Genomic DNA, 127,109 nt, shown 5'->3' on the forward strand with positions numbered 1-127,109 from the left:
ATCAGGGCTTACCTGCGGCTCTCACAAGTGTAGCGTTGATGGGTTTTCCAGTAGACTTATGCTTGATTGAACAAGCAATATCTACATCTTCTGTATCTCCTGGGATTTCAATCAAACTTCTCAAAGTGCCATCAGTGTCCAAGAAGGTCAGAGCATCTGGTGCTCTTCCAGAGGAGAGCCATTCGACTTCACTCCATCCATCAGACCAACCATAAACAACACAGAGGAGCATGACTGGGCTGGACTGTTTCAACGGTACCAGTAACGAGACCTTTGGATCCTCAGAGCCTGAATGAATACACAGACTGTTATTTGTATTGCATGATATGGCCACTCACGTAAATTGTAGGGGGCTAATGGTGAAACAAGTCTGGTGCTTCTTAAAGCAATGCTTCACCTACCATATATACTTTCACCTACCATATATATGGTGTATGGTAGCCAGAACAATTATAGCTACCGTTTTTTTCACATTTAATTGGATTTAAAATAATAAATTATAAAAATAATAATATAATTAATGACAAGCGAATATTTTATATATTACATATACAAATTTTTTTTTAAAATAACAATAAACAAATATTTTTTCTGTAAAATAAAAAGGGTACAAAACTAATAATAAAGTCTTCCAATTAAAAGAATAATCCACCTGCCTAAAAGATGAGATTTATTTAAAATTACTTTCGAACAGGTGTTTTATAATAGAATTTTTTTTTAATGTAAATGTACCTGTTATGACTAATGTGCCGCCATCACACAATTTAAAATTAAATGTTCCCGAGCAGTAATAGAATCCAGCGTCAGTTTGAGTTACATTTTTAATTATTAAAGAAATCGGATGTGTACAGTTTACAGAATATCGGCCTTCTTCCATTTTTAATTTCCAATTATTTTCAGTGCATTTCACACGATGCACAGCATGCATTCTTCCATCTTGATCTTCTTTAACCCATTTATAGTGCAGACTTTTAGAGACATTGCAGATTAATCTGGCTGTTTCTCCAACTTTTACAAGATAAGTTGTGGTGTCTTTGTCGTTCTCTTTTATCCCATGTGTGACAAAATCTGCCAGCGAAAAAAGAAATTACTTTTATATATTTTTTTTATTATTACTGGTAGTAGTATTATTATTATTATTTTTTTTAATAATGCATTAGATTGTTTTGGAAATTAAGAAAGATATATTTTTTCCTTAAATGTTACCTTAGGCACTCAGTCTACTGGACTGTTTACAAAACCAGGATATGCACCCTTCGGGGGTTTCTTGCCAAAAACATGAAGCAGGAAATTAAAAAAAATATATACATATATATTTCACCGTGCATCATTTAGGGGTAAAAATGTTTATTTACAAAGAAATAGAACAATTATTTATTTTTGGTTGAGGACATAAAAAAAATCACATTCACAGTATATCGTTCATCAGTGATATATGTCAAGAATATGATACTGTACTTCAGAAGCGGAGCTACAGGTTCAACTGAGCAAGAATTATCATTTTAATTGTTACAAATATATATAAAAATATATTAAAAAAAGATCTATAATTGCAACCGTTCATTTCATTTCACAAAACACATATGAAAAGATTATTCCATAAAGCGGTATCCATCTATCCACTTTAAAAAATGTTTTGAAAAAGTTTGAAACAATTCCAAAATGATTTTGGCATAGATGCAAATTTATTATTTTTATTAATTTATACAAAATGATTCCGCCAAAAATTTGATGAAAATTCTAAAAAAAAAAAAAAGAAATACTCACATTTTGTAAAGTAAATCAGAATGATGAACACCTGTGTTCTTTTCATTGTCACTGAAATGTAACTTTGTCTATGGCTTCCTGTGTCTGCAGTAGCCCCTTAAAGACGGAAATTGACCAATTAACACTTTCATAGCAGGAGGAGTGCACCATACTGTTGATAAGCATGGGTTAGAAGAAGGAATCAGACAGATACAAACGCCATATTTCAATTATTTTTAATACTTTATAACAGGAGTATTTGTAAACCTGGCTCGGAGAATATGATTTCTGCTGGTTGCAAATAAATCTAAAACAGTTAAGAGACTTTTTATTATCCCTATTTTTTATTTATTTTTTTGCAAATAATTATAATTTTTCTTTTTGCAATTTTTTTTCCTAAATAAGAAATACACGTTTATATACAAATATCCACGTTAAAAACTCACGAAATCTAAAAAAAAACTATCATTATTTATTTTAATTGAAAAAGAGTTGAAATGCGTGACACTAAATTAATCAGTGAAATACAGAAAAGAATCTTATACGCTTTCACACGTCTGACCACAAAACACCGTTTCTGCAATATTTAAGCTAGAAAGGGGAAAAAAAAGCGTACTGTGACATTTATTTTTTTGTACAGTTTAGAAGCTATTTTTATTAAAATAATGAGAACTGCCAAAAAAGAAAGGTTAGGAGAAAAATGTTTACAGGTTACAAATGTGAATATGTGTTTAATTTTTAAAGTTTTTGACAATATATATTTCTATATGTACAAGATTAAGCCCCCTGTAAATAATATTTAATTCTGTAAATAATATTTTTTTAAATAAAGCTCTCGCAGGAGGAAACCCACAAAGTCTTGTGCCTATACTGTATCTGGTGAGAGTGTAGTCTCCCGATGTGAGTCAATTACTTAGTAAGAGAAGTTCATTTTGTTTACCATGTATGGTCACCTCTACTAACAGATCTCAGATTCCAAATGACACTCATTTTACCCAGAAACCAGATTTAGGACCACTAGGCCCCGATTTATTGTCAGGTCTTTCAACGTCATTTCGAGCTTCTATTTTATTTTTGCATTCTGGTGAATTTCTTTTAAGAATGCAGGAGTATTTTGGACAAAGACGACAAAGCTTTCTAAAGTTTTCATGGCAGGAAGATCCATTTTTGATCCACGGCCATTTGACCTTCTTGTTCGAACTTCCTCTGACCAACTAATCTGACTACCGGTCATCCATCACACCCTTCATTCATCATCTTCTCCAATCCTCTGCTGGCTTCACGGCAAGTCACAGAACACATAACACAGAACAAATCCATTACTCCATTACTTTTTCATATCTCTTTTTATTAAAGAACATGCACATAGTTTTTCATACAGTCCTAAGTAACCATGACGATGGAAAGGGAAGTTCACACGCAAAAGGTTTAAACTGAAGTAATTGTGCTTTCAAAGTTATACAGTCTTGATTTCAGAGATATGTTTTCCATTCCATAATGTACACAGCAAATATGCATTACAAAGGTTGGGGTCATGTATCCAAAGCAAAGCTTGAAATGTGGTTTTATTACCATAGCAACCAATAGAAAGTTCTAGTTCTATTGGTTTCTATGGTAATAGCAACTAGTCTAGTTCTAATCTAAACCAAAATTTGCACCAAAATGACATTTAATAGATAACCCTCAATGTACCCGCCCGTTGGTGTTAATAGGGAGTGGATTTTTTCACAAATAACTCAGCCCTACCATATAAGTGACCTCGGCACACATTGAGCTGGTGGCCACCCAGATCATCGTTCACCAAGACCACTAGAATTGGTAGCGGTGCCCTGTATCCCTACTGGTTGTGAAGACTTGTTGAGGTCAATAACACCTTGGGGGGAAATTTAATGAGCATTATGTGAATTTAATTGAACCAATATAATCCCAGGAGCTCGGTGGGTGTTTCTTCCAACCGTGAAAGGTTCAGTAGTCTGAAGGAAAGAAAATCCATGCAAGGAGCAAGAATGGGCAGTAGGAGCAAACTCTGGCAGATAGAGTCCTGGTTTCAACTACATTAATAACTTGATATTATAATAAAAATACTATTTCATGTGATATCAGAGAAAAATAACTTGAGAAAACAAATCATTGTGTTTTTGGGTTCCCCAGGATTCAGCATTTATGATCTTTTGTTTTCCGGAGGAAGGGCATGAAGATCTAGATGAGCGTAAACAATTTCTTCCTTTAAAAAACAAAATTAAAAGAAATCATAAACACAGTTTTGACAATTACAATCTAACGGCTGATAGAGACATCAAGTCAGGTCAACAGAAGGCCGCCATGCGTTACTGTGTTATGTACATGTTTACTTTTGTTATTTTCTTGGACCTCTATGTGGCTCCATACTAGTGGTCCATACAGTTTGCCAAGCTCCATTATTTTTAATGCATATATTTAATTTATATATGATTTAAGGTTGTACCTGGGTTGCAGACTCTGTATTCCTGCTCCTGGATTGCTTGGGATCTTTTCCTGTAATATGAAATATATATAAATCACGTGTGTGTATATATATATATATATATATATATATTATATATATACACATACACACAACAATAACAAACGTTTAGATTATGTGTCAAATTAGACAAGCAGAAAAAAAGTAAAAAAGGGACACCAATCAATCATTGCTCATCAGTTATTGTTATTTCTTTGAGGCGTGTAATTGATTTTCCCCATGTCATAATTCCTTAATTCCCATCATACAACAGAGTACCCCTGTGTCACCTAATATTTCATATCTACATCTGTATTGAATATTGTATATGTTACCTGATCGTTTGTAGATCCAGGTTAGATGTACGGAGACCGCCGTGAGCAGCAGGACTCCGACCGTCAGCATAGTTATAAGAAAGTGTGAACACGTACTTGCATATCCTCTATGGGCAGCTATACGAGGCCAAATACAATAAAAGGTATTGTTACATTGCATGATAAATGTAACCAAACCAGAAAACCTAAATCCCATTTTTTGGGGTGTTTTTTTCAGTATATTTTACATATTTCAAAATAAAAATTGTAATTATATAAAAAACGCACATTTCAATCCCGTCTTTAGAATTTTAGCTACATATGAAATGTATTTAATCGATCTATTAAATTATAAAACAACATTCCTGAATCAAAAAATATAAAAGTAATTTCTTTAATACTCGTACACGGACTAGAATGCTCCCATTTAATGTTGAACCCCCCCCCAAAAGTTTATACATAGGAATCAACAGAACCCCATCTACAGATTTATTTTTTACCTTTTTCTGTTATTACTCTAATGAAATTAGAGGCACTGAATCGAACATCACAAGACAGACACTCCGTGTGGTCCCAGGTGTCTCTAGGAATTGTGATATGGTTGAAGAAAGTCCACAATCCGTCAGGCTCTTCCATGTGAGCTATCCTGCCCTTGTGATGTATCCCAGGGATGTTCCAGATCATATGGATCTCATGACGTACGGCACTAACCACACACGTCAGCTGGACATCGGAGTCAGAATGGGGATGCCATGAAGGACCCAGCACATGGACGGAACTCTGTGAGGTGAAGCCATCTGGAAACGAGAGGTTGTGTGATGGAGAGCAAAGCAAGAGACTTTTCTCAGGATAACAATTCCTAAAATTCTAATTTGGTCAAAATGTCACCTTCGCCGAGTGTGATGGACATTTTCTACATGTCCTCTCCATCAGAAGTTGTATATGTAGCCTTCACCCGTCTATCATGTTACTTCTGAAACTCCTTTCAACGAGTTGTGATATTTTTTTTTTAGGTTTAGATTTTACCGAATTGAATGTATATTTACTGAAAATAATTTATATTTTTTCTCCTACATTTAGATTTCTTTGTAAAAAAAAAAAAAAAAACATTCCATAGACAACTTTAATATGAAAAAATAAATGTAACGTTCAACCAATTAACAAGCATCTCAACTTTTTTGAATAATATTCTAAAACACATCTTTTGGAAGGAATGTTTCTTCAATATTTATGATAAATTGACTGTAATACAGTATATATATAACAATAACAATATATCTAATGTCCTACCTCCAACAATTACATGTGTCCCACCAACAATGTTGACTTTAAGCCTATGTGCGCAGTAATATATTCCAGAGTCGTTCTCCTGCATGCGGGTTATTTTAAGAGTAATACTGTGATTATTGTTAATAATGCATGTATATTTGGAATCGTTTTCCTTATAAGTGCATAATTTGATTACTTTATTTTCTCTCTTCTCTCTCCAAATCCAGAAAATTGGATTCCCATTGTCTATATCCTCATCAGACACGCATGAGATCTTTGCAGTCCCATTAACAGGAATAAACAAGACATCTTCAGGCTGTTCCAAAAGGGCATGCACTGCAAAGACAAATGATCGAACGCATTTACAAATGGCGGACCACACTGGAAACTGCTCACTATATAGTTTCTCACTTTTGTTATTTAAGTATAGTCTTAATAAACTGTACTGCTTGCTGCATGTTTTTCCTTATAATGACTATAACTGGCCACCAACGACGGTCTCTTGGACTCTTAAAGAAGTCAAGGTCAACACCAACGGGTTGATATAGAACTGATATCCTCCATTTCACCATCTTGAGTGTAACGACTTTCTTAGAGATTGCTAGATTAGTTTGGAATGACAGTTTAATCAATGGCAGATTAATGTATGTGGGTTGGAGTCTACCGAGGTACCGAGAATTTGTAGGGAACACTCACTCACTTAACTTGAGTTTATTTCTCAACTCAGCTCCATCCAGTTAGTATCAGTAAATATAAACATAACATCCGTAATTATTGCAGAAATTGCAGCAAATCTGTTTAAAACATTGTTGATCTGTTTTCTGTTATTTTTTAAAAATTTTCATTACAAATTATCCCCCCAAAAATAAAAACATTAAAAAGTACACAATATTTGTAGATTTTTTTTTATCAAGACTTGCAATTGAAATATATAACCTTTTAATTTGACAGTTTCAAAATTAGAATTCTGACTTTTTTTTTCCATCACAAAAATATTACATTTTATACTAAAAAAAAATTCTGTAAACGTACTTAGCTGTCTATCCAAAGGCAATTGATAGGAATTTTAAAAAAAGTGTTTATTCTTTATCGATTAAGCATGCTAATTTTTGAATGAAAAATAGAATTTTAACATCATATATTAATAAATTATATATTATTCAAATCTAATATTATTTTTGGTAAAAAGAACAAGCGATGAAATATTTTTTTTACCTTGAGGCAGGAAGAGTAACATTAAAAATGTCATGTTTTTGGTGCTCTTCAGACGCCCTTCAGATAACGACTGATACACAGAACGATGATGTAATAATCAAAACCTTATTTTTAACTTATTTACCCTCCTTCCTGTGTCTACCGCTAAATAGAACAGATGCTTTTACTGTATAACAAATGCACCCTTTACAGCCTTTCTATAGTTTCAGTATTTAACTAGTTTCCCATATCTGCCGCAGAAAACATTATAAAAATTCTTTAATTTTAGGATATTTCACTGGATTTAAAAAAAATAAAAATTCTAGTCTACCTTATATTATTATTATTTGAATATTAATTGAATTCATTTGCGTACCTATAATCCTTATGTATTAAATAATTACATAGTATGACAGTGGAAAACTTTATTATGTATTTTAATTTTATAAAATAATACTGGTAGCCTCTGTGACTATGTCATGGCCACGTTTACTTTCATATTGTTAAATATATAAATAATTATTAATGATTTTATTACCTAGTTGGAAAAAAAATTCAATTTAAAGAAAAAATCTGATGTATGTGGTGCTGGCGAGACGGCATTTGGAATGATAATTTTTATTATATTATTCATGTAGAATATTCATACCCGCTGTGGCATTTCTTAGTGAAGAGTTAAGATCAAGAGCTGTTATTATTTACATGAGCTTCAACCTTTGGCCACCAAATGGTCCGGTGTACATAATATCCGGTGGAAAGCAGAAACCAAAGACCAACTGAAAATACACAAGACGTCGCATTTTCCATCCACACAAAGTCACGAAATGATCTGTTTCTGGCCTCAGAAGCGTGTGTGGTAGATGTGCGATTTCCGGTTAATTTTCCATGTTAGAGCGTGTATATTTACACATATTGGCCTGGAGATGAGTTGACCAGAAGATACAAACATCTAATATTGTCAGACAAGCAGGTGATTTGCATGAGAGAAACAGATAGAACTGGTCCTGTGGAGACATAAAGGAGTTCTAGATCAGTAATATAAAAATAATCCAGGAGCATTATAGCAACAGAATATATTTCTCATAGAATATTTGCTTCTGAGATTAAAATTGGTCATACCGTGCATATTAATCACCCCTAGGTACGGTAGGTGCAATTTCTAAGCGTTATGTAAAGATAGATTAAAGAAAAGGCTAAGTTGCTAGACTAATTAGTAAGAAACATGTGTAAGGGGTCATGATGGAGCATTCCTTGGAGGACCGGATGAGCTGGAGTGCGGCATGGAACTGGCGTGGGACTGAGTCAAGCCCCAGACTCGACCGGTTAAGGTTCTGAGGTTCTGATCTTGTATTACAAAAAGGAATTGAGAACATGAGATGGGCAGCTGTAAAAACAACAATGTTAGATTACTTGGTATATAAAACTCTACTGTGAAACTTGGCCTGCGTCCATTGGAAAGACCCCAAGGACTTTGAAGGCCCTGGCTAAAGTACTGGTGGTGATGGCTGATAAGCACCACATCATAAACCTGATTCTCTATTGTATGTTCAGCCAAATTTCTGCCATGACCTGACAAAATCCTGCTCAGTTCCCAGTTGACTTGATCAGGGATCAAGGGAAAATAAGGTGTTGGCTTTCCACAAAACATTGACCATGGTCTTGAAATCTCTTCTTATTATGTAGAGCAGGCCGGTCTTCAGGGAAAGCTTCAGCCTGGAAGGGACTTCCACTTCTAGACAACCAGGCATTGTAATGGCATGATCTTAGACCTGGGTGCTGTTGATTTACATTTTAAAATGTAAATGTTGGAAAGCCTCCTGGATGAAAAGCAAAGCATGAAATATATGATTAATCTGACCCTAAAAGAGGAAGAAAGTATAGATCGTTGCTTCCTCTATTAGCTCAGCAAACGTTACATTCCTTATCTGTAGGCACCATGCACGCCCTGACGTTAACAATCGTTCTCTGTAAGTACAACATTTTTCCTTTTTTCCCCCAGAATACATGACCTTTTAAGTCTGAAAAGTTTAATCCTTTAAAGCAACTCTGATCACAGAAATGCTATGTATAAAAACACATTGTATTGTTAATATAATATTCAGACTTCAAGAAGAACTGTTATTAGATTTGACAGCAGATCGGCCCGATTTGGCCCGTCTAGTCTGCCTGTGCCTAAATCAGTCCTTGGTCTCGTCTTAGATTCAGGATAGATGTGAAGAAACGAGGTTTGACTGTATGCTTTATGGAATGATCATATTCATCGTTTAGGAAATAGAGATTATTTGCATTCTATAAGATCATGGGTTAATGAGAAGCAACGTATGCTTAGTATTCAAAAATATTTTGTTATAAATCTTTTACATTGGAAGAAATCTGATGGATTAAGTGATCAAGTAATGTCCCACAGAGGTCACCAGTGTAAAGCCGTGTATACCGTCGGCAGAAATGGTTGCATATTTAATTATATATAATATATAATAATATAAATAATATATATTATATATAATATATAATCTATATTATATATAATATATAATAATATATTTTATATAATATGTATAATATATATTAATATATGTTATATATTAATATATAATATATGTAAAAAATATTGGTATATACTTATTATACTTATTTTCTTATTTGTAAAATTATTCATTCTGTTGAATAGTACATTTTACAACAATATATACAAAAATGCACATTAAATAAATATCTAGCATTGAATATCAAAATATAAAAAAAAAAACTTCATACACAAAAGCCACAAATAAATTAAGGAACTTATCTCATCATATCTTTGTAATATTTGGGGTATAAGGGAAGAAATTACCTATTGTTTTATGTTCTCTTAGCCTGTATGGATAAAATGTTGTGTTGTTTTCTGTAGACTTTTATGTGTTCAGTTTATTTCCTTGTAGGCATACATTTCTTATCAGGCAGACGAGATAGATATGGGGGAAAAAACTCAAAATCTAGGAAGGTTTAATAAATGGAATTGATGAGTTCTTTGTTAAGCAATCATAACGATCAGACCACGGGATCTGTCAAAGTTGCATTACAGAAAAAGGAAATGTTGTAAATAAATCATTTCCAAACAGTTTTTTTTTTTTTTTTATCTGTCAGCATCAACATCATTTTTAAAGTGTTGTAATAGAGATTACAAAAAATGCTTAGGGAAGGGCTAAATTTAGACAATCGATAATCTATCCAATCTATCTATTTTGGACAATCTATCCAAAAAACGGGACACCTGTGTTGGGGGTTATGGAAAAAGGTGACAAGAGGGATTTATCTACCTTGGCCAATCTATCCTAAATCAGGACACCTGTGTTGGGGGTTATGGAAAAGGGCGAGAAGAAGGGTTTATCTACCTTGGACAATCTATCCAAAAATGGGACACCTGTTTTGGGGGTTATAGAAAAAAGGGAGAAGAAGGGTCTATGTATCTTGGACAATCTATCCTAAATCAGGACACCTGTGTTGGGGGTTATGGAAAAGGGCGAGAATAAGGGTCTATCTACCTTGGACAATCTATCCAAAAATAGGACACCTGTTTTGGGGGTTATAGAAAAAAGGGAGAAGAAGGGTTTATGTATCTTGGACAATCTATCCTAAATCAGGACACCTGTGTTGGGGGTTATGGAAAAGGGCGAGAAGAAGGGTCTATCTAACTTATTGTGATGGAACCCTCCATCACTGGGACCACTGGAGAGGCCTAACTGCTAGCCTCTTCCCTATTGACTATGGACCTGGGGTTTGTAAAGGCTTCTGTGGCTACCCCCAGCAGTATCATCTCATCACTGGCTGAGGGGATTATCTCCAGCAGACAGCCAGGATCTGCAACCAGGGAGGGACCCCTCCACCTCATGGTGCATTATTATGTTGTGTAAATCAGTCTCCCCTCCCCCCATTGTATTGTCAATCCCGTTACTGCCCCTGTTGTCTCTGGGAGGCAGATTAAGGGGGCGGGTTGTGTCCCAATATCTTGTTTTATGTTAATGTGTGTTTTGCTGGATATATCCAGTCCTGTGTGTGAGAAATAAATGAGCCTTTGTTTGATTTTACCCTACAATGAGTCTCGGCTAGTGACTGGGGAACCAGGGAAAGTGTGTCATCCCAGGCTAAGGGAGCACAAGACAGCGGAAGAAGGGTCTATCTACCTTGGAAATCTATCCAAAAATGGGACACCTGTTTTGAGGGTTATAGAAAAAATCGAGCAGAAGGGTCTATCTACCTTGGACAATTTAACCAAAATCGGGACAACCGAGCTGAGATGGGGTATGGCAGGCCCCAGAGGTGGGTGGAGTCAAGGTACGGTCACCCAACTGCCTTGTAGGAAGACCCACCTTGCGGTGCTCAGCTTTGGATCGTCGCGAGACGGTCACGTAGGAGCTGCAAATGATTTGACAGTCAAGGAAAATCAGAAGATCTTCCCCCAAAAGCTGGACGGCGGGGTAGCTATGCAAGTCTGTGTGACAGTGCTTCAAGAGCAGGAATGTCTCATGAAAACCGGGACTGTTGGAGGTAGACAGCCTGTAAATGAGAACCAGAAGGGGGAAGCAGCATCCCTTAACAGCGGTCAGGGTAGGAGAGTGAATAATGTGTAATCAGTGATGTCATGCTTTAAATTAATTTTTGAATGGTACGTTATGAATGGTATTTATTAGTATCTTCTTTGTTTTTTTCCAGCAATCCTCATAATTTCAGGTGAGTTTATATTTTCTCGTTACTCGAAACAATTAATGGGGTCTTTCCATTCTTTTTTGTCTCTGTAAGTCAAATTGTAATGTGATGCACTACTTGTTATATTCCTGATTGTACAGCTCTGCGGAATATGATGGCGATATATATATATATATATATATATATATAAATATATGACAATAAATTAAAAAAAAAAATGGGATATCATGGGATTCTGAGTATGGAAACACCAAGAACTTACTTTATACATTAAGTTCTAAATGCCTGGGAGGTATATGATCATCATTCTTATTAAGCGTGTAAAGCGGTAACCTGTCGTACTCTATTCACTAACTGTTTTTCAGGAGCTGCCGACAAAGCGGTGGTTAGCGTTACGCCAAACTGGACTAAGATACTCCAAGGAGATGCGGTCACTTTAACGTGTATCTTGCCTTCGGCGGCACAAGAATATTTTTGGTTTAAAGATGATCAGCAGATACATCAGAACTCAAAGACATTGAGTACCCAATCTGCGAGTAGTGAAAAGAGCGGTGAATATAGGTGCCAGGGAAGACATACTGAGAGAAGTGACCCTGTTAGACTGGATATTGTTAATAGTGAGTAGACCTCTGATATACACTCAGCACTGATCAGAACAGGTCGCTTAGCTCCTAGAGAATTGTTTAAAAATGTCTATCCTAGTCCAAGAGAAATCAGTGGAGACCAAGATATGTGAGCTATCCCTTTCAAAGCATAGTTTAATTTCTTTTGTAGATCCGTGGCAAAACGTGGCACAAGTAGCATATCCAATACATTTCCTGTCCTGCGACAGTACCGTCATACTTGTCTACCCTCTTGTAATTATCCTATGTAATTGTTGTGATACCATATTTGCCTTAAAAAAAACTAATTCTAAATACTGTATTGTCCTGATTATAGGCCGTACTTTCCCCCATAATTTGAATATTTAAATTCGGGGTGCAGCCTATAATTGGGGTTTAGATATTTTTAATGTCTCCCTACTTTCTCCGCCGACTCCATCTGTGCCCCTGTCTCATTTCCAGAGGCTGTGCTTCTTCTCTTGCATCTTCTTGTTCTTCTGTCTTCTTTCTTCATCCGCTTCTCCCCGTATTCTATGGTCTGTCAGTTTGTCGCTGTGTTTTTCTGTCTTTGCCTGGTACTCCGTGAGACCGGCGTTTCTGCCGCACTTCTGCAAAAGAGAGGAGTTTAAGGGCACACAGTCTTGCTCCCGATTGGTGAAATCATTTGCGGAAGTGCGCCGGGAGGTCTGGCTCATGGAGAAGCAGGCGAAGACAGAAGGTCAAGAAGATGCAAGAGAAGGTAGGTAGCATTCAGCGTTACTGCCGACGAAGCTTCTTCTGATTCTCATTAATTATAAATGTGTTATTATTAATTTCTATTATTACATTTAAAAAAACATTTGAGACTTGACTGATGTATAACATTTTGTTGTTTTTAGGTGCAGTCATCCTACAAATCCCCCCATCCATTTATGAAGGGGACACAGTGTCTCTCAGATGTCACAGTGCCCCCGGATATTCTGCGCGATCGCCAACCTTGTACAAAGACGACGATACTGTCGTACAATACACAAACTCGCTTTACCTTGTAAAAGATATTAGGATGAGTGCTGCCGGAAGATACTCGTGTACTAAAGAAATATACGCATATGGTAGATATCAAACATACCGGTCATCTGAAGAAACTCTTTCCATCAAAGGTCAGTGCTGAGGAACATCATTGATTAGAACATGAGTATTATAGACACTGGCATCAAAAATGAATGTTCTCAGGGTATCTGGTACAATACACCAAAATGTACCCTTTCATTAGAAGAGCATACCCTTCATTATCCCTCTAGTGTGTCTTCTATGATATCACCAAGAATGTTTTGGGCATAGTTTGGGCAACGGAGTCATCCACACTAAATCCACTACCAGTGAAACCATGCGTTTGGTGACTTGACAGGGTCCCGGTCCACTTATGTTGCTTATTCTCTCTTCCAGAATTGTTCTCGATTCCCCAAATAAATGCGAGGCCACAAGGGACATCAGAAGGCACCAATGTCACACTAACATGTAACACAACTCTCAGCCCACCCAGACGGGGTACACAATTACAGTTTGCTTTCTACAAAGATGGTGAGAGGGTCCAGGACTTTGATATCTCCAACACGTATCAGCTTTGGTCAGCTCGCCCGGAGGACTCCGGAAGTTACACCTGCAAAGTCAAAACGGCAACGAATATCTGCAAAACTAGCAACTCGATACATGTCACAATCCAAGGTAAGCCCAAGACTAAAGGACTGATTCCTTTACCGTCGTGTTCTATAAACTGTGCAACAAAACAAGACGTTTTGGGGGTAAAAACAAAAAAAAAGTCATCATAAAGTGCAATCTCTGATACGCTTCGTTCTAACTTTCTCTTTAATGAATGAATCTCCATAGTCCATTCTCCACATTCTGAATATTTGTCATATGGGACGATTACTGAATCCGATTAACACGGTTGCCTTGTTTTCCAGAACTCTTCACCTTCCCCAAGGTTAGGGCAAACGCAGAGCTAGCGATCGAAGGTGCGGAGATGACCCTGACATGCGACGCTACTGGCCCCCGGGCCACGGAACTGCAATATGCTTTCTACAGAGATGAACACATTGTCAAAGGGTTTGGTCCATCCAATGAATACCAGGTCCATGTGGCTAAGTCAAATGACTCGGGACTTTATGCCTGCGTGGTCAAAACCTCACGTTCCAACATAATAAAGAGAAGCATCGCTGTTACAATTCAAGTACAAGGTGAGAGATTGCACCAGAGCACATGACGCGCAACACGTAGGGTGCATTGGGTAAGCGGTACGGGGCTTTCCTGCAATAAGGGCTTCTGCTTTATGCTTCAGTCGGAAACCTTCCCAAGTGCAAACTTTAAAGGTGAGCTGCCGCCACGGCTTTCATTCATTGAATCAAACTACCCCTAGCGTGTGACGAGTGTTAATCGAGGAAGCGTAACTGTTTTGGAGGCAGCCATCTAATCAATAGCCTGTCCTGAGGTTCTTCCATTTCTTCTCGCCCCTCGCTTGGCTGATCAGTAACTCAATAATAGGGGAGCGATAACTCAATGGGGAGGGGGTCTGTCCTTAATGTGCTTAGCAATGGATCTTTACCTCCTTACAGCCATACATTTTAGAAGAGGACTGTGTGGGTACAAAGAGTCTTCCAACACATACAATTCAATGGCGGCTATAGCGACCCTAGTGTGAAGAGGTCCCGTTCCCACGGTGTTATCCTAGACGTTACAATCGTATGTGTCATTACAATGTAATCATGTGTCATTACAGTAATCTCTTCTTTCCTTCTAGAGTTGTTCTCTGATCCAGAAATAGAAGTGAGCCCACCGACGATATCAGAAGGCGTCAACATGACGTTAACGTGTAACGCAACCCGGCGGTCCGTACGGGATACCGAAATACAATTTGCTTTCTACAAAAACGGGGAGATTGTGCAGGATTTTGGCTTATCTAACAAATATCACGTTTCGTCGGCTAAGCCAGAAGAAGGTGGAAATTACGTCTGTGAAGCTAGAGCCTTAAGCTTCAGCGTAAAGAGAATAAGTAATGTCTTGAGTATCCAGGTACAAGGTGAGTTCAAAGTCATACATAGATGTATAGGTTCAAGGTAGTTGGCGGGTAATTATTAATAATACCTCCTGTTTCCAAGCCAAATACACAGGTCCCGATTACCTGTTGCCGGGTCTCATAGCGACCCTTTCGGCTTTTCTTCTCGTTGCCGTCATCTTGATGATCGTGTTCCGGCGCAGAGTAACTCGTTCATTCAAAAAACAACAAGAAGTCCGAGAAAAAAAAGGTAGGTCTAAAGTTGGAATTTAGACTAAAGATGGTATCGGTGGATTTAAGCATAAAGAATGAATTAATAAATAATGAATATTCTCAGGGTTTTGTTCGCTAAATTCTGTATAACGCCCAATAAGCGAGGGCAGAACTTGTGAGTTTGGTGAATAAACCCCATTTTTGTTTATTTTTGTGTGATCTGCTGCAGTATCGCAGGTTTCATTTCTCTTTGTTTTGCAGATTTGGGGTTTCCTGAGGCTCGGGTTCGGTAAGCCACAGAACTAATGTTCTCCCGCGAACTCCCTTTACTGTAATGCGCTCAGAACTGGCCAGACAAATCAGACAATAAAAAGTCGTTTTAATTTAGAATTTACAAGCCAAATTCGTAGACCAACTCCCCTTTGCCCACCCTACATATAGTTATACTTATATGAAGACGGAAACGTACGATTAATTGGGTCACGATCAACTTCAATAATAGTTCAAATAATTAATACTGTTCTGCTCAAAAAAAATATATATATCGGGGATTGGCTGAGAATTTTAATTCATGTTTAAATGTATAAATAAATTGCATTCCTAACAAACGCTTTTCTGTAAACTTTTCATTTGTTGTGGCGAATTACTGACTTTCATCAGAAAGGATTTTTAGGCATTTGCTGATTATTGTACAATTAACCGAAAGTTGCAACTTCTCAGGCCTGAGAACGAGAAGGCACCGAAGCCTGGATCCACACACACCGGGGACAGGACAGGTACGGCCGTTCCTAAGGGGATGACCCCATTTACCATTTATTTAACATCAGGGACATCCCTATAATCACTGCTGCTACCTGCTTTAATGGCATACATATTCTTCCCCTCTCTCAGAACCAGCCCAAGAAGAAGAACTCTGCTATGCCGACATCAAAATCAATTCCACAAACAAAGGTTAGTCTAATTAGCGCGTCTTATCCGTGCCTTCGTTGGCATCTGTAAACACTGGAGCTAAATTCGCTGAGTATGCTGTCTAATTAATATAGAGTTCTCTTTTTAAGGATGATGTACATTTTTGCCTAAAAATGTAAACATCTGGATACCTTAAAAGGTGTTAGGATAGTTTGCTTCCATTTTTAGTGGGGGAAGCAATATCCCGTTGCACTCTAAACTTCCTGTTATCCCTGCATCAGTTTCCTGTTTCTAGATATCAGTTTACAATATGAAGGAAGCATAACTTTCAAATATCTTTAAGCTCTTTGATGAGTGAGGCCAGCCTGAATCATGACCCGTATAAAGAGTTAAGACAGCAACAAATCACAAAGCAACTCGTTACTAAAAGAGACATCCATAGGAACTTATTTTTACGTTTTATTATTGTTTCAGCCGCACCAGCGCCTCCTGCTCAAAATGTAAGTACTGAGAATTTTCTGTGGAAGAATAATAAATTCCACTTTTTAATAAAATACTCGAGACAAGTGTTAATAAACCTCCTTTTGGTTCTTCAAAGGACGTCATTTACTCTGCTGTGAAAACAAAGAGAATGAATACAGAATCTGACCCCGACCAACACCAGTCTCCAGAGGGCATTTATAACAACGTTCATTTCAAATGACATCAGGAGCTGCTTCTTGGTCTTCATGGCTTGCAACAAAACATCTACACATTCAATTCGGATCTGAAGAGTCTCTGCTGCTGGATGGGCTGATTCCGGAAGGTGCTTCCACAATATAGACTGGACATCAAGAGTTTAGTCTTCACATTAGAGCCTAACTCAATCATAGTTCGGGTAAATAAACACAGAATTTACGATGGCGATCAACTGAAGGATCCAAGATGAAGTACACTGAAAATCAGGAGCTAGCAAGTAAAAGTTTAGGCGCCATGGCTACCATAAATCCGCAGAATAACAGAAATCAAGGAGTATAATAAACCGTATCCTTACAGCCATAATAGGCATAAAGCACGTGAACACCATTTGGGCCAGTGACTCAATAGAAGATTTGCGTGTTCGTCATGCCACAAGGAAGACAGATTAGAACTTCCTCAAACATTGTTATGGAACTTAAATCTCATGACAAAGATGTTTGTGTAGCTAGAGAGGAAGATGCTCAGATAACATTAGAATAATACACGTTAATTGATCTTTGTAAATATGTCATGTAAATATAATTTGTAGAACAATTAGTATTCTCTGTCATTTCTTCCTATCAAAATCTGTCAAGTATTTTTGGAGATTCTTCGTACGAACCTATGGACGGTGAATCCACAACGATTCAGAAATGAATTAAGCAAGATACACATATAGTACTTTCTTTAATTACACATCGCCCTCTTCTGAGCCAAACCAGGCACTTCTCATTCTGAGGCCGTATCACAATCCCCTCGCAATTTATTTTCTAATTAACGACCCTGCATCGGGTTGCCAGGTTCCTGTTCTAAGGCTTTGTATCAACTGAGATGTATTATCTGAAAAAATATCTGAATACGACGGGCCAAGTTTCAATAGGAAATGGGCCAAGGAGGAGAGGGTGTTGCAAATATATGACTTAGCTTTCTGGTTTATGACAAAAAATAAGAACTGATAACAAATCAAAACACGGAATTCTGTATTAAAAAGAATGGTTTAACTTTATTTTTCTTTGTTAAAAAAACATCACACAGCTGTAACCTATCCACGTTGAGGGAGTTTTGTAAAAAGCAGTGTTCTGGATTCGCTACAGAATTGTCTTAATTTCCTCTATAAGACTTCCGGCATGAGCTTTCGTCTTAGCAGCAACCAGCACAAGATTCCTCGGGGAAAACTGAGGTTTAAATAATGGGATGAGATCACAGTGAAATCCTGAAAAAAAAAAGTGAAAACGCACATTTTAAATGTATTCACTCTATTATTCCAAAGTAAAACAAACAGGTGTCTTTAAGCCATATCTGCAAAATGCAATCATCAAAGAAGACCATCTAATTAACAAAGTCTAACGAGAAAGGACATAACAAGTACTAAGGGAAACCATAGAAAAATCAGTGCATTTGTGAGCAGGGGTACCACTTAAACATCATATGGCTACCTTTAATATCAGCCTCTATACCTCAAGCGTATATATCAGATGGCATTCAAATAATGGAAGAACAGGTTTTCTATTGTGCTTTACGCCTTTATTCTGCACCACTTAATGCTCAAAGGCAGCCACTGATTAGTAAATGAATGCTGCTATACAGAAATGTATTGATTTTAGCCAGGAAGGTTAGGTCATACGTGAGATGGCAATGGTTACCGGTCTTTTATATGGAGTTTGTTGTGGATATTGTTTGGATTACTGGTAATTGTCAGGTTGGCAGGCACGTTTCTCCAATGCCCAAGTAGGACCATAAAGGCATGGGAATAGGAAGTGTTTTTCTTTCCGCGTCTCTTCGCCTGGTGCGGATTTGGCTTTGCACCTGTGGCTGTGTGTGGGCCTGAATTGCTAAAGCGAGAGCCTGGGACACGTACCTGCCTCGTGCACAAAGATCATTCTGTCCAACAGTATAAGCGTTTCCACTAACGGTGCCAGCAGCAGGGCAAGACTAAAGAAGGCCACCACATTCTGCTGCTGGGACAGCATCCTTTCCACGGACGACTCACATAGGGGTGCACAGGGGTCCAGCCCTATTTTTTTCAGCCCCCTTTTGGCATATCTAGAAAAAGTAAACATATTTAGCAAGTTGTGTCTATTTTAGAGTAAACCCTACATTCATTCAAAACCATTATAAAAACACATAATATAACTGCCCCTGCAGTGAAATGCTTGCATTGGCTCCGATCCAATAAATTAAATACACTTAAGACCCCCTTCGGAAAAAAGAGTTTGGGCAAGTGACTGAAAGACAGGTTTAGATATCCAGATTAAAGCATGTTTATCAGCCTAATGGCGACAATGATATTACAAGTTTTTTTATCGTACTTACTCTTTGAAGGAAAGCTCATGGGCCTTTTTGATCGTTTGGACGCCTGCTCGTTTCATGTTTGGGTCTACACTGCGAATGAGAGTCTCTAGCACAGCTCTATAGCAGTGAGTGCGTAGAATCGTGCTTTCACCTCTAAGTCTCTCCGTATAGTCTTCTATTGCATGGCAGGCCACCTCTCGGGCTTTGTAAGACAACTTGTGACCCTGAAGCTGAGACACCCAAGAGCTCAAGGGGTACCCGTACTGTGTGTTTGTATCCGCAATGTCACTGGTGTTAGAGGCAAACAGGACTCCGGGAGGATTTGGTAATTCACACGTGGTTAGTTTCATGTAACAACAAGCGACTGAAGTGACACCCACGACATTGGGACACCGCACAAAGTGTCGTAGAGTGGCCACGCTGAGGTCACCACATGCATGGAGTCCTGTCAGCACAAACTTGTTAGTATGAGTGAATTGCCACTGGTTCGCCGTGTTAAGAGCATCACAAGGACACAAGTCTTCTCTCAAAGTGACATCATTATGGGGACAGGTTTTTTGTGAGGTGCCGAGCTCTTGCTGGTTGCTCTCCGAGTCAACAGTGGCGATGACTTGATTCTGAGAAGTTTGCCCATCATCTGGAGACACCAAATGAGATGTCTGGACTCCGCCATGTTCCTCTGTTTCTACTGAGGAAGCTTCTCTGAACTTGGTCACAAGATCTCCCCATGATGCCTTGGGATCCACAAACGCGAACACGTGTTTGGGTGGTTTGGATGAGACGGTGCCGGTAAGTTTGTGAGCATTGTTCTAAAACAAAACAAAGCAAACAGCTTAATAACTATTCTATCTGTTAACTCGAAAACTCTGTATCCCAAAGGCGAGCTATGGGTTCAAGATAACATATTCTGTTTTTGGATACACATAATCTGAGATAAGTATTACTTATATATTACCATTACCTCTTTAAATTCTCTCCTCTCTGGTAGACCTGTGAAAACATCAGGTCAGGTTCAATAATTCTAGTTACCTTTGTTAATCTCGATTGCTCTTTCTGCAGCATATATATCAGATGCTGATCGAACTTCATTGCCATGTCCACCAGATTCTTGTCGGCTTCTATTGCTGTGACAGACAGGCCTTGGCCAAATGCTAGAAAGCGTGACAGGTGACCCTACGGGGAGAAAGGTTCAAAAATGACTAAATTCATACAGCTCTCTAGTTTCTTATGCATTAAATTATTTTTAGGGGCAATTGAAATTACATTTGAAGCATAATCAATATTTTCCTTTATGAAGCAAAACTGCCTAATAAAATATATATATATAAATATCTCAAGAACTTTGGTCATACCTGGCCAGAGCCGATATCCACCACTTCATCACAGCCCGTAAGGTTGCTTAACTTTTTTACCAGCTGGAAGAAATGGAAAATTTGATGCCACACAGAAAAAGAGATGGCACATGAGAAAGTTTTATTTAGGAAAGAAAGCTCTGAAGATATGCTGACTTTTCTTGGTACAGCAAAGGCCCTGCAGTGGTTCAGTTTCTTAATGGCTGAATGGAGAAAATGCCTGGATTTAATGAAAACTGCCTGGTAAACTTGGGAGATGAGTTCTTGAAGGTATCTCTCTAAATGGCATCTGTTTAAGGTATTACCATATTTTTTATTACGATACCTATGCTTTTACCACTACGTTGTACCTACAGTCCAGTAAGCCTGACCTTTCCAAGTTGCCGAATTTCATGCTGTTTTTTTGGCTTCACGTGCTTCCTGAACAGAGGGTCCAACATTGAGCTCTGGCAATGATTTTCAAGGAATTCCTTTGGCGTTTTACTGTTCACGTCCCCAACTTCGTGTGACAGGGTGCGCGGGAAACTCAAGGCATGGGCTGTTGCCTTGAGTGCCAGTAGACTTAGAGGCCAAACCGACCTATAGCTGTGAAAAAAAAGAGGGGATCAATGTGAATGGGGGACCATTGCTCATTCGCTGCTCACATTATTTCATAACCCATTCAAATGGTATGGCCCATGGTTAAGATGGTTCCAGTCACTCTGAGTTCAATTGTATATATTTAGTCAGATGCATATTTTTTATATGGCAAAATTCAGTTATTTTAGGCTTCTCACCAGACATTCTTAATATTGGACAGCAGCTGATCTGCTAACTGCGGAGAAGGCAGGTCGGACAATGCTAGCCTCCACGACTGTGGCAACGTCGCCCAAAGATTATCACTGAAAAACTCCTGGGGACGAAAAAGACAATATCGATAAATAAAAATGTAGCATAATGACAACGCTCCCTCTTATAGGTTAGCCACTAAATCTTCTTCTTAGTTTCTGCTTACGGAATCACCGCTTGTCTAGCCTTGCCATATTTGATGGGTGGATATTATGAAGGACAGAAGAAGCCATACAAATATATAACAGAGGTGAAATATGCCTTATCCTACTATAGATATTAAGACTACCCTTTCTTCATGACGTAGGAAATATAAGCGACATAGTCTGCATGGAAACTAAATAAAAAAGCAAGAACTTCTGTAACATTCTAAAAACATATATCACACGGTGTTTAAAGAGCAGTTTTGTTTCCATTTATACTTAAGAGTATACATTGAATGCATGTCACTCATGCGAACAGACATTATTTTAGCAAGGTAAAAAAAAATACATATTATTTGGAATAAGTCCTTGTTTTGAAAGGTTTTCGCCAATTACCTAGTAAACAGAAATGACGTCAAACCCACCACATAGATGTGTGTGGTTGAGCCGATGCCAATTTTCACTTTCTAGCGCAGCACAAGTAGCGATACTCACTATAACATAAGAATCTGCGATGAAGCCGTAGAGAGAAAGCACCCGAGTGATGTCCGCGGCAAGCTGCTTCTTCTGGTTTAAAGACAGATGCTGAAATCCGGACATGCTCTCAATCCTGGAATAAATGGGGAGAAAAAAAAATGTTTATAGCAGAGCTCAAATGACGTGCATTTTGCCACCAACGGGGTATCTTCTCTATATATTTGCTAGTCACTTGCCCAGTACAATGTATAGCTTAAAACCTTATGACACTGATATGTCTCCTTGAGATGCGTGGATACCAGGCCCACTTAGTGCTTCATAGTACAAAGGAGTGAGAATTACTATTTATTAGTTAAATTATTCCACCCCCTTGTCCTGTCACATGCTGTATTCATTTGCCCAGTCATATGGCCCATTCATTGTACCCCATTATCCTGGCACAAACATCATTCATTCTACCCCATTGCCCTGGCAAATGCCCCATTCATTCTACCCCATTGCCCTGTCACATACCTTATTCTTTTTACCCCACGTATGCTGTCACGTGCTCACATATGCATTTTGCCCCAATTTGCCCTGACACGTTCTCACGTCATACCCCATTTCCAATCACGTGCTTCATACTCGGTTTCCGGTAAGCATGGACGATGTTGCTGTGGAGTGTGACGTCCCGCTCGGAAGTGACTAAATATGGGCGGAGAGTCCCGGATGAAGAGCTCCGGTAACCCCTCCCCTCCCAGTATCTGTGCTGCGCCACACGCTCGCAGGCAGGAGGTCCGTGGGGAGGCTGTGGGGCAAACACGACCAGGAAAACCCCCTTTACTAATAATACCATGCGCGGGCTCTGTGAGGGGGAAGAATACCCTCTAACAACACCCTGCACGGGCTCTGTGAGGGGGCAGAATACCCTCTAATAACACCCTGCACGGGCTCTGTGAGGGGGCAGAATACCATTTAATAACACCGTGCGCGGGCTCTGTAAGGGGGGCAGAATACCTTCTAATAACACCCTGCACGGGCTCTATGAGGGGGCAGAATACCCTCGAATAACACCATTCGCGGGCTCTGTGAGGGGGCAGAATACCCTCTAATAACACCATTCGCGGGTTCTGTGAGGGGGCAGAATACCCTCTAGTAACACCATTCGCGGGTTCTGTGAGGGGGCAGACATGACTCAGAACACCCCATTGTCTAATGCAGTCATACAGGGACTCCATGAGGGGCACAAGATGCCCTCTTTACTCCTCATGTAACGCAAAACGTCCCCTAATTGCCCCTCAGGCTATTGGGGGTAAAAGGGAAATGTTTCCTAATGCTAGATGTGCGTTTGATGAAAATCCATTTGTTTTGGGTCCTCTAATGTTTGCGTATCTTGTAATTCAAAATATTAACATTTGTTACTCTGCTTCCCGAGCCAAGATAACGTTTACAGTAAAAATGATAATATTTGGAAAACAGATAAAAGGATGTCTGGGTGGAGTAAAGCCTGACATTTAACTCCTGCATACACCAATAATGACAGAAAATGCAGGTCCAAAAAGGCTAAAACAATATAAAAAAAAGGGACTGATACCTACCCATTGGCTCAGTGTTTACCCGCAAGTCCCGTCCCTCTTCCAAATGTGTTACGTACCCAAAGTAAGGGCAATTATTCCATACATCAAGACAATGGACTTGATTAGATCTAACGAGAGCTGCATGTTCTGTCCAATCAAAATGGAGAAAATCAAGCAAAAAAAAAGGCAATTTGGGGATTTTTTTCCTCCTAAAGATAAATTTAGAAATAAAATCGGGTTATTTCGACATCCGTAATTAGTACCAAAAGTGGGGAATTAATTTTGATTACAATGGATTTAAAATTAGATTGCGCAGGACCCTCCTCGCCTGTTGTTTCTGTAAGTCTGGTTGTTATGTCCTATTATTTACCCGTTGTACAGGGCTACCGGAATATGACTGCGCTATATACCGGTATAAAAAAAACATTAATAATGTAAAATTTTACGAAGGGGAGATTTCACGACTGCAAAAAAAGGCAGTAGTCGTGCGGGAACACAGGGTGGCGCTGTAAGATTCCTAACAAAAATAGCTTTCATCGCAACTGAATCGGTTCAAACCGGAACTCCTTAAAAGCAAAAAAGCATTGACATTGGGGTTTTGTATTGTTTTAAATAATAAAAAAAAAAAAATATATATATATATATATATATATATTATTATTTTCACAAAATTAAAAAAAATTAACATTTTTACAAATTTTTTTTATTTTTTTGAAAAATTTAAAAAAAAAAAAGTTGTGCATGAGAAATAAAAGGTGATATAAGTCACCCAAGTTTGGTGGCTCGCTTAGTATTGCGTAATTGTGCAATAAGGTGAAGGAGGACACCCGGATCATGTCTAATAATATATATTCCTTTGTTTCACTCTTTGATAGATATCTTGCGTAAGAAATCCGGTGAAGAAACATCATCGCTCCAGAAGAAGCCAACGTCGCTCTATGTGTAAATAAGAAGACTGCATTGGTTGCCCAATGGCTCCTACATTGCCCAAATAGGCAAGAGAGACCAAGGATTGTACGCAGCAAATACATTTAACACAAAATAGGGGTGAATATATGGAGCTAATGGGACTTAATGGTTAAGCAAATAAATATTTAAATGTTATTTTCTAAATCCAAAGGCAGATTTTAGTGTGCATGGGGGGTCTTTTTCCTATATAATGTTAAGTATATGATTATAATGCAATAAGTAATCAGGATCTGTGAGTGCGGGCATTGTTTTAAAGTAGGTAGTTTATCGTGAGAAAACCATCTTAATGATTCAAATGGGCTGTGAGCGAGATAACTAGTCGATCCTTGGTAGCCAGAAAATTGGAAGTTTTGATGAAAAGGTTGCTAATATATATTTACTGTGAAATTGTACACACAATATCAGAGGTCTTAATTGCCTGTGAGTTTACACAGTTCTTATGTTTGGACATGTATTGTGATCTCAACTGAGGTGGCAAAATTGGACCTGCCTCAGATGAGATCACTAGAAAAACACGATGGCCAGAGTTTATTTCCATGTTCTTTATAGCAATAGCTTTAACTGTTTTTTGAATTCCTTCAGCTTACAATATATATGTCTGAGGGAAGAGATCTCATTTTTGCAGGATCATTATTTCACAAAGATGTCCAAACCAGGTGCAATATCGCCATGCGGAGTGTCACCTGGAATAACCTGCATAACGTAGATCTAAATGTTACCTGTATCTGTACAGCAGAGAACCCGGTCAGCAAAGTATCCAGATCGGTGACTCCGATTATGTTCTGTCTTGAAGGTAATTCCATTCAAATGGGTATCTTTATGTCATAAAAACATTAACCCATTCGCACCCCTTAAAACGAACCGGTACATCCCGACTTTGTTGCAGCGGCATCTCCCCGTCAGTACACGGAAGATCAGGCTGTCTATTGATAGCCCGCACTCTCCCTCGTCGGCAGAAGCCAGTAGGTATCAGTACTGACCCCCACCGGAAGTTCACTGGAGGACAGGAGAGACCCAGCAGGGTCTTTCTAGACCTTGCAGGGATCTCTGATTCCTCGCCCTACTGGCTGATCAGTGTGACCAGCGCAGACAGATCGGGAGAAGGAGAAACAACATTTCTTACCCTTCCAAAACATGAAAACAAGAAAATGACACATTTAATATAATAATTTATACAAAAAGTATTCCCCTACGGAATCTCAAGCCATTCTACAATGGGAACAGTGCAAAAAAAAAGCCCTACCACTACAATTAAAAAAAAATATATATATATTTCACTACCTCCAAGCCCCCAGTAGTATTAATAAATATATAATTGGGTCGTTTTTTAGCCATGGCTCATACTGTGTAGAAGAAATTGTAGGCAAAATGTGTTTTCCTATTTTAGTTTTCTTTTTATATACTTGTTACCATTAATAATTACGTTTTGTGTATTTCTAGGATTTTAAAAGAAGGCATTACTTGCCCTGAACAAAAGATCCTCAAATAGGGAAAAGTGGAATTGTGGTTTAACAAACAAACTCCTGTCTTTGCAGTAAAAGCAACCCTGATCCTGAATTAGTTAAACACAAGGGAAGTAACAATATACAACAATGTCTTGCATTTCTAATGATTTGGCTTCTAGAATCCAGAAGCTGGGTAATTAAATCTCTGCATTCATGAATAAATCAAATGAGTAATCTGGCTTCTTCTAATATACGAGGTGCAGTTACTCTGCGCAGGATGAATGGGTGACCCCTAGTTTTGGACTTCGCATCCACTGCAATGAACTCATAATTCACCCCACAAGAGATTAAGTTAATTTACCCCACAAGATGCTTTCCAGAATGCTAGTAGCAAACGGACTTTGTTCTAGCTTAATACCGTTTTGAGATTCGTGCATCCTGGTGTAGTTTGAAAAGCGGTCTTATCACCATAGCAACAGCGTAAAAAAACCCATGAGTTCACAACCATACAATGGGCATCTCCATGTGGTGTGACATATGAATGCTCGCTGCCGAGAGAGAGGCAGATGTGTTCCTTTTAGAATGACATCAAAGGATTCGTAATGAATATAAACTAGAGCAATGGTTTTGTTTTCTTTATTCCCAATCTCTGTGGATCTAGAGCCCCCCCCCATACAGCTGTAACTTTACACATAGCTAGTTTTCATTGTGTCTTATCTAAAGAGTTAAACTCATTTACTTCCCCTTCTGCCAGAGGGTGCTTAAAGTATTCCTTCTGGAATGACCGCATTTCTTTGTGTGATCACTGAAACCCTCGCATTCCAGACCCCCAACGAGAACACGCCAAATATTCGATATCATAAATAAGCTTCTGTAATGTATTTCTTTTTGTTATCTAATCGGTTCATTCTGATTTTTCTGCCTAGATAAAATATCTAGATTTTCAACTGGTCTCTGACATTCTAGGAACCGGTTCTCTGCCTCCACCCCCCCCTGCTACGTCTCCCCTCCCCCTTCCTCTCTGGATAGCAGCTACCGGAGGAAACGAGCAAAAGAGAGAAGGAGAGAGAGACAAATAAGGGGGAGGGGGTTTCTGCTGTTAAGCGCATCATCTGGCAGCGCCATCCTGGTCATCCCTTGGACGCCAGCTCCCTAAAGCAGATTGTATAGACCCAGACAGGAGATCCCTGCGCATTGCCTCTGGAGACGTGCCACTGTCCTACTGAAAGTGTTAGGTCCCCGGAGATCACCGGAGCCGCCTCCAGCTTCTCTCCCCACCTCCAGCTTTGTATGTATGGTTACTCCTTCCCCAGAACAGACCTCGTTCTTGTAATCGCTGCTTAGTATCCGCTCACCTCCTCCCTCTCTAGCTGCATCCCAGTCTGGATTAATTTTCTCTGCAGCACCCCCCCTTGCACAGAAGGAACAGGAAAGGGGGGACATCTCATTTCCCTCCAGAAAGCCCTGGGATTTTTTTCTCCAGCTTCCATCGTCATCCTCATCGCCGCCACCACCCCCTCTCCAACCTCTTTACTGCCAAATAGCTAAACATCACATCCCTTTTTTTGTGCTATTTGGTGAACTTGAGACTCCACCCCGGCTTTTACCTTATTTTTTTTTGCTTGGGTTTTCCTCCCATATTGGTTGACTGCTGCAGTTTTACTTTAACCCTCGCCTCCGCCACTTGTTTTTTTTTTTTTTCCTCCTCTTTCTGTTTTTGCTTCTACATTGAGCACCATGAGGCTGATGAGGAACAAGCGCTTTGTACCCCCTGGTCTGGGAGAGGGAGCTGGCCGAGAGCAGGAGCTAACCCGACCGGTCAAGAACCCCTTTGTGCATGACCTGCGCTTCACCCCGCTGCAGAAAGCCAAAGTAGGTCCTATGTGTCTGTCTGTGTGTCTGCAAAACAAACATGGAGCGCTCTCCTGTGACTGCTGCTCATCACTGCATGTGCACAGCGGTCTCTAATGACACTCGATAAGTAGCACTCATTTGCTTCGAGTCATACTCAGGGGATGCTGACTTCACCCATAGCCATCCCTCATCGCTGCTTACGTTGATTTAGTAAAGTAGCCTCGTCTCTAAGACGTGATGAACCTTACTGGCCTCATATCCGGTTGTAGGTAGTTCTCGTTTCCTCCATTTGTGTATAGAATTGTTTACTGGGACTGAATAGCTGTACCTGCTGCAGAACCTCTTAGAGGCCAACACCACGACATGTCTGTATAGTCAAAGAAGCATAAGCGTGATAGCGATCACACCCATTTAAGTAGATTCTGGAGTAGCTGAATGCACTTCATTTACCGACTTGGGTGATGTACAAGTGTTTGGGTTTTTTACCGCCGTAATTTCCAGAATAAACGATCTCGGTGCTGCCCGGAACAGTGTATTCTTTTGTATCTCATCCCTCGCTGCTGTCATTTCCAGATGGTAACAATGTATTAACAGTGCCATAAGACAAGGAAGTGTTACATAATCTTATAGCAACGCTACATCTTTGCCAGAATGAATTATTTTATCATTTCTGGGTTCCATGTATGTATTATATTCTTATAAATATATAATATAGCGTAGCTGCCATGGATTATTTAGATTAGAAGTACAGAGCCCTACCCCTACACCGACAATCACTGAGTCGCTCTCATACCCTTCTTCAATTACACATCAAGCAACTGCAGAACCTCTTATGAGGCCAATATTTGAAGTCGCCCAACACGTTGTGTCTCTTTCGCCCTGTATGTTTTAATGCGTACTCTATTGATATGCATTAACCCTAACCTGCCAAGAGGAAATGCTTTGTTATCCTCTAGAAGAGGCCGAGCTATTAGTACAATCAATGAATGAATGATTCAGAATTCACACATCGCCATTCACGGTACGTGTTGAAATTTCCCTGAGGGTATTTGTGTACATGTTGTTTAAGCATGAATGAAGACTCCCTCTTACATAAAGCCTAATATTTGTTTGCACTTTTCTTGGTTTGTTTGTTTCCCATTTAATGCCTGAGGTTCTGAGGATCTCATTCTTGTATGTATTCACTGCTGAGAATGACAGAGGTGCCCGCTGCCCGAGGGCTCTTACCAGTCTGTGAATGAGTTGGAGGATTGTACTGGATTATTTGCTCACAGTGGAAAGTATATTTCTGTGTCGGGTGGGTTTGTACTCCATTAAAACCATCAACTGACTTTTAATGTGATTACAAGATCAATTTCTACGTATGGAATTTCCTCTTCAGCGCCCGTATAGATTTGTTGTACCACGGATCTGTTCTCTCTCTGTTGTAAATTAAGCATCCTTACAAACAGAATTTTCATTAAAAATAGCATCTCCGGAACATCAGGAAATGGCACGGATGGTAATGCGTACGGTAAAGTAGTTAGTATCCACCCGTTAGTTTGTTAGGGATGACAAGTTTGTTCTAGAATACTATATATATTTGACCCGGACAAATCTCTGGAGCCAGGTAGTCATGGTAACATTTTAATACTGGCATCTAATTTGCCTAGCTCTCTATAGAAACATCCCACCCAAGCTTCTATTCCGCGGTGTTCTGATACATATTTACTGTTTATATGGTTAAAAAAGGGCAATCGGCTTGTTGTGGTGTTTAGCAGGGTTAGACGTCCTGCACCCCTCCGTTCTTCAACTGATGTTGATGGCACTACTGCTTGACTTGGGGAAAGTACAATATTGTCAATAAATGCATTTGCAAGACCTTGTCCACTCTGGTTTATGTGCTGTAACTGAGATGCATTTGTTTAGGTGTATCATAGTTGGCTGTGTAAATGCTTTATTGTTTAATATGAGCCGTGCATTAGAAAGGATCTTTCCGGATCCTCAGGTATTGCTTCTTTTTAGGATTAATGGAGATTATTGGTAAAGATCAATTCTGGTGAACAGATTTCAATGTGATTTTATCGCCATAACAACTAGTAAACTGGTCCCATAAGCAGGGACATTCCTTTAGTTGCTATGGTGATTAAACTTTTTTTTTTTAAGCTTCTGCACCAGAATCTTCATCTATGAATGATTTCAATATGCTAGTGCTCATGTTTGTACAAAGTTGTGGTTTGTGTCCTTGTCTGTTTTATCAAGCAGGACTACACAAGCGTTGGATTAGAGCTTTAATGCAGGATTTGTGGCTGCCTGTCCTAACGAAGGCTTTTCTGTATCCACCTCACCACTTAGCTTGATTGCAGTAATGCATCTTGTGATGTTCAGAATCGTGACGCTTTGTTTTGCCGGTCTCATCTAGTCTGAGCTGTGCAGGTTTGCAGAAAGGCAGTAGTAGGGCCTTGTATATAGCAAGGAGTCCAGAGCGGTAGTAGTACATTTAAAGGAGAACTGTCAAATAAAATGGTTAAATGCTGGAACCAGGTAGACCTTGGGGTCCCCGTCTTTCCCCGTAGTGTGAGTCGCGGACAGCAAATACAAGAACAGAGCCGTAAACAACACATGTGATGCGTCTTAAGGTCAGGGTCTGATCTGAGTCTTTAGTTGTATGGAGTGCCTTAGTCACAGAAGCTTTTGGGACCTCAGAGGTCTCTTCTAAAGATGGGATCAGATGTGACAAAGCAATACATCCGTACAATGACTACTTATTGATGACATCACAGTTTTTATATCTTTTTTTTAACTTTTTTCTTTTTCATGATGAAAAAAGTATCGAAGCGAACCCCCTGTCAGATTTTTGAGTTTGGGCACATGCTAGGAGACTACGACATTGCAGGACACGTGTAAAGTGCTGCGGGATGTATTAACTCACAGGAGAGGGGTCAACTGTTCAGTTATACTTCCTACATCTTGCAGGGCAGCACTTTACATGTGCCTGTCAGCAGTATGTGAAATGATAATATCAAACATGGCCGACATTCCGGTATGTCTCTCTAGTCTGTGTGTGTCACATGCTTTGTCTTTCAGTTTGTTCTTCTGTGTCTCTCTCCCACTCCTTTCTGTGTCACTGGTGTTCATTCAGCGCACACACACACACACACACACACACACACATACTGTTTAATGAATCCACTCTCTGCGTCACACTCAGATTCCTTTCACCATGTGTGCATGTCTGTCTTCCTCTCGAATGAGGGTAATCGGTGAGCACACGCTGTATTCGGTACACCAAAAAAATCCAAGATGGTAGCTTCCTGCATTCAAACATCACTACTTTAAAGGACCCTAAATGTCAGTGCCACGTGGCAGATGCTGCTGGCGCAGGCATCGGGCCTTAAAGGTACGCTTTCCTTGGTGAAACATTCCTATAACGCCTGGTACCGGTGCTTGTTGCCACCTCAGTGTCACCATAGTACAGAACTTGGCCCAGATTCTCAACCCGTGACATCCAAAAGGTTAATGTGACCTGTTTAGGGCTTCACTTGTTCAGCGACTTTGTGATGCTTTAACATTTTCAGCACATAGTATTCAGAATTATTATTCCTCACGGTTGACGAAATGCCAGGTTGGGCAGAAAACGTAATATCTCTTTGCACGCTGAAAGGAAGCCGGCGTAATAGCCTCAAACAAGACTCGGCTTCAGATTAAAAGAAGCCGCCGACGAAAACAAATTACACGGGGCTGCTGTTTATATGACGCGATTTTATTTATCGCCTCTAATGCTCTTTGGAGACAGACAGGTCACCTTTCCATATTCTCAGGGACACGGTCTGTGTTCAGTGATTTATTTCTCCTCAATAATTTATTTCCCGCGTGATGAAAGCTAATATCTCTTCAGAACGTTTTTCCTTTTACGTTAAACTGATTTTCTCTAAAGAATATTAGATTTGAGTTTATAGCATCTTTCTGGCTATTTTCCGATTCAGACTGCAGCTCTAAGCGTATACAGTCATGCGTCACGCCAGGTGTAGGTGTCGGGATCCGCAATATAGAGCCGGTATCACCTGATGAGTACGACACTGCAGAAGAACGCAGCAGAATCTTAGCCAATGCAGGACGCGGTTGGGTATACCGGAGCAGGACTCCAGACGCCGGTACACAGAGATAAGGCAGGAAACGAAGGTCGAGGCCAAGCAGCGGTCAGGTACACAGTTCAGGATCCAATGTCCACAGTACAACAGAATAAGTCAATGGCAAGGCAGGCAACTGGACACCGGTGCAGGACTCAGGACAAGGCAATAACAAGGAATAGCATCTAGAGATAACATGGGCAAGGGGTAAAAGGAGAGTGAGGGTGTGTGTGTATAATATATAGGTAGCGCGGGCATAATGCATGCTAGCGGATTCCCTGTTTTGTACCAGAAGCATGGCAGGGCAAAGTGCATCCCTGCTGGGACAGCGAGACCCTATCCCCGGGGTCCCTGCCATTTGTACCTGGGGGCGGGAATGAGAGTGATGGATACAAAACGAAAAGTACAGAGCTGTTGTGTCAAATTTGTTACATACCCATATATTGGCATATATGTAATATTTGTATGTAATTGGGAAATTTGCCCTTTTTGGTAAATTCTACAATAGGATACAGAACCTGGAAAAGATAGGCCTTCCATATGAGATTTTTCAGTAATCCTGGTTGCTATGAGAACCTCGATACATACTGTAACTAAGATATAAAAATATATGCACTTTCTAAGGACGCTTGCAATAATTAGATATTTTTAGATACGTGGTGGATTTCTGCCCTGCCTGAGGATCCGTGCAGCGTTTCTAGTAAAGACGCAAAACCAGAGCGGGGAGGAAGTACTTTAAATCCATTTATCATAAATCATAAAATCTGCCAACCCCAATTCATTGCCTTTGGTCCAAAAAATTTGGACTTCACCCTTCGGGCAAAAAACAAAGTTTTTGAAATATCCAAATCTACTTTGGTCGTTTCACAAAGTCGCTATATTTTCACTTTATTTTTATTGTTTTTTTTTATTTTGATTTGGCATTTGCCTGGATAAAATTAAATAAATAATAATAATATGGGGCAGCATTAGGCAACCACTTTATAATATATATATATATATGTTTACATCGGATTTATACATTTATAAGGATGTTAATATCCTTATTTTTCATTGTTTTCTTTATAACCCCTGTGGATTATTATTATTTTTTTTTCTGCTTATTAATCTACATTATTTGGTTTTGGATTGAATGTTGTCACACTGTTCTCCTCTGTAACAATTTTCTCTTTTGTATGGCATTCTGATGAGGTCTGCGTGTCGGGTAGATGGAATGATGACAGCAGCAGAATCGTTCATCCCCTGTCGTTCTTGCTCTGTGACAGACCGTTGCTTTCTTTCGCCACCCCGCCATGTCTGCTTAAAAGTGAAAACAAGGGGGCAATCCTATCCGGTATAGCTGCTCCCTGTATAGACGACGCTGTTTGCCCCCAGAATACACCAGCACATGACTCGCGTTTTCTTACTGTATCATCCATAAATAAGTAGCCGCGTTCTACTGCTTGTGCCCAAATAGTTGTGTGATTTAATGTATGGTCCTGAACACCTCTTCCAGGGAATGAAAATGATGCATATATTGTACAAAGGAGGCACAATAAGTGCTGTCATACAGTAAGTGCTTTAGCATATAGAAATTACAATCTTAGCATGATAAGTATGCATACATTAGAAAAAGAGATCTTTGGCAGTAGCACGGCGATCTAGAACATCTCTGTTCTAGATTCTACATGCGTTTTTCCAGCAAAAAGCCAACCTGCCTTTACCGTTATACATACTTTAATAATCACTCTCTGCATGTTTGCTTTGCAAATGAACCTGCGTAGTTTTATTGCTATGATGCAATGTTTTGTAATGTGGGATAGAGAATAAGGAGAAAGTAAACCCATGCAGGAAACCTTGATTGCGCGGTACAGCCTGCCCGGCGTTTAGTATTGTGCTTTATCAAACGGGAATTTCCTCCCTCGTAGCGGAGATGAATTATTTTCCTGTTCTGACTACAAAACAAGTGCAGTCATTACAGACGTATCCACTTTATTTTAGAAACCTGATACGATAAACGGTTTCCTTTGACTGATACACACACAGGCCAGGATACGATGACATAAAGCTGTCCTCAAGGATTGAAACAGTATCTTGCTACAAACTGAATAATATAAAATATTAGAATAATAATAAAATGGAACACAAACACTATATTCATGTACTGTATATAATGATTGACAGGTACGGTTCTATAGTATTTTATATGTAACTATAAAAATGTACCGTTGTAAGAAGAATCTCATGGGCTAATTTTGGTTTACGCAGAATTATACCTAATAATTTAACAAAGTGCTGGAGGAAGGTTTATTTCAGGGGAAGACGTGTTAGAACAAGAGGGCATCATTTAAAACTAGACTTGGGCGCCAGAGGAAAGTTTGTGCTAATTTTCGGGAAAAAAAATTCTTCCTATGCAAGGAAATTATTCGTTTTCGGATACCCCAAGTAAATTGAATTAAAATGGCAAGTTTCTCTTCCTCTTACTGTAGTTAAAACGGTGCACATGGCGACTATCAAATGAACGAAGATCTTGGTATTATGTGCATTCATCTTCTTTTTCATTCGCTCGTTCTTTATATGGGTGAATGGATGATAATTCGCCACAAAAACACATTTGTACGAAATTGAATACTCAAATATATTTAAATCTAGAGGGTTAGAGGCTTAGATGGAACGTAAGGCAGATTTACTTTACTAAGTAGATAACTACTAAGCAGTTTACTTTACTGGTAGATAAATGGAATGGCCTCCCAGCAGAACTGGTAGAGGCTAATACAGTGAGGGGATTTAAACAAGCATGGGATAGACATACGGCTTCTGAATCTAAGACGAGACCAACGACTGATTAATGTTTGAGTCTTTACAGCAGGAGAAACGGGCGACTAGAAGGCCGAATGGGTTCTATGAATCCATTGCATGAAAGGTGTCCCCGTACGTGACACAGGACTTGTAGTGAAAATCTCATTAAGTACATTTGCATTATAATAGCACATGATCGATGATCGCTAAACACGTCGGCGAGATGCTCATTGACTGCGATCGCACAAAGCTGTATGCGAAGTGACTTGGTTGTGGGTGCGAACCACATATGGCTTACGATCCCGTTCGAAGCGCACCATCTGCCATCTTCCAGATTCTGATAAGTGGCGTGTATCCTTGCATATGATGCCTTCCAATTACCGATAGTATTGGGCATGATTTTTCCCATCCGACGTATTATTTCAATCTCCCCACAGCTTGTGCCTTTTGGTTTTAGCCTGATTTGGACTATATTACTTTCTAAAAGATAAGACGGGTGGCTGAATGAACACCTCTAGATTCCTGTTCTGATGTTTCGTCTCCTCTTGCCCAAGAATTCAAAATGCAGCAAAAATATCGGCTTCAACCAAAGGAGATCAGTACTTAAAGGGGACCATCGCTTAATGGGGAGGGATAAATGCAGATTTGGAGTGCAAAAACCTAAAAGGTCTGCTCTCTGTTTTTGTTTTTTTTTGTTTGTTTTAGACTAAGCTCTAGAACTATGTTTATTTAGTGTACAAAATGTAATATTTGTGTAATGCCGCTGCTTTGGCGTACTATATCTTCCATCTACATACATTGCTTATTCACAGATCTATCACGCAGATCACACAATTAAACTGCGTATAGAAATATCAAACCTAATGCAAGATTTGTGTTTTTTTTTTTAATAATATAAGTGATCACGGAGTGTAAAATTTTGGCAGCTCCACCCAAGAGCCAGAGAGTTCCCACCTATGACCATCTGCGCAACCAGATGGCATCACTACGCGCTACCATGTACCAACGCGCAGAAGGTAGAAGTGCTTGCATATATAATGTATACGATGCAGAATTCTGGCTAGGAAAAAACACTTTGTTAGGCCTTGGTTTTAAAGGTGTCTCCGTTTCTTTATGAGTAAAGAGTAGTTTTACTGGCACCCCCCCCCATGCCAGACCCTGGGCTTGCTGGAGTTTGGGAGAACCAGAGCGGCTTGCCCATCTTGTAGCCAGCTTTCGTTATGAGGAAGGTGGCAACGACCACCAAGGATGTCCTGCTAAGAACCCTTGGTTCCCATTATGATGTCATCGGACATGGTCCTGTTAACATGTCATTATTTGGGTTATACCCCTGGTTCCCGTTGCGATGATGTCACCGCACGTGGTCCTGTTAACATGTCATTATTTGGGTTATACCCCTGGTTCCCGTTGCGATGATGTCACCGCACGTGGTCCTGTTAACATGTCGTTATTTGGGTTATACCCCTGGTTCCCGTTGCGATGATGTCACCGCACGTGGTCCTGTTAACATGTCGTTATTTGGGTTATACCCCTGGTTCCCGTTGCGATGATGTCACCGCACGTGGTCCTGTTAACATGTCATTATTTGGGTTATACCCCTGGTTCCCGTTGCGATGATGTCACCGGACGTGGTCCTGTTAATGTGTTACGCTGTCACATTTGCATTGCTTCTGTAAACGGATGCAGCGCAATCAGTCGTTACAAGTCAGACTTGCTTCGTTCATTCCCTTCAGCAATTAATAAAAGCCTCGTTATAAATCTGGAATTTCAGCATTTTTTCTGCGTTCCTTGAGGTTTCTCCCATACAAAGGAATGTATTCACAAAACCCACAGTCTACTTAATACACTAAAGACGTAAAAAATAAATAAATCGGTGTCTATGAATTGAAGTGGTCATCGTCAGCGGGAAGAAATGACTTCTCCAAACGTTTGCCTGCAATAGAATTTCATTTTCGGTTCTGGTGCATATAAACTGGTGCTATTTTATTTATTTAATTATTTTATTGTATGTGTGTTGTGGTTTTTATGGTTCTTCTTCTCATGATGGGTGAGCCTGCTTTTCTTTACACAAGTCTTTTTGTTTTCGGGTAAATATTAGGTTTAAGAGTTCCGCCAAAATTACGTTCCACCCGGTAACAGTAGCTGCCTGCGATCTCCCTACCTACTATTATTATTCACATAAATGACGACAAACGGGGCAATTCCAATGTTTCTCTACAGAGGGTCATTTTTCAAGCAGACAAACACAATGGCGTGTGAACTTCAGTGTTCGGTTTTCTCTTAGGAGTCTCTGGAGTCCCATCTTCTAACTTCCATTCATACAGAGGGCTGCTTGGTTGGGGCAGCTTTGAAGGTTAGACCCTGATCCCTAAACCCCCTGAAAACTCATATAGGATGTTAATTTAAATGACACAAAATATTATTAATCATGCTTTTCTGCAGATAATCTATCGTAGCGTGAAAAAGACGTGACAGCTCTTAGCAGTTTTTTTCCCATATACGTTCCTCATAAAGCAGGTAGTAAGCGTCAAGTACGTCCCGGAAGCATCTAGAATGTATATGCTCACAGCGAGGGATCAATGAATGAATCGCGGCCGTCCCTACAAACTTTGTTAATTAATTGATTCCATTCTGCGAGTGTATCGTCGCTGAGCGGATAACCGGCATAACCTGGACCAAAAGTGCTTTTTGGGCCACTGGTGTTTCTGGGCAATCAGGGAAAACCTCTCTGGTGTTCTTTCATCCAGCGATAACCGAGCTCGCTAAAAATCCTACCTATTTCATGTGTTGCTGGTAAGGAGTTCCCCAGCATCAGACCTTGTTGGAGATATTCATTTACTTTTTTACTTATGCCAAGACCTCTATAGCAGTTATTTCCATTTGAAACACAAAATCATTCTATAGGGTATTCTATACGGTACCCACTCCTTCCCCCTATATTTAGCACTTGCACGGCTGGGTTGTGTACGGATGTAAAAGACTTGGCTCGGTGTTTCTACGTATCGTCCTAGCGATCCTTACTACTCTTGTTAACAAAATGCATCATCGCTGCGAGGCTTGTTCTCAGCCGAGGGCGATCGTATTGCTTTCAATCTGCTCTCCCTTACGTCCCCCGGTTATCTCATCGATGGATTTCACAGTCCATGGGCTCCATGTGGCTTCGCGTTCGGGATTCTGTTACAGGGTTTCTGATAACATGTACACTGCGAAAACGCTACGAAGTATGGCGTGACGCTGCGGAGACGCTGGAAGTATAGACCGTGGCGTTACCTACATTTATTAACTCCTTTCGTGGCTTTATGACGCACACACATATATATATATTATATATACACACACACACACACGCATTCTAGTACTATTAAAGGCAAGGCTGGGCTGTCAGTGTCTACTGTCCTTTCCTATAGAAGGTATTAGAGTTCACAGCCTTGCTGTATTCTGTCTTTTAGGTGCCAAACAGAGTATGTAGCTTTTGATCTATTTTGTCATTGTGTTATCCTTTTTTTTGGTGTGTAGTAATGCTGCGATACGCATTTTTCCCCCCAGAAATAATTGGCTATTTAACAAAAAAGTGAGATTATGATTTTCTGTTGCTTATTTTTTTTTTCCCCCAGACGGTGTCTGATAAAGGCCCGTTTCGAGTCCTCCAGGGTTAATATGGCCGTTTGTGGTCTTTCATGGTTGGGCTACAACACAGATAAGGTCCCAGTCTTAGGGGCTGATAAATGAAAGCGTGAGGACACGGTTTGGTTTCTAAAACTAGTAGAACGGAGCGTCTTTAACAAATCTCTCTCATTCACGCAAACTTTAAGCCTTATGTGCCCGTCTGTTAGGAGACGCGGCCCGTCCCCGTGGCATTTTCACATCGTTTAATGCTTGGCCAGGATGCACAAGGCTGTAGAAGCCCTTCTCCCGAAAGAAAGAAAAAATCAGGATGGCCAAATAAATGCATTATTCTTTTAGTTGTTTATTTAATGTCTCCATGTTTTTTGTACACTGCAGGAGTTGTTGCTACATGTAAGTGCAGTCTGATCCCATCTCAAGGGACAGCCACGCGTGTCCTTCGAGTATAATCTCTCACCGTATTAACGTTTCACTTCGTAGTTAAAAATTGACAAACCTATAAACAGCATTATAATGTCAAGTGTCTTTTTTTTTGTCACCAGACTTGACCTGTGGATCTGTGAAAACAGACTGAGTAGAGGTCACTTGGCGCTCCGTTTAGGGCCGTGGTAGAACGATTTGTAAACGGGCCATGAAAAGTCATTTCATGGCTCTGAGAGACAGCGAGCTCTTTGTATTTATAAGGAATAGTTTATGAAAAGGTAATAAGTGAAAGCCAGGCGATGCCGTGAGATGGACAATGGCTCACTGTTATACATGGCATTTGCTTTTTAATTAGAATGCTGTCTGTCATGGTACATACTACATTCCCATAAAATACCCCTCATTTTGTAAAAGTTCTATGTGTAATTTTTATTCATTTAGAATGTGCCAATATGTAAATATAAGGTGAGATACAGGAAATGTACGTTTATATTTTAATTCTAAATTAGGTTAATTAAGACGTTCATACATATTTAAGGGGATTTTGCTAGTATGTCAAGTAAATCTTCGTAGATATGTTGTTTTTATTCTTTTCTCTTTTAAGTCATGTTACATGCGTGTAGTCAGTTTTGCATGCGTCGGCGCAATTTACTGCATGCGAACAGGAGCAACAGACTTAACTTATCTCTGACTCATGTACTGAAAGCGGGCAGCATGCCTCAATGAGAATTTAACTCCTATAACTAACTTTTGGGGACTGGATTTAATGAAATTCATCCTTCTTGGTTATCTAGAATGGATTATAATGGTTAATGTCATTTAGTGACATCATTTAGTATAAGCAAAGGTGGGATTTACTAGTAAAACATCAAAATGATGCTCTTCTTTGATCTGTGTATTTATGTATAATTAGGGTAACGTGCTCTGGCCCCAGTAAGTGTCATCCATACGCTGTGTTCCTTTTGATCATTTGATGAAAGAATATTTGACGCTTCACCTTTTTGATAGTCCAAATTGTTAGTCCAGCAGGGATTGTATGATAAGTAATGAGGACCTTGATCGTCTTCGTGTTTGCTAGATCTTAACCTTACATTGATCTTCTAGTTTTTGCTGGAATTATTATTATTATTATTATTATTATTATTATTATTGATTTTTATCTCCACTGTATTCTCCAACAAAGGCCCTCAAACAATTTCACAATCCCATATTTCTAACCACCAGCTGGCTGTCGCTGTGTTTATATTTTTTTTGTGTGTGTGTATATTACGAGGGAAGTTGGAATTCTGCACTCTTTAAATATATATATAAGTGCAGAAACTTTTCGAACGTCCCTCGTATAGCGTATGTAATGTATAAAATCTGGCAAAAACAAAATGCTAAACTATATAGAGCAATAAAATGAATAAAATCATGGATGCTTAGAGTCTCTACAGGGTTAAAATAATGCTCTGGACTTGCCATGCACACGTGTGCTCGGGGTCGAACCTGTGAATATGGAAACCTTTTGGTTTGTCTTCATACATGTGTTTTAGGAATACTCCATTTACATCGGGGGGGGGGTTAAAGTACCTTGCCTTGTATAACCTGCAATATGATGTGCATCAGAATTGGGATGGGCAATCTATGTATTCACTGTACAGATGCATGCTGTGTGAGAGATTCTCTAACACAACAAATGGCAATTATTACTGTGTTCCTTCTAAGACCAGAAATTCTGGCAAAGCAACTATTTTAAGGCGTTATTTCCAGGCAGAAGTCAATATTTTCCATGTTAATATTTTTTTTTGTGGTTTGTCTTTTTGTTCTTTGTCTTCTTTCTTGGTGCGCTTCTCCCCTATCTGCTGCTGCGGCTATCCGCGTTCTGCACACCCTGCCTCGACCTTTTGCGAAAGTAGCAGAATAATGCAATGAGGTGCAGGTTGTCCCTGTGGCACACACCAAGGCTTCAGCCCCTCTGTATCGGGAATAGTTACCATGTAACCCTCGCCTCGCACCTCCTGTACCCCCCATGTGCTCCTTCCGCAGAACGCCACGCTTTCCTAGTGGTTTGATCTGTTAGTTTACGCAGTCCTGAGTAATGGCTTTGGGTCTAGAGCAAGGAGGAGTTCTTTAGTTGGTAAAATGCCAGCATGTGAGGACATTTGTGTCTCAACAATCTTCCTGCTCTTATTGCTGCAAGGGTGACCGTGAGGAACTGCCTGATATTATGTCGTTAGATTTGGTGATAATAGCTGGTGTAGATGCTAGTCTTTTTTTATTTTAAAATGTATTATAAGTATATATATTTTTTTTAATGTATAGGTGAGTCCGAGGGATTTCTTCCACGTCTCGGCTCAGCTTCACACTGGAGAAACTTGCTAGCATTAGTCCTTCACAATGAATATTAAAGTGACAAGCTCTCCTTTCAGTGAATAAACCTCTTGGCGTGTTGTGTTGAAATGGATGTTACTACAGGGCCTCTCGTAAGAGTTATCTCGCTGATCTCTGGCGGTCCTCGGCTCCGGTTAAGAAGGAATGGGCCTTCTTCACAGGTTCATGGTAAAGGTTAAAACGTGGCTTACACATACATCAACCTCATTACTCGACCAAAGGTTTTTTGTGTCCGGGGAGGATAGCGATACTTGAGTTGTGGTGTAGGATAATATCTCATATGGTTCAATGAGTCCATTATTATAACTATGAAGCGCTTTACGTGCGAAACGCGTCAAGCGGCTCCCGCAACTTTTCCTATTCGCGATGCTACTTGTGATCAATAAACGTCCATGAAGCGGCCTTATCGGGGATGACTTTTTTCTTCCTTCAGCCCAGCTTCTGCTTCCAACAAGCTTCTCGCTTATGTTTCTACCCGCAGAATGACATCATAGGGTGTGTTGCGGTCGGGCGATCAGAATACTTACTGTCGATAAGTCCACGACTTCCTTGCTATTTTGTTTAAGCCCTTCCTGTAACTAGTTCTATAATTAAGATTTTCTCCCTTTCAGCTAAACTTAATTGACATTTGACTCAAATGCAGGTACTGATAGAATATTCCGCATAAACTGCGAAAGCTTCTAAAAAGTTTTGCGTTGGGTTTTCATTTGACTTAAACCTGCGTAGGGAAGAGTAAAATGACGGCAGATCTGCTAATGCGTTATTCGCATGCCTCAGAGCTCAATAAATATTTCTTGAACTGCACCTTTAATCATCGAGGCATGAACCAGTCAGTCAGGAAAGGTAGCTTATGCACATGCAGCTAACACATTACCCTTACACGCCTGCATGTCCTGATTCCTCCCCAGTTGTGTGGCCGTTATAACGCGTTCAGTGCCCGGCCTTTGCGCAAAAGCAGGGATCTGAAAGGAATGAAGTTATAAAATATATATATATATATATATATATATATATATATATATACACAAATATATTTTATATATGTAATGTATCTGTGTTTTTCTGAATATCCCACTGGCAGTGAAATCTGTGTCGATTCCTTTAGCGTGCGGTAAGGGACTTTCATGGTGAGTCTGCTTGGAAAATGTTTCAAATCGTGTATTTTGAAAGACCTACCAGAAGATTTGTGACCTTTTTTTCAAACTTGCTAAAAACAAGTGTTACTTTGTGTCCCGTGTATTTATTTTTTAGAATCGGGGTTATGTTGACGAACGGCTAGTATTTGTGGTAGGCGCTCTGCAAACAGCGAAGGGAGAAGACGGCTCTTTAAACCTTTCCCGGATTACTTTCCATGAGGTTGCGTTCCTCTGATGTCTCAGAGGCTTACGTGACTCTACGTGTTGGTGTGGTGCCAATAAAATGTATCACCAGTGACTAAAGACGCCATCTTGCCAAAAGTTGGCGTGTCTAAGAGTAGGTCTTTCTACTCGCTGGAGTGCTGGCGCTGTCTGCGGTGAGTGTAGGGCATGTGTGTACTGGCCAGCCAGAGGTATGCAAAGATCTCCTGCAAACCGTGGAATTTGGGATGAGGTGGGGAAGTAGCGCAGACGCGTGAGGGTGGTGGTGTTAGGAAGGCCGCAATGCATTTGGGGGAAATGATCATTTAAAGGGGACACTCCGCTACCCTATGAATTAAAATGAACATGATGGCCGGGGGGTTCCTTTTTTAAGGTATTCAGTTTTATATTTCCCAGTTCTAACATCAAATATGCCTGCGTTGTGTCTGAATCCAGGGCGTTCCATGCAAGTGTTCTTCTATTTCCCATTTCAGAGGCAAAGTGCCCCCCCCTGCCACTCCAAAAATACCCATGGAAGCGGGGGAGTGGCAGGGTCACATGAAGGTATGGGGTAAGGGGAGGTAGAGAGCTAGAGGATGAGGGAATACGGGTAAGGGACGGAGTGAGCGAGGGAGGAAGAGTGAGAGAGATTAGAGCGGGGATGAACGCATGCAGGTATGTTAGCATGAGTGTGTATATGTAAGTAAGTGTGTGTGTGGTAGCACAAGTGTGTTTGTTAGTGTAAGTGTGTTCTTGTAGCATGAGTATGTATGTCTGAGAGTCTCTCACATGCTTGCCAGTGTGTTACCGAGGGGTCCACTTTCCTTTGCCTGCCCACCCCTGCCTGCATTACAATCCTACGGTCAAACCAAGTAGGAAGCTGTGATGTGCTTGATGTGCATTGTTTTAACACAATACACGTTTGTATTTATTCACTACTTGATGTCACAATACATTACGAAGGTCCAACCTCAGTGGAGTGCTTGTTTGGCTCTTTATAATATATAGCCTAAATCCATGAGATTTCTTTGGTCTCCTCACTCATTGAACCATTCAGCATGCAGGGCCAGCCAAGCCCTTCATGCTGGAGAATCTAGCTAGTGATGGCCCTTCATAATGAATAGCGAATAAACCCAATGGAGTGCTGGGAATTTACATCCTCACAATGAACATTATAAATATGAACAAATGTTATTTAATTAACCATTAACCCCTTCAGGACCGGGATTTTTAAGCTAGGGTGTCGCTAAAGGACCGGAGCCGTTTTTGTGTTTTTGCAATGTCTTTCTTCAACTGTAATTTTTCTCTTATCAAGTGGTGCATCCACACAAATCATATATTGTTTTTTTCAGCACAAGTAGGGCTTTCATTTGAAACCATATTAAGCTGGGTAGTACATTGTTTTATTTGAAATAAACTGGAAAAAGTGGGGAAAAAATGAAAAAAATGCATTTTTTTACAGTTTTGTATACATACAAATTGTACACACATTGAACCAATGGGAAAAAATTATCCCAAATATATTCATTAAGTTGTCCTGATTTGGAAACCACCCAACATGGCCAGGATTTTTATCTATTTTGACCAGTATAGGGGAAAATATTGCAAGGCATGCATTACGTTTTTGAAATGTAATTTTTTTCAAATTTGGCATGGTAGTCTAATAACTGCAATAGTTGTCACAGATACTGATTATCCCCCCAAAATTATATGTTTATGAACAGTAGATAAATCAAGGTGTACAACTAGGGTCATTTTGACACTTTTCAAACAGGGATTTTATCGCCAATTGCTGCCAAATTTTGAGGTATTTTTATATTTTTTTTTATTTTTTTTGCATATGTTGCAATGTTGCTTTAGATTTTATATTATATTTTGTATAGAATATGTGCAACTGCAGAAAAAAACACCAAATTGTGTTCACCAACATCCCCCGGTTCCAACAAGGCCTCACATGCATGGTTCATGCAATTTTTGAGGAAGCTATGAGGGCAAAACTGGAACATGCGCATTTTCGTTTTCACATTTGGAATTTTCAGAAATTGGTTTCCTGGGCCCATATCCCATTTGGGAGATTTTGGAAGCCCCCCAATGTAAATTACCCCATAAAAGTATACATTTATGAACAGTAGACAAGTCAAGGTGTTCAACTAGGGTAGTTTTGACAGTTTTCAGTTAGCCATTTCTTCACTGATGTCTGCCAAACTTCACAGGGAAATTATTTTATTGCGTTTTTAACGCATACATTTCAATGTTGCACTGAATTTCTTGCACACCATAAGTGCAACAGTGGAAGAAAGCACCACATTTTGTTCACCAACATCCCATGAGTCCAACAAGGCCTCACATGCATGGTTCATGCATTATTTGAGGAAGCTATGAGGGCAAAACTGGAACATGTGCATTTACATTTTTTTTAATATTTTTTATCAGATTACTTGTAAGTGACAGGTTTAGGCCGCTGACATCAATCAGGGAGACCGATCAATAATCAGCGACTTAAAATGTCACCGACAAGTGATCAGGTAATAATTATGATTTTTTCATTTATTAATAATTTGTTTTTTCATAATTACCCTAGATGACCCCTCTCTCTTTGTAGAGCAGGGTCATCCATGGGCTGCCATAATGATCCGATCACTCCTATTGGCCAGGAGCGATCTGATCAGCCCAGCATTTGACCTGGAAGCACCCTGGACTTTCAGGTCAGTGCTGTTATTTTTTTTATTATTATTATTATTTTATTAATTTTTTAAAATTAATTTATTTTTTAAATTTTTTTTATTATTATTTTTTACATTTTTTTTTTTTAACTCTTTCAATGCTGATGCTCCATTGAAGCACAGCATTGACTGGTATTTAGTCCCCACAAGCTTGTGGGGACTAATATTAACCCTTGCAATGCTGCGATGGGGGTCATACACAATCGCAGCATTGAAGGGGTTAATTGAGGAAGAGGAGGGTAGGGGTTAACTGAGGAAGGGTGAGGGTGGGGGGGCTGGTCTCCACACTCATGTGGAGACCAAAGAACCCTGTCTCCCTGTCCCTGAAGCTGCCTCTGGCAGCTGGGACACAATCTCCAACAGACTGGAGATTGTAGGGGAGGAGTCTCTCTGATCAGTCCTACAGGACTGATCAGAGGACTTCTGGGGGCTCGTTTTTGCTGTTGCTGGTCTGCCTGGGTTTCCAGGCAGACCACCAGCAGCAGAGCCCCCTACAAAACGGGAATTAACCCCTTCAATGCCGCGATCGCGGCATTCAATGCCGCGATTGCGGCATTGAAGGGGTTAACGCTGCACTGACGCTCTCATGGAGCGATCAGGCAGCAGGGGGGTGTTGGGTCAGGTCCCCACACTTGTGTGGGGACCCATTCAACACCCCCACCCCTTCCCTGAAGCTGCCTGTGGCAGCTGAGACCGCGATTGCAGATCTTTCTGCAATCGCTGTTTCTGCCTACAAAATCACTCCGTGGGAGTGATCGTAGGCATGGGGGCGGGCTTAGACAGGCTGTGCTGTCTGCCCAGGAGTCCTGGGCAGACAGTAGCAGCAGCGCCTCCACGATCACCGCGATCGTGGTGATGTGGGGGCGTTTTTTGGAGGAGACGTACCTGGTACGTCCCGGTCTACCGGTGACCAGTAACCAGGAAGTACCAGGTACGTCCCGGTGCTGAAGGGGTTAAAATAAAGATACATATATAATTAAATGGTATGTGATATATATACATACATACATATATTCATGATAAAAGTCCACAGTTATTGAAATAAAAACCCTTTTCTTCACATTAAAAATCCTGTGAGTGTATATATATATGGATGTATATTAGCAAGATCTAATCTAGAATGCCGCTGTTTAGTGGTTTTGCGGTAGAAAATTGACGTCTTAGCTGTTTTGTTTGTTCTGTGATTTTTCTTGAAGTGTTTTCTTTTAATTAACGTTTCCCTTTTAAATGTGCAATTTAGCAGTAAATGAAATATTCATAGTACGCAGCAATGTCTGTCGGGGTTCGACTGAGCGTTCTGGTGTTGGGTACATTTGGATGTTTCTCTGCACAAAAGTGTAAGTTACTGAAAGTTTGACAATAACAGTTTTATCGTGTGAACACCTCTGTCTGGCATCACGGGGGGAAAAAATAGCTCCAGTGTCACAAAGAAAATCCACGTGACTGCATGCGCCAGCTGTTCTTCAAAGGGGATATTCTACTTAAAATAACTTGGGCTCTGACTAGTGTCTGATGAATTGTGCGACGTCGCTTAATTAAATGCAAATGCTATAATCTGTTAAATAAAATAAAAAAAAAAAGAACTTCCCCTCCTGACTTGGAAATCTTGTGCAAGTCCAGAAGGCATTCTTCAGATGAATATGATGTTACATTATATATTTTATTTATTTACATATATTTATTTATTTTCAGGGTTTTCTTTTTATGTGTGACAGTCTCACGTTATTTTTGGGATGACCTCCTTTTAAGTAATGAGTGGTACAGTCAGCGCGACTATAAATAATCCCATAATAAGACTACCGTCATTACTATAATGAATGATAAGCTTTCATTTAATAAACAGATCTCCCTGAATAATAGATACGTGAATAGAAGCTTTATAAGAAATGAGGACGATGGCCCCCGGGCGGGAAGCTGGCGGACTATAAGATTAAAACAAGTTTTGAAATATATGTGTATCATGTCCCTATCTGCTAGACAAACCCCCTGACTTATTTATATCACAATAGAATAGCTCCGTCTTAATCAGCCAGTCTAACTAGCGAAGGTCTTTTAGAGGAAAGCATTTCTTTGTACAAGCAGGACTTCATTAGCGTTGCCGTAAAGCGTCAGGTCAGTGTGGTGCTTGAGCAGGGGAAAAGTCACCCCAAATACCACAATAACTAGGTGTGGCACAAAGTGAAATAAACCCATTTAGTAAGTAGATCGTAAGCTGGGTCCTCGTCTCATTCTGTACCGGTATGTCTCAGTGTGTTAATGCTGTCAGTTGTGAAGCTAATGTTAACCCTCACTGTCCCCAATTGTAATGCTTCTTTGGAATAACGCTCTATAAACGACATGGAAAGTTCTAAATACGTAATGTGCATGTGATTTTATTTTTAATCATTCAGCCTCACACATTGGATTTTCCATTTAAAACAAAACATGCTACAAGGATTAAATATTTTAAAGGAACCGCTCGCGCCGGCCTTCAATAATACCAGAAGTGAAGTCATGACTTTAGAGTCTCCCGTTAAGCCCTATTTATGCAATCGGAGCGCATTTCTACAAATCATGTCTTTATTCTCAAGAGCAGATCTTTCCCATTCGTCGTCAAATATGAGATGCACCGACGCTCCATAAAAACTCAGACGTGCGCAGGAGCGGTCTCGGGAAATATCCGGCTGGAGCCAAGGACCCTTGGAGATGCTGAGCCGATTCTCTCGTTGACGGCAAGAATTCTTAATACCGAGTCTGTTTTGACAGCTACGATGTTTTACGCCAAACAAGTACAAGGTGTTTGGCAGTTTTAATAATTTGTTTTTTAAGGGGGGTTTCCATTTAGTTTTTATTGGCGGATACAACCAGTAAGATTCAGGTGAAGATGGACGTTTTCCTTTGTTTCTGGGGGTACTTGATCTGATGAGCATTCCCCAGCATTTAAAGGTTTCCAAAGCAGTTAAATAGACATTAGTCTAGTAAGTAATACAGTGACATCCCAAACTAATTTATAATGTAAACCATCGGTGTCTATGCGAACAAATACCCCCCTACGGCTTTATCGTTGCTGGAAATATATATATATAGACTTGTGCTGGACACTAATATGTTTTTGTTGGTAACGATTGTTCCTGGAGAATGTAGCTCTTTGGTGTTGAAATCGCAGCTTGAGGGTTTAGACTCCGCTCGGCAAACTTTCTGAGAACTCCAACGTGGCGTTTCACAGAAATAGCCGTCCTTAAGCATTAATGGGAATTACTTCAAATACCTACGAGGCCACCCGAGACCGGCAGAATATGCAGAGAAAACTGTCATTTAGCGCATGAGTGTTTTTAGTAACGCCGTACAAGTAGATCTTGATAGCCGAACAATTTTAATGGCAGTGAAAGTCAATTTGAACGAGGCAAAATGTAAATAAAAGTACCCGGGTCTGGATTTTACTTATCTAAGTATGAACTTGATGCATTCCAATCATAATTTAATCCTGACTGTCTCCTGTTTAGAATGCAGAATGGTTTTCCCGCTCAGAGATAAGTGAAGCGTGCTGTCTTCTGATCCCTGTCCGTGTTAAACCAGTAACTTGTGCCCTCCTGGAACGTACTGGGTATAGATAAATGTAGTGTCTCTGACGAGGCTTTCTTAAATTGTCCGTGCTTCTGGGTTATTTGGTAACAAAAAAATGACTGATAATTACTCAGAAACCAGGACACTTTCTTCCATTGTGATCTAATAAAAATCGATTTTTCCGTTACGTGAAAGTTATCATTTTTACAGTTTTGTCTCGCTAAATAGTTTCTAACGCGCCGCGCGCCAATAACAGGTTGTGGTTTATAGCCTTTACGTGAGAGCTAAAGCGGTTTCTTTCGGGATTGACCTTGTGGGTTAGCTTTTACTAAATAGTAAACGTTTCGCTGGTAAAGGAATCTGCGGATTCGTTTTAAAAAGGGATGTGCTGAGAACGTTGACCCAGACTGCATTTCCACGGGATTGATTGAGTGATCGTTCTAGGAGAGCGTAAATCCTTTTACTGACGTCGTGAATACGGCGTTCGTTGCAAGCTACGGATTCAGAGAATCTCTCGTATCCATTGCCTATGTTACGAAGGTCAGTGAGTTTTCCGTTACCTCTGTTCTGCCGAACAGTTAAGAACCAGCCAGAGCTACAAGAAGACAATTCAAGTAACTTAAAAAATAAGTAAAAGTTTGGGCTACTTTAGCTTAAAGTTCCAAATTCCAAATAAAACAGGGCTGCGTTTAGCAATGTGCAGAGGAGAGCTGCCCCGTTCAGTTGGAAACTGGCTTTAGAGACGACCACCTTGTATCTACCCTTTCCATCCAAAACGGGGCTAAAATGTGTTAATTGTCCTCAGGTCTTATTCCACGTGTTACTCTTCAGCTATCTACCCGTCCACAATCCTCATTGCTGTTCTAATGGCGGGTTACGATAAGCTGCTGTGCGTAAATGAGTGTACTCTTATCTCCTTACTCTCTGTCTGAGGTCGGATAAGTGTTTGGTTTTATCGCTGTACCCCCAGCCCTTTTCTGACTTCACTCGGCTGGACAAATATCTGGTCCCTCACGGCGTTCGACAGAAGATTAGAAAGTAGCCAAAGCTTTCCAACTTGTCATGGAAGCTCCTTGGAAGGAAGGGTTCTACAGCAACTGTTTCTGCTAGTGGCCATCGATCTGTCTGCTTTGTTACTTAATTTATTCCTCTAGATACAATATTTATGTCTATTTCTGCATTTTTTAGAAGACTTTAGACTTTTTAGAGCAATTCTCATACCAACTTTGAAAAGTAGTAATTTTCACAATCGATGGAATGGTCCACTTCTCACAATGGGCTTATTCTGTATAAATAACCCATTTGTTTACGTAAATATTTCAAAATATATGTTATCTTTTTGTATTTTTTACTTTGTTTTGTGTAACTAATGCAGGAAAACCACAAACTTCAATCTTATCGATATTATGCCTCAGTTGATTAGCTATGGCCTAAGGCATGCAAATATTATCTCGTTGCTCCATGAGAGATTTATTAGTTTGGTTGTCCGTTTTCTCTTTGCAGATTTTCATCATGACGTTGACCCTTTTTCCGATCCGCCTTTTCTTTGCCGCTTTCATGATGCTCCTGGCCTGGCCTTTCGCTTTTGTCGCCGCGGTGGGTCGTACAGAAAAGGAGCTTGAGATGCCCATGTCCTGGTGGAGAAAGTGAGTCTTTGTGAATAAATCAGACCTGCTATTACACTCTCACTTTATAGAGAGAAGTATATGCCATCGTTTTAAAACATGTGAGGGTTAAGATGCTCTCAGAAGCTGATCTGGTATCTTTCAGTGCTCCCAATCTCACCGGTGTCATACAAAGATGCAGGTAAAGCCAAAGTCAGAAGGCTCGCCGCGTACATAATCCGTTCCTCTTCCCTACTAAAAGCGGGACATCACCAAATGTAAAAGGTAGCAAGATCGGCAGCTGCCTAAACACAACTGTAGATACGGATCCATATAACCAGGGTATCTGAGAAGTAAATTAAATCTGTACGGTGCGGCTGTTCTTGTCGCACAATTCGCTCGCTCTTCTGATCTCACTCAGGTTGTCCAACACACCAAAAACGTCATGGCATCCGATCTGCAGATTGCCCCTTACCGTGGGTTTAGATCCAGCAGCAGTGAACTATTTACCTGAATAACACGGTAGATAACAAGACTCAAATGATCCAGCATTATCAATTCATGATCCACGACCTTTGTCGCTTTAGCTGTTTCTCCCACGGTGCGTGGCCAGACTGTTACCGGTTGGCCTCGTCATTTGTGTTAGCGAAGAAGAAAATTGTCTTTGCCATTTTATATCCACAAATATATACAACTTGGGGTCTTCGTTTTTAAGTTTAATAATGAGTCCATCTTAAAGTGCTAAATTAAATCGTATCTAGCCGGGCGCCCTCAGTCGCCTCCCCCTCTGTGGTCAGGTCTATTTTTTTTATTAAAAAAATACATACAAAACAATAAACCGGGATAAAACACTGAAAAGTTACATAAAACAAAAGTAAAATAATCCGTCAGTTTGGTTAGTTAGTTCCTTGTCCAAAATATAAAAAAAATCTGTTTTTTCCCCCCACCAGATTCCAATTTTTATGGGAATCTTCTTCCTTTGCCCCCCGGGAGACGCCAGTTTCGTGTCCCATGGCCAGGGAGTGTGTGTCTCGGGCACTTTACGGCACTCCTAATGAGTTGTCGTAAATCCTGGCAGCAACCTCCTGTCTGATATTAAAATACGCCGTGTTCTGTTAAGGTACCTTTTTACAATAACAACATTAATCGTCTTCGTGAAAGATGTCTCGGTAACCCTTATAAACAAGCGCGTTGCGTGACAGAAGGCCGTGCGGTTTTCCGCTTCTTAAAGTTATTTATAAAAGTCAGAAAGCCAGTTCAACAAGATTCTTGTGAGCTTGTCGACGCTGAACGGTGAACCGCCGTCAGCTCGGCTATTTTCAAGTTTAATTTTCACTGCGGGAAAGTAAAGTAATGGAGCTTCTTGTACATGTTTACAGAGATTACAAACCCTGAAGACTATGCCATCTGAACACGAGCTCGCTGTGTGTTCATGGGTTAGTCTGCACCCAACTGGGTTTATTCATGAAGCCTGCAAGAAGGGGCCGAGGTGACCCTGATACCTTTGTTTGTGCCACCACAATTGCCAACTTCCAATCTTCTGGGACTGCGCTTGGTTAAATGCCAGAGCACCCCGAAGCTCTTGTTAATAACTTTTGGGTGCATCCTATCGGGTGCCATGAATTTCTCTGGCTTTACTTTGGATGGTTTAAGCGTGCTGTGGCACGGGAGGTGATTTTTTTTTCCTGTTTTTGTAGTTAATTCTGTAATAAGTCAGTGTTGATCAGAGAGAAAGTAACTTGGCATCTATTTCCTAAATACTGAGCTTTAGCCACACTCGGTATTTCACATCTGTGCTCCGCGTGAGTGTTCATGTTCCCGGTAGATGCCTCATTTAAAATTGGCAGGGTTCTTGTTCCGGAGGGTACCTGCCGAGTTCAGCTGCTGACGCCCAGGATATGGACCCTGTCCACCTTGATAAATGCCAAGTTAATCGCATTCGTGGGCTTTCACGTTATCATCCCTTCGGGGTAACTGACACAGGCTGCGGGTTATGGTTCTCAATATAACTAAACATATTCATAACAACTGTATATGTACACGCGCATGCACACGCGCACACGCTATCCTTTGGGGTCACTTAGAAATGCCATTATTTTTTTAAATAAATAGAAAGTCGCGTATTGCTCAATCTCCTCATACCAAAGGTTTTTATTAGTATGGCTTCATTGCAGGTTTTTGGACATAGCGCTGAAAGCAATTATGAGGACGATGTGGTTCGCCGGGGGATTTCACTGGGTAACCGTAAAGGGCCGACAGGCTTTGCCAGCAGAAGCTCCGATCCTGACCTTGGCGCCGCACTCCTCGTATTTTGATGCCATTCCAGTTACTATGACGATGGCCTCCATTGTCATGAAAGCAGAAAGCAAAGACATTCCTGTGTGGGGAAGTAAGTCAAAAAACATGAAACTAGCTCTCCAAAGGTTCCGATATCGGCGTATAAACGGAAAGAATATGTGCGTCTAAAAATAAAATAACATTATGGTAACGGCACCTTGCATAAAACTAAATACGCAGCGAACAAAAAGCTTTTGTTGCGCTTTCTCTTTGCTGCTGACTGTCGACTGCCTGCCTATAGCCGATACGTGGAAAAGAGGCTAGAACCGAAAACCAACGTATTTTTTTTGTAATGACATCATATACTATTGCATTATTATTTTGAAATCTGAGAATTGACTTTTGTGGCTGTTATAACCGCAGCTTAGATGTCAATGTCCAAATCTATATTATCTTTAGCTTGTATGCATTATGGGGAGAAATGCACGGTTTGGCAGGAGCATCTGCTAGGCTTCCTGATGCCGCGTAGGCAATAATTGGGGGATTGACGAGAATGACGTACCAGCAATATCTAGAGTTGCTTTCTAGGCAGCATTTTACTGCTCGGAGGGTAGCGACCATACAGTGAGCGTTTTGCAATAACATTTAATCATCACTTTTATCTCTCTCCGTAGCGTTAATCAATTACATTCGGCCGGTATTTGTATCCCGCTCAGACCAGGACTCTCGAAAGAAGACTGTAGAGGAGATCCGGAGACGCGCTCACTCCAATGGCACGTGGCCACAGGTGAGCTAAAGAAACTCACGCAAACCGATCTAACAACGGAATAATGTAATAATAATAAAATAATCCCACTGATTGTTATGTTTTATTCATTCGTTCGTTCCAGGTAATGATTTTCCCAGAAGGAACGTGTACCAACAGATCGTGTCTCATTACCTTCAAGCCTGGTATGAACTTATTGATAGCATTCGAATGTGCGCGGCTGGATGTGCCGTGTTGATGATGCCAGTTTTTTTTTCCCCCTAAACCGAATACACAACAGCACGATGCGGCGCATGCCAATAATTGCATCTGTTGTTATTGTGGAGTAATTGTGTGTTTTGGACTCCGAATGTTCCCTTAAGTGTTGCTGATATTTACTCTGCATTATAACATTATTTACTTACTGTTCGGACGGGATGAACAGTCCATTAGGGCCCTTGTTTGCACATATGGATGTCCTTTGAAAGAGTTTTGTATCTTTCCGTACCCTTTTGAGCGACGGGCTGTATTCACCTGTCTGGGCAGGCAGGACGTGCGTAATTCTATTGCGATATAAAAATGGCGCTGGTACAATAAGTAAAACTCCTGTTCTTTGGGTAAAAAATACCTGGGCGTTAGTGGCTCTGCGTGTAGGGTGATGGAAAAGAACTCTAGACGAGTCTAAAAGATGTCAGATGTCACAGTAACGATGAAATGATTGTTACGTCACGCCAGTAAGAAGCGTGTAACTTATCGGTTGTTCCGGCTTACAATGTTGCCGTTTGAAATGTCTTTCCAGGAGCATTCATTCCCGGTGTGCCCGTGCAGCCCGTGGTTCTGCGATACCCCAACAAAACGGTACGAAATGGTCCTTTGCAAACTTTTCCAGCCTGACCCCAAGAGCCGAAAGAAACAACTAGCATCAGACCGATAATTATCATGGAACCCATCACGAGATATCGTATTAGTTTTACGAGCAACCGCTTTCTATAGCCGCATTGCGATAGTGTCGCAGAGCAATCGATGAGATTATAAATCCTATGGCAAATGGATCCATTAGCTTTCATAAGGCTTTCTAAGTCGAAAATGTAGCTGTTTGGTGTCGCAAACTAACTGTTTTAGTATAGATAGCGGTGTTATTGTAAGTAAGTGGAAGAACAGTAGCCATCACAAAATGCTTACTAAATCTATGAATTTGGTCAAACGCATCAGTAATATTAGTGTTCATAATAAGCCAAAACATCCAAACAAAAGGAAAACACAGTATAGGTAACAGGCATATTATAGTTACCCTATGGTAGAGACGGGCATACGCACATCTCTCCTTGTTCTGAGTGATTATGCGCGGGTGCCTTTTTATTCCCGGACTGCGCTGTAACTCATTCACGAAACGCCGTCTAGAACATATCCCACCAAAGCTCTGTCATCATTGACTCGGCCCCCTCTGGGCTGCCGGTATAGTATGAAGCTCTGTGAACGGAGAGATTCTGGGCACGCTTTCCATACGGAGTTCATATTAAAATTTGCCTAGGGTTGTAATGACTGTAAAACAGATTATTCAAATCCTTATTATATACCCGTTTACCTAATTTATCCGTTCGCCTTAGTCTGTGTATTCTAGTCTCGTCATTCCCCTCGAATATATGTATTGTAAGATGAATGAAATTATTTATTGTTATTTGCTTTGTTCTGAACTTTATTAATACAAAGCTGCTTACCAGCCTGATCCCTCCCGGGGTATATTATTTTAAGGCATAAATCCTTAATCTAAGACAACACCAAGGACCGATTTAAGGTCTCACATCAGGAATAACGGGCGACTAGAGCGTCTGAACGGGTCTGATCCGCTTTTCAGTGCGTCGTTCCCGTCTCCCTTGTTTCACACGCAGTAAAGGCAGCTCCTTGGTCAGCCGGTAAGATTTGTAGAGCTGTGTTCTTTTCACGTTACGTACACATCCTGAATGCTTTGTTTCCAGGATAGAACACATCCTTTAAAAGCCTCTTGTATTTACTTGGGTATTTCGACGGAGTGGCCGGTGTGCGCCGTTAAATTGAATGACCCTTAAGGATTACTCCTCGCGTTTAAAGTGGCCGACACGGTGTTGAAATAAAGGTTTTGGAACATTACGTCTTTTTTTTATTTTTATTTTTTTATCCTTTTTTATTTATTAGTATTTGTGAACAAGTAAGATTCAGTGATATTGCATTTTGTTATATGTTTGATCTTGCGTTGCGTTTGTTAACAAATAATGGTAATTATGGCGGAGGTGTGACCTTGTGGTTTTTCTTACCGTTCCTAGGACACGATAACCTGGACGTGGCAAGGCCCCGGAGCGTAAGTTTATTGCGTTAATAGTTTATTGCTGTAGAGTATAGCGATCGCCGGCGTAAGCGTAGTAAAGGCGTATTCGTGTTTTTAATAGCAGATGTAAAGCATTTATAATTCAGAAGTTGGCTTATGCTGATGGGATTCGTTCTCTGCTATCAATGGAACAACAATATGCAGGAGTAATAATTTCCTAAAGGTTTTCAGCATTTTTTTTGTGTATTTTTTTTGGGGCGGGGAAAGAGACTATTTGGCTGAAAGCCTCAAAAAATATATTTTTTTATATTTGGGAAATCACTCCTCATGCACCTCTAATAGAATTTTTGGTGGCCTGCTTTGGAAGCTTCCGAGGAGAACCGATTTGGCCGAGAACCTGAAACGGTCTCGACCCCGGATCTTATGTTTTTGCCAAAATATGACATTTTTTTCAAGCTCTCAAAAAGGCTTAATCACATAGTTTTAAGAAGCACTTTAAGTTTGTACATGCAAAGTACTCTCGTCCGGTGCTCCAGACGGGTCTCATAAGTACTTACCAAGTACTTTAGTAAGCATTCATGTATGGTGACGTTAACTGGCAATAACTTCTGGCCAAAGACTCTGTGTAGTCGTTATAGCCCTGAACAATGCATAACCTTATAAACATAAGCCCCAGATCTGTGACCGGTGCTATCAGACTGATCCGTCCTAATGTAATTTTGTACTGTGTGTCGTAGAATGAAAATACTTTGGCTTTCGTTGTGCCAGTTTCACAACTACGTGGAAATTGAGGTAAGATTTGACCATGTAGATTATTTATTTGACTGTAGAGTACTGCACCGAATGGATACGCTGGAAATGTTTCTTCTTTTAAGTTATGGAAGACGGTGAACGGTGTACTGTCGCTTATGGGGAATTAACCTGGACTTTCACTACATTTTACAATGTATAGATACCATATGCTGACGCAAGTACCTAGAACAGATAGGATGCTAGGAAGGCATTTTGCCGTTTATAGCGGAAATATCAGATTTCGGGTAACGGTTGGGTGAGGAAGCACCATATACTCAGAGTTTTGGTTATATTTGGTAACAATGTTGCACTGCCAACTCTATCGTTTTTTTTGTAAAGCATATATCTCTAATTTATGTTGCAGTTCCTTCCAATTTATACTCCATCAGAAGAAGAAAAACAGAACCCGGCTTTGTATGCACATAACGTGAGGCGTGTGATGGCCAAGTATGTACGCCGTAGCCGGCGCCGTCAGCTCTTACTGTTTGTAATGACCGCTCGGGGCTGCTGCTGTTTGATCAAACGGCGTCGCTGCATAAAGCTTTCCTCTGCCCGTGTTGGCTAATATTTAAAAAATGATGTGCGCATAATCTTATTTTTCTACAACTGTGTTTAATATGGAAATTTTTTTTTTAACGAAAGTAAAACATTCCAAGTTGGATTTTGGTACAAACTTTGTAAAGACAAATAAGAAATGTTTATCACCCCCCCCCCGGCTGATGAAGTTTTAACGTGAATGTTGCCGTTGCAGGGCGCTGGGGGTGTCTGTCACAGATTATTCTTTTGAAGACTGCCAGCTGGCTCTGGCCGAGGGTCAGCTTCGCCTTCCCTCCGATACCTCGCTCCTGGAGTTTGCAAGACTTGTTCGTAGTCTCGGGTGAGTCGAGTTTTGCTAATGAGCGATTTTTCTCAAACCCTACTTCTCTCTGCCAGCTTCTAACAAATTGGTTTGAAAATATTTATTACGTTATCTGAGTATTTTGAAAATGATAAGACATTATCTTAACTTGACTGTCCGTTCCTACGTGGCAGAAGCTTCTTTGCCATGGTTCTGGCGCCTGGAGAGTTCCAGATGCTTATATGTTAATAATATAGATATACATACCAGTGATACGTTAGCCTTTTAGTTTCTGAACTTAGTGAGCCACCCCTTATTGATTATGTTTTCAATAAATTGTAATAAACCTAGGCCGCTCTTGCAGACACCGGGTTCGTGAGAGATATGACTGTTTTGGCCATTGGTTGTTTAATGGTTTGCCAACAGGGGCATAATTGGAGCTTTATTTATTTATATTTTTTACTTTTATATCTCTGTTTTGAGTTGCTTACATACAAACCGTGTCGCTTTCAAATGCGTTGTCTCGTTGGCAGCCTAAAACCAGAGAAGCTTGGGAAGGAGCTGGACAAATTCTCTGAAAGTGCCTGGAAAAGAAAAGGGGAGAAAATCAACCTGAAGGAGTTTGCGGAATACTTGAGCGTCCCAGTTACAGATAAACTAGAGGACCTCTTTGCCTTATTCGATGAGGTACGCAAAGTAAATGGCTCGGCTTTCCTGATATAAGTGAACTAAATACTAAACACAATCTAATAAAAGCTACCACAACTTTATTAACTCCCTGAACGTAACTGTACTCTACACACAAAGAAAATATTAAAAGTGTTTGTTACTGAAAACTCACGACTATTAATGGTGAAAGTTTACACCAGAACTGCTCGTCTATTCACAGTACCGGGAATCTGTGTCGATAATAAGTCGGCAAACAGGATTTCCTTTACACAAGAATCAACAGCGTCCCCTTGTGGTCAAAATGCGCAATGGTTCCTTATAAACTGATCTTCGCCAAGTACTTGCTTCGTTTCGCATTTATATTTACTGCATGCGGGTGTTAAGATAAAATCGTGAAACTTGCTTTCAAAACAAAATAATTCTGTACATTATGTGTGATTATTCATGTTCAAATTTCTATTAAAACATATTAAACCATATTCCTCTTATGCAGTGAGCACATCATCATCAGACATTTATTAATTATTATTCTTTTCATATAGAATGTGCGCGTTTAATGTATCGGATGCTGTTAGGGGGCTAAATGAACGTAATTAAAGTTGTAGGATGTAAACCATCGGTAGGGAAATGATTTTAAGATGAATCCTGGGGGTGGCATTAGTCATATTTTGTATATTGGCTTTAATTAATGCAGAGTGATGATGTGGACTAGCAGTGTCTGTTTAGAGAAAGTTTATCTCTTTTATTTCTGTTACAGAATGACGAAGGCGCCATTGACTTACGAGAGTACGTCATCGCCCTGTCTGTGGTTTGTAGACCTTCTAAGACGTTAGAAACCATTCAGCTGGCGTTTAAGGCAAGTAGCATTCAGTATCTGTTACCGAGAGTTATCGGATTACACGCAAGTTACTATACTAGTATTACATTGATTGCTCGTTCACACATCATTCACCTTGCTAGCTTTTCGGTTATGATTTCAGATCAGCTTATAGATCATCTTTCATCACTGTATGCTTTGCCTCAAACTAACATTCTTACTCTTCTTGTGTAAAGATGTACGAGTCGGAAGGCAGTAAAACCATAGTCGAAGAGGACTTGGCTATAATCCTGAAGACCGCACTGGGAGTCTCAGAACTTAATGTGACGGATCTTTTCAGAGCTATAGATGAGGAGGATAAGGGTAAAATCACATATGGTAAGTGCAGAAATATTCATTTATGTTAAAAGAACTGTTTCAGGACCTTTTAGTATGGTCTGTTAGCATTTACAGTCATTAATCCAGGACTACTGTATGAAAGGTACATTTTAATGATGATTAAATTGGGAAACAGCCACCCAAAGGTTATCTTGCAGTGTATTAGAATTATTATTATTAAATACATTATTTTATCATTACTTGGAGAGACTTGCAAGAATTAAATAACTTAACCAAGTAAAATTTGCTTCATTCGTAATTTTTACCAGGAACATTTAATTGTAGTTCCGCACACAAACAGACACCGATAGGCAGCTGCCATGGTAACGGAAAAGACTTCTTGAAAGTTTATTTTGTTTGATTAATCTGTTCTATCTTCGTCCTTATTGACACTTAGTGTAGGGGGAAGCTCCATGATTATTCGGTGATCTTGTATTCAGGGCAATGATTGTGTTTTTAATTCTAAAGTTTTTTTGTTTTTTTGTTTTTTTTGTTGTTGTTTTTTTGTATTTTTAGATGACTTTAACAGGTTTGCAGAAATGAATCCGAACTTTGCAGCAGACTATCTCTATCCCGACCAGGCAGTTCCAGAAACCTGTTTGGACAGCCCTTCCTCCCCCAACGGCTTCTGCACAGATTTTACGCCCGAAGACATGGAGTCGCATAACTACCCTGCGCAAAAGAAACTGAACTAATTCTAGAACTTTGACTCTTCCTCTCCTGGCGAGGGGTTGGATGTGCATAGTACCTCCCGATAAGGCTCTGAGTGTAGCTGCTCCTTCCTCTTGCCTATATTTATCTTCGTGAAGGTTTTCGAGTTGTTTGTTTTTTTCTTCCAGCTCTCATTTTTCTTCTATAATTTTAAAGTGTTTGAAGATAATGAGCGCTCTTCACCTGTGTGCTGTGCAATAAATAACTCGACAAAGCAAACTCTACAACATCGACTGTGTGCTGTTCCTATCCCTTTCTCTAGATATATAGGCTTGGAGACAATAGAGGCCGCGTGATAACACCTGACGTTGGGTTGCATAGTCGACATCAAATTACTTGTCTGCTGTTCTTCTGAGTGGGGTATATTGTAATTCTGTTGATAACGTCGCTATGTTAAGATCCTTTCCTTGCTATATGTGTTTTGCGGTTGTTTATCTGCACCTTTGTATGGCACCTTGTGACTTCATATTGTCAGACTGTTGATGCGCTAAACCCAGGTTTTTTCTTGGCAAGAGACGAGCGCACAATTAACACTATTTTTATTTTTACGTGCTGTACGAAGTGTGCATGTAACAACGGAGAAGTAATGTGATGTTTAGTGCACTTTCGGTGAATCGTATTGTTTTACGCAGCAATTCTTTTTTTTTTTTGTTTTTTTTTCTTTGACTTCATTGATTTATTAATAAACGATTTAAATATCTTTGACCGAAAACCTAACTAACGTAGTATTAAAGAGCAGCTCTGAAAAATATTCCCGGTTTCTCCAGTTTCAAATGTTCTTGGATTCGCACTTTGCTTGGTAACTGCTTTGCAGGTCTTCCATTATCTGTTGTTTTTTTAGTTTTAGTTTTTTTTTCTTTTTTTGTAACTTTTTATTTTGTTATCTGTGAAATAAGGGGTATTTATCACCACATGTGCTGGAACAACAGAACTGCCGATCACATACGGACAGGAGATTTATTTAGAAATAGAGAAATAAATAAGGACTTTTGGCTTCGAGGATGTATGTAAGTAGTACTAAACGATTGTTAAATTAGAAAAAAAAAACACAAATGTTTGACTTTGGTTCCTAAATGATGGACAATGGCAGAAATAAGATGGTATATTTTGGTAACACTGATTTTAGGAAAAGTGTTTTTTTTTCTATTTTCTGGCTCAAACTCTGGCAGGTGATGTACTGAATGCTACTTGTCGGATGTGTTTCTCATTAGGATGTCAAGGAAGAAATGTTCAAAAGAATTCTCAGGTCGTTCGCATGTTTGGATAAAGTGCAATGCGTCCTATTTTTTTGGTTCTCATTGTTTCAAGGACTCTTTTCTACAGAGCCTCGCTTACTTCTTAAATGGTAAACGGTTTTGTCCCTAAAAGTATCATTTTTATCGATCAAAAGAAATGTAATTTTTATAATGAAGACTTCAATACATCAAACGAAAGGAAGAAAAAAAAAAAAAAAAGGTGTGGGGGTTGTAGATGAAGTCCATACCAAATAACACAGTGCTGCTCGCTATTTGAATCATTCCAGGGGGTTCAAGATTTTCCAAACTCAAGTTATTTCTAATCGGGGGAGCACATATTTCTTCTGCTTTAGATATAAACGTAAAAAAAAAAAAAGTCTCTGCATGATGGGTCCATTGATGTCTCGTTGACCCCAGGCAAACAGAACCTCAGTTGCCGATGGGCTATGGAAACGTAGTCCCGTGGCTGGAAAACCTGTCGTATCTGGCTACGTCTATGGATGAGTGACTAAGGACCCTGAAAGAGGCAGAAGGGGAAAAAAAATAGATGAAAAATAAAAATATATGCATTAGAAAAAGAAATTAAAGAAGGGAAATTCATTGTTCTATATTCGTAATAACCTTCTGATTTTAACTTGGACGTATGTCGTACGTTTCAGACTGGCATTCAAAGCGTTGTGTTAATTATTCAAGCGTGTATGTATGTACATGTGTGTGTATATATGTATGTATGTATATAATATATATAGATATACACACTCACCTGCAACTTAGATAAGTGAATTGTCTGTTACATCGTTTTATAAGAGGCGTCATAACCTATGATATGTTACCATGTTTTAGTATTCGGGTACTTTGCGTTTTTGTTCGCATTAATTTACACACTGTAGCTAAAATGCATTGAAAAAAAAAATAAAATGAATGCAACATTCACAATATTTTTGGCCCTTTTTTATTCTGTTCTCTAACCCTTTGTATTCTGGTTGTCCGATAACAAAAAGTGGTAAAATGAAGAAGAAAAAACCCAGTAAATATGGGATGTTATTATTTAAAATGAGACTTTTTTTTTCTACTTGAAACTTATAGATATGGTAACCCTGTGATCATGAGATGACCTGACCAACAACCAAAGGCCTCAGCTAGTCATTGCTTTTTCTTGGTTATCTTCTTCAGTAACAGAGTGCAAGAAGGGATTCAACGTTAACAAATACAAAGTTAAGCATTTTGGGAACAATGTATACAACGTATTAAGGAAAGCGATAAATGAATATAGTTTAGTGATAGCAGTGTGTAAGGCCATTCACCAAGTCCCTGTCATTGACTTATTGGAGAACTGGTGGAAAAGAAGCTGCTTTTATGATCGTCTCCTGGTCAGATAATGGACTAGGTGTCCACTGTAAATCACTTTATTCTGACATATATATATATATATATATATTAATAAGAAAATTCTTTATAATGTGACATTATTATAATGATTAATATGTACCTATCTTTAATTTTTGACAAATTTTAAAACAAGAACTATCTCCTTCCTGAAGTTCCTCTTTTTGCTTTATTACCTGGGCTACTAAGAAGTGAGAGTGAAGAAAATTGTTCGTATGTCAGGAGTGCCCGTCCGATCCCAACTCCTATTAATGTTTGCGAAACGCGTTAGGTGTGGGTTGTCTCTCCACATCCTGCTGTTCGCAAAATAATCCACGATAAATGTCTGCTTTTAGAGGAATATATTTTGTGAGCAGGGGAGTGCTTTGTTTGTTTTTTTTGGTTTTCATTTTGTTTTATAAATTTACACAATTAACATGTTCCAAGCTCACGCTTAGTCTTCGAACAATTTAAGAACAATCGGTAATCCTTGGTTGTATTGAAAATTACTCTTAAGAAAAAAAATTAAAGCACACTTAATACTAAAAGTTAGGCTGGCCCAGACCTGGTCCAAATAAAAAAAAAAAAACACATATCAAAAAAAAAATTATATATTGCAAATATATAAAATGACAAAACAATTGACAAGTGCCTTTTAAGCAAATGTTTACTTATTTATTTCATAAAAAGGCCTCCAATATTTAGTTAAGGCTCATATATTTAACCACCAATGTGGTTTTTAATTCACGTAATAAGAGGAGAGAGGTGAGAACAGGTTTGGGTAAAAATAGCTAAAACCCCCACATAGTTTTACTTTCTTTTAGTCTACCTAACCTGTTGTCTGCATTATTCATTCCTTCCACCCAACCGTTACAAACGTTCCACTTTAAATATATTTAAAACTTTTTTTCACCTTTCTTTTTACTCTTCGTTTCTCTTTTTGAAAACCGTAGATTTTATTTTTTTACTGTAGTATTTTAGCTAACAGCATTTTGAAGAAATTAAGTCATATTAATAAATGACTAATATACTTTATAATTTAGTGATTTTTCACACTGTTACATTTCTCCTTTTGCTCTTGAAGGGACACTCCAGCCATCATACGCACGTTAATGCGGCGAATTTTCGGAGAATGCCCCTTGCGCATGAGATGTTCTATGTAACACGTTGTTTTAAGTCCTGTAACAAGCGGATTTTACACACCACGGTGGCTTCCAAACAAGTCTTTGTACAAGTGAACCCTGGGAGCAGCCGTGTTAACGTCCTGTTCTCGGGATGCGCATGGTTATTCCTGCCCGATAAAATGATCTCTGTAAATTGCTGCGTGTTGATTGGTTCAGGCTGCCTTTGTCCAGGTGTGGGTGGAGTCAGTAGGGGACAAGCAGTTGACAAAAAGCCAGGTGTGTTTATGGGATTATTTAAAGTCACTAATCTAAAATCCTCTATTCCGTGCGATCAGATTTTTAACCTGTTCCCTTCAGACATAACATGAATTTTTTGTTTTAGTTTCTGGGAAACCTAAATATTTCCAATGTTTTGAACAGCGCTGGATACCGGGAGATCTCAGATTTTGACTCGGCGGAGCAGAACATCGTCGGAGACGCCAAAGCAAAACATGCACCTTGGATCTGTACATACCTGCGGGTCAACACATCATGATACACAGGTGTGGACCTACAACCCATAAGCACGCGATTGACACGGAACGAACGCAACGTGCAGCTGAACGTCTTAGGTCTTCAACACAACGGACAGAAGTGGAAACGTTACACAGGGTCTTAAATTCTTCCCTTTCAGTATCGCTTGGCTTAATGATGTACGTAGAGTGTGGGGCTGGGTGAAGAAGCCATTGCTTCCAACAGGTGGTTCGATAAGGAATGGAATATTCTTATTCCATTATTATTATTATTATATTGGACTACAGACTAGAACTTGAAGACATTCAGATGACTAATATACAGCTGCCTGAAGTCATATGGAAAAACAGAAAACCAAACACTTGAAATTCTGGATATGAATAAACAATTACCGGGAATTCCACCCTAAATGAGTTAAGCAATAATAAAAAGCCACTCTAGCTCCCCTTTCACACTGCTCATACGATCACAAGCTTCATGGAGCATTGATCTACACGCCGTATGAGACTCATATGTTTCAAAGCATCCAGAACAACATGACGCCAAATGTCCCCCGGTCGGCCGAGGTGCCATATGCCGGTTGTAGAATCTCCAGCAAGACAGCTCAATTTGCGTGATATCCTTAACCCGATTTACTCCCAACGTTCCTTACACAAGTTTATATCCAAGGATTCGGTTATCTACCCATAGTATATGTCGGGACTTGACTCTTACTATGACAGGTTGCTTACAAAAGAGAATAAAGTATTATGGGACCGCACTTGTAAATCCAAGGCAATATGGATCAAAGACTTCTCCTACTGTATCCTGGGGGCAGTACTCTTAAGCTCCTGTTCTCATGGTCTACATGGCTATTCCTCCCCGTTAAGTTATCTCTCTCTTATCGTTAAGTTGCTGACTGTTGGTGATTGGTTCAGGCAGGGTGGACGGAGGAGAAGGGAGAGAACATCAGGACATTGAGTTGATTTTTAGGTGTGCCACATGCTGCTGCTGATCTCAGCGTCCACAAGGTGGAAGTTAAGGTAGATCTAGCGAAAACTGTCACTCCGACAAAGGAAAACCACAAGAAATACTTTTAGTTTTGAGTTGTTATGCTAAAAGCTTCCCGTTTCTCATCGGATTTCGTGGCGGGGCTCGACTGATACAGGGGCAGTATTTTATTCCGTCATCTTGGCAGAGAGATGATTTATTTAAACAGCCCGATCGTCATGGTCCTGTGCCTTCAGATAGGTACGTATTTGGTGGGTTTTTTTTTACATTTCACGAGTAAAAATGGGTAGAAAAACAGATAAGAGCAACGTTGACAAGGGGGTTCTGTGTTTCAAAGGAGTGAAATGTTAGAAAAAGAAGTCATAATCTAAAGTAGAGCGTGGCAGATAAGTGGAACAGCCTCCCAGTAGAAGTGGTAGAGGGTAATACAGTGAGGGTATTAAACACGTATGGGATAGACATATGGCTCCTGAATGTAAGACGAGACCAGCGACTGGTGGAGTCTTTGCCGGGGGTAAAAACAGGCAGATTAGATGGGGCTGATCTGCTGGCAGGTTCTGTGTTACTCAATTCTATACATTTTAAGGGAGATGCTGGAACTCAGAGCTTGACTCGGGACCATAATCTTAATCACAGAAATCTCTTTTAGAACACGCTGACATCCTAAAACAGTAATCCAAAACTTTGCAGCTTGGGGAGGAATTGCAGGATAATGTAAAAAATGTTTCAATGAGTGTCTAAGTTCAAACTCAACTTTCAAAAAAAAAAAAATATATATATCAATTGTATGCTTTTGAATCAGAAGTGACTTGAACAAAAACGATGATCGAGGCAAATTTGAATTGATTAAATATTTGTTTTTATGTTTTTATTTATGCTTTTAGCTTTTGAAGGTGCTAATTAATGAATTTCTGTTTATTTAAATACATTTTGTTAGGCATGTTGTGTGCGGAATTGTGTGACGATTCTAGAAGTGTTTCTGGTGCAGAAGGAGGAGATGTGACTCTACCTATAAATAAAGAGGAATTTAAAGAGGTCTCTTGGGTTTTCGGAGGAAGACACATCGCAACTACCTACCATGATGGATCTATCAACATCAAATCCCTCTTTCTGTTTAAAACCAGACTGTACGGGATACGGAACGGTTCCTTAAACCTTACAAACGTAGGCAAAGGAGACAAAGGGACCTACACGGCGACTCTGTACATGCAAGATGGGACAGAGTTTGTCCAATGTTTCAGTCTTTCCATCTACAGTAAGTTCCTATTCCGTGGTTGTGTTTTCTCTACGTACGTGTATTAGATGGAGGGATCTACGGACATTCGGTTTCCCCCTGTATATTTTGTTATATCTCTTATAGTAACAGTCTTCTTAGAGTCTCACTTTTATTTCATAGTAAAAGCTGGAGGAAAAAAGTTTTGCCAAAATTCAAAAAGTTCCAATAAGTAGCAACTTATAAATAAAATTCTCATCTGAGTTAGTCCTGATGAATTTAAGAAACACGAAGTAGACTGAGTGTAGATATGGCAGAAGAACCTCACCTTGTGTGGTGCATGTTTTCTGGAGTCTTCTTTAGTTAGAAGGAGAAGCTTTAGTGTGTTGATGTTGTGGCCACAATGTCTTGGGCTCTGAAGTAGGGACCATTCTAGATCACATCCAAACTGTCGAGAGAAACATCCCAACGTTCTTCACCAGTTACTGTTTGGTTGTAGGTAGAAGTGAGGGTTTATGGTAGAAACTTCTGCAGACCTAGAAGAATGTTGTCCTACCGAGAAATTTAACAGATATTTAACACCATGTGGAACATCGTGACAGCACACAATTAAAAATGACTATTTTGATTTTATACAGAAAAATTGTTAGATACAGATATCCAGATCCATCATGTTACTGGAAAAAACGGCACGTGTTACGTCAGCTTGACGTGTACTGTTAAAGTACCAGGCGTGAACATTACATGGACCGATTCAAATGGCAGGACGGTCAGCGTCACAAACCAAACTCTTTATGATAAATACACAGATACTAACGTCAGCTACAACTGCGTGGCCAAAAATCCAGTAAGTGAAGTCTCCAGGACCGTTATTCCTTGGATGTTCTGCCAGAAAGGTAAATATGAGTATGAGTGGGCAAAACAAAATCTGATTTTCCGTAAATCTCCGTGCAGAAGGTCCTGCTCCACAGACTTTCATTATTCAGTGTCTGACTGGGTGATTAAGATTGAGTCATTCTATTGTTTCCCACAGGCAATATGATAAGGAGTCAGGATGTTTGTCAAGTAGATCGGGCTTAGAGTGAGAACTCATGCAAATAGTAATTAGTTACCTAAAAACACATTATGGGGGGGGGAATGAAGGTTCCATCTATTTCCCAGCCCTTCAAAGTCTAATTTCAGCTGGCCCTACCTCTCCGGCGACGTTCCCAAATATAGTAATGTGATGTCACTGTTATGTACCACTGATTACATCACAACCTCATTCTGTACAGACAGCAAGGTATCAGATGTTGGACGCCATCGCAGTGTAGCGATATATATACAGTAGAGATCTATATGCCAGAACAGGGCTGCATTTTCATGGCTTCTGGGACTGTACAAGTCAACGTGAATTCAAGTTTTTATGTCACTGCTTTATCTTTTATTTCAGACAGCAGAAGTAATCTGGAGGTGTATATTATATCTATTATACTACTGGCTCTGATAATCGTTTGTGTGGCTTTTCTGGTTTTCCATTGGAAAAAAATTACTGGGAAAGACCTTCCAACTACAACGTGAGTTCTGAAGCGATTGATACCTTCCGCGATCCATCGACATTACTAGTAATGCTGTTTCTAACGCTGTATTTAATTAGAGCAGTAGGTGGGAACTTATATGAAACTACTTTGGAGAAATGGCTTTATTTCCCCAACTGAGTGACTATTTTTGTTTCAGTTGCAGGAAAAACATCATCAGAAAATCACAAGAATCACAGCCTCTGGAAGGACATCATTGTGAAGCTGAACTTTCCAAGGCATGATTAACAAATCATTTAGCGATTCTACTAATGCATTAACATTTATAACATCATAACTATTAACTGTCCCTGGTCCACATCCATATAGTGACCGTTTGTCCTATTTTGCTCAATAGCTTCTTTTAAGTGTATGGCAGATTCATGATTTACCATCATCAGAATCTGCCCTGGAGTCAAAGTTTAAACTAAAGTTGATTGCTATATGAGTTGCCAAAAAACCCCATCAACACCCTCTTCGTAAACCGTTTAAATGTTTTTAGGACCAAGAAGGGATTCTGGGAACCATGGATTACACAGGCTGTCATTTCAAGTCAACCATCATCGATGGCTGGTGACTGGCTGGGAATGGCAGCATGAGAATCATGGGCACTCAACTCCCACCACACGTCAGAAATGGTCAATGTAGACCTTTCCCGTCCTTAACCAGATTTAGACGATTCTACACCATAAACACATGCTGAGATCACCAGGGAGCTTGAGAAGAAAAGAGTAGGGTTGGGACTAGAAGTTCTGATGAAATGTGAGGTCTTCAGTAAAGATGTGACTCGGATAAAAAGCAGTTCTGACGATTTGGACATTTTCCATCTGGCAGAAAGGGGGCCATGGGGACGTCAACAGCACTGACTACAGGAGCTCAACCCATGTCATTGGCGTCCTTCATCACCGCAGGGGGACACGACACACAACACAAGAGGGCACATCTCAGAGCTCATCGTAGGCAGAATAATTTTATTTCATTCTGTTATCTTAAGCTCTATCATCCCGTTAAAGGAGAAAAAACTCAATTTTGTCAGCCTCTAATGATACAAAAAACTCAACTTTAATATGAATACTGTGAATGTCTTTCCGTAGGTGGTGAACAAGGAAACCAAGACTGAGGGGTTTTATTGCACCGTGGGGGAGCCAAAGGTAACAATATACGTAAATCATGTAGATGTGGGCCACAACTTCCTCCCATATTCTAAATCCTTCAGAAGATTCCACCCCCTCCCCACCACATTGCAGTAAAGACAGTTTACACGGCCGGTTGCGTATCGTGGTTTATATGACGGCAACTCTTCAGAAATTAAATAGAACTCATTTGATAAACTAAATCCACCCTTGAAATATATGTTTAAAAAGCAGTGAAGTTTCTAAATCAGAGGAGTCTTATTAGTATTGGAAGACCACCTAATCCAAATGTATTGGGTTGCTTGGTGATATATCTAAAGTCTACATGAAAATATTTCTTTTTACACAGAAAACCCTGGACAACAGAGAAGATTATTCCTCTCCCGAATTTGCTCCTTACGTTACAGTATATGTACTGTAGGAACTGGAAAACATGACCGTCCGCCGTCTGTCTAATCAGAAAAACTCTCCATTTCAGATGCAAAGTCTATTGTGCTATTGGTGAGACAGCCTTTCTTCTCTCTGTGTGACTTGTTTTACCAGGCTAAGACCATTAGAGCCCCGTGTAGTTCCCATGTAATGCTATTCTCATGATTATATGAAGACAGAGCAGCATCTTAAATAATCTTATGGTGGCTCCTGCATAAGTCTGCAGATTTGTAGTTTTTGCCCCATAATATAATGTTTTCAGGCAGCTGCATGTTAGCCACTTGTATGAGCACTCGCTCTGTCATCTGAGCTCAATCTACTAGACAAACACCCTTATCATACTAACTGCGGGAAAGAATAGAATGGCTCAGTCTTAATCACCCAGTGGGACCACTGCCTAATGAAAGTCTTTGGAGGAACGGACTTCATTTACCATCGCCATAGCATTGTGGTGTTTGAGCTGGGAAAGTCACCCACAATATCACATGATCAACAACAATGGCGGCCTCCACGTCTGCAGGTAAAGAGCGTTTACTGGGACATTTTTCAGGTTTTACGAAACAGGACGTGGCATGTAAGATCCTACAGTTTCACATCTGTTAACTATGAAGAAGTGTGTTATGGGCTTTTTAAAAAAAACGCAGATTATATATATACAGGTTTTTTTTATATGAATTTGATTTTGTAATAAAACTAAAACTGAGACCAGTTAACGGTGTTATATTTATTTTTCCGGGTCTTTTAGACCGGTATGAGTTAATTGTAGAGCACGGCGGAGTATGGTGACGCTATATAAATCAATAAATAATAATTGGAATAAATTGATAAACTACAGTGAGATAATATGGCCACTAGAGGGCACCAGACTACCATCCCTGATGATGTTGCCACGCAGAGCTTCTTCAGCCGGACCTGACATATTTAGATACTGTGTATATTCATATATCAGCTGTGCACCGACGGGACTTAAACATGCGTGAGATCTGCAAAGAAACAGGATGTAGCCAATCAACAGAAAGATTGGATTGGTTGCTATGGTGATAAGATCATTTTTAAACCTAACGCTCAAACATGTTTTATACATAAGCCAATGGTTAGTGGGCATCGGGTATCAGAGCCTATAGGGTTTCTATAGGTGATATTATTTATTGATTTATATAGCACCAGTTTAAAAATGTCCCCTTGTGAAATTGCAGATAAAAATTGTATTGAAATCAGAGCAATATTTTCCACATTTACCCATCATGTTACCTCTATAAAGGAAGAATATTAAGTCTCCAATGACTTGCTCTCTGCCAAAGCAAAAGGTCACTTCTCTATTCTAATACTACTGGATCTCTCTGCTGCTTTTGATACTGTTGATCACCACCTTCTTCTAGACTCACTTGCTTCTACAGGCATTCGAGATACAGCTCTCTCCTGGATCTCCTCATATTTGTCTAACCGTTCCGGACATCATCGCCCCTTCCACTTTCGGTTGGTGTCCCCCAAGGTTCAGTCCTTGGCCCTCTGCTGTTCTCTCTTTATACTTCATCTCTTTGCAAACTAATCAACTCATTTGGCCTCCGGTATCACCTATATGCAGATGATACCCAAATCTACCTGTCTTCTTCTGATCTCTCTCCATCTCTCCTGTCCCGTATTACCAATTCCTTGTCTGCTATTTCTTCATGGATGTCACAACGCTACCTGACACGTAATCTTTCTAAAACTGAAGTCATTATCTTCCCTCCATCTCCACTCCACTACCTGAATTCTCTTTCACCATTAACAACCCGACTATCTCTCCTACTAACCAGGCCCGATGCCTTGGGGTTATCCTTGACTCAAACCTCTCCTTCATCCCTCACATTCAGTCCCTCGCCAGATCCTGCACCTAAAAAACATCTCTCGTATCCGCCCGTTCCTCACCCAAGAATCCACAAAAACTCTGGTTCATTCACTTATCATTTCCCGTCTTGACTACTGCAACCACTGTCTCGACTCTCTCCTCTACAGTCTGTCCTAAGTGCCGCTGCTAGGCTTTTCTTCCTTGCATGTCGCTCCTCTTCTGCTTCCCCCCTCTGTGAAACCTCCACTGGCTCCCAATTACCTTTTAGAATTAAATTTTAAATACTGGTACTGACATATAAGGCCATCCATAATACTGCCCCCCCAACACTGCCCCCCCATAACACTGCTCCTCCATACATTTCTGCCCCATAAACAAATACTCTCCTACTCGATCCCTACGTTCTTCCCATAGGCTAAGTCTCTCCTCCTCACTTATCACCTCTTCCTTTTCCCGTCTACAAGATTTCACTCGAGCTGCCCCCATATCTCTAGAATCTACTTCCACCAAAACCTTCAGCATTCACCCTCCCTCCCGACATTCAAGAAACATCTCAAAACCCACTTCTTCAGAGAAGCGGCAACCATCTTAGCTGCTAGAACTTCCTTGTCATTGATACAACCACCACACTACCTCTCACCCTTTCTCTGTGCCTTATGTTTGTCACCCCATTTCCCTCGAGATTGTAAGCTTGCGAGCCGGACTATATATATATATATATGTGCATTTGCCCCTTGCCCATGAGATGTTCTATGTAACACGTTGCGTGTAACTGCTTTAAATCATATAACAAGTGGATTTCACACACAACGGCGGCTTCCGAACAAGTCTTTGTTCATGTGAACCCTGGGAGCAGCCGTGTTAACTTCCTGTTCTCGGGATGCGCACGGTTATTCCTGCCCGATAAAATGATTTCCGTAAATTGCTGAGTGTTGATTGGTTCAGTTTGCCTTTGTCCAGGTATGGGTGGAGTCAGTAGGGGACAATAAGTTGTTCAGGTAATGCTGGCTTTGCCACAGGCTGCTGCTGACCTCTTCAAAATGCAATTTTCCAGGGCAATTGCAATGGTCGTCAAAAAGCCGGAGGTAATTTATGGGATTATTTAAAGTCATTAAACTAAAATGCTCATAAACCAAGCAATATGGATTAAATACTTATCCTACTGTACCATGGGGGCAGTACTCTTAAACTCCTGTTCTCATGATCTACATGGCTATTCCTCCCCGTTAAGTTATCTCTCTCTTATTGTTAAATTGCTGACTGTTGGTGATAGCTTCAGGCAGCCTTTGTAAGGGTGGACGGAGGAGAAGGGAGAGAACATCAGGACATTGAGTTGATTTTTAGGTGTGCCACAGGCTGCTGCTGATCTCAGTGTCCACAAGGTGGAGGTTAGCGTAGATCTAGCTAAAACTGTCACTCCGACAAAGAAAAACCACAAGAAATAGTTTGTTTTTAGTTAATGTTGTTATGCGAAAAGCTGTATAGGTGACGCTTCCCGTTTCTCATCAGATCCCGTGGGGGGGGGCTCGACTGATACAGGGGCAGTATAAGACTTTAATTTCCTTTTCCCAGCTTGAACAGAGAGATGATTTATTTAAACAGCCCGATCGTCATGGTCCTGTGCCTTCAGATAGGTACGTTTCCACCTATTTGGGTTTTTTTTTACATTTGACAAGTAAAAATGCGTAGAAAAACAGATAAGAGCAACGTGGACAAGGGGGTGCTGTGTTTCAAAGGAGTGAAATGTTAGAAAAAGAAGTCATAATCTAAAGTAGAGCGTGGCAGATAAGTGGAACAGCTTCCCAGTAGAAGTGGTAGAGGGTAATACAGTGAGGGTATTAAACATGCATGGGATAGACATATGGCTCCTGAATCTAAGACGAGACCAACGACTGGTGGAGTCTTTGCCGGGGGAAAAAAACAGGCAGATTAGATGGGGCTGATCTGCTGGCAGGTTCTGTGTTACTCAATTCTATACATTTTAAGGGAGATGCTGGAACTCAGAGCTTGACTCGGGACCATAATCTTAATATCACAGAAGTCTCTTTTATTTTTTTAACTACTTTTTATTAGAAATAATTTTCCTTTAGTTTTTTTAACAACAAAAAACAATGACATACATAAGACAGAAAAAGGAAAAAAAAAAAAAAAAAATACGACGGCAGCAGGAAGGGCATAAGAGATTTTTGAGAGGTCAAGAGTAGAATCCTGAGTGGTCGTTGAAGGATAACTGAGAAACACTTGTTACAAATGTGTAAATTTGATTCCAGATTTTTTTTGTTTTCATTGATGGGTCTAAAATCCAACTAACCTTTTCTTCCATTGATATTTGATATTTTATTTGTGATATTAATAGAGAGAGGGAAAAATCTACATCTTGTTTCCAGTATTTAGCGATTATTTTTTTTACTGCTAGAAAACAATGAATCGTAAGGGTCTTTTGTGTTGGTGTCCGAGATGGCCAACTTTGGTGTAATAGAGCTTCTACTGGCTCTTTTTATTACGGTATTTGCTGTTTTAAAAAAAATCAAAGGTTATATCCCAAAGATTTTTTATTTTTTTACATTTCCACCACATATGTAGGTAGCTGCCTTCTTCTAGACTACATCTCCAACAAACATTAGATTGTTGTGGGTATATATAAGATAGCCTTTTTGGGGTTAAGTACCAGATGTTACATAGTTTGAAATGCATTTCAATTAGAGACAAGTCTCTTGTGGTCTTAGAAACATTTCTGAAAGCGTTATTCCACTCCTCTGGGTTGATCTGAACCCTTAACAGGTTTATGGTTTTATGTTTTTTTAACATGTTGTTATCTACTTGAAGGGCATCAAGAAATCTTGATGCACCCTTTTTAGTTTTCCTTTGTTCCAATATCTGAATGACTTTTGTATTCATCGTCTCTTTATTCAGAATACTATAACTTTTTAGAATTTTTTTTACTCTTAGGTATTTAAATATGTTATCATCTGACAGTTTGAATTCGGTTTTTAACTGCCAAAAAAGCTTTACCTGTGTTTTTGGAAATTAGATCTCTAATATGTTATATTCCTTTCTTTTTCCAATCTAGGATCGTTAAATCATCCATGCTTTGTTCTAATATTCTGACATCGACATGCCCAATCAATTTATTCCATAAACCTAGTCTTTTTTTTTAATTTTGCCCATATGGGAATTAGCTGGTTCAAAATCATATTGTCACTTTGGGTATTTTTTTTTGTTTACTTTTTTCTGTATTCCCCAAATAATATAATTTAGATCACCTCGAGCACAAGATTCTTCTTCTATTCTATACCAAAATTCTTGCTTGGCATCTTCTACCTGCATCCTGAGAATATGAAGAAGGGAATAGGCTTCATGGTGTAATTTAAGGATTGGAGGTCCCGTCCCTGGCTGTGAGGTCTTTTTTGCTAAAATATTCATACTTATCCTAGGAATTTTCCCTTTCCAAATAAAGTTGTTGAAACTAGATTGAATCATATCTAGCCAGCTAGATGGAATTGCTAATGGAATTAGTCTAAATAAATATGTCCATTTAGGTAAGAGATATGATTTTAGGGCGTTTATTCTTCCCCACCAAGAAAGGCCTGCTTCTCTCCACTCTTTTTAGTTTATAAGTTTTATAAGTGTATTTTAACAATTTTAATACATTTATTTCCATAATTGTATCTATTTTTTTAGGGATCTTAATACCTAGATATGTTATTGAATTGGTATTTTTTTTTTATTGTGTTTTTTGTTAATTTATCTATGTTTCTATATTGTATCATAGATTTATAAGAATTCAATTTGTAGTTAGAAACTTTACTATACTTTGTTATTTCAGTCATTAGATTCCTTATGAATAATGGATCCGTTAGAGTTAGTATTATATCATCTGCACAGAGAGAGATTTTTGACTCTTCAAACTTGGTTGGGAAACCTTTAATTTGCAAGTTGTTTCTTATATTGATTGCAAGGAGTTCAACCGATAGGATATATAATAGTGGAGAAAGGGGGCAACCTTGTCTTGTACCATTATTTAAATGGGAACGTTCAGAACAAATATCTGTACCCACTATTCTCGCAGAAGGGTTGGTGTATAGCATTCCCATTGCTTTAGCTATCCAGCCTGTAATCCCAAAAGCTCTTATGACTTGTTCCGTATAGCCCCAATTCACTCTGTCGAACGCCCTTTCGGCATCAAGAGACAGGGTTATAAGGGGAAGGCTTTTCTTATTGGCTCCATCTATTGTATCTATAAGTCTTCTTGTATTACTTTCTATGTCTCTGTGTGGGATAAAACCAACCTGATCGCGGTGGATTATAGTTGACAGTACTTTTTGTAATCTTTCAGACAAAATTGAAGAGTATAATTTAATATCCACTTTGATCAGTGAGATAGGACGATAGTTAGCTATGTCTGTGGGTACTTTATCTTGTTTTAGGATTGGCAGTATATTAGCATATAGCATCTCCTCAGGGTTCTCCCCTTCTAATGCCATTTGATTAAATATCTTCGTTAAGTGGGTTGCAAGTTCTATCTTAAATGTTTTATAAAAAAAATTACCAAAGCCATCAGGACCTGGAGTTTTGTATTTCACTAGATGGTCGATTGCTCTGATTACCTCACTTTTTGTAATAAATGTATTTAGTATTTCTCTTTGTGCATCTGTAATTTGGGGAATCTTGGTGTTTTCTAAATATGAAATTATATCTTTTTCTATGTTTATAGTTGGTAAATTGTACAAGTCTCTTTTAGAACACGCTGACATCCTAAAACAGTAATCCAAAACTTTGCAGCTTGGGGAAGAATTGCAGGATAATGTCAAAAATGTTTCAATGAGTGTCTAAGTTCAAATTCGACTTAAAATATATGTATATCAATTTTATGCTTTTGAATCAGAAGTGACTTGAACAAAACGATGATCGAGGCAAATTTGACTTGATTAAATATTTGTTTTTATGTTTTTATTTATGCTTTTGAAGGTGCTAATCAATCAATGAATTAATTTCTGTTTATTAAAATACATTTTGTTAGGCATGTTGTGTGCGGAATTGTGTGACGATTCTAGAAGTGTTTCTGGTGCAGAAGGAGGAGATGTCACTCTACCTATAAATAAAGAGGAATTTAAAGAGGTCTCTTGGGTTTTCGGAGGAAGACACATCGCAACTACCTACCATGATGGATATATCAACATCAAATCCCTCCCTCTGTTTAAAACCAGACTGTACGGGATACGGGACGGTTCCTTAAACCTTACAAACGTAGGCAAAGGACACAAAGGGACCTACACGGCGACTCTGTACATGCAAGATGGGACAGAGTTTGTCCAATGTTTCAGTCTTTCCGTCTACAGTAAGTTCCTATTCCGTGGTTGTGTTTTCTCTACGTACGTATATTAGATGGAGGGATCTACGGACATTCGGTTTCCCCCTGTATATTTTGTTATATCTCTTATAGTAACAGTCTTCTTAGAGCCTCACTTTTATTTCATAGCAAAAGCTGGAGGAAAAAAGTTTTGCCAAAATTCAAAAAGTTCCAATAAGTAACAACTTTAATCCCATGGAAAATTCTCATCTGTGTTAGTCCTGAATTTAAGAAACACGAAGTAGACTGAGTGTAGATGTGGTAGAAGAACCTCACCTTGCGTGATGCATGTATTATGGAAGAAGAAGCTGATGTTGTGGCCACAAGGTCTTGGGCACTGAAGTAGGGACCATTCTAAATCACATCCAAACTGTCGAGAGAAACATCCCAACGTTCTTCACCAGTTACTGTTTAGTTGTAGGTAGAAGTGAAGGTTTATGGTAGAAACTTCTGCAGACCTAGAAGAATGTTGTCCCACCGAGAAGTTTCAATCAGATATTTAACACCATGTGGAACATCGTGACAGCACACAATTAATAATGACTATTTTGATTTTATACAGAAAAATTGTTAGATACAGATATCCAGATCCATCATGTTACTGGAAAAAACGACACGTGTTACGTCAGCTTGACGTGTACTGTTAAAGTACCAGGCGTGAACATTACATGGACCGATTCAAATGGCAGGACGGTCAGCGTCACAAACCAAACTCTTTATGATAAATACACAGATACTAACGTCAGCTACAACTGCGTGGCCAAAAATCCAGTAAGTGAAGTCTCCAGGACCGTTATTCCTTGGATGTTCTGCCAGAAAGGTAAATATGAGTATGAGTGGGCAAAACAAAATCTGATTTTCCATGAATCTCCGTGCAGAAGGTCCTGCTCCACAGACTTTCATTATTCAGTGTCTGACTGGGTGATTAAGATTGAGTCATTCTATTGTTTCCCACAGGCAATATGATAAGGAGTCAGGATGTTTGTCTAGTAGATCGGGCTTAGAGTGAGAATTCTCATAGTGATTAGTTACCTGAAAACATATTACTTTGTAGGAAAAGTTGAAGCTCCTGGCAGCCAATCCGATGACGTTCCCAAATATGGTAATGTGATGTCACTGTTATGTACACTCATTATATCACAACCTCATTCTGTACAGACAGCATGGTACCAGATGTTGGACGCCATCTCAGGGTAGCGATATATATACAGTAGAGATCTATATGCCAGAACAGGACTGCATTTTCATGGCTTCTGGGACTGTACAAGTCAACGTGAATTCAAGTTTTTGTGTCACTGCTTTATCTTTTATTTCAGACAGCAGAAGTAATCTGGAGGTGTATATTATATCTATTATACTACTGGCTCTGATTATCGTTTGTGTGGCTTTTCTGGTTTTCCATTGGAAAAAAATTACTGGGAAAGAACTTCCAACTACAATGTGAGTTCTGATTATAATTAATTGAAGCGATTGATACCTTCTGCGATCCATCGACATTACTAGTAATGCTGTTTCTAACTCTACATTCAATTAGAGCAGGGAACTGCTCCTTTAACTGTCTTATATGAAAACTACTTTGGGGAAATGGCTTTATTTCATATCATATCATCAGAAAATCACAAGAATCACATCCTCTGGAAGGACACCATTGTGAAGTTGAACTTTCCAAGGCATGATTAACAAATTGTTTAGCAATTCTACTAATGTATTAACTATTAACTGTCCCTGGTCCACATCCATATAGTGACCGTTTGTCCTATTTTGCTCAATAGTCATTCTGCTAAGGCAACCATGTTGCCTTAGCAGAATGGCTATTCATGATTTACCATTATCAGAATCTGCGTTGGAGTCAAAGCGTAAACTAAAGTTGATTGTCATATGGGTTGCCAAAAAACCCCATCAACACCTTCTTCGTAAACCGTTTAAATGGTTTTAAAACCAAGAAGGGATTCTGGGAACCATGGATTACACAGGCTGTCATTTCAAGTCAACCATCGTCGATGGCTGGTGACGTTGGCAATGGCAGCATGAGAATCATGGGCACTCAATTCCCACCACACTTCAGAAGTGGTCAATGTAGACCTTTCCCGTCCTTTACCAGATTTAGACGATTCTACACCATAAACACATGCTGAGATCACCAGGGAGCTTGAGAAGAAAAGAGTAGGGTTGGGACTAGAAGTTCTGATGAAATGTAAGGTCTTCAGTAAAGATGTGACTCGGATAAAAAGCAGTTCTGCCGATTTGGACATTTTCCATCTGGCAGAAAGGGGGCCAAGTGGACGTCAACAGCACAGACTACAGGAGCTCAACCCATGTCATTAGCGTCCTTCATCACCACAGTGGGACACCACACACAACACAAGAGGGCACATCTCAGAGCTCATCGTAGGCAGAATAATTTTATTTCATTCTGTTATCTTAAGCTCTATCATCCCGTTAAAAGAGAAAAAACTCAATTTTGTCAGCCTCTAATGAAGCAAAAAACTCAACTTTAATATGAACACTTTCAATGTCTTTCCGTAGGTGATGGACAAGAAGAAGACAGAGGGTTTTATTGCACCATAGGGAAGCCAAAGGTAACAATATACGTAAACCATGTAGATGTGGGCCACAACTTCCTCATATATTCTAAATACTTCAGAAGATTCCAACCCCCCCAACCACTTTGCAGTAAAGACAGTTTCCATGGCCGGTTGCGTGTTGTGGTTTATATGACTGCAACTCTTCAGAAATTAAATAGAACTCATTTGCTAAACTAAATCCGCCCTTGAAATATATGTTTCAAAAGGAGAGAAGTTTATAAATCAGAGGATATCTTTCTAGCTGCGTCTGGACATCCCTGATGAGTCTTTGCCCACTCTTGGTCGTCCCAAGTCTGACTATGGGTATTGGAAGACCACCTAATCCAAATGTATTGGGTTGCTTGGTGATATATCTAAAATATCATGAAAATATTTCTTTCCACACAGAAAACCCTGGACAACAGAGAAGAATATTCCTCTCCCGAATCTGCTTCTTACGTCACAGTATATGTACCGTAGGAACACTTCAGGTGGAACTGGAAAACATGACAGTCTGCCATCTGTCTAATCAGAAAAACTCTCCATTCCAGATGCAAAGTCTATTGTGCTATTGGTGAGACAGTCTTTCTTCTCTCTGTGTGACTTGTTTTATCAGGCCAAGACCATTAGAGCCCCATGTAGTTCCCGTGTAATGCTATTCTCATGATTATATGATGACAGAGCAGCAGTTTAAATAATCTTATGGTGGCTCCTGCGTAAATCTGAAAATCTTTTGTTTTTGCCCCATAATATAATGTTTTCAGGCAGCTGCATATTAGCCACTTGTACGAGTACTCGCTCTGTTATCTGATCTTAATCTACTAGACAAACACCCTTATCATACTAACTGCGGGAAAGAATAGAATGGCTCAGTCTTAATCACACAGTGGGACCACTGCCTAATGAAAGTCTTTGGAGGAACGGACTTCATTTAGCATTGCCATAGCATTGTGGTGTTTGAGCTGGGAAAATCACCCACAATATCACATGATCAACAACAATGACGGCCTCTAGGTCTGCAGGTAAAGAGCGTTTATTGGGACATGAGATAAAAAAATTAGGAATATTCAGGTTTACCAAACAGGACGTGGCATGTAAGATCCTACAGTTTCACATCTGTTAATTATGAAGAAGTGTGTTATGGGCTTTTTAAAAAAAAAACAAAAAAACGCAATTTATATATTTACGGTTCTTTTTACATGAGTTTGGTTTTGTAATAACATTAATAGTGAGACCAGTTACTGGTGTTATACTTATTTTTCCGGAATTTATATACCTCCGGCACTTTTAGGCTGGTATGAGTTAATTGTAGAGTGCTGCGGAGTATGGTGACGCTATATAAATCAATAAAAAATAATTGGAATAAATTGATAAAGCTACAGTGAGATAATATGGCCACGAGAGGGCACCAGACAACCATCCCTGATGATGTTGCCACGCAGAGCATCACCCAAACTCTCTCTAACCCCAACACGGAGGGTGTGACATACGTAAAGTTTGGGTTTTAAAAATAAATAATATATATATATATATATATATATATATATAGATCTTACCAAAAAATGTAATATATGTTTTGACTGTTTTGTGGTTAAAAAAAAACAACAATATAAAATTTAAACAGGTACCAAGTAGGAAACATCTGTTTTTAAGGAGCATAAAGCAGAACGCTTGAAGCAGATTTTCTGTCACAGGAAGTTACCGCCGTCACTTCAAAAGGAAAGCTTTACTTATTTATAGTAAAATTACACCTAAAACACAAAATTTGCCGGCAGATCGGCTCCATCTCGTTGACCGTTTTTCCTGCTGTAAAGACTCAACCCTTAATCAGTCTTTGGTCTCATCTGAGATTCACGAGCCGTATGCCTGTCTCATGAATGTTTCCACGAGGGACGGTATTAGAGCCATTTGGTTAACAAGTTTCACTACGTAGAATCTTCACGATAGCCCAGTAAAGGGTTAATATTTCAAGAGTCCCGCAGACAGCTCATTTAGAAAGCTTCCAAATCCGAATCATATGAATTAGCTTCCTGTTTTGAACGGGAAGTCAGAATGGAATCTTCCATACATTGCTTATTGCAAAAAGTCAGGTTTATAGAACAATATTGGCGTTAAATACACCCCCCCCCCCAATTACATCCATAAACTGTATTGCAGATTTTTTTTTTAAATTTATTAAAAAAAGCCCGACGTTCCTCAAAATATATTGCAAAATAAAACACTCCATTATTTTAAGCTGCCTTGAAGCTTTTCTCGTGTCGGCCTAACGGAGTCCAGAAGAACATGAAAATTAGTAGAAAAATATATTACAATGGAATTTCGTTGTAATAAAGACCAGGCGCAAAAGGTTTTAAAGATAAATTAGTCCTTTTTTCCTTCTTCAACAAATAATGTGTATTTTTTCTGTGGGTGAGTTTGGGAAGCAGGGTGTCGCATATCACATAATAATATGCCACAAACTGCCACAAACTACGCATAAAGTACGGCATTCTATACTAAACAAAAAAAAGGGGGGATGGGATACTTCAAAAATATTGACAATGAAGGTCCGAGGACTTGGGAATCCATTTATTCCACAAGGCAAAAAGGGCATCTTCATGTTGTTTGAAGATGGCGCGAGATTGTTGGCTTCCATCTTGCGTCGGAACAAGTTGTGGGTGAGACAATGTACAGCGGGTCAGCTAAGCGCTTTGACCGAAAGAGCTCTTTCATGTTCCTGTAATGAGAACAAAACCTTCTTGACGTCCCAGCCCTAAATGTCCACCTTTAAATAATGCAAACATTAAAGGAAGAATATTAAGGCGATTACCTTGAATTCTGGTGCTTATGAGGGTATTTGTCAGAAACCATCACACCTTCGCTAAACTGTGACCAGCAAGTTCATATATAGTCATGGATGTATCTGCGGCTGATGAGAGATTCTCAGGCGGCTTAAGACATAGGAAGATAAAAGCGGAGATCAGATTATTTAACGCGATAAACAACTCTCAAGAACTCTCAGGAAGTTAGTGGTTTAGTTACAGGGTTTGATGGGCCGTGTAGGTGCGTGCAGAATTCTTGCGTATTGGGACTTAAGAGGACTACTCTGACTCTGCCATCAAGCAATCCTCACAGCGACGTTTGAGAGCAGAGGGTGGCACCCAAATGTCACACGTTACTAAATACCTTCTTGTCAACTGTAGCATAAATCGTTTCGACCTTCGGGGTTTGTGGTTCTGGTACTGGAGCTCTTTCTGGACTGGTCACAGTGAACGTACCTAATTGATACAATAAATGTTAGTGATAACTCGGCACTTTTAGGGCATTAATGGGGCATGTTGCCGTAGACTTGGCTCTAAAAATGTTTCCATTGGAACCTGTGGCAGATGGTTTTCATGATTTCACCGTCATCATCATCATGATGTCACACATCATCACTATAAAGTTGTAATGTTATTAAATGACATCACACCATACACTCCCTACCTGTCTTCTTGTGCCTACACAGGACTTCCTTGCGGAGTACAAAAAACAAAATTATCGGCACCAAGACAGCCACAGAAACCACGGACAATGCAACGTAGAGCATTGTCTGACTTTGTTCTGAAACAAAACAAATTAAGGAATGTTTTTAGCCGAATTCGATTGTAGCCACACGGCTCTTTTATTAAGAAAAAATGTAATAGGCTTTTTTTGGACATGGGTAAAAATGTAATTTTTTGGCTGGACCCAATTAGCAAAAACCAGGTTTTATCAACAGCGACCTATATTACCGTATGCAACGGCTGGGTTTATACTCAAAAGATATTTTGCATGGGGCTTCCCCTTTTAACAAAACTTTTTAAGGTTCAATCACATGGAAACAACAGAAAAACTTACCAAAACCTTTTTTTTGTTTTTCTTTAATCTAAAATCTATACGGTGCCTTTTTATATATGATGACATTTGCGTCTGGCAAATAAAATGTGGAAAGAGGACCACAAATGATGTTTTTAATGCTGTATTTAGAATTCTATTTATGTTGTATACAATGAAACGCTTTGTGCGTTGGGTGTTGGAGAGAACGGGGTTGGCGTAGAGGAATGGTAACGTTAAATCATAAATAAAGGCTCCCTCGATTCTCCAAAGAAGTTGCCACTCTTTCCTCTCTCCCACTAGGAGGCTATTGGAACTTGGCTCTCTCGCCACCATGTCATGTAACAAAGAGTAAAGAAGAGCTGCCCCCAAACCCTGCGACTATCGGGGCTGACCCCTCTTTTGTTGGATTCTTCTTACCCCCTTTAGATGGACATTACCTGGTGGTGATGCACATCTCATGAAAGGCGTGACAGTTGTGGAGAGTTCACTCACTGGGTTCTTCACCGTACAGGTGTACGAGCTCTGAGCGTCGTCGGACGTGAGATGTATCTCTAATATGCTGCTGTTGTGGGGCAAGTCCTCGTTCGTTCGGTTCCAGCTGAATGTTACGTCTTTTGTTGGCGTTGTACATGTTAACGTGACCACACAGGTGTCATTGTGATGATGGGTGGTCTGATTGATGGAAATACTGGTGATCTCTTCTGTTACAAGTGACATCCTCCGGTCAGATTGATCAAAGCACAGCATATTCCCCAAAATCTACTTATATGCAAATATCATTTTTTACACACATATTACCAGTTACCCTTTCAGGGAGGTGGTGTTTTGCATTGGCCACAAACCTTTTATAAAAATAATGCCCCTCTTTCCTTCCATGATGGCTCTTGTTTCTAGGAGCTCGGAATGTATGAGGGTATCACAGGGTTCTACAGCCCTAAAAGCCCCAATAAGTGGTATGTTTCCTGGAACATTCGATCATATAATTCTAACGAATAACAAACATCACAAATCAAGTGATGATGATGATGACATCTTAGATCTCTTAAGTTCCTATAACATTTAGGTAGGACCATTCTGAATCATCACAAATAAAGTGGTGAGGATGATGATGATGATGATAATGCTTTAGACCTCCAAATTCCCTTGAACATTCTGGGGCTTAACGAACATGTACACACATACAGCTCACCGTAAACTTTTATATACAATTTACAAGTGTGTTCCGTCCTTCCTTCTACTCTGATCCACTCGTACACTCCTTCATCTTCCTTCTGTAGGTCAGCAAATTTTATGGCCCTCTCGCTTTCGTCGAAGCAGTATCGGCAAACTGATGATTCGTTGAGAAGGTCTTTATGGGCCCGCAAGTCGTAGTGCAAAACATTTGTTTTAATATTGCCCGATTCGAGCCTTTTTAACATAATGGAAGTTCCTTGCGCCGACTTATCTGAAGGTAAATAAAATGGCTTCCCAAGGGTTCCATTCATAACTTCATTTTCCACACCACATGAAATTACTATTTCTAACAAAAAAATGAAAAATATGACCATTACGTAAAGTTATATATATTAATGTCCATGTGTGTATATATATATATATATATATATATATATATATATATATATATATATATATAAAGTCAGTATTTGGCAAATTACGTAAAGTTATATATATTAATGTCCATGTATATATATATATATATATATATATATATAAAGTCAGTATTTGGCAAATTAGTAGATGTTTCAGGTGGAACAAGTCAAACGGTGAAGGAGTTAAGTAAGTTAGAAGAATGGTCGAGAGTGTGGCAGCTGCAGTTTAACGTTGATAAATGTAAAATAATGCACTTGGAACATTACATTTCCAAGGCAGAATATAGCATTGGGGATGCTGTTCGGTCAGTGACAACAGGAGAAAGGGACTTAAGAGGATTTATTTCAGACCATCATCTAAAACTAGAGGGTTAAAGACTTAGCAGTAATGAACTTTACTGAGAGGGTAGTAGATAAATGGAACAGTCTCCCAACATATATTTGTTACAATATCTTTGTTATTGTTCTTATTTATTGTTCTTTATTTATAGCACCATCATAGTGTATACTATATATATATATATATAAATATATATAAATATATATAAATATATAAGTGATAAAGTCTTACAATGATCAATAATATAGACTAATAAAGATGGAAAAGTTGATCCAGAATTATAATTATAGATAATTCTATATAAAGATATAATGTGTAATGTTTTATACCTTAGCTTCAGATAAGACACCATCAACCTGGGACAGATTTATAGCCTCTGTTTTAAATATTACAGTCACTCGTCAGTTAAAGAAAAACAAAACAGAATAATATTTCATCGAAAATTTTGTTTAAAAATTAAAAAACCTAAATACAGCGGCAATTGGAGCAAACTTCCCATATCACATATCTACTTGACCCCACGAGATATCTGGTACGAGCTGCATGTTAAATAGTTAAATTAATAAAGTAAAAAAATGAACTTACCAAAACAGCCTAAGCATAAGAGAGCGATGCAGCCAAATGTGGCGCGCATGTTCTTGATAGAATGAATATTTCCTGTGTGGGTAAGTTCTTTATAATAAAGAAAACCGCATCCTGTTGTGCATATGTTGTACAAATTTTACTTATCGTAACTAAAATAGCAGGGGTAGATAATAAAAGAAAATGAATAGAAACAAAAATTATTTTTAATGATTATTTATTCTTCCTAGTATAATATTAAAAATTTAATGTTTTCATTAATATTGTCATGCATTTGTATGAGTTCTCGCTGTTATCTGAGCCCCAATCTACTAGACAAACACCCTGACTCCTTATCATATTGCCAGTGAGGAACAATAGAATGGCTCAGTCTTAATCACACACCTGGGCACTCTGTGTAATGAAAGGCTATGGAGGATGGACTTCATTAGGATTGCCGTAAAGCATCAACTTACTGTATACCGCAATAGGGGGTTATAATGGTATACAGTTGGGGGTTGTTACCGTGTACAGTGCTGGGGGTTATACCACTGAATACAGCACTGGGGGTTATCACGCTATACAGCACTTTAGCACAGTATAGTATAGTACAATATAGTACAGTATAGTATAAAACAGTATAGACTACGATAGTACAGTATAGTACAATATAGTATACAGTGAAGGAAAAAATTATTTGATCCCCTGCTGATTTTATACGTTTGCCCACTCACAAAGACATAATCTGTCTATCATTTTATTATTTTTATTTTATCATTTATTTGAACAGCGAGAGTAAGAACAAAAAAATCCATGCATTACGCATGAATTATTAATAGTTGATTTGCCTTTTACTTAGTGAAATAATTATTTGTACTTGGTGGCAAAACCCTCGTTGGCAGTCAGAGGTCAGACGTTTTTTGAAGCTGGCCACCAGGTTTGGACACATCTCAGGAAGGATTTTGTCCCACTTCTCTTTGCAGATCTTCTCCAAGTCATTAGGGTTGAGGATGAAGTTTGTCAACTCAAACCTTCAGCTCCCTCCACAGATTGTCTATGGGATTAAGGTCTGGAGACTGGCTTAATTTGCTTCTTCTTGAGCCACTCCTTTGTTGCCTTGGCTGTGTGTTTTGGGTCATAGTCATGCTGGAATACCCATCCACGACCCATTTTCAATGCCCTGGCTGAGGGAACGAGGTTCTCACCCAAGATTTTACGGTACATGGCCCCATCCATCCCTTTGATGCGGTGAAGTTGTCTTGTCCCCTTAGCAGAAGAACACCCCCAAAGCATAATCTTTCCACCTCCATGTTTGATGGTGGGGATGGTGTTCTTGGGGTCATAGGCAGCATTCCTCCTCCTCCAAACACGGCGAGTTGAGTTGATGTCAGATAGCTGTATTTAGGGGATCAAATACTTATAATGCAAATCACGTTATTCTGGATATTTTAGTTGTTTTTCTTTCTCTCACTGTTCAAATAAACCAGTAAAATGATAGACAGATTATGTCTTTGTCAGTGAGCAAACGTATAAAATCCGCAGGGGATCAAATAATTGTTTCCTTCACTGTAGTACAGGATAGTACAGTACAATGTAAGACACATTTTCAACAATTAATGGACACAGACAGGGGGTTTCCTCCTTGTCGGCCTTTGGTGGCACTCGATACATTAAGGTGGCCCCGTTCCATCCTGGAAATAATCACATAGCTTTCCTGTTTTCTTTTTGTTTTGTTTTTTAAACCCTGCCCTTTGAATTTCTCCCAAACTGGATTGAAACAGATTATTTTGTCTCACTGAGTCCTCTTTAGGTCTGCTGCTGAAAGGACCTACGATGAAGACTTTACCAGTAGTGATGACCCTTCTTCTAATGCTGGTTCCTTTCCCAGTGCTGGGTAAGTGGCATGCGCCATGGGCGCTACATTTTTCCATACCGGGTTACATTATTTTACTATTTAAAGGAATCAACTATAAGATGAATGAAAAATATCTTTGGAAAGAAAATAGGAATACGGCTGTTATAGAGGAGAACGGAAGATGGGCAGCGGGGGTTCTCAGGGGTGCAATCACAACACGGTCCCTTAATGCCCAGTTCTGCACAATGATATAACCCCAAATGTTGGCCCTCGAGGAAGGGCGCATGGAGCCACTGCTGTCTTTTATTATTTCCAAAAGACATAAACTTTTCAGATTGGGGTTCTTTAGGTCAATCATCAGCCAGGGCTTCATCTGGTTGAAAGCCATTTCTGGAATTTTAATTTAATAAAATTCTAATATTTTTTACTCGACCCAGAGTAATATTTGAGTTATAGAAAATATGGAAATTCAGATCAATCAGAAAAAAAATCTTCATTTTCCTACTGATCCCCCCCCCCACCTCCCATGACAATACGGAGGTTCTACCAAGGATTGGCTCCATCAGGTCTTTTTTCTACGTTGGGACTTGAAGATCACAAAATCTCTAAATAGTTAAATCTCTCAGAATCATCTTTGGAGACCCTAATCCATTTTTAAAATCCAATAATCCAATGAAAAAGTCTCTTACTGGGTGATACAATATTTCAAATAATTATTTGACAGGGAATAAATAAAATTCAAGCAAAACACATCATATACATCACATTTTTATTTTATATAATTTTTTTCCTTGTATAATTTAAATGTTAAAACTACACATCATATAAAATTTCAGTTTGTAGGAATTTGTATAAAATGTATTTTTTTTTTAATGTAATATTTGTTTTGTTAACTGCTAACCAAATAATGGTTACATTTTATGAAACATAAAATATTAAATTAAAATTAAATGTTTTTTATAAATAAAATATTTTTCCACAACGGATCATAAGAAGTTTGTACTAAACCTTTTGGAAAAAATTGAGTTTGTTATCCCCCCCCCTTAGTGGATATTATGGAAAACTTGCAACAAAGAGCCGCAAATTAATTAGTTTTGTAGAGGAAGTAACAGGCAGGAAAATTGTAGATGACTAGAAATCCTTTGAAGTCTAACAATTTCTGGAAACATATAACGTTTTTAGAGATCAGTTAGCTTCCTGATATTAGTAATGTCCTGTCGGAAACCTTTTGACCGGTCCAAAAGGATCTTAAGTACCTGATTCATTTTAGATGTATTGGAAGGTTTGTTTGCCCTACTGAAGGTGCTAGATAAGTGGAACAGCCTCCATGTAGAAGTGGTAGACACTAGTACAGTCAGGGAATTTAAACACGGATGGGATAGGCTTATCAGCCCCATTCGGCCCGTCTACTCTGCCAGTTGTTCCTTAAGCAGGTCATATGAGTCACATTTTTTTTTATTTCGGAATACTGGATTAGCCTATATAATTCTGGTTATATATTAAATTAAGCAATAGTTCCCCAACTGTCGCCTCCGAACCCCTATAGTTACATCGGAAACTTGAATAATGGATGAGAACCTCATCTGGTTAAACCATACTATGATTGAGAGCGTTGGCCACCACAACTTCCCCGACCTGTGAGCGATAAGACCCGTGCCTCATGTCTCTCTTGTTCGTAGGTGTTACCTCGTCCAACTCAACTTACAAACTGGTGGCAAAGCCCGGAGATTCCGTCTCGTTTCTGGTTAGCCTCCGTGAAGCCGTATCCATCAACAGTATATTTTGGTCTCGTGGAAACCACATCGTGGCCATCGCCAGGCCAGAAGGATTTGATATCAAAGATTCCAGTTTCTCCGGTCGGCTGACGCCCCATAACTCTGGATATTCCTTATTCTTCCACGACTTGAGAAAAGAAGACAGCGGGATTTACTTTGCTAAAATATTCACGGATTCTACAACAATGAATCTAAAATTCGACCTGCAAGTGATTGGTATGTTAGTCGCCAATGTCTTTGTCCAGCGAGATCTCTCATAGAAACATAGAATCTGACGGCAGATAAGAACATATTTGTTGAGCGAGAAGAATTCAGGGAAGCGCTTAGATGAAATAGTATTTAATTTTTTGGGGACTTATGATTATGACCCAAATCCAAACTGAATGAGTATGTGGTTTGGCACCTCTAACGATCAGGCATGTTGGGCTCAGATGGGCCACTGACGTTCAGCCACAATCTTCTAATTAGAATTTGAATTTTACATTCACGATAAATTGGCCACGGACGGGGAGATTTATGGAATTTCACTGAACCTCATCAACAAAATGTAGGAGGTTTTAAAAGTGGGCTTTCTCATCTAAAGTGGGCACCCGACTCTTGGGGACGGGCCAAAGGCAGGATGGGGTAGACAATGTCTCTCTTCTCTGTAGACATTGTCTCAACGGGCAGGAATAGATGGTGGATCTATCTGGTTGGCCTAAAACTAGATTTTTCGGTCTTGTAGAAACCAAGTTAACCGTGACCGGTTCAGAAGGACCAAGTTTGGGCACTGGTGTGGTAGCACGAAGTCTTCTTACCTAGTTAAAGCCCACCAACCACATTGTAATTGTCATTTGCTTTCAAAGGGGAATATTTAATTGTAATGGTTGTGACTTTGCCTTGCAGATGGAAATATGGCGGATGGGGTCAGTAAGATGCTGGCACATGTCCTCGTGGTTATCTCCCTGGGATTTCTGGCCGTCTTAATCAGTGAAAGAACATAAACGCCTCTGATGGTGCCTTTTTGCGAAGAAGATAAATCAGAATGTTGGGTAAAGGGGCTCAAAACTGAAAACTAGACTTTGGATGATTAGCGGGCGCAGTGCATTAAAAACACGCAACGCTCAACTATTTTTATTTTAGTGTCTTAAAATGTAAGCCCTTAATTTTAATGCAATCTTTACTAACAGTTCTACACATTTATTACTTCATTATACATTATTGCGCTTAATTGGAAGGCTTAAACTAGTTGCCGGCAGTTTCTGTACACATTACTTGGGTTTTTAGGGCTGTAGAACCCTGCGATACCCTCATACCCAGCAAACATTCCGACCTCCTGGAAAAGGGGGCATCGGGGATGAAAGCAGGGCCGGACTGGCCCACCGGGATACCGGGAAATTTCCCGGTGGGCCGGCAGATTCGTAGGCCGGGCGGCTGCCTGAAATCTAATCTAAACGCCCGGCGCTACTTCAACTCTTTTTTTTATTAAAGTATTAAATCAGCGCCGGCCGGCGGCATCAGCACGCATCGGCCGTGTGCGATGGCCGCCTACTGATGGGAGCAGCGTGAGGGGTGAAAGCCCCGCCCCTTCGCACGGACCTTTCACCCCTCATGTTGCTCCCATCACTATGCGGCCATCAGATTAATGGAAATTTAATCGAAGCGGCCGATGCGTGCTGACACCGCCGGCCGGAGCTACTTTAATACTTTTTTTATTTTACTTTATATGGCAAGCCGATCCGGCATATTCAATTTAGAAAAAAAAAGAATTAAAGTAGCTCCGGCCGGCGGTGTCAGCACGCATCGGCCGTTTCGATTAAATTTCCATTAATCTGATGGCCGCATAGTGATGGGAGGAGCGTGAGGGGTGAAAGCTCCGCCCCCTCACACTCAGACTGCTGAAGCACCGGATGTCCTGTCACTGACATCCTGTCAGCATAGAAAACGGCGGCCTGCAGCTACCAGAGGACGGAGGCCAGGATGAAAAAGCCCCAAAGTGGAAGAAGTAGAAGGTAAATAAACAAATTTTTTTTTTTTAACAAACTGTATAATATTTTTTTATATAAAAGCCTTATGCCCCCCATATGCCACTCTGCCTCCCTGATATGCCTTATGCCCCTTATATGCCACTCTCCTTCCAGAAATGCCTTATACCCCTATATGCCACTCTGTTCCATGATATGCCTTTTAACCCCCTAAATGCCAGAGTGGCATATAGGGAGTATAAGGCATTTCTGGAGTCAGAGTGGCATATAGGGGCAACAAGGCATTTCTGGAGGCAAAGTAGCATATAGGAGGTTAAAATGCATATCATGGGGCAGAGTGGCATATAGGAGGGTATAAGGCTTTTCTGGAGTGCCCCATGGTATGCCTTTTAACCCCCTATATGCCACTCTGCCTCTATAAATGCCTTTTAACCCCCGATATGCCACTCTGCCTCTATAAATGCCTTTTAACCCCCTATATGGCAGTGACATATAGAGGGTATAAGGCATTTCTGGAGGCAGAGGGGCATATAGGGGGTTAAAAGCAGGCAGAGTGGCAAGTCTGGGGCAGATGTGCATAACTGGGGGGGGCAGGTTGGCAAATAAAAGGAAATAAAAACAAAAACAAAAAATGTCTCAATCTAAAAATGTTTGCAGTAGTAAATGTTTTGATTCCATTATGTGTAATATATTTCATTTATTAGGGCCTTTTAACAGTTTTGCTTTCTGGTATTTTAATACAAATAATATGATAAAAAGAATGTTTTATAGTTATTTGTACGGCAAATAGTGTGACTCGGGTATGTATAAGGGGTGCGTGTGGGTATAAGAGCTCAATCGCGAGATAAACTATATGGGGCTGCGCTCCAAATGTATCCAGGGCTGCTTTTCAGTCCCAGTCCGGCCCTGGATGAAAGAGTGGCATCAGTCGGGGTAAAGTGGGGCATCAGAGGAGGACAGAGGCACAGGAAAGGGATTTATTTCTTAAAGAGGAACTATCTCTATCTAATGGGGACAGGTTGGAGAACCATGAAGGAACCATGAAGGAAAGTGTCCCCTTTTAATGTACAATTCAAAATCCGTGTGAGTTTTTTTTGTTTTGTTGCCATGAACAGAGACAAACATACTGTGCTTATGATTTTGAGTCTTTTTTTAAAAAAAAATTAAATGACTATGGACCCAGGTTAGAAAAAGACAAAGAGACGTGTAATAAAAGTGACATCAGAAATGGCACTTCCTTCATTTAGCCACAAGGGGGCAGACAACAAAAAGCCAAATCATTTTATGTAGATTACCAGCTCCCGGAGCCACCGGTAAATGCAGCAATTACTCAAAAAGATAGGGTAATAAATATTGCTAATGCAAAAGAGCAAACAGAAGTGAAAAATATAGCTGAGAAATCCCCGGAGTAAAGCGCAATACATGAAAAAGCTAAAAATGTACACAAAATGCAGATGTTTGGAATGGTGGATTACTGCAAAACATTTGTATCGGAGGAAAAATGAAACGCTTAACACTCATGGTTGGAAAAAAAAAAACCTGTGTTCAATATTAATTGTATGGTGGAACGGAGTTCCTTTTTTACAACGATGTTCCTTTTTTACAATAATGGTGTGTCATAATGGGGGACTGCGAGGATTCCTGCGTTTAATCGTTTGTACCTCCCCCCTTCGCGCATGTATTGAGCTGCTTGTTACAAATCTATGACATAGTTGTACGGTAAGGTTCAATTTCACAACCACATAGTCAGAATAATCCTTTATCAACATACCAGGGGGTGCGGCTTATGGGCATGACGTATATGGGCATGATTTATGAGGAATGTGGGTGGAGATAGCCACGTAGGTGGGTGTTGAGCAGGAGATTTAGTGCCCTGACCCAGAGAAATGGTGTTTCAGCCAGAGTCTGCGTGCCAGACCCCAAAAAGCTCCAGCGCATGCTTATCAACCCCTTATCAGAAAGCATGCCCGTGGACTCCAGTACCATAAGTCACCAAGATCACATATAGCGCATTCCAGAGCTTTACAGCCCTTACTAAGAAGAAAGTGCTTCTCCAATATTAATTAGAGGCCTCCTATTATCTACCCTGTGCAAAGCAGAATGTATTTGTTCGTTGTGAGATACATTGTATTCACTAACAGCATTTTCTCAGAAGCACAACCATTTCTACCCCATGTGTGATAACCCAGTAAATGAGATGGATATTTTATATGAAATAAAAATGGCTCCTTATTTAAGTAATGGGCTCTCTTTGGAGGTCTCGTCTTTTCTTAAACTCTTTTTACGTGCCTGTTACCTTGCCCTGTTTCCAACATATTTATTCTTTATTCTTTTTGTTGCTCTCTTGGATGATTCTTTGTAGTCTTTGATTTGAGTTACTTCTAGAAAACAGGTTGTGGAGCACACATCATATATAACGACCACCGCCAAGTTTATTACCATGCTTGGTGTGCAAATATATCTTCTCCTGCCTCCACCGGGAATCCCGGGAGCCGGAACCAGCGGGCGCAGTAATCATTTTTCTGCTGAAACACATCCCTGCGGAGCCATGAGTTACTTAACACACAGGCTCATTCTGGTCTCCATCGATCTCTGTCTGGTGCGGGAGGCCATCATTATTTCTAGGTATTGTTAGTCGTCTCAGTGATTCTTTATAGGACAGGCTTTCATTAGGAATTCTATTCCGCGTTAAGGTTTACTGATTATCCTTTAAAAGTTTTCTGTACCCATGTAAATTGACTCGTAACATTTCACAAGGAATATCTCCTGGAGCGGAAAGGAAGGTCCTAGTAACTCACAATATTGATCAGTTCTGGAAACTTATATACTAGTGAAATATAGAATTTAATCTTAATTCTGGAAATGCCAACTCTTAACATTAGTTCTCCAAGAAACCAAGTCATCTTCTCAAGGGACCAGTAGAGAGGTCCACGTCATACTCCTCATTACCAATATGATGATGCAGTCATCTCGAGACAGGACAACTTGGAATCCTGGCTCACCAGTGTGCCAAGGTACAATAGAACATATCTCTAAGGTAGTATCTGAAATTATTTCTTAATCCAATCCATTTCACTCAACCATGGGAGGGTTATAGAGATTACGGGGGACTCTCTAGCTCTAATACTCAACCCCACCATTTATGTAGAAGAACAGAATATATATATAATATATATATAATATATATGTGCATATAATTAACGTTACACTGTTGCTGGCACGCCACACTCACATCTGGCACAAATTGAACTCGTCCGCAGCCTGCGGAAAAAGCTCAGTCACTCAAATGTAGATGATCTGAATTATGGGAGATCTGCAGGAATAATCCTATTTCATTCACGTGGAAACAACAAGTAAATTAAAAAATGGCCTACATGAAATCCCTTCGGTTTCAGCTGTGCCTCGCTGTGAAACTGGTCTATTTTGGGGCGAATTCTAGTATTCCACAATCACAATAGTTTACTGAGGGTGCTGGGGAGTGCAGGCTGTCACATAATTTCACAAAAGAAGAACGCAATTTGAATTACCCTTTCCAGTCAGACTGAATTTAAAAAAAATAAAAAAAAATGATATGTCTACTGTTTTCCCACCAATTTCTGCCTGGAAGGAAATAATGTATCAGTTTAGTTCATCACTAGATGGGGCTCTGCAATAGAGAATGCGACTTAGTCTTCACGGAGAATTACCTGAAAACAAGAAAGCGTTAACGTATGAAAGAAGAGAGCATTATCCATATGTGTGTTTTTGGACGATCGCATAGGAACAATGTTTAATTTCATCATGCCCTAGACATAGAATCTTTGGAAACCCAAAATTCCATAATTTCATATGGGGTTATTCATATAAAGGAATTGTGGTGGAAAGTGGTAAAATTGGTAATTGCAATAATTTAAGACCCAGGTGGTCGCTCAAGCATCGTTCCAAGATTCCAGTCTACAATATTAATGCTTGGTCTGGTGTCACTGCAATGCATAGACAATGCTTCTCGAAGACCACGGTCAGCCCCGGGCAGTCCTTTTAGTATTGGGTCATCACCTTTCCAGCTAAGCACGCAAAAATGACACAAACCATCTACTAACAAAATGATTCTAAAGAGCACACAGTCCACCAGTGGACACCATTGCCTATTGTATCGCTTCTAGATGGGTGGTCTCCTCTGATGATGAGCCCTGGAGAGAGGAGAACATTTGAAGTTTCCTTCTGGTGGTGAGCAGTTAATTGGTGCAATCACCATGGAAACAGACAGTTCCCACTGACTGACCACTCTTAGCACCAGAGTTCCTCTTCATACATAACTCCATGGTAGGTAGGATAAGATAGTTTTGTGGTCATGAGTGTAAATTAGAGGTCCGGTGACCGGAAATTGTGGTGACTAATGGAACAACACATAATATAATGCCATGTAGTATAAATGTCCTGACATCCCCTCTGATAGACCATGACAGCAAAGGGATACCCCTTATCAATCAGCCCCCGAAGCTGCTCCAGCACTTTTTTCTCCCTACCTCAGCTTGTCTCGTTTTATTCGTCTAGATCCTGATGATTTGTGCCACTTGGCAAGATGGACTGAATTTCCCGGGAGAGCGTGTGAGGTAGAGGAGAGCTGTAGGGTAGAGGCGGGAGAGATGTCTGAGTTAATATGGCAAGCAAGCTCTCGGTTGTATTAGTGCTTGTCGGTGGATATTGAGAAGCCAGATGATACACGCGCTACAAGGATAGACAGCTACGATGGGGGAAGCTTGGTCAACCATGCGTCAACTCCAGCCCACGTGGAGACGCACAGCATCCATAATAAATAAATGGTGTACACTATGTGGTGATCCTCGTTTTGATGTTTCCAAACTCCAAACATACTTAAAGACCAGGGTATTTTCTGCGAGACATAAACCGTTCGGGGTTAAAGACAAGAGACCTTTCCTAACGTAAAAAACACCATCTAGGATTGAGATTTTTCTTTGCCCTGAATGAGCCCTCACCACCTCTGTTGGAAGGCTGCTGAATTAACTACATTTTTATTTACTATAATATTTTTGTATAAATAAGTATTAATAGTGTTTGCTCATATTTGATCTACGCTGCTGGTCTTCTCCAAGGATATATCCCTAGGTGTCTCCAAAATACAGCTAGAGGAGGACCCAAAAATATGTGAAAAACAATTCCCTGGTGTTAAATTTTTTGTAATATGAGTCGTTTTGGAGTATCTAAATAATCAGACTGTGGTTTGGAAGAGCTAAATCCTGAAGAACCCTGAAGAAGGCACCTCCAGGGTTCCATGCCATAGTGTCCACCTGATGATCCATAAAAGACCAATTTAACACGCTTTCAACATTTTTAAGGCAAACGTCATAAAAATCTTTTCTTTTTTCTTTCTTTGCCCTTTTTTTCAGCTTTTCCACCTTTTTCACTAACAAGGCACGAATTTCACAGACATTGTCCCCGAACGGCACCAAATTGTCTGTCTTCTAATGGCAAGAGATTAAAGCTTTCTGGAGGCGGCATATATTTAACGAGGGCCGTTTGAAATGTGACACAAATGATGGTTATGGAGGAATTACCACGATCTGGTGTCCCGATCCCGCATGATAATGTCGCAATAAATAAGAATTAACTAATGGGTTCAATTAATTTCTGCAGAATAACGCATTGCATCCGCATTAATACCTAATGAGCATGTCGACTCTATTATATTGCAGGGTAATCATTCAACATGCGCGGCAATAGCTCATACTTATGCAGGCTGTATGGTCCTCATCTGTTTCATCAGATGATATTTCCGTCGGTGATTGGAAGACGGCGCGATAACAGACAGGAAGATCTACAAAGATTAACTCTTAGCGCTCTCTATAGGATAAGCTGCCATAAGAATCCAATTGGTTTGAGTGATCAATAAATCAAAAAGATCGACTTCACATTATGATCTCTTCAAACCTCCAGCGGTTATTTATTCCCAGTATCAGATTAAGATGTTTTCACAAATATTGTGCTATTTTGTTTTTTAAAGCAGTTGTAATTTTTGCTCCAAAATGTACTTTTTCAGGCAGCTGTATATCAGCCATTTGTATGATTCTCGCTCTGTTATCTGATCCCCGATCTACTAAACACCCCGACTCCTTATCATACTGCCCGTGAGAAACAATAGAATGGCTCAGTCTTAATTATCCAATCAGACTCTCTGACTAATGAAAGTCTATGGAAGAACGGACTTCATTAGCATTGCCATAAAGCATCATCTCGGTGTGGTGTTTGAGCAGATAAATTAAACCAAAATATCACATGACTGACAGCAATGGAGGTCTCCAGGTCTGCAATATTGTATACAGCAGTGGGGTTTATACAGTGCTGGGGGTTATTACGGAATACAGTGCTGGGGGTTATATTACAGTATACAGCGCTGGGGGTTATATTACTGTATACAGCGCTGGGGGTTATATTACTGTATACAGCGCTGGGGGTTATATTACTGTATACAGTGCTGGGGGTTATTTTACTGTATACAGTGCTGGGGGTATATTACAGTATACAGCCCTGGGGGTTATATTACTGTATACAGTGCTGGGGGGTTATATTACTGTATACAGTGCTAGGGGTTATGTTACTGTATACAGCGCTGGGGGTTATATTACTGTATACAGTGCTGGGGGTTATATTACTGTATACAGCGCTGGGGGTTATATTACTGTATACAGTGCTGGGGGTTATATTACTGTATACAGCGCTGGGGGTTATATTACTGTATACAGTGCTGGGGGTTATATTACTGTATACAGTGCTAGGGGTGTATTACAGTATACAGCCCTGGGGGTTATGCTGAAGGAGAGAAATATTTTGTCTATGGGTTAACCCCTTTAACTTTCTTAAAAAATAAAATTAAAGTAAAATTAAATTGGTCTAATTAACCCTTGCCTATATTTGTAAAGTAGACGAAGGAAACATTCTCGACCGTGGTGTTATATTTTTTTATTAACAAAAATATACCTGTGTGCTGCACACGATTCATGTAAACGCAACCTAATATGTACAAAGGGCTTTAAACAGGCGGCGGGAAAGAGTTAAAACAGCCACAACTTTTTTTGCGTTTTTTTTTTTAAATAAAAAAAAAGTTTCAGCAACTGGTCCCGCTGTGTTAATGATGCATTAGAGATTCCGGGATTAAAGCAGAATTCTTCTGCAAAGCCGCGAGACATCAACAGCGGGATTTCTAAATGAATTCATTACGACACATGTTATTACAGCCCATTCTAAATGCTTTGTTAATGAACAGTTTCTGTAAGCCGCGTGGGGGTCTTTGAGATCGGAGGGAAGGTGTCCTCGGGTTGGGAGGTTTTGGAAGATTTTGTTATCTCCCTTGATCTACCTTTCTCCAGATCCGCTCTGCTAAACAAATGACATCTCTGGGAAGTATACCACTCGCTTGGTGGAAAATAACGACTTACAAGTCGAGAAGATGCGGAAAGAGTACAAAGATCCACTGAAAACTATCCCTGGGGTGAGGAGGGCAATGTTAAAATCCTAGGGGTAAAATACTAGGGGTAATACGTTATGATAAAGACAAAAAAAAACACTCGTTATAATGGTATGGTCCATAAGCAGGAGAGATGTAACTTTTCGATCTAACTTAATCAAGGTTCGAGAGGTGAAGAAACCAATGTCCTCTTGAGCTGCATGGAAGGGACGCCCAGACTCCAGGAGGGTGCCATTAGAAACTGGGCTACAGGATACCACCTACCTCTGTGTCTCACCCCAGAGAAAATCTGATGCCCCCAAGAAAAATAGAAATCGTGTTTAGACGTGCCCCCAGCCCCACACCTTATACTTGGTGGCGTCCTAGATCCCAGTGAAGCCCTTCTCTGCCCCTTCTAAATCGATTTGTTTGATGTCTCTTTGTCATTCTGCGTTGGCGGCTGAATTACGCGTCTCAGGTCCCTGTTGTCGGTCTCGAAGGATGCATTGCGCAGACATTTCACTCTCGACAGCTCTGATCTAGTTAAAATGTTTGTCACTTTTAACGTATTAACGTCAAGAGGCTCATACTCTATCGGCATTGTCGCCAGCAAAGGAAATACACGGACACCAGGGGAGGCACATTGATCAGCTCCGTTTGAGGGATCACTCTTTATTAGCTGTAAGACTTGCATCGTTCGCACATGCTGTGTCTCCTGCCACCGTGCCACGAGTTACTGGTCTGCGTGGCATCGTGCCATATAAACAGATGGGCGTTAATGTAGGCAGTCAGGAACCATTATGTGTACGGATGAGATGCATGAAATGCGGGCAGGGATCCCAGTCGTAAATGTCCAGGCAGCTGTTGGTTCAATTATTATTACCTTCTGCAAGGTTTCCACCACATGGCCGTTTCATTACCACCGAGGAACAAACATCAGTGGTCTCTCTTTTGGAAAAGAACAATGTTCTTGGGGAAGGACCTCCGGGACCATGCAACGATCTCGCTGAAAACATCTCCTCTTTTACAAAAAAAACCCGCTGGATTTATAATGTTTAATTCAGGGAAAGTAGGCCAAATAGAGGCCAATTCATCGTCGATAAAGAATTATACAAAATATAAGGGATTCTTATCAAGCTGCCGATGTAGGATTGTCTGGGGGATTATAGATGCTTGCTATGCACCTCGCGTACCTGCCCTGTACATGCCAGTCCATGCTCGTGTTGGCGGTGCTATGTAGAGGTCAAAGGCTCCCTTTAGTTAGTCTGGGCATGGGTATCCAATGGTAGGGTCAAGATGACACATTAGTGGACATGTACATTATTTTCACGATTTCATAATACAATCAAAGGGGGTACATTAGAAAATGCTAAATAAATTAATAATGGTTGCATGGCTGAATGGAAGGCCATAACATTTCCTCCATCTTGGAACATTTCTATGGATGTCCATGACCCCGGGACATTTGGTAGAAACATATCCACCTCATATGGTACCTAGAACTTGGGGTTTAATGGATATTCCCATTTATTTGATATTAAACAGCTCTTAGGACTGTAATGGCCTCAGCAAGGTTTCATGGACCAAGGCCTTAGCTCCCAAGCAGCGGCCAGCTAAGTTTATCAAACTTAAGCACCCATAATTATTTAATTTCCACCTGAAAGTTGATTGATAAAGACAGATACAACCATCTCAGGATAAAGTCAATAAGACCCATGTTCCTCCCAGAACTTCTCCGTAAATAAAATCATCAAATGTTACGAAACTTTTTTTTTATTATTTATTGTATATATTATTACATTGATATTTTTTATTGATTTTATATATTTTATATATAAAAATATGGCAGTGTATTTTATAGTCTAAGCCTTTGTGGTTGGTACTATAAGCTATTATCCTCTTTAGTCCTTCTGCTAGAAGAAATTATTGGCCAGATTTATGGAATAAAATCTATTCTCGACAGAATGTTAAAGAACATCTGTCTGGGGTGCCTTCTCCATCTGAATCTTTAAAACAGACGTCGGAACCCTTAACTGGATGTTTAATGTTAACTACCTAAAAACAAAGCATTTTGCGTGTTATAATAAGTGAATAATTTACTGGCGACCCTGGCTGAACACTTCACGGTATAAATGATTAAACATCCGATCCGACGGAAATTCCCCATAAATAAGTAATCTGGTGCCATCTTTAAGGCGTGCAGTAAATTACTTGTTCATGTTCCCATTTAAATGCCCTCGTGGGTAAATGGCTTCGCGCCCCGGTGACTTATGAATGAAGATAGGGGGAGAGAGAGCGTCACACAGAGAATTTACTGCCGACGTCGGCAGTGTTGGCATGTCCTCCAAGCCCTCTCTTGCCACGCGACACATTAGCTGCGTATGGGATACAGACAAAGGGACAGAACGCTGGCAGTAAACCGCGCTTTCTTAGCTTGCCTTGGGCCATCGAGAAAATGTAAAAAAAAAAAAAAAAAAAAAAAAAAAGATGTTTTACTAATGGCACGGTTAATAAGATCTACTGCATGGATCACGTAGCTCTATCGGTCTAAAATAAAACACATCGGGAAATTTGATTTTTATTTTTTGTTAAATCAAAATAATCCTATTTTAATGGAGGCAATCACTATTTATTACTTACAATAATCTCAAAAAAAAAAGAAGAAAAAATGCATGCCTTTTCTCAAGAAAAATCACATTATTTATTAATTAATTAATTATTTATAAAATACAAATTATTTATTTGTATATATTTTATATTTTTTAAATTAAATAAACAGATTAATTAACCTTCTTTATTTTTGTTAACAATTCTGTAATTTCTTATATTATGAATAAAAAGGATATAAAATATAAAATATTTTTTGTTTTATCTAAATTATTTATTAGACAAACTTAGTGATAACATCCTTTTCTTATTTTTATTTAAACAGTTTTGGAAATCTGATGATTTTTTTTTTTTTTTTTTTTTAATAATATGGTCTTGTATGTAATAAAAAAAAATATATAACACGTTTATGATTTTAATATATGTACCTCTGATAAATCACATATGTTTACATCAGAATTTTAATATTCCACTGGGTCCCTGTGGGCTAAGAGGTGACGTACTTGCGTACCTGTAATTACAGATATTAGTCATTCGAAGTATATCTGAAAAAAGGTCGTACAATTAAAAAATTGGAACAACAAAAAAATAGAAGCAACAGCAGATGAGTTATTTAAGAAGTAGATAAGTCAAATACATTAACAATTAAGTAGTGTGAACAGAAATTTCTATATTATAGACTTAAGACCTTAAACATATACTCACCCAAGGGACAAAATAAGAACGTTTTAATAACATCTTACCAGTTTGTTAAGTCAAACAGCTGCCGTTGCTGGTATTCCTTTAATTATATTTTTTTACACCTCTTCTACGCCTGTATATTTCTGACTTTATTCATAATTTGTCAGGGATTGCTTTATTATCATGTGATCCAAAAAGCAAGCACCGATAGGCTGTTGCCATAGAAACTGTGTCCGGTAATCCTGTATTCCTCTTTTGCCTGGCGACTAATTGTGTGGCCCTTTATGGAAAAAAATCCACCTATCATACTGCCTGTGTTATACAGTAGAATGGCTTGGCCTTAATCACCCAGATGGACTCTCTGAACTAATGAAAGTCTATGGAGGGACAGACTTCATTAGCATTTCCATAAAGCATCAGCTCAGTGTGGTCTTTGGGGGGTTGTTACTGTGTACGGCGCAGGGGGGTTATTCCTGTATACAGAGCTGGGGGTTATATTACTGTATACAACGGGGGTTATTACTTTATACAGTGCTGGGAGTTATCACTGTATACAGCACTGGAGGCTAATACTGTATACAGCACTGGGGGGTTATTGCTGAATAAAGCACTAGAAGTGTATTACTGTATACAGTATTGGGGGGTTGTTACTGTGTACAGCGCTGGGGGTTATTACTGTATACAGCGCTGGGGGGCTATTACTATATATAGCGCTGGGGGTTATTACTGTATACAGAGCTGGGGGTTATTATTACTATATACAGTGCTGGGGGGTTATTACTGTATACAGAGCTAGGGGTTATATTACTGTATACAGCACTGGGGGTTATTACGGTATACACGATTGGGGGGTTGTTGCTGTGTACAGGACTGGGGGTTATTACTGTATACGGCGCTGAGGGTTATATTACTGTATACAGTGCTGGGGGTTATATTACTGTATACAGCGCTTGGGGTTATATTACTGTATAAAGCGCTGGGGGTTATATTACTGTATACAGCGCTGGGGGTTATATTACTGTATACAGCGCTGGGGGGTTATATTACTGTATACAGTGCTGGGGGTTATATTACTGTATACAGCGCTGGGGGGTTATATTACTGTATACAGCGCTGGGGGTTATATTACTGTATACAGCGCTGGGGGGTTATATTACTGTATACAGTGCTGGGGGTTATATTACTGTATACAGCGCTGGGGGGTTATATTACTGTATACAGTGCTGGGGGTTATATTACTGTATACAGTGCTGGGGGTTATATTACTGTGTACAGCGCTGGGGGTTATATTACTGTATACAGCGCTGGGGTTATATTACTGTGTACAGTGCTGGGGGTTATATTACTGTATACAGTGCTGGGGGTTATATTACTGTATACAGTGCTGGGGGTTATATTACTGTGTACAGCGCTCAGGGTTATATTACTGTATACAGCGCTGGGGGTTGTATTACTGTGTACAGTGCTGGGGGGTTATATTACTGTATACAGTGCTGGGGGTTATATTACTGTGTACAGTGCTGGGGGTTATATTACTGTATACAGCGCTGGGGGTTATATTACTGTATACAGCGCTGGGGGTTATATTACTGTGTACAGTGCTGGGGGGTAATATTACTGTATACAGTGCTGGGGGTAATATTACTGTATACAGTGCTGGGGGTAATATTACTGTGTACAGTGCTGGGGGGTTATATTACTGTATACAGCGCTGAGGGTTATTACTCTATAAGGCGCTGGGGGTTATTACTGTACAAAGCATTAGAAGTATATTACTGTGTAAAGCATTGGGGGTTATTACTGTACATAGTGCTGGGGGTTATTAATATGTACAGCGTTCGGGTGCTTATTACTGTATAGAGCTCTGGGGTGGGTTTCTAACTGTATACAACACTGGGGGTTATTACTGTATACAGCAGTGGGGGGTTATATTATTACTGTATATAGACGAATTAACCCTTACTTCATTTTATCATTCATCAGAAATATCTAAGTTGAAAAAAGTAAAATTAGTGCTATTTTTTGTGCTATTTGTGCTATTTTTATAAGAAGGAAACATTCCTGTTTTTGTTTTTTGTAAATTTGAACAGGTGTGACAACCTGCTTCACCTGCTTCACAGTACCAGCTGGCAAAAGGTAAAGGAAATACCTGCCGAGCTCATCTGCGGAATAAGCAGGTTAGGAAGGAAATGTAACATCTCAAACTGTGATGATAATAGGGAAAATCTAGTTGCTGTTCATATAAATAATCCGAATCATCTAAATCAGTGTTTTATTATGCTGGTAGACGGCAATAGTGTTGGATAATAAAGAGTGTAAGCTCCTTGGGACTAGGTGTTTTTTATGTGTGAACCCAGTCGCTTAGACACTCTTTATAAAGCTTCCTCACGTTTGATGTCAGATTGTCGGGTGTAGAATTCCCTCGTTGAGAATCTACGCCACTTAATTTTCTTTAACAATGGCACCACATCTGCTTTCTGCCAATCCGGTGGCATTCTGCCAGAGGACAACCAGCCTTTGAGGGCTAATAATACGTCTATTTAGGAAGTAAACTCCCTTGTGGCTCACTACGCTTGGGTGAATGCCATATGGACCCAACACCTTGTCATTTGAAGATGTATTTTATATGTCAGAGTAGGATGATAAGCAGAAGGTCACATTTACCTGAGAATCTTTTGGCTTCCAACATATGTTCCTGGTTTAATAAGACATTGGCCATGAAACATGGAAAAGGTAGATGCTAAGTTGTTTCTCTAGTCTGGTGGATAATGTAGTCATTTGTTACTATACTGTTGAACGTTCTTTGGACTCTTCAAGTGAAACCATACCACTTCATACCACAAAAGGGAATGTTCCTTTGGATGGAATCCTGAATTATCTCAGTATGTTGAAAGCCCCTTAGCTTCCAACAGTATTTGGAGAAACGTTAGCTTCTCACATTGGAACTTTAGCCTGTAAGCTTCTTGGGAAGGGGTCTTCTGCCATATAGAAGGACATGTTCCTTTGGCTAAGGTCTCCTCTGGTGCCTTGACACATGTCTCAAGATATCATAATTCCAAAGGTTTTGCCCTGATAGCTCTGGGAAAACCTATGGGTAGGTTTCATGCTTTGCTAGCTTATGTCATCAATTGATTGCAAGCTCTTTGGGATACTGTGTCCCACTAAGGCTCTTGGCATTGAGGTCCCCAGATTTAACTAATTAATAGTAAATATCACCAAACAAACATGTAATGTATAAGCTTATATTTCATACACAATGTATGCTGTTGGAACTTCCTCCCATAGAACCACTTCAAACTCCATAAATTGCCATTTTTAGGATAGTGAGAGCCCTGGGGCATAGTTCTTTTCTAGAATAATGAATATTTTTAATGACATTTAAAAAAAAACGAAATAGTGTCTGGATGTCACACATCGCTCTGTCACTTAATTCTCTTATTTAGCAATAAGATTAGATAGTGTAGGAAGAAGACAGCTTTGAGCTGATGAGTACACATTCTGTAAATAAAAATAATAAAATCCAATCGGTTGCATTAGATTATATTGGGAATATGTCAGTGTGCATGCATGAGCGCTGCATGAATGAAGAGGGACACTTTCTGGAATGTGACCCATTGCAGGGTATATTTAGAGTAGCTGCCGGGGTCCAATAAACTGCAATAACATTTTTGGGGGACATTTCATAATCTATCGGCACCTGTATTCAGTATTAACCTAGTCACCTGCTTTCAAGCAGTACTTCCATCTGGAGTCAATAATGCACCTTTTTGCCGGAACCTGTGCCATTTAACCGGTATATAGTATGATGCCATTATTATTAAAAATGTCACTTCTCTCCTATTTATAAAAAACGGATGAAAATTAACATATTTGTACAATTAATAATGTATAATGAATCATAATAAAGAAATGTCATCCATTATGACCTAATGTCAACCCAATCTCTAAAACCGGCATAATAGCCTGATGCATCGCTATATAATGTGGGAAGAATAGAGAAAAGGGTATCTTTTGTCCATTTAAAACAAATTTAGAGACCCTGAACAGAAAATATAACAGGTTTTACCATAGGGACAGGGAAAATAAACATTTTTCTAAAAAAAAAAAATGGAAAATTTTCTTTATAATCGGATGTTCCAGTGCATTCGCGGTGGCTCTCTTTTATCAGCCTCATTGGTATCAAATCAATGGAGAATTTTTCAGACTAAATAAAAATAATTTGGCTTTTCTTCCGATCGTCCCGGCTTCCTCTCAATCACAAATTTGCTGAGCTGTATTTGAGAGGCTTCTGAGTGGAGCGTATTATTAGAGGCTTCGTGGCCGGTGATTAGAGAGTAATCATGGCTGTGATGAATGCCATCTATTTTCTGTCAGCGCAGAATGAAGCAGGGGCTGGAAGGGGGTGAGAAAACGGATAAGCCTAGATTAGAAAATATATATTTTTGTCATGTTCATTATTACAGTGTTTGCAAAAAATATATGACGTTAATGAGATAAGTATTTTGCATGCTTTACAGATTTACAGCCTGTTTACGAGTTAATTACTCGAGTGAGGCTGTGGATGTAGGAACCCGAAAATATATCTGGAGGGGCAGATATCCCCCAATCCTACCCCAGATGCCCCCTCTTTTATCCTCCCCTGATGCCCCTCAAATGTTATGTGACACCCCCAAATAAAGAAAGATAAAGTGAGATAAGATGGAGTGGGGCTGAAAGGAGTGAGCAAGACAGCAAGCTGTGTGAGTTGCGGTGTAGATAGGAGCGGAAGAGGAGAAGAGAAGAACAGGTGAGAAAGGAAAACGAGGAAAGGGTGAGAGAGAGATGAAGAGGAGGAGAGGGTAAGAGTGTGTATGTATAAGTGTGTAAGTTAGAGTGTCAGCATTTAGTGTTAGTGTTTGTATATGGAGCTCATGTGAGTGTGAGAGTATGATATTAGTGTTTGTGTCAGAGTATGTTGTCTGGGATGAGCCTAGGGTTAGTGGCCCCTGAGAGAGGGGAGAGGGAGTGTGTGTATATATGTGTGTAAGTGTATGGATAAGTGTGTGTTAGCGTATGGTGTTGGAGAGTATGTGTTTTAGCGTGTGTGTGTGTTAGGGTATGGGCAGTGGCGGAACTACCGGGGTCGCAGGGGTCGCGACTGCGACCGGGCCCTGGAGTTCTCCCACTCAAGGGGGCCCAAGCAGGACCGGACTGGGATACCGGGAAATTTCCCGGTGGGCCCGCAGATTCGGCCGGCGGAGCGGGCGGGCTGGGCAGGGGGACAATTGCCCCCCAGGCTGCCCGAAATCTAATCTAAGTGGCCGCTGGGTGCTGATGCGGCCGGCCGGCGCTACTATAATACTTGTTTTTTAACTTTATATGGCAAGCCGATCCAGCCTGCCATATTACATTAAAAAAAAGTGTTAAAGTAGCTCCGGCCGGCGGCATCAGCACGCATCGGCCGTTTAGATTACATTCCCAGCAATCTGATGGCCGCAGAGTGTTGGGAGCAGCGTGAGGGGTGAAAGCTCCGCCCCCTCGCACTGGAGCACCGGATGTCGTGTCAGTGACATCCTGTCAGCATAGAGAAGAGGACAGTGTGCAGCTACCAGAGGACGGAAGTGAAGAGAAGTAGAAGGTCAGTAAACTAATGTATTTTTTGTACAAACTGTATAATATTTTTTGTGTTTGTTAAAAACAAAAAAATCGGCATGTGTGTGCATCTGGATGCAGAGTGACATATAGGGGGTCAAAAGGCATATCTGGAGGCAGAGTGGCATATAGGGGATTAAAAGGCATATCATGGGGCAGAGTGGCATATAGGAGGGTATAAAGCATATCGGGGAGGCAAAGTGGCATATAGGGGGGCATAAGGCTTTTCTGGAGGCAAAGTGCCCCATGATATGCCTTTTAACCCCCTTTATGCCACTCTGCCTTTATAAATGCCTTTTAACCCCTATATACCACTCTGTCTCTATAAATGCCTTTTAACCCCCTATATGCCACTCTGCCTCCAGAAATGCCTTATACCCCCTTATATGCCACTTTGTCCCATTATATGCCTTTTAACCAGAGTGGCGTATAGGGGTATAAGGCATTTCTGGAGGCAGAGAGGCATATAGGGGGTTAAAAGGCATATCAGGGGGCAGAGTGGCAAGCCTGGGGCAGATGTGCATAACTCGGGGGGTCAGGTTGGCGAATAAAAGGAAATAAAAACAAAAAACAATTGTAGATAGAAGGGGGTAGGGATAGGGTAGATAGCCTGAGAAGGGGGGAGAGGGGGTAGATGGTGTGAGAGGAGGGTAGATTGGGTTGGGGGGGGCCCTTAACAGATTCTCGCACCGGGGCCCTGAGGCTTCTAGTTACGCCCCTGGGTATGGGGTTAATGTGAGTGTGTGCATGTGTAAGTATGTGGTGTTGCCATGTGTGTATGGATGGTGTTAGCGTGTAAGTGTATCAGCATATGGTGTTAGCATGAGTGTATGTATGGTGGTATTAGTGTATGGTGTTAGAGTGTGTACGTATGCATACGGTGTTAGCATTAGTGCGTGGTGTCAGGGGGTGAGCCCAGGGTTGTTGGTAGGAACCTATGGTTGTAAGGTGAGTTCGTGTGTTAGTATGTAGGTGTTGTAGTTACGGTGGGGTGTGTAGGGGGTAAATCCTGCACCAAGATGCCGCTGAACCAAGTCTCACTCACCAAGCCAATTTTGGTTTATACAGAAATTTGGTATAAAAACAAACATTACTGTCCAACTAAACACATTTTGAGATGGTAAACACTTTTTTCAGTATCTGGATTCAAGAGAAAGTAAGAGAGTAGGCCCACAAGAGACAGGGAGAGACACACATAAAGGAGGCAAAATATGAGATACAAGCGCCAGAGAGACGCGAACAGACGTACAGACAGGGGCAGCTCAAAGCGCTGACAAGCAGTTAACGTCTAAGTGCATTAGGATTCTGCTGTCAGTGGGAGTGTTACCAAAAAAAAAATGTGATTTCATTAAAAAGTGCTGTTTTAGACAGCATTCTGTTCCAAAGCAATCTGCTTTCTTTTTTCAAAAAGAATTTTAAAAAATTAAATATGTTAAAGAGGAACTATTTTTTTAATACACTGGGGGAATTTAAACATACGTGGGATAAGACATATGGCTCCATATGGACTGACGACTGATTAAGGTCTCAGTCTTTACAGCAGGAAAAAACGAGAAGATTCTATGCTATTATGTTTATTGCCTCTTTTGTATCTAGCAATCTGCTCTCGGCACGTATTTTTGCAAATAGATTTTTCGCTATATGTTAGACAATACGTGGTTTGCGTATGGACGTCTGCCACCGTTTACGGCATCCATATTGACGTCATCGCTCTAAGTTATCGTGCCATGTTCTCGTGTCTAGTTATATTTTCCCATAAAGACACAAAGCTCTTTGTCCTAAATGGACCTCAGGTCATTTCTGTCTCGTTCAATCATATATTTTTCCTCTACAGTCATGGAACCACCTCATCATCTTTCTCATCTCTTCCATATCACCTGGTGAGCATTGCTTTAGGACTTGAAGACACACAAAGCTGACTCCCGGCGGACGGTGAATTAGCTTGCAATGGAGGTCATTGTTATAAGGTTAGAGGCCTTCATCCTTCAGATGATGAGTGAAACTTAACAAATAAACAGGGCAAGGTAGAATTGTATTCTGCATGCCACGTGTTTACAGCTCAGGTGGTGGCATCTGCCTGGGTCACCTATATGGGTCAACTGGCCGTGATCTTTAAATCTTCGCGGTTTAAATCAACTAATCAAAATTCAGCAATCTCACAAAAGCAACATGTAGCTTTTATTGAACAAAATGTAGCTTAGTATTATCTTAACCCGTGGTAAGGGTCTAAAGGGATTATAAAATGTATTGACTGTTGTTCGGTTCCTATGTCTTTTTAGTGCCCCTTTAAAAGAAAATGCCTCTAAAAAGTCAATTTCATTGACCTGTTCCGCCTCGAACATCCCACGAAAAACCCAAATATGCAATGCTTATGTTAATCTCGAAATTATTCAGCGTGTGTGAATTCCATTTGGTGGGGTTTCTTCTTGACTTGACGGACCGGTAATTAAATTGTTTCACGCCCATCGCTGGCAATTATCGCTATAACGTGCTTGTTGTGATTGATGGTGATGGTCAGAGATTGCAAACTATCCTCCTCTTCCTTCCATTAATGAATTCCAAGCCACTCTAAATCCACAGACTCTTCTGTTTTTAGGAGAAACAAAAAGATTAAGTGTCCCAGGGCTGAGGAATCATAGATTATAATCATCTGAGACCCAATACTTTTCACCTTCAACTAAAAAAAAAGAGATCAGCAAAGGTGGAAAGTAGGCTGGATATCATCAAAATAGGCCAATCATAGTTAACATAATATGAAATATTATATAGGGGGAAGACTACAAAAATGTCTGCCATAGCAGCAGAAGGAAATGTTCTTCACAAGTACCTATTCGACCTAATGTTCTGGTGCTATTATTATAATAGTAGTTCTTGATGTCTTGGTGTTGTCTTCTGGACCAACCTCAGCTTTGACATCAATGTTGAAACATTGATCAGAGATGGTTAGTTGGATCTTAATCATGATGCCTGGAGCCAAAGAGCAGATGTCCTTCACCCTCAGTATTTCTCTCTCTGGGGTTGTTGTGGTATGTGCGGTATTGAAGAGTAAAAAGAGACGGCTGCGTTATCTGGGCTCTCGTTGCCATTTTTTGTGCTGCCTTTAAGATAAGCCTTCCGCAAAGTCAAGTTGGCCCAAGATCAGATCCAGTGATCTTTTTTCACCAAAGCGTATACAACATTTTATAATCATGTAACATAGACACCAAGTGCTTCTCTTGAAGCTCATGTCCATAAAATGGTTTCTACCCGAGTATTCTAATGCATGAGTTTAGACTATTCATAAATACTGGAAGATGTTGAGTTAATCAACTACCGTATTTGCTCAATTATAAGACGAGGTTTTTTTCAGAGCAAATGCTCTGAAAAATACCCCTCGTCTTATAATTGAGGTCGTCTTCCAATCAGACCTCAAAAAAATGTCCGCTGGGGCCAGGTTGCTTTCCGGTGCTTTGGTCGCGAGAGCTAGCGTGTACTAGCAGCAGGAGAACAGGAAGCTAGCAGAGTGTCACATAATTCTGCCTCCCCCTCCTTCCTCTGGGGGCGGGGCCAGAGAAGTTGTTCGTACAGCCGGGCCCCTGCAGAAGTCTTCGAGTGAGAGATCTGCAGTTCAGGTAAGGGGGTGGGGGAGGGTTTTTGAGCATTAAGCAAGTATGTGTGATTAATGGAATGAATGAGTTTTTAAATGTTTGTGAATGAGTGTGTGTGATAGCATGGATGTGTAAGGGGGGTGGTGGTGGTAGCATGGCTGTACTCACACTCCTATCATCCCCAGGTTTCAGTATGTTTCAGTATGTACTGGCTGCCTTGGCTTGATAGGAGTGTGATTGCTGTTAGCAGTTATATATATATATATATATATATATATATATATATATATATATATATATATATATCTCCATAAATTCCTTTTAACCCCCTATATGCCACTCTGCCCCATGATATGCCTTTTAACCCCCTATATTCCACTGTGGCATATAGGGGGTTAAAAGGCATATCATGGGGCAGAGTGGCAAATAGGGGGTATAAGGCATTTCTGGGGACAGAGTGGCAACCCTGGGGGCAGATGTGCATAACTGGGGGGGGCAGGTTGGCAAATAAAAGGAAATAAAAAAAATATATTTTTCTCAATCATAGCTTTTATTAAATATGAAAAAATAGTTTACATTAATATTTACTAGTAAAACTTTTTTTCCTATAGGGTAGTCTTATATTCAGGCTTTTTGTTTTTTTCCTAAATTAATATTTAGATTTTGGGGGGTCGTCTTATAATCAGGGTCGTCTTATAATCGAGCAAATACGGTAATATTTATGGTGCTACTACAATTGACCACCCAACAGGAGGGGGCTTTCCCCGCCGATGAGCTTCTAACTGGGACAGTTTACATATTCACTGCAATTTCCTCCGCGGAGTATCTAGTTTGTTAAGATGGTTCATATTTTGGAATTCTATTTACGGAACACAAAAAATTGTGTTGATTCTCCTAGATTGTAATGGGTTAAAGGGGACCTTTGTAAATCAATGAAAAAAAATATATATACTTTTTCTTTTCCCATTAGCAAAAAAATGGCTCAGTTGAACACTGGAGGAAATTGTCCTCTGTGAAATTGCCATATTTCCGATGTGAAAAATATCCCCTTTTTTCCATTAAAATATTACAGAGCTGCTTTATTGCCTTCACAGACATCAGCAATAAGTCATATCTCTCACGATGGAAATGACTTGCCTTACATAGCCCCGAAGGCATAAAAGTGCATTAGCATGGAGCTTGTCATGATGGGAGTCATTAACACCTTCCTCGCCGCTCTATTAAATAGGGATGAATTAAAAAAAATACAGGTGTTTCGACAGTTTTTATGGGTTATTTAGGAGGACTTCCAAAGAAGGTAACAGCGGGACATCCAGTTGGCTTAACATTTAGGAGAAACTTGTTTTATTTCTGTAGTTTTTTAATCCATTTGTATCATTATTTAATATTTATTTATCTGGGTGTCATTAGCATATGAAACCTGTAATCCATTATATGCCAATACAGTTTTTTCCAAAAATGTTCAGATTTCAGACTATATAAATTAATAGATAACATTAATAAAAATAATAATAAGGTTAATTTAATGGATAATTCATTCTTCCACCCATTCATTGCAGACAGAGAAGAAAACTATGCTATGATGTAAGTGGTCAATAAAAGGATAATTCGGTATTTAGTAAGATGAATATCTGATTTAAATAGAACATTTCAGTTCTGGATAAGCCTTTGTTATCATAAAATCACCGGTATTTGAAGTGGACCCGTAAAAAGTTTGGGACACCCACTTGGGCTTGATTCAGTTGAGCTTCAGTAGGAAGAGTGAGGGGACGGTCAGAATTGGGGGCTTTCAGGTTAGAATGGCCACCCTTCTCTCCTCCAGCTCCATCGTTCTCGTGTTGAACGGACTTGCAGCATTTCCTTTGCCAGTCATCTCAACGGATGTTTAGTCCATTCTTAACTTGTCTTTGGATGAGCAGCTGTTGTCCAACAGATCAGAGCCCCTGTTCAGCTCAACAGAAGATGGATCTCCATTCAATGCGATTGCCATCAGCACTTTATGTTCAGCCCAATGGTGATTGGATAAATTTGTGTACAACGTGCCTGAAAAATTAATATGACATAATATCTGGGGGCACCCAACTTGTTCCACGTAAGGACCTTGACTACCTTCAGATCTCTAGTTGTATGTACAATTACTTGGTTTATCTCATTCTTTCCAACCTCTGCTTCCAAGCATCTGATAAAAGGATGAATGATAGAACGATTAAGGCCTCTGTGTAGAAAGAAACTTTGTCTGCTTTTGGCCATGTCTAAAATCAAATATATCAAGGCTAAAGAGTGTAGCGTCCCTCTTCTATCTTATGCTAGCAGTTGGAAACGTGGGTCATTGGTAGAAACCCACTTTGGAGAGCACCTGAGTCTGGAAGTCATTGACCATGGATAATCCCCTGAAGTGCTGTGTATAATGACGATTACACACTGTCCTATCTCTAAACCTGTGTCTGGTTGTTGCCTTATCCCTGACCATTTGCTTGTCTTATCACAACTGTACTTAAGCCTCTGCTCCGGTTCCTGTATACAGGTAGTCCCCAAAGTCCTAGTGGTCCTGTTCCAGATGAGTTCCCTACCTCTCGTACTGGGTTACCATGTTCCCATGAAGTGTTGTTTATTGTAATAATTGAATACTTTCAGATGTCTTAACCCATATCTGATCTTTCCCTTGTCTCTGACCACTCTCCAATTCTCAGCCCCATCGCCTTATCTTATCACTACTTTGCCACAGCCTCTCCTCCAGTTCCTGTGTATGGGTAGTCAACTAGTGGCCACCATGTACCTTATGGCCCAACTTAATGAAGGAAATGGTCCTGCCCGAGATGATTTCGCCGCGCACAATATAAAGTAAAGGCATAAAAATAAATGTAATTACTAATTAGACACAAAGTGGCAGCAGTATTTTATAGAGTTTATAAAATCATATGGGAATAACTGGGTTAACCCAAAGAAATGTAACGTTAACAGGCAGCCATGTCGTTCTTTCAGACTCCTGCCGAAATTTTGTCTAAAAACAATAGCCGTTAATGAGTATTTACAGTCTTCATCCTCCGTAAAAAATTAAAAACCCGGGGCTGTTTAAGAAGAATGTGTAGAGTTTGCATACTGAGTCAGCTGATAATCAGATACCCGCATACTTCCTTCCTAAGGGTAATTAACCGGCTTTCTACCTTCCATCTGTTTGCATTTCATCTCGTAACAGGAGACCCAGCTGTGCCGAAGCTTCTCTGGGTTACTGTGACATGTGAAATCATTTTTTCCCCCTCCAGAGCTAAGGACGATCAGGCACACCAAGATTTCCAACGCAGATAATCAGGTACAATTCACAATATTCCTCCTACAGACGGAGACACCAGGTCCATTTGGAAAATCCCATTTTTTGGGGGGAGAACTTAGACAAGAAATTAGTTTTGAAATCACGTCTGAGAATACATATAGCATGTAGTCTACAAATTAATTTAGGTGGATTCTGCTGAATCCCTTTTAAGTTCGGTTTCCACGGAAAACCATATTACGGAAGTTGGAAGACCACCATTACTTTGTTCTTCAACGTCCATTTTCTGGTCAAGAGCCATACTTTGGTTTCTTGCTGCCTTTTGATTGGCTGGAAACACTAAGCCAATCGGCGTTCAGCTTTGATTATCTATGTGTCTCTCCGTTGTTCGTACTAGCGACTTTAGCTAAAATGCTGGGTTTTCATGCAAAAAAAAAAACATGTTTTCATGTGAATTCTCTCATACTCCTATTTTCAATATCCCATTAGGTCAGTGGGATTTTTGTCACACTGTCTTTCTTGACAACTCGTACAGAGATTTCAAAAATGGTACAAATATAAATTGACTGGAAGCTGAGAAATTCTACAATTTTCATTCATTTAATTCCAACGTTTCTAATCAGTTTGCTCCTAATGTTTGTCGAGACATCTCCAAACACGAGCTTTTTATTCCCTGATAGTATTATCATTTTAAACTTAATGTATTTGGTTTTATTACAGCCACAAACAATTACTATTTCTTCCCGACATGGGAGTGACATCAATATGCTAAGCAATTATACACTGATGAAATTGCCTCTCTGAGAGATGTTTGTTTTTAATTTTGTTTGAGAACCTCGAGACATACAAATGTTCCTTCCCTTCCGCTGTCGAGAGTGATCAGCAATCGAGATCAGTCGTCCATGCAAGATTAGCCCGTTCTTCCTACACTAGGTTGAGTGCACCGAATGTTAACCTTTTCTTTTTAAAGGAGACATCTCTAATGAATGTGCTTTCCTTAAATTTTCCAGTAAACGTTGTGGTCCTTTTGAGTTTAGGCCTTCTGACCTCTTTTTACTATGGTTTTTCAATTAGCACCATTGGAACATCCACCACTAATGTGGTCAACTATAAAAATCTAAAAAGCTTAGCCAATGGCATAGGTCCAAGGGGTCGGAGGCCCTCTGATTCATAACAGGGAACCCAACATCCCATTGAAATATCAGGCTTGTTGCAGTGCCACTATTCAATGGGCACAATAGATCATTGTTCTCCCCTACCGTCCTATTAACAACATGGAGGACCCTACTGAGGCGGCACAGCTTCCACAGGTTATCACTGCTTGGCACTCAGTATCGTGGACTGCAGCACAGAGGGGCCGGTGGTGGCACTGCCTTGGGTTAGGCCTAGGGTAACACCAAAGACGGCACTGCCCATATCCCACGTTTAGTCACCTGATACTGAGTTTAAGATGGGGTGATTCTGGTGTTTACTACATTGCAATAAGACAAGGCCTAGTCAGTTTGAGCAGATGAGATGAGGTGGAACCTCCTTTTACCTGATGTCTGAAGAATTTACAAAGCCATTGGTATCCTGTTGGCTGGAGAACAAGCCTTCTCCTTCAAATTCAGAATCCACACACCACTCTACACTTCTATTTGACTTGCTCTGCATGATATACTGAAAACATGGGTCGTTTTGGTGAATCATTTTGCGAAACAAACTATGGGTACCCGGTGATTTCCAACCTCAATCATGGGTTTTATTTCTTAAGAAATACAAGAAAACAAGGTATTGTAGTTTGGGAATTTTCACAAAGCTTGATTAGGACCAAAGTTCAAAATGTCCCCTGGGCGGTCATCAGTTTTTTACGTTGTCACCTTATCCATATCATGGAACATACATGACCAGATATCGTGGGCAACCTCCACAACCTTCTCCTAGACTCTTTACCAGCTTGTGTTGCGGTTAATCCTGCCTGTGCTAATAGTTGCTTACGAAATGTTTGTACGATACCAAGACGGAGAAAAAATATCCTACAGCTCGAAAAAACAACAAGAAAATTGCAACAATTTTGAATGCGAAAGACGATAACACAAACACATCCTAATCACTTCCTCTCCTCGTTTTCTATTCCTTTGAAATGGTTGGCCAGTGTGTTTCAAGCTAGTTTGCCTTGAGCGGAAGCTTCCTTCCAAACGCGGCTGGCTTCAAGCTGCATCTGTACCCTTTTGTTTTTTTTTGTTTTTCCTCGAGATGAATGATCAGACTTGTTTCTCTTCCATTCCGCGCGGAATGATAATTTTTATTTTGTTTGCGTTCCGTCTCGGTTATAGACATCGCAAATGGTGCCCCGCCAACCGACGTCTTCCCGTAACGAGCTAAGAATTGTGGAGGCATCTCGCTAGACGTCCCGTCGCATGCGACAAGACATTAAACCCCTTGAATAAATATCATTACGGCTTTCTTTTATTATTCTGATGGGTACAAATAGATCTTTAGAAAACATTGCGCACTGCGGGAGTCCCTGTGGAGCCTCCAGCCCTCTCTGGGAGAGAAAAATAAAAAAAATGAGCCGTCGGATTCTGTCGGAACGGATCTAGGGGATAATTTTTGTCTGAACTCAAGAAAACGGATCTTTAATTTCACCCATACACCCAGAGCATGGTGCCCCGGGGATGCCGCGTGGTGTGAGAACTTGTTCTGTCTTAAGATATATATATATTTTTTTTTGGAATAACATTATCTTATCTCGCGTTCCGTGCTACATATGCAGAATGATTTTCCGTGTGTATTTTGTCAAATTGGCAGCCTCCCCTGGCAGAAATTTATGGCCGTGTAGCAAACGCGCTGAATTAACCCCTTAATGACAAAGCTCGTACATGTACGGGCTCAAAATGCATTGTTTTCAATGGGTTTAGGGACCGCCCGTTGTCCTTAAGGGGTTAATACAGGGAAGCACATACATTATTTAATATTGTGTCTGTTAGGCCTTAAAAAAACAACCCATTTCTTCTAAGGGCAGATTAATCGTAGGCTGTTATTCCTTTAATGGGCCAAGGAGAAGGTTTGTCTTACATTATAACAAGCGGTAAACAGGCACTTAGAACGTTAGGAACCCTAACATTATTTTACAACCTAGCAAAAAAAATAGATTTTGTTTATTTCTTACATAAACGAATGCCTCGGCGCACTAAAGAGGGCAATTAAAGTCACCGTTCCACTTAGACAAAACACTAATTGCCCTTCCTAATATGTTCAATCAAATAAACCCTATCATTTCCTATTTAAACACATGAGGTTTTTAAGGAACCCTTTCCGTTTCTATGGCAACAACTAATCACTGCCTGCTTTGGTGTCACGTGATAATTAAGCGTTCCCTGCAAAATGATGAATAGCGCAAAATATTGCTTAATGAAGGAAGTATTTTTGGCAAAGCATTTGGGCTATAATTCTGCATTTAGTTACAGAACCTTTAACGTTATGTTGCCTATTTTCACCATAAATGAGGGCTCTGTGAATAAGTAGACAAAAGTAGAACACGCCGTGTAGGATATTTAAGTCAAGAAATATGTCTTCTGTTTTTCTTCAAACCATTTGCTTTCCTCCGGTAAGCTGATATCCCTTCGCGTGTTTTATATTGCAAGAAGAACCCATTAAGTTTAAGGCAATATAACTCCTTCTGATGGTGATGTGCGCCGGGAAATATATCTATCTATATAATCCTTTCTGGTTCAGCAGACACAAATAAGGAAGCTGAGGCTGGTCTGAAATATCCGAGGAGCGAGTTCTTTTGGGGTCAGACCCATCTCTCCCCATCTTCCTCCCCTGTCAACCCTTTTAGTGTTAAACCAAGATTCAGATCGCGATGAATTATTAACCATATTCCAGGTTTTACACTGAAGTCTCCGGACGCCGCAAAGTGCATGGATAGACCACCTCTGATTACGGTCTATTACCCATAAGGTCCGTACAGTGAAAACGAACTACAACGCCCATCATGCTCTTCAGGAATTGACCTCATTGTGCGCTTTGGACTAACATAGTGAGTGTAGATGCAGCAGTAGCTGGAGTGTGAATGAACATGCAAGGTCTGTGGAATACAACTCCCATCCAGCCAAAGTGGAATCCGATAGCTTGTCCTTTGCATTTGTCGATGAGCATAATTGTTTTAGGGTTTATTCACTAAAGTTTGAGTGATTGCTCGAGTTTTGAAGGCGATGGTCCAACACCCAAATCTGAACTTGAATGCCAACTCGTAGACATCATGTTTCTTCTAGAACTCTTCGAGCCAGCATTAGTTCGCCTGCTTGCATTATGGCAGGCAAGCTCTCGCGTGGCGGCTTACGTGCACTCGTGTGTGACAGCAGTCAAGACTATCTCACCGCCATTCGTATGGCAACCCACAAGCTCTTACATCTTGTTTCTTCAAGATGCAAGCATTTTTATTTCTGTACGAGGTGGAGTCGTTGCAGCTAAAGTCATATCTTAAGTCTTGTTAACCCTCTAATTTGAATGACAAAATCAGCGAAATGAAGATCTGCGTCTAAATGTGCAATATCTAGTATCAGTTCCTCGTTCTGAAGTTCTGTCCATTCTGCTTGCCCTGACTTTACAAAGGCTCCCCGAACCAATCAACGACAATCAGCAACTTAACAACAGAGAGAGATAAAAGGAAGAGCTACTAGCACTGATGCTGAAAATTCAAAATGGCTGCCCGCATGATATAACCTTAAGCTAGGCTTCCAATACATATATATTTTTACTTTTAAGCGATAGTCTCGAATTACCTAGATTTATTTAGTTTGGAGATTTATAAAATGATGGATTTGCTTTAATGTTCCTATAAGTATTAGATTCCATAAACTCCCGCTCTTCCTCTCCCGAAAACAAAAAAAGGTTCCGCCTCGTTTGTGTGAATCCTCCTTCTCTACTGAAGAACTACAAAGAGATTTATTTAGCGCACTCCAAGGACCGTCTCGCAGCAAGAAATGAGTTCTTGGCTTCTGTTGGGCCTGATCCGGATCCTTAACCAGATGTAATTTGAGTCTTCACAGCATCTGTTCGCCAAAGCGATTGGAGATTACTTACTAAAAAAAAAAAACATAGGCCGTAGGGTATTTTTTTTCCCTCCTTCTTTCTTCGAAATCAGGCCAAGATGTAATTTCTAACTAAAATAAGGTCTATTGAAGAAAAGAAAAAAGGCTTTCTGCTCTGGTGAACCACAATAGGATGACTTTAGCTGTAGCCCCAGGAATTTCTAGGCTCCTTAAATTATAAAGGATGAGAAGCAGGGCTTGAGTCGAAGCAGAGGAACGACAATAAATTTGAAAGAAACCGCAGGAAAAAGTCATGAACCCAACAAAAATAAAATTGAGGTGTCAGAGTCCAGTGCCAGGGGCGCCACGTTAATCAAGCAAATTCTTCTGGGTTTATTTCCTCGATGATCTTTAGTGATCTACAACAAATTAATAATCAGATTATTAGATTTATTAGGCAAGCCAAAGATAAATGTATGGAGTAAAAAAAACCAAAAAGTTCCGCCTTGTTGTGACATGTCAAATGCGAAGTCCCCATAATTAAAGGGTTAATATTCTAATAAACCCTCGGCTCAGATTCCCAATAATACACACGTTCAAAAAAAAAAAAAAGAAAACCGGGGCTCCCAGTAAACTCCATCCCTACCCAACATGTCCCACTCCTCACTCAACATCTGGCACCCGCTGAGCCTTGGAGGACACTAAGAGTATTTCTCCATTGTGTGGCTGGCCACCCACTGAAAAAAATAATGGCACACGTCAACACGGGAGTCTAGTGACCACTGTCAAGGAGAAGGGTGAGAGTCTAAGAACAGCTCATATCAGATGGCCATCTTGAACACAACATATGGCTTCATCATGGAGTCTGGAGCTCCTTCAGATGATTCTATTGTAACTCAAGACCCACATTTTCCTATAACATTACATGATATTTCCGTCTTCTCCTCACCTTACCAGCATTCACCTGACCAACCCTGCCACCGCCATGTCATTAAAAAATAGGAGGCTCTGTGCCAGCATGCCGTTTGGATAATAAGTCGCTACGGATGACCACCATGCTGTTTGACAGAAGGAACTTTGTTTCACAACTAAGACAGAGGCCCTCAGCTCCACTGACGAAGGAGCCATGAGAAGTAGGGAGGCTTAATGTTAACCCCTAACCATACCACTCCCAGTTTACAATAAGCTTATTCTTAACCCATTCAAGAAAATGTATTTATTTAAAGCCAGCACCGACAGGTGTTTTAATGAACAATATTTCATATATGATCCACGTGGCTGCGTTTCCAATTCTTATATTCCCAGATTTTAAGAACAATTATCTCGACCTTACTGAGGTTGACAACTAAATCCATTATAATATTTCAAAACCAGTGTAAGGCTGTATTTTATTACCTCAAAAATGAATGTTGTGCCTCTTGCGTTTGTTTGTGATATGCTGTCCCTAAGACTTCGAGAATGTTGGCAGCTATGTATTCACCCCAGTGCACTTCTTTAATCCCGAGGACATTTGTGTTCCAGCGATAAGGATTCAAGCAAATATCCAGCAATTCCATTTCCAAATAGCGAGAGAAGGCGAGGAGGAGGTCTAAGCACTCTCTATTTTAACCTTCTTTCTCCCCTTCAAAAGCCTCATACTACCTTCATCCACTTTATGGATACTACCCTATACCTCCAATCAGTCCTGGATTTCATGGGACATTCCTGCTATCTCGGGTAGATGCCCTCCCAGTCCAGGGAGCTGTGTAATCAATGGTCCTAATAGCGAAGACAACAAACATTTATAAGATCTGTGTGTTTGGTTACTGTGAGCCTGAAGGACCAGCCTCGGAGATTAAGGGTAGAATAATTAAGTCTTACTATGAGGCTTCACGAGTCCTTTAATGGAAGCTCTTAACATGATGTTCGCTCCCAGCATGCACTGCTCTGGGCATCACGCTTGGGTTGAAGGGCTCCATTCACCTCCGAAGCTTCTTCACAAGGACCCACTTGTCCGCTCGGTTCAGTTAAATCAGACTGATAGGCTTTCAGACCCTTCTTCAAACCTCCTCTCCTGGACTGATGGGATTTTAGCCATAACGGGCTCTTTTCATGTGAATATCTTAACCTCTTTCATAATAGCAAAAGAAATAAGCACTTCTAGCCTGTGCCAATTACCATCTCTAATACCCCTTAAATACGTTTGTATGGCGCACTGACCCATTCTCTTGTGATACAGTAGAGGGGTACACAAGGTTCCCCCAGTGTTTGTTCTCTTTAGCTGGGTTCTTCTTGGGGTTTGGGGTTAGCACCTGAGTCCTGGGGTATCACAGCTAATTAATAAGCTTTTGGGGCAAGTGCTTCATTTTTGGGTGGTCAGCTCCAAAAAATGTGCTTTACATTAATTACCCCCCTGTTCTGTTTTTCCAAGACCCACCAACCATAAAGAGCCACTTTAGGGCAAAAGTTCTAATTGTGGAGCAGTCACCATGGTAACATTTGTTAATGTTGTTTTCTCTATGCAACAGTCATTATTATGATTATTATTTTTATTATTACATCACTGTCCCTTTAAATACCAAATACATTTGGACTTGCTAGTACTGATGCTGCAGTCTTTCTAGCAGTACAGCTGGGATAAATGGTTACTGTGTATTTTTACATTAAAAGTCCTAAAAATGGAATTACTGTACTATTACATTAAAAAAAATTATAACAGAATAATTACAATGTGTTTGAACCTGAATCTTATATATTGTACAGTGTCACGGAATATGATGGCGCTATATAAAACAATAATAATAATAATAATAATAATAATAATAATAATGATATATAATACTATATTGATGTTACTACCTGCTGATATTATTAAGATAAGTGCCCAAAACGCCCATAAAGCAGAATGCGGATTATGAACCCTGCCAGAGTTTGAGGCTCTCCCTAGCCTGCCGTTAATTAGATCCACCCGTGAGTGGGAGAACCCAAAATGCTGATAATTAGCAGTAAATCCCACGCAGGCGCTCTGCAGACAGTAGGTTTTGTTACATTTTGTTTATTGCTGTTTGTTTTTTTTGTTGAATGTATAGGTTGTGTATTTTATTTCGTTTATTGATACATTGTAACTGGGAGTCCAAGTGATAGGATGGGGGGGCCGAGAATCTCTGTCCATACTATATGGAGGCGCGATACAAATGATCTGAAAGCTACCCACATTTATTTCATTCGGAATACGTTTCTTTGGGGCTTTATTCTCGAAATAGAATATTTATTCTCTGTGGTAGGAAAGAAACAACATGAGCTTTTGATCCCTTATTCCATACTCATATAGCTTCAACAACACACATACATGATCCTTAAATGTATACTTCCCAAGTGTCCTGGTTTAGTTTGGCAAGTCCCTAGTTCTGCCCCCAAATCCCTGATGTCCCCTCTTTCCTAGGAGGTCAGAAGGTTTGCTGGGTATGAGGGTATCGCAGGGTTCTACAGCCCTAAAAGCCACAATAATGTGTAAAGAAACAGCAGGAGATGGCTTTAGAAATTAAACTACGTGAATAAAATCCCCTTCTTTTAAGTAAATAGCAGCCATTTGGAAGGGTTTGGTAAAGTGATGACTATCTGCACCCCTAAAATAATTCCTGCGGGAATGTCAGTGTTTGGGGGCAATTATGGACCCCATGGAATTAGAAGGGGGCTGGGTGAAGTTAAAGCTGGTGTATTGCCCAACAAGTGTAATGTGTGTGCCATGTTGATGTTTGAGAGAAGGACCCCTGTACAGTTTGCAGGATAAACATACGTCCGGCATGGAGGAGAGAAGAGTGAGAGGGAATGGGAGAGACATTTAAATGCATGAAGGGATTTAACTAAGTACAGAAGAGACGTTTATTTCAGAGGAGAAGAGGCATAGATAGAATATAAGGAGGTTTTACTTTAGAGGGTGGTAGATGACTGGAACAGCCTCCCAGCAGAAGTGGTAGAGGGTAATACAGTGAAGGTGTTTAAACGTGCAATGATTAAGGTTTGAGTCTTTACATCAGGAGAAATGGGCAGACTAGACGGGCCGAATGGGGCTGATCTGCCAGCAGACTCTATGTTTCTACAGCTGAGTTACAGTGAGTAATAAAACATCGCTGACTTGTATTACTATATATTTAGCCGGTTACCCTTAGTGTGGCAGCAGAGGTTTTCTCCTGCAGGGTAGTTTATAGAAGCAGCAGACAGGGTACCCCTTGTATTTGCCGTAATTTGCCGTTTAGTAATATATCAGAAGTTCACCCCTCGGCCCGATGACAACGATGGCAGCTTCAAAAACGAAACGTTTTTAATCCGGACATTTAATATAATTATGCAGTTCTTTATTCTTGGTGACACCCAAAGAGCCTCATAATTCTATGTCAGATAGTTTAAAAAACTATTAAAACTTAGCAGAATTATTTGAACCGCACCTTTAAGAAACTGTAAAAAAAAATAAAAATACAAAAAACGTTTTGTGGGCGGAGCATTGTTGGGGTGGAGCATGACCATAAATAGATAAGGATCGTTTTAGCCACTCCTACTTGTCTTTCTCGAGGGATCCCCTGGAAAAAGGGCAGAATTGGGCAAAGTCTGGGGTTTCTATGTATTTTTCCTGTAATAGAGAGAGTTAATGGTGCTCAACGCATCCGCCATTTTACCAGAACCTCCTTTATCTGTGAAATATGAAGCACGATAACTATAAAGCTTAAACTTCCAATTCCCTTCAAAATACGGCACTTCACGGGGTAATGTCGATGTAACAGCTATCGGCCATCTGCTTGGAAGCCGTTATCCCGAGGCTGGCCTCCGCTCTTCGTACAGAGAGACACCTGTGCCATTAAACCACATAATCTCCGAGAAAAGGAGGGCTTGGACGCTAAAGGGAGGAGAGGAGGCCAAAACAGAGAAAGGCACACTGAGCCTGGCACCGAGCTCCTGGGCAACGGTATCGTGACTCACAACAACAGGAAGTGGCAATAAAACGGATCTCTGAGCGGAGGCGGACATGCTGAGGACACAGCAGAAGATGGACGCATAACAAATTTCCTGAACAACAACAAAAGAAAAGATAGTCAGCTCTGAATATTTTGAACACTTTCTCATAACTCCATTTTTCTTCTTTCCCCTCACTTACTTTTAACGCTATGTGAATACAGTCAGTCACCCTGCCCCTCAGTAGTCAGTGGGAGTGGCTTATAATTGCAAATGGCTGCCTACGTAAATTTTGTTCCTTAAAAGATGATAAACTAGAAGTAAAGAAATCTGTTGAAATGGAGTGAAAAGTATTGGATACTCAAGATAGCAACATTTAGCAACTTCTTAAGCCATTTAGAGGGCCTTCTTATGTTGTATCCTGCCTTGTCCAAGACATGGTATGGGTTGCCCTTTGTTTTTATAGGTATATAAAATATTTATTTAAATGTTTACTTATAGTTCATATAGTGATACATGTACGCTTGGTGATTTTCGGTCATCCTCATTGTAATAGATGCTAAAATATGATCCCCTAAGCCCTCATCTTTTTTCTCAATTGTTGGATTTTTTTTTTACCTATATTTTATTATTTTCCCCCTTATCCACTGTGAACTCCCACTTTCAATAAAGAAAAAGAACATACTTATAACAAATGGCAGTGAATGAGACTCTTGACATTAAGCCTCTGGAAATCCTATTCGATGTTTTTTGCGTTTTGCCCAGTAGAGGGCAGTGTTTTACAGCCCTTTGTTTCTACTATTACAACAGGCTTTCTGCAGTCATTTTCCAGGCATGAGGGTCTCTCTCCCAGGGGTAAAAATAAGTACAAAACAAAGCTAAAAAAACCCCTTTTTTCCAAATGGCCATCCACATCTAATACAGCTATAATTTATTAGAATTATGGTTTATGGCCTGTTCTGGTTGGCGGTTCAATGTATCTTTTGGCTTTTCTATAAGAGCATGTTTACAGTGGATCTCACATGCCTTCATCCAGTTTTAATTCTCTCTGTTACCATTGTTTTTTTATCTTTCTTGATTCCTGGTCGCCTCCAGCATTAATGATATATAATGGAAAGGGGGGGTGTGGTTTATTTCATCTAGGCTGCGCATGGTCATGGGGCGTGAGGAAGTGCTCAATATAATAGAGAAGCAAACATAATATATATATAAAGATCCAGTTTGTGGCGCCGGGCTCTGATTTTGGATTATATCTGTAATTAAGAAACTCTGTGTTGTACGTTAATGGACTGGAAATGGGGGTGACAAAGTGATTCCTGGGAGTTTTTTCCCTCCCCATCATGGCAAAATTGAGTGTGTGTTTTTTCCCCCCTTGTTGGCGAAGAGTGAAACCTACCTGGGGAAAATGCACAAGCCGCGGAACAGATACCCCCGGTGATTTTAATTATTTTTTTTTATTATTTTTATTCCACCCCATGCCTCGCAGAGAATGCCTTATCGACTGTCCGCCGTTCCGCAGACTGTGAAAGGTTGTTCTGTAATTGGCAGCACTTTGAGAAAAGAATTTGTTGCTTTGCTATAGGAGCGCCTAAAAGTGGCCAATTACCCGGCCGTGTGGAGACCTGCTGAGCGTCAAAAAAACGGTTACCACCATAAAAGACTGAAAGATAAGGGGGGGGGGGCGCACCGATTGTTCCGGGATGGAGGAACTATTAGGAAATTTTACTAACACAAATCGGCTCCAGAATTGTTCTGAATTTCATGAATATTGGACTTTAGTTTTTGGAGCGAGAAGGGTTAGTTTCAGGCGGTAAACCGAGGATGGTGTTCCCTCTAAGGTGAGCAATCCAGCTTTGGACTAGTTAAGGTGTGTGTTTCCAACCTGGAGGTAACTCTTTAGAGGTCATTCTGGTGCTGGATGCCTCACCTTGGAGGTAACAATGGTTCACAGCTGACATCATCGCCTGGGGCTTCTAATGGCAGCCCTGTCTTTTGATGACGATCAAAGAAATTTTACCTCCCTTGAGATACGGAAATTACTCAGTCTTGCTCTCCTTATGAAAGATAAGATTCCTTGAGCTTCTGTGTAATTACAATCAGACTAGACAAATCATCAGGATTCCAGACCGTTTATTCCAGTAGCGACAACGCTGGACGATATTTCTAATTATCTGCTAAACCTAATCGAACCAATACATAGCCCAACCACATCTTCATCTCGGTGTGAAGTTGATGATCTAACGAGTTCTTGGCCCAGTTTACAAAGGTCTTCAACCTTAGAGCAAAGTTGGACTGACAACACAACAGAAACATTGTGTCTCTGGTGCTTTTCTGGAATTTCCATTCTCTAGATGAGAAGTCGGATAAGATCTGATGTGCTAGGTTGGCCCAATCCTTGCTGGTGGCCAGTTCCCTGAGTACAGTTACTCGGTGGGGCCTACCATGTCCTTGCCACTGAGACTGGAAGCATTTCAGGTGCTAAGTGACCTTCTCAGTTTGGGTGGAGAGTTGGACCAAGCTTCGATTCCTAATGAATACCACAGGGATCATCTACACGTTGTCGCAGACGAAATGTATCATCTGTGGAACTCTTGGCCAACACTC

The 127,109-nt window shown here is 40.0% G+C and overlaps 7 protein-coding genes across 8 annotated transcripts; 5 read left to right on the forward strand and 2 right to left on the reverse strand.

The window, feature by feature from the left end:
- Positions 1 to 11,288: 11,288 nt before the first annotated feature.
- On the forward strand, positions 11,289 to 17,820 carry LOC128504400 (Fc receptor-like protein 5). Its single transcript, XM_053474431.1, has 12 exons — positions 11,289 to 11,592; positions 11,698 to 11,715; positions 12,057 to 12,308; positions 13,172 to 13,432; positions 13,719 to 13,997; positions 14,237 to 14,509; positions 15,070 to 15,348; positions 15,428 to 15,574; positions 15,799 to 15,826; positions 16,258 to 16,313; positions 16,429 to 16,488; positions 17,714 to 17,820. Exons 1-12 carry the CDS (start codon positions 11,289 to 11,291, stop codon positions 17,818 to 17,820), a joined length of 2,064 nt encoding a protein of 687 aa, XP_053330406.1.
- A 319-nt stretch (positions 17,821 to 18,139) lies between these two features.
- On the reverse strand, positions 18,140 to 25,572 carry METTL25B (methyltransferase like 25B). Of its 2 annotated transcripts, none has more exons than XM_053474929.1 (9): positions 25,500 to 25,572; positions 22,274 to 22,388; positions 21,584 to 21,699; positions 21,179 to 21,392; positions 20,808 to 20,870; positions 20,485 to 20,628; positions 19,477 to 20,264; positions 19,022 to 19,206; positions 18,140 to 18,376 (listed from the first exon to the last, which is right to left on the reverse strand). In XM_053474929.1, the coding sequence occupies exons 2-9, from the start codon at positions 22,376 to 22,378 to the stop codon at positions 18,252 to 18,254; spliced, it is 1,740 nt and encodes a 579-aa protein (XP_053330904.1). In that variant the 5' UTR covers positions 22,379 to 22,388; positions 25,500 to 25,572; the 3' UTR covers positions 18,140 to 18,251. The 2 variants fall into 2 exon arrangements, with proteins under 2 accessions (XP_053330904.1, XP_053330903.1); XM_053474928.1 differs by lacking the exon at positions 25,500 to 25,572 and adding an exon at positions 22,769 to 22,892.
- A 1,795-nt stretch (positions 25,573 to 27,367) lies between these two features.
- On the forward strand, positions 27,368 to 60,341 carry LOC128504748 (lysophosphatidylcholine acyltransferase 1-like). Its single transcript, XM_053474937.1, has 14 exons — positions 27,368 to 28,097; positions 50,493 to 50,635; positions 52,768 to 52,982; positions 53,545 to 53,657; positions 53,761 to 53,821; positions 54,415 to 54,473; positions 55,916 to 55,950; positions 56,655 to 56,709; positions 57,074 to 57,156; positions 57,461 to 57,586; positions 58,081 to 58,234; positions 58,974 to 59,072; positions 59,270 to 59,411; positions 59,928 to 60,341. The coding sequence occupies exons 1-14, from the start codon at positions 27,963 to 27,965 to the stop codon at positions 60,104 to 60,106; spliced, it is 1,599 nt and encodes a 532-aa protein (XP_053330912.1). The 5' UTR covers positions 27,368 to 27,962; the 3' UTR covers positions 60,107 to 60,341.
- A 5,142-nt stretch (positions 60,342 to 65,483) lies between these two features.
- On the forward strand, positions 65,484 to 67,666 carry LOC128505218 (SLAM family member 7-like). The gene is made up of 3 exons (XM_053475524.1): positions 65,484 to 65,589; positions 66,287 to 66,604; positions 67,201 to 67,666. Exons 1-3 carry the CDS (start codon positions 65,541 to 65,543, stop codon positions 67,602 to 67,604), a joined length of 771 nt encoding a protein of 256 aa, XP_053331499.1. The 5' UTR covers positions 65,484 to 65,540; the 3' UTR covers positions 67,605 to 67,666.
- A 5,295-nt stretch (positions 67,667 to 72,961) lies between these two features.
- LOC128504402 (SLAM family member 7-like) lies at positions 72,962 to 78,190 on the forward strand. The gene is made up of 4 exons (XM_053474432.1): positions 72,962 to 73,145; positions 76,532 to 76,849; positions 77,424 to 77,742; positions 78,178 to 78,190. The coding sequence occupies exons 1-4, from the start codon at positions 73,097 to 73,099 to the stop codon at positions 78,188 to 78,190; spliced, it is 699 nt and encodes a 232-aa protein (XP_053330407.1). The 5' UTR covers positions 72,962 to 73,096.
- Positions 78,191 to 81,576: 3,386 nt separating this feature from the next.
- LOC128504403 (SLAM family member 5-like) lies at positions 81,577 to 84,638 on the reverse strand (the record flags this gene model as incomplete). Its single annotated transcript, XM_053474433.1, has 6 exons — positions 81,577 to 82,141; positions 82,235 to 82,355; positions 82,591 to 82,682; positions 82,891 to 83,007; positions 83,700 to 83,963; positions 84,452 to 84,638. Coding segments are annotated over 5 exons (741 nt in total), but the record flags the coding sequence as incomplete, so codon positions are not given.
- Positions 84,639 to 87,528: 2,890 nt separating this feature from the next.
- On the forward strand, positions 87,529 to 90,527 carry LOC128505169 (SLAM family member 7-like). The gene is made up of 3 exons (XM_053475474.1): positions 87,529 to 87,646; positions 89,287 to 89,598; positions 90,268 to 90,527. Exons 1-3 carry the CDS (start codon positions 87,586 to 87,588, stop codon positions 90,363 to 90,365), a joined length of 471 nt encoding a protein of 156 aa, XP_053331449.1. The 5' UTR covers positions 87,529 to 87,585; the 3' UTR covers positions 90,366 to 90,527.
- Positions 90,528 to 127,109: the final 36,582 nt, after the last annotated feature.

Source organism: Spea bombifrons, chromosome 9, assembly GCF_027358695.1.
Source record: "Spea bombifrons isolate aSpeBom1 chromosome 9, aSpeBom1.2.pri, whole genome shotgun sequence".
Classification (NCBI taxonomy): domain Eukaryota; kingdom Metazoa; phylum Chordata; class Amphibia; order Anura; family Pelobatidae; genus Spea; species Spea bombifrons.

What these genes read in the sequence shown, in the direction of transcription:
- LOC128504748 (XM_053474937.1), top strand. Translation starts at nt 27,963, where the DNA reads ATGAGGCTGATGAGGAACAAGCGCTTTGTACCCCCTGGTCTGGGAGAG. An exon ending in TGCGATACCCCAACAAAACG is followed by an intron (nt 54,474 to 55,915) that starts GTACGAAATGGT and finishes TACCGTTCCTAG; the next exon opens with GACACGATAACCTGGACGTG. An exon ending in AGACTTGTTCGTAGTCTCGG is followed by an intron (nt 57,587 to 58,080) that starts GTGAGTCGAGTT and finishes TCTCGTTGGCAG; the next exon opens with CCTAAAACCAGAGAAGCTTG.
- METTL25B (XM_053474929.1), bottom strand. Translation starts at nt 22,378, where the DNA reads ATGTCCGGATTTCAGCATCTGTCTTTAAACCAGAAGAAGCAGCTTGCC. An exon ending in TCGCAGATTCTTATGTTATA is followed by an intron (nt 21,700 to 22,273) that starts GTGAGTATCGCT and finishes TTTCGTCCCCAG; the next exon opens with GAGTTTTTCAGTGATAATCT. An exon ending in TCCAATATTAAGAATGTCTG is followed by an intron (nt 21,393 to 21,583) that starts GTGAGAAGCCTA and finishes TTTTTTTCACAG; the next exon opens with CTATAGGTCGGTTTGGCCTC.
- LOC128505169 (XM_053475474.1), top strand. Translation starts at nt 87,586, where the DNA reads ATGAAGACTTTACCAGTAGTGATGACCCTTCTTCTAATGCTGGTTCCT. An exon ending in GGTTCCTTTCCCAGTGCTGG is followed by an intron (nt 87,647 to 89,286) that starts GTAAGTGGCATG and finishes TCTTGTTCGTAG; the next exon opens with GTGTTACCTCGTCCAACTCA. An exon ending in ATTCGACCTGCAAGTGATTG is followed by an intron (nt 89,599 to 90,267) that starts GTATGTTAGTCG and finishes TTTGCCTTGCAG; the next exon opens with ATGGAAATATGGCGGATGGG.
- LOC128504402 (XM_053474432.1), top strand. Translation starts at nt 73,097, where the DNA reads ATGATTTATTTAAACAGCCCGATCGTCATGGTCCTGTGCCTTCAGATA. An exon ending in GGTCCTGTGCCTTCAGATAG is followed by an intron (nt 73,146 to 76,531) that starts GTACGTTTCCAC and finishes ACATTTTGTTAG; the next exon opens with GCATGTTGTGTGCGGAATTG. An exon ending in TTTCAGTCTTTCCGTCTACA is followed by an intron (nt 76,850 to 77,423) that starts GTAAGTTCCTAT and finishes GATTTTATACAG; the next exon opens with AAAAATTGTTAGATACAGAT.
- LOC128504400 (XM_053474431.1), top strand. Translation starts at nt 11,289, where the DNA reads ATGGCAGGCCCCAGAGGTGGGTGGAGTCAAGGTACGGTCACCCAACTG. An exon ending in TAGACTGGATATTGTTAATA is followed by an intron (nt 12,309 to 13,171) that starts GTGAGTAGACCT and finishes TGTTGTTTTTAG; the next exon opens with GTGCAGTCATCCTACAAATC. An exon ending in TTTCCTGAGGCTCGGGTTCG is followed by an intron (nt 15,827 to 16,257) that starts GTAAGCCACAGA and finishes GCAACTTCTCAG; the next exon opens with GCCTGAGAACGAGAAGGCAC.
- LOC128505218 (XM_053475524.1), top strand. Translation starts at nt 65,541, where the DNA reads ATGATTTATTTAAACAGCCCGATCGTCATGGTCCTGTGCCTTCAGATA. An exon ending in GGTCCTGTGCCTTCAGATAG is followed by an intron (nt 65,590 to 66,286) that starts GTACGTATTTGG and finishes ACATTTTGTTAG; the next exon opens with GCATGTTGTGTGCGGAATTG. An exon ending in TTTCAGTCTTTCCATCTACA is followed by an intron (nt 66,605 to 67,200) that starts GTAAGTTCCTAT and finishes GATTTTATACAG; the next exon opens with AAAAATTGTTAGATACAGAT.